The 144,179-nt window shown below is 45.6% G+C and overlaps 3 protein-coding genes and 1 non-coding gene across 4 annotated transcripts; 1 reads left to right on the top strand and 3 right to left on the bottom strand.

The window, feature by feature from the left end:
• Positions 1 to 30,433: 30,433 nt before the first annotated feature.
• Positions 30,434 to 50,363, bottom strand: NOL9 (nucleolar protein 9). The gene is made up of 12 exons (XM_083162964.1): positions 49,984 to 50,363; positions 48,972 to 49,191; positions 47,231 to 47,361; positions 46,682 to 46,817; positions 40,991 to 41,087; positions 39,571 to 39,668; positions 38,095 to 38,256; positions 37,398 to 37,686; positions 37,175 to 37,286; positions 35,454 to 35,631; positions 33,054 to 33,187; positions 30,434 to 30,940 (listed from the first exon to the last, which is right to left on the bottom strand). Exons 1-12 carry the CDS (start codon positions 50,194 to 50,196, stop codon positions 30,833 to 30,835), a joined length of 1,878 nt encoding a protein of 625 aa, XP_083019090.1. The 5' UTR covers positions 50,197 to 50,363; the 3' UTR covers positions 30,434 to 30,832.
• Positions 50,364 to 53,811: 3,448 nt separating this feature from the next.
• TAS1R1 (taste 1 receptor member 1) lies at positions 53,812 to 61,491 on the top strand. Its single transcript, XM_083162963.1, has 5 exons — positions 53,812 to 54,111; positions 55,587 to 56,327; positions 56,920 to 57,129; positions 57,756 to 57,876; positions 59,449 to 61,491. The coding sequence occupies exons 1-5, from the start codon at positions 53,848 to 53,850 to the stop codon at positions 60,381 to 60,383; spliced, it is 2,271 nt and encodes a 756-aa protein (XP_083019089.1). The 5' UTR covers positions 53,812 to 53,847; the 3' UTR covers positions 60,384 to 61,491.
• An 18,201-nt stretch (positions 61,492 to 79,692) lies between these two features.
• Positions 79,693 to 79,785, bottom strand: TRNAI-UAU (transfer RNA isoleucine (anticodon UAU)). The gene is given in 2 exon segments: positions 79,693 to 79,728; positions 79,748 to 79,785. It is a non-coding gene; the product is annotated as a tRNA-Ile (tRNA).
• Positions 79,786 to 90,660: 10,875 nt separating this feature from the next.
• LOC146041597 (uncharacterized) lies at positions 90,661 to 138,634 on the bottom strand. Its single transcript, XM_083161543.1, has 6 exons — positions 138,021 to 138,634; positions 137,624 to 137,798; positions 137,296 to 137,513; positions 112,004 to 112,150; positions 95,464 to 95,644; positions 90,661 to 92,617 (listed from the first exon to the last, which is right to left on the bottom strand). The coding sequence occupies exons 1-6, from the start codon at positions 138,342 to 138,344 to the stop codon at positions 92,391 to 92,393; spliced, it is 1,272 nt and encodes a 423-aa protein (XP_083017669.1). The 5' UTR covers positions 138,345 to 138,634; the 3' UTR covers positions 90,661 to 92,390.
• Between the last annotated feature and the right edge of the window lie 5,545 nt (positions 138,635 to 144,179).

Below are 144,179 nucleotides of genomic sequence, written 5' to 3'. Positions count from 1 at the left end.
TAGGGCCCCCCTCCAACATACTGAATAGAGGGAGAAGTTAGGGCCCCCTTCCAACATACTGAATAGAGGGAGCAGTTAGGGCCCCCTCTCCAACATACTGAATAGAGGGAGCAGTTAGGGGCCCCCTCCAACATACTGAATAGAGAAAGCAGTTAGGGCCCCCCTCCAACATACTGAATAGAGGGAGCAGTTAGGGCCCCCTCCAACGTACTGAAAAGAGGGAGCTGTTAGGGCCCCCCCTCCAACATACTAAAAGAGGGAGCCGTTAGAGCCCCCTCCAACATACTGAATAGAGGGAGCCCTTAGGGCCCCCCTCCAACATACTGAATAGAGGGAGAAGTTAGGGCCCCCTTCCAACATACAGAATAGAGGGAGCAGTTAGGGCCCCCTCTCCAACATACTGAATAGAGGGAGCAGTTACGGCCCCCCTCCAACATACTGAATAGAGGGAGCAGTTAGGGCCCCCTCCAACATACTGAATAGAGGGAGCAGTTAGGGCCCCCCTCCAACATACTGAATAGAGGGAGCAGTTAGGGCCCCCCTCCAACATACTGACTAGAGGGAGCAGTTAGGGCCCCCCTCCAACATACTGAATAGAGGGAGCTGTTAGGGCCCCCCTCCAACATACTGAATAGAGGGAGCAGTTAGGGCCCCCCTCCAACATACTAAATAGAGGGAGCAGTTAGGGCCCCCCTCCAACATACTGAGTAGAGGGAGCAGTTAGGCCCTCTCCAACGTACTGAATAGAGGGAGCAGTTAGGCCCCCTCCAACGTACTGAATAGAGGGAGCAGTTAGGGCCCCCTCCAACATACTGAATAGAGGTAGCAGTTAGGCCCCCTCCAACGTACTGAATAGAGGGAGCAGTTAGGGCCCCCTCCAACATACTGAATAGAGTGAGCTGTTAGGGCCCCCCTCCAACATACTGAATAGAGGGAGCAGTTAGGCCCCCTCCAACATACTGAATAGAGGGAGCTGTTAGGGCCCCCCTCCAACATACTGAATTGAGGGAGCAGTTAGGCCCTCTCCAACGTACTGAATAGAGGGAGCTGGTAGGGCCCCCCTCTAACATACTGACTAGAGGGAGCAGTTAGGCCCCCTCCAACGTACTGAATAGAGGGAGCAGTTAGGGCCCCCTCCAACATACTGAATAGAGGGAGCAGTTAGGCCCCCTCCAACGTACTGAATAGAGGGAGCAGTTAGGGCACCCTCCAACATACTGAATAGAGTGAGCTGTTAGGGCCCCCCTCCAACATACTGAATAGAGGGAGAAGTTAGTGCCTCCTTCCAACATACTGAATAGAGGGAGCTGTTAGGGTCCCCCTCCAACATACTGAATAGAGGGAGCAGTTAGGGCCCCCCCTCCAACATACTGAATAGAGGGAGCAGTTACGGCCCCCCTCCAACATACTGAATAGAGGGAGCAGTTAGGGCCCCCTCCAACATACTGAAAAGAGGGAGCTGTTAGGGCCCCCCCTCCAACATACTAAAAGAGGGAGCCATTAGAGCCCCCTCCAACATACTGAATAGAGGGAGCAGTTACGGCCCCCCTCCAACATACTGAATAGAGGGAGCAGTTAGGGCCCCCTCCAACATACTGAATAGAGGGAGCAGTTAGGGCCCCCCTCCAACATACTGAATAGAGGGAGCAGTTAGGGCCCCCCTCCAACATACTGAATAGAGGGAGCAGTTAGGGCCCCCCTCCAACATACTGAATAGAGGGAGCTGTTAGGGCCCCCCTCCAACATACTGAATAGAGGGAGCAGTTAGGGCCCCCCTCCAACATACTAAATAGAGGGAGCAGTTAGGGCCCCCCTCCAACATACTGAGTAGAGGGAGCAGTTAGGCCCTCTCCAACGTACTGAATAGAGGGAGCAGTTAGGCCCCCTCCAACGTACTGAATAGAGGGAGCAGTTAGGGCCCCCTCCAACATACTGAATAGAGGTAGCAGTTAGGCCCCCTCCAACGTACTGAATAGAGGGAGCAGTTAGGGCCCCCTCCAACATACTGAATAGAGTGAGCTGTTAGGGCCCCCCTCCAACATACTGAATAGAGGGAGCAGTTAGGCCCCCTCCAACATACTGAATAGAGGGAGCTGTTAGGGCCCCCCTCCAACATACTGAATTGAGGGAGCAGTTAGGCCCTCTCCAACGTACTGAATAGAGGGAGCTGTTAGGGCCCCCCTCTAACATACTGACTAGAGGGAGCAGTTAGGCCCCCTCCAACGTACTGAATAGAGGGAGCAGTTAGGGCCCCCTCCAACATACTGAATAGAGGGAGCAGTTAGGCCCCCTCCAACGTACTGAATAGAGGGAGCAGTTAGGGCCCCCTCCAACATACTGAATAGAGTGAGCTGTTAGGGCCCCCCTCCAACATACTGAATAGAGGGAGCTGTTAGGGGCCCCCTCCAGCGTACTGAATAGAGGGAGCAGTTAGGGCCCCCATCGAACATACTGAATAGAGGAAGCAGTTAGGGCCCCCATCGAACATACTGAATAGAGGAAGCAGTTAGGGCCCCCCTCCAACATACTGAATAGAGGGAGCAGTTAGGCCCCCTCCAACGTACTGAATAGAGGGAGCAGTTAGGGCCCCCTCCAACATACTAAATAGAGGGAGCAGTTAAGCCCCCTCCAACGTACTGAATAGAGGGAGCAGTTACGGCCCCCCCTCCAACATACTGAATAGAGGGAGCAGTTAGGGCCCCCTCCAACATACTGAAAAGAGGGAGCTGTTAGGGCCCCCCCTCCAACATACTAAAAGAGGGAGCCATTAGATCCCCCTCCAACATACTGAATAGAGGGAGCAGTTAGGGCCCCCCTCCAACATACTGAATAGAGGGAGCTGTTAGGGCCCCCCTCCAACATACTGAATAGAGGGAGCAGTTAGGCCCTCTCCAACGTACTGAATAGAGGGAGCTGTTAAGGCCACCCTCCAATGTACTGAATAGAGGGAGCAGTTAGGCCCCCTCCAACGTACTGAATAGAGGGAGCCGTTAGGGCCCCCCTCCAACATACTGAATAGAGGGAGAAGTTAGTGCCTCCTTCCAACATACTGAATAGAGGGAGCTGTTAGGGTCCCCCTCCAACATACTGAATAGAGGGAGCAGTTAGGGCCCCCCCTCCAACATACTGAATAGAGGGAGTAGTTACGGCCCCCCTCCAACATACTGAATAGAGGGAGCAGTTAGGGCCCCCTCCAACATACTGAAAAGAGGGAGCTGTTAGGGCCCCCCCTCCAACATACTAAAAGAGGGAGCCATTAGAGCCCCCTCCAACATACTGAATAGAGGGAGCCGTTAGGGTCCCCCTCCAACATACTGAATAGAGGGAGAAGTTAGGGCCCCCTTCCAACATACTGAATAGAGGGAGCAGTTAGGGCCCCCTCTCCAACATACTGAATAGAGGGAGCAGTTAGGGGCCCCCTCCAACATACTGAATAAAGGAAGCAGTTAGGGCCCCCCTCCAACATACTGAATAGAGGGAGCCGCTAGAGCACCCCTCCAACATACTGAATAGAGGGAGCAGTTAGGGGCCCCCTCCAACATACTGAATAGAGGGAGCAGTTAGGGCCCCCTCCAACATACTGAATAGAGGGAGCAGTTAGGGCCCCCCTCCAACATACTGAATAGAGGGAGCAGTTAGGGCCCCCCTCCAACATACTGAATAGAGGGAGTTGTTAGGGTCCCCCTCCAACATACTGAATAGAGGGAGCAGTTAGGGCCCCCCTCCAACATACTGAATAGAGGGAGCAGGGAGGGCACCATCCAATGTCCTGATAGAGGGAGCAGGGATGGTCCCCACCAACATACTGAATAGAGGGAGCCGTTAAGGACCCCTCTAATGTACTGAATACTGAGGGAGCAGTTAGGGCCCCCTCCAACATACTGAATAGAGGGAGCAGTTAGGGCCCCCCTCCAACATACTGAATAGAGGGAGCAGTTAGGGCCCCCCTCCAACATACTGAATAGAGGGAGTTGTTAGGGTCCCCCTCCAACATACTGAATAGAGGGAGCAGTTAGGGCCCCCCTCCAACATACTGAATAGAGGGAGCAGGGAGGGACTCCCACCAATGTCCTGATAAAGGGAGCAGGGATGGACCCCACCAAAGTATGTTGAAGGGTTGGGTATTCCAAATTATAAATTAGACCGCTGCGGAGGAAATTGACAGCTATAGAATCCAATGGGCTTCTCGCCCCGGGGCTGTTTGAGGATGCCCCGCGACTCTGTGCATGCGTAGCGGGACTCCCACATCTCAGCCTCGGAAGTCCAGGGATGGAGCTGCATTGCAAAGGACAGCACTTATCGCAAGAGCTGTCCTTTGCATTACTAATCTCATATGTTTGTGTATATGCAATTAGTATGGATGTGGTAGCTGGAAAATGGTGGCGGAGAGGAGCAGCAGATGTTAGAACATCCCGCCCTCAGTATAGGCTATATGACTTGTACTACTCTATCGAAGGCAAAGAATCATGAATGATCTATGTTAAAAACATTATTTATGATGGTAACTTGGGTGTTTTTCAACAGCTAAGTGGATATTAAGTGGGTAATATTTTATTATTTCAGTCTAGTTAAATATGAGTTGGTTTTCTATGTTTTTCCACGAGGCTGCTTGGAGGGACCATGGAGTTCAGCCTGGCACAGAAAGTCACTTTCCTACTCCGTGATGCCAGCTGGTTCTTTGGATAACCTTGCGTGACAACAATGAATGTTATTGACCAAATTACTGGAGAACACAAACTTCCAGGACTTATTTTTAAGGAATTGGACAGATGACAGAATCTATGTTTTGGCTTCGAGATCAAATGTCTGCTCGCCTCGCTGCTCGGGATGAGTTATTATGCTAAACACAACATTTCCAGCATCATATAACAAAGGATGGAAATTCTGAAGAAAAAACATAAACGTAAAACTTCACTTATTCTTTCCTGGATTGATGTCCTGTATATAACTAATTTATAGGCTTTAAAGGCTGTCATTAAAACAAAATACACCTAAGTGTATAGTGGAATGGAAGTGGGAATAAAGGTAACTTTACTGTTACATTCCCCCTGCCAGGGTCCCAGCATCTGTAAAATACAGTTATTAGGTGCCAGCTAGGGCTGCACCATAAGGCAGGGAGTGGTTTCCTATAGGAATCCAGGTCTTCGCCTATTGCAGCCTGGACTGGCAGCCCTGGAGGGAGGGAAACTTCCCAATGGGACAAGACTGTCAGGTAGGACTTCCAAAAGTAAGTCACTGGCAGTCATAGTGAAGCCACTGGCTGATTTTACCCTGGGCGGGGGGGGGGGGGGGGGGGGGGGTGCTGCAGACCTTACAACCCATAAGTAACAGCCGCCACTTACTGCATCTGCCTCACCTGCAGTGCCCACGATTTGCCCATTAAACAAAAAATGTTCTTTGCGATCAAGCCTGAATGAAGCCAATAGTTATAACATTAGGGAATAAGTTCTCCTGTTTGTCCATACTTATGCTCCTTCTGTGGGCTATTCTTCTTGAATTATGGAATAAGGGGAAGATGTATCACGTAATGTAAAGAGTGGAAAAGTGGATCAGGGTGGAAAAGTTGTCCATAGCAACAAATCGTGGTTCATATTTGAGGCAGTGCGTACTCCTGTTGGCAGTGCCAGATTAAGGCCTAAATGGGCCTGGAGCTGAAAATTATCAAGGGCCTATTATATGCAATAATAGGGGTTGTGGCCAGCACCTTATAATGTGGGGGGGCGTGACTAGTGTTCTGGTTGGGTGGTCTGCTCATGGGTGTGTCTCTATTTGTGTACATACTTTCATTTCTAAATATATATATATATATATATATATATATATATAAATCGAAGGTCAGAAAGAACGTCACTCCCGGCTCTTGTTAGTTGCCAAATAGATTTTATCTGTATGTGCCAACGGCGTTTCGAGCCTGTGGCTCGTCTTCAGGACAATTATTGTCCTGAAGACGAGCCACAGGCTCGAAACGCCGTTGGCACATACAGATAAAATCTATTTGGCAACTAACAAGAGCCGGGAGTGACGTTCTTTCTGACCTTCGATTTGCATGTACCAGAGGGCTCCTCTGGATGAACGGGCACCCGGGCCAAGCCAGATCAGTTTGCCAGAGGAGGCTGACAGTGCCGGACCCTTGCACAGACTATATATATATATATATATATATATGTATATAACAAATTCCGTCACTCACAGGATGCGGGGAGATATATTGCAAGGTGCCCCCCAAAGGTGCACCCGCAGGACACCGATGTCCTAAGATACTTGGGGGGTGAGGTGGCATTCTAGTCGTAAGGAAAATACTGAAAGCCAAAACTTGGTAGACAACATTTCAGCACCTTTTATGTGGTCACCTATGTTTACCACACCATATACCCCTTATACAAATCAGGCAACACAAAAGTAAGCCCCTTTACTGTACTTGCCTCTTACACATTATGCCACATGGAATGAGCCAAAATTCACACTTACTGAGTCAAAATTCAAGTTATGCCACACAGATTATGGCAAAATTCACATTTTGCCACATGGATTGAGCCAAAAAACACACTATACCAAATGGATTGAGCCAAAATTCACAACATGCTTCTCAAATATGGACATTGCACGCCAAAGGCATGCATTAAAAGTTTACACCATAATGCCCATCACATGTCAAGCCATTACGTATTATGCAAAACACCATAATGCCAATTAAAAATGATGGTACATAAGTGCTGCTTACGTACGTACCTCCAACATACTGAATAGAGGGAGCAGTTAGGCCCCCTCCAACGTACTGAATAGAGGGAGCAGTTAGGGCCCCCATCGAACATACTGAATAGAGGGAGCTGGGCTCGTTGAAAAGCCACAGTACTCATCTACAAAATGGGCGTATTTGGAGAGTGGGCCTGGAGCTGTAGCTCCATCAGGCCCATTGTTAATCCGGAAGAAGAAAAAAATCAACCGAAGTTGATTAGGAGCGCTTAACACCAGCTGTTCCCCCAAAATCTAAGCGGCTGCTGAAAAGGGAGTAGTCAGCTCCCTCACAAAAATACACAAGAAAAACAAGAAAGCAGCGCTGTACAATTATACCTGTTAATAACAAGTGGATCCAATTTTGCTAAAAAAATTGTAACAAATTTAATGGCACATAAAGTATAAACAATTAATCCGGATAGAAATAAAAAACAATATAAAATGGGGTAATAAGATCAGAAATGTAGTGGAATATCGACACATAATATGACCTGCACTGGAACGGGCGTGAGTCCTTTAACCCCTTCCCGACATTTGACGTACATTTACGTCATGGCCGGGAGGTACTTCCCGACACATGGCATAAATGTACGTCATGAGTTTAAACTGTCACTGCGTCTCGAGACGCAGTGACAGAGGGACGATGTCTGCTGTCCCTGACAGCAGACATGTCCCTGCATGCCCAGGGGGGGCTGCGATGCCGCCCCCCCGTCGGCGATCGCTGTGATTGGCTGTTCAGTGTGAACAGCCATTCACAGCGTTTTCCTGTGTTACCAGCGAATCGGACGCTCGGTAACACAGGTGTCAATCACCGCCGGGCGTCAGGGGGCATGAGGGGGTCATCGGTGACGATGACACCTCACCCCACCCTCACCCCACCTGCCCCCAAGGCTGTGATTGGTCCGTGGGACCCACGGACCAATCACAGCCAAGGCGCGACATTTAAACTGACGGTGACTGCGCTGCAGACGCCATTCCGGTCTGGAATAGCGTGCAGAACGGTCACCGTGCCTGCCTGCCGTGAATACCGACCTGATCCTTGCTAATACTTACCTGATCCTTGCAAATACCTTACCTGATCACCTTATCACTGCTTGTAGCGTGCTGGACGCTTCCTGGATCTGACTTCCTGAGACTTCCTGCTGCTGCTGCAGTGTGATAGAGAGATAGAGAGATAGAGAGAGAGATAGAGAGAGATAGAGAGAGATAGAGAGATAGTGACAGAGAGAGCTATATTTTGTGTCTGCTACCCCCCCTTTTTGGGGGTGCAGGGGTTTTCTATATATAAATAACTGTCAGTGCTGCTGCTGCAGTGTCATACAGTGATAGATAGTGATAGATAGTGATAGATAGTGAGAGGTAGAGAGATAGAGAGATTTGTGTCTGCTACCCCCCCTTTTTGGGGGTGCAGGGGTTTTATTTTATATATATATAACTGTCAGTGCTGCTGCTGCAGTGTCATAGAGTGATAGATAGTGATAGATAGTGAGAGATAGAGAGATAGAGAGAGATAGTGACAGAGAGTGATAGAGAGTGTATATTTTGTGTCTGCTACCCCCCCTTTTTGGGGGTGCAGTTTTTTTTTATACATATAACTGTCAGTGCTGCTGCTGCAGTGTCCTAGAGTGATAGATAGTGAGAGATAGTGAGAGATAGAGAGATAGAGAGAGATAGTGACAGAGAGTGATAGAGAGTGTATATTTTGTGTCTGCTACCCCCCCTTTTGTGCTGATCAGTATATCTGTGCTGATCAGCAACTTTTTGGGGGCGCAGAGGTTTTTTTTTTATATATATACCTGTCAGTTGCTGCCAGTTGCACTGTCAGTTGCACCAAAGGTTGTGCACCTGCTGTCCCTCACTGGTAATCAGTGTCGCATCACTGATCACCTTTTTTTTTTTTTGTGAGTGCTGTGGGGTCTTTTTTTAATTTTTTTTTTACACACACTGATTTTGTGGGTGTCCTGTGGCCACTGTGCGCCGATCAGTGACGTACATCACTGATCAGCTTTTTCGGCACAGGGTTGATCTATTTTTTTTTTTTTTTTGATCAGATTCCTGTTGCCTTTGAGCGCTGTTCAGTGACAGACGTTACTGACCAACATCTGTGCTCAATTTTTGGCGCAGGACCTTTTTTTTTTTTTTTTAACCCCTTCAATTTTTTATTTTTAACCCCTTCATTTTTTTTTTTTTTTATTGGTAAAAAGGAATTTTTTTATTTTTCTGCACTACATACACACTACATATCCCCCGGGTTGAAATAAAGTTTGTACCCCCCCCTACACTATACACGTGTTGAAACATTTCACTACCAGTAACACAAAAATAAAAATGGCATCCCAAATGTCCTCCCAAATGTCCTCCCAAATGTCCTCCCAGTCATCCAGGAGAATGTATTCAGTGGAGGAGGCATATGCCATGCTTGCCTCTGACTCTGACACAGGCAGTGATGCAAGCGGGGAATTTGAAGGATTCGTCTTAAGCTCCTCTTCCTCCTCTGGTGATGAGGGACCCCCTCAAAGACGCCCCCGTAGATCAGCTGAGATTCCCCCCCCAATAATTGATCTAGTATGGACCCCACCACCAGACAATTTTGAGCCCCAGGTTCCTGAGTTTTTGGCCATGCCAGGAATCCAATTTGATTCCACAGGTCTCAGAGAAATTGACTTTTTCAAATTATTTTTCTCTAATGATTTTATAAATTTAATGGTGGACCAAACTAATTTATATGCCCAGCAGTTTATTGCTCAAAACCCCACGTCATCATTTGCTAGGTGGACCCCTGTAGATGCAGTAGAGATGATGACGTTTTGGGGTCTGGTGTTTCATATGGGCATAGTAAAAAAGCCAGAAATTAGGCAATATTGGAGTACAGATGTTCTGTACAGTACTCCATTTTACCGTATGGCCATGCCCCGGACTCGATTTGAGACAATTCTTAAATTTATACATTACACCGATAATGCACAGTGCCCACCCAGAGATGATCCCACCTTTGACCGGCTATTCAAAGTCAGGCCGGTCATTGATCATTTCAGTGCCAAATTTGAAGAGGTGTACATCCCTGAAAAATTTATTTGTATCGACGAGTCCCTTATACATTTTAAAGGAAGGGTTAAATTCCGCCAGTACCTTCCCAGTAAGAGGGCAAGGTATGGCATAAAAATGTATAAACTGTGTGAAAGCACCTCAGGGTACACCCACAGGTTTAGGGTTTATGAAGGGAAGGATTCAAGAATTCAACCGCCAGAATGCCCCCCCTCCCTCGTAGGTGTTAGTGGGAAAATTGTCTGGGATTTAGTGCACCCCTTCCTGGATAAAGGTTATCACCTCTATGTGGATAACTTTTACACTAGCATCCCCCTGTTTAAGGCCCTTGGTTCAAGAGGTACAGCAGCTTGCGGTACTGTGCGCAAGAACCAAAGAGGCCTCCCAAAAACGCACATTGCCCAAGTAATGAGAAGGGGTGAAAGCAGGGGAATATGCAACGAAAATATGTTGTTGGTCAAATATAAGGACAAGAGGGATGTCCTTATACTGACAACAATTCACGGAGACAGTACCACCTCCGTCCCTGTACGAGGTACCAGTACCCACACCTCAAAACCTAATTGTATCCTGGATTACAATAGGTACATGGGCGGAGTGGATCTTTCAGATCAGGTACTGAAGCCGTACAGTGCCCTGCGGAAAACAAAAATCTGGTACAAGAAGGTGGCCGTGTATATCATCCAGATGGCACTGTATAACGCTTACGTGCTATTCCGTTCTACCGGCCAGAGGGGGACATTTATGCACTTTCAAGAGGAAGTCATAAAGGGCCTAATATTTGGGAACCAGCAGGCAGAGGGCCCCAGTACTTCTAGTACTGGCCCCCGTATTGTACCAGGGCAGCATTTTCCTGATGAAATCCCCTCCACTGGAAAAAAGGGCAGGACACAAAAAAGGTGCAAAGTTTGCTATAAAAAGGGAATAAGAAAGCAAACTATTTTCCAGTGTGACACTTGCCCCGACAAACCCGGCCTATGTATAAAGGAGTGTTTTAAAATATACCACACATCTATGGAATATTAGGTTCATAATTTCACCGTGCTTCGGGGGTCTTGCTAATGCCACATAGCACCCACCATTCATTCCACCAGAATCTGAGCCGCAAAATCCAAAAATCACTCCTTCCCTTCTGAGTCCTGCCATGCACCCAACTGGTATTTTTTGGTCACATGTGAGGCATTGCCGTACTCGGGAGAAATTGGGGCACAGATTTTGGGGTGCTTTGTCTCCTTCATTCCTTGTGAAAATGAAAAATTTTGAGCCAGAACTGCATTTTTGTGTAAAAAAATGTAATTTTTCATGTTCACTGCCCAGTTTTATCAAAATTGGTGAAACCCCTGGGGGTTTGAAATGTACACTATACCCCTAGATGAATTCCCTGAGGGGTGTAGTTTGCAAAATGGGGTCACTTGTGGGAGGGTTCCACTGTATTGGTGCTTTGGGGGTCTTGCTAATGCGACATAGCACCCACCATCATTCCACCAGAATTTGTGCTGCAAAATCCAAATATCACTCCTTCCCTTCTGAGTCCTGCCACTTTTTGGTCACACATGAGGCATTGCCGTACTCGGGAGAAATTGGGGCACAGATTTTGGGGTGCTTTGTCTCCTTCATTCCTTCTGAAAATGAAAAATTTTGAGCCAGAACTGCATTTTTGTGTAAAAAAATGTAATTTTTCATTTTCACTGCCCACTTGTATCAAAATTGGTGAAACCCCTGGGGGTTTGAAATGTACACTATACCCCTAGATGAATTCCCTGAGGGGTGTAGTTTGCAAAATGGGGTGACTTGTGGGGGGGTTCCACTGTATTGGTGCAACATAGCACCCACCATTCATTCCACCAGAATCTGTGCTGCAAAATCCAAAAATCACTCCTTCCCTTCTGAGTCCTGCCATGCACCCAACTGGTATTTTTTGGTCACATGTGAGGCATTGCCGTACTCGGGAGAAATTGGGGCACAGATTTTGGGGTGCTTTTTCTCCTTCATACCTTCTGAAAATGAAAAATTTTGAGCCAGAACTGCATTTTTGTGTAAAAAATTTAATTTTTCATTTTCACTGCCCACTTGTATCAAAATTGGTGAAACCCCTGGGGGTTTTAAATGTACACTATACCCCTAGATGAATTCCCTGAGGGGTGTAGTTTTCAAAATGGGGTGACTTGTGGGGGGGTTCCACTGTATTGGTGCTTGGGGGGTCTTGCTAATGCGACATAGCACCCACCAAAATTCCACCAGAATCTGAGCTGCAAAATCCAAAAATCACTCCTTCCCTTTTGAGTCCTGCCATGCACCCAACTGGTATTTTTTGGTCACATGTGAGGCATTGCCGTACTCGGGAGAAATTGGGGCACAGATTTTGGGGTGCTTTTTCTCCTTCATACCTTCTGAAAATGAAAAATTTTGAGCCAGAACTGCATTTTTGTGTAAAAAATGTAATTTTTCATGTTCACTGCCCACTTGTATCAAAATTGGTGAAACCCCTGGGGGTTTGAAATGTACACTATATACCCCTAGATGAATTCCCTGAGGGGTGTAGTTTGCAAAATGGGGTCACTTGTGGGGGGGTGCCACTGTATTGGTGCTTGGGGGGTCTTGCTAATGCGACATAGCACCCACCAAAATTCCACCAGAATCTGAGCTGCAAAATCCAAAAATCACTCCTTCCCTTCTGAGTCCTGCCATGCACCCAAATGGTATTTTTTGGTCACATGTGAGGCATTGCCGTACTCGGGAGAAATTGGGGCACAGATTTTGGGGTGCTTTGTCTCCTTCATACCTTCTGAAAATGAAAAATTTTGAGCCAGAACTGCATTTTTGTGTAAAAAAATGTAATTTTTCATTTTCACTGCCCACTTGTATCAAAATTGGTGAAACCCCTGGGGGTTTGAAATGTACACTATACCCCTAGATGAATTCCCTGAGGGGTGTACTTTGCAAAATGGGGTGACTTGTGGGGGGGTTCCACTGTATTGGTGCAACATAGCACCCACCATTCATTCCACCAAAATCTGTGCTGCAAAATCCAAAAATCACTCCTTCCGTTCTGAGTCCTGCCATGCACCCAACTGGTATTTTTTGGTCACATGTGAGGCATTTCCGTACTCGGGAGAAATTGGGGCACAGATTTTGGGGTGCTTTTTCTCCTTCATACCTTCTGAAAATGAAAAATTTTGAGCCAGAACTGCATTTTTGTGTAAAAAAATGTAATTTTTCATTTTCACTGCCCACTTGTATCAAAATTGGTGAAACCCCTGGGGGTTTGAAATGTACACTATACCCCTAGATGAATTCCCTGAGGGGTGTAGTTTTCAAAATGGGGTGACTTGTGGGGGGGTTCCACTGTATTGGTGCTTGGGGGGTCTTGCTAATGCGACATAGCACCCACCAAAATTCCACCAGAATCTGAGCTGCAAAATCCAAAAATCACTCCTTCCGTTCTGAGTCCTGCCATGCACCCAACTGGTATTTTTTGGTCACATGTGAGGCATTGCCGTACTCGGGAGAAATTGGGGCACAGATTTTGGGGTGCTTTTTCTCCTTCATACCTTCTGAAAATGAAAAATTTCGAGCCAGAACTGCATTTTTGTGTAAAAAATGTAATTTTTCATTTTCACTGCCCACTTGTATCAAAATTGGTGAAACCCCTGGGGGTTTGAAATGTACACTATACCCCTAGATGAATTCCCTGAGGGGTGTAGTTTTCAAAATGGGGTGACTTGTGGGGGGGTTCCACTGTATTGGTGCTTGGGGGGTCTTGCTAATGCGACATAGCACCCACCAAAATTCCACCAGAATCTGAGCCGCAAAATCCAAAAATCACTCCTTCCGTTCTGAGTCCTGCCATGCACCCAACTGGTATTTTTTGGTCACATGTGAGGCATTTCCGTACTCGGGAGAAATTGGGGCACATATTTTGGGGTGCTTTTTCTCCTTCATACCTTCTGAAAATGAAAAATTTTGAGCCAGAACTGCATTTTTGTGTAAAAAAATGTAATTTTTCATTTTCACTGCCCACTTGTATCAAAATTGGTGAAACCCCTGGGGGTTTGAAATGTACACTATACCCCTAGATGAATTCCCTGAGGGGTGTACTTTGCAAAATGGGGTGACTTGTGGGGGGGTTCCACTGTATTGGTGCAACATAGCACCCACCATTCATTCCACCAGAATCTGTGCTGCAAAATCCAAAAATCACTCCTTCCCTTCTGAGTCCTGCCATGCACCCAACTGGTATTATTTGGTCACATGTGAGGCATTGCCGTACTCGGGAGAAATTGGGGCACAGATTTTGGGGTGCTTTTTCTCCTTCATACCTTCTGAAAATGAAAAATTTTGAGCCAGAACTGCATTTTTGTGTAAAAAAATGTAATTTTTCATTTTCACTGCCCACTTGTATCAAAATTGGTGAAACCCCTGGGGGTTTGAAATGTACACTATACCCCTAGATGAATTCCCTGAGGGGTGTACTTTGCAAAATGGGGTCACTTGTGGGGGGGTTCCACTGTATTGGTGCTTTGGGGGTCTTGCTAATGCGACATAGCACCCACCAAAATTCCACCAGAATCTGAGCTGCAAAATCCAAAAATCACTCCTTCCCTTCTGAGTCCTGCCATGCACCCAACTGGTATTTTTTGGTCACATGTGAGGCATTGCCGTACTCGGGAGAAATTGGGGCACAGATTTTGGGGTGCTTTGTCTCCTTCATACCTTCTGAAAATGACAAATTTGGAGCCAGAACTGTATTTTTGTGTAAAAAAAATAATTTTTCATTTTCACTGCCCAGTTGTACCACAATTGGTGAAACCCCTGGGGGTTTGAAATGTACACTATACCCCTAGATGAATTCCCTGAGGGGTGTAGTTTGCAAAATGGGGTCACTTGTGGGGGGGTTCCTAACTTTTAGCATCTTATGGTGCCTAGAAACCTACATGGTGCCTAAAAAATAATCTCATAAAAAGGAGGCTCCAAAATCAAGTAGGTGCTCCTTCTATTATGAAGCCTGTGGTTTGGTCACCGTGCACACTAGGGCCACATATAGGATATTTATGAAAACAAAAGAATTGGGGGAATCAATTTTCAGTCACATTTCTCTAGTAAAATGTACTGTGTTCCTTAGAAAAATGTATTAAAATTGCAAATCTGCAAAAAAAAAGAAATTTTGAAATTTCACCTACACTTTGTTTTAATTCCTGTGAAACACCTAAAGGGTTAACAAACTTCCAAAATGCTGTTTTGAATACTGTGAGGGGTGCAGTTTTTGAAATGGCATCATTTATGGGTGTGTCTCACATACAAGTCCCTCAAAGTCACATCAGAACTGAACTGGTCCCTAAAAAAATCAGTGTTTGAAATTTTCTTGAAAATTTGAGAATTTGCTATTCATATTGTAAGCCTCCTAGTGTCCCAAAAAATTAAAAGGAAGTTGAAATAATGATGTCAACATAAAGTAGACATATGGTCTATGTTAGTTATTCACTATTTTGAGTGGTAAGATTATTTGTCTCACAAGCAGAAAATTTAACATTTTGCAAATCGCTAAATTTTCCATTTTTTCACGATATTTTGGTATTTTTCACAAAAAAACACAGACTGTATCGACCCAAATTTACCACTAATTTGAAGTACAATGTGTCACGAAAAAACAATCTCAAAATCACTGGGATAAGTAAAAGCAAAAAAAAGTTATCCCCACTTAAGTGAGACATGTCAGATTTGAAAAAAAGGGCTCTGTCAGGAACGCAAAAACTGGCTCTGTCAGGAAGGGGTTAAGGAAAAGGATTGTTAATCCGGCCCTGCCTGTTGGTCCTCCTCCTGTGAGTCATAGTATTAAATAAGGAAGTAAGTGTCCCTGGTTATCCTCCTGTGGATCAAATGTCTTACTGTACATTCAGGAGTAAGTTCTGCTAATTGTGATCCTGACTTCTGATGTGTTCTGATAATACTTTGTACATATATAATTAGTAACTCATTCTAATATGCCAACTAGTGTTTAAGGCTTAATGGCCATTTAAGAGTGCAGCAAGGACATTCTGCAGACACGAAGCCCTGTCTCTTCATGAGAACATAAATTCTTACAAACAGTGGGCATTTTACTTTTCCCGTTATTCAAAGTAAATTGGCAGCGTCCAGTGCGGCGTCTGAATGAGTCTTTTGTCTGCAGCGTCTAGCAGAGTAAACCAGTTGTTGAAGGCATGTTTGGCCTCTTGCGCTAATTGTACCGTACAAAAGAAACCACCATGCAGTCGGTATCCGTGTCTTAACTTATTTATTTCAACTCAGCGGCATAACAAAGAGAGGAAATATTTCTGGTGACATTAAGCCTTCTATACAGTATACTTTTACAGCAATGTATCAACACAAGAGGCAGACACGCTGCCGCCCTCCAGCTGTTGTGGGACTGTAGGTCTCAGCATGCACAGAAACTCATGTATGGGGTGGATTTACGGGCAGTATGGGCGGTGTAATGGCATTACTGCCTCACAGCACTGAGGTCGTGGGCTTGATTCCCACCATGGCCCTAACTGTGCAGAGTTTGTATATTCTCCCCGTACTTGCGAGGGTTTTCTCCGGGTATTCCGGTTTCCTCCCACAATCCAAAAATATACTGGTAGGCTGATTGGCTGCCAATTAATTAACCCTAGAATGTCTGTGTGTACATGTGGTAGGGAATATAGATTGTAAGCTCCACTGGGGCAGGGACTGATGTGATTGTACAAATATTCTCTGTAAAGCGCTGCAGAATATGTGTGCGCTATATAAGAAACTGTTAATAAATAAATGTAATGTCCCCAGGTAACTATTGGTGCCCCAAGTATGATACCTTGTTCTGAGGGAAGAAACATGTTCCTCTCAAAGCTGCCAAAATGTACAAAGCTCTCAGCAGGCTAAGCACCAGATAAGGAAGACGTCACTGGCCTATTACATCTTCCCCAATGAATAACAATGTAACCTAATTATTTGTTATACTGCACACAATCTCCAGCATCTTTGTGCGACGTGCCCATTACTAATAGGGATTTCTGGGCATCAGTGTAGCACGCATGTCATAATCAAGGCTGGCAGCATATTGATGATATTTTTCTTGGACGAGCCAAATAGAAAATTGACCTAATAAATGGAGGTCTGAGTAACATGCTTGGCTGTCAGTTATTCTGGTGTCCAACAAAAGCAAATCAGAGACAGCGCATGTAAAGGAATGTTCCAAATGAATACGATTGAAAATAGAAATTGAAGAACAGAAACATTATTTAGCCCAATCATTAATATTAATGTTCTAAATATATACAAACAGTAACAGAATGGGTTGCCATGGTTATAGCTGGGGATCACTAAATAGATGCTGTGTGAACAGTATCTAATGCCCGGTACATACCAGGGCGACCCGCTCACGATGAACATTCCGGTCCGATCGCGACCCGCACCCTTGTGTATGGTCGTTTTCAGATCCTACCTGCGGCAGGTAGGATCTGAATAACGACCAACCGACCCGCGGGGCCGCACATCGGATCAGGATCAGACCAGAACAGGAAAAAAGGACCCAATCTACATCCAATCGGTCGCGATTGGATCTAGATTGATGGGATTGGGCCCTTGTCGTTCTGGTGTGTACCCTGAATAAAATATCAGGGAGGGGAGCCAGGGGGGCTACTCAGGGACTGCTGGGCACCCCCCCAACCCCAAATGGTGATAACAGTGTGTGTTGCACAAGGCCCCGTCTCTCCACTTTGAAGCCCTCCCACTCCACCTGAAGCCCACATTTCAGGCCCCGCTCTATTACCCACGAAAGGTGGGAGGTTTGACAACACAAAAAACAGATTGGGTATCCCTTATCCGAACATCAAAAAACTGAAACATTCCCAAAAATTTAGGTTTTTAGGAATATCCTTTTTTTAAACACCCCCCCCCCCCCTCTCACACGCCTAGAATTTTAGTTTTTCTTAATTACCTGGTCCCGCGGCATCCATCTTCAGAGCCATCTCCTGTCCCACTGATGCATTGCGCATGTGTGCCGGTAACATCTCCGGTGCACCTGCACATTGTGTCAGTGAGATGTTATTAGTGTGATATGTGGTCAGTGTTAGACTGAGGCATAAAGGGCCCATCAGGGAATGGAGTGATAGCGACCCAAGCCTAATAGGTGTGGCCAGCCACCAGAGGGGTGTGGCCACCTACCACAGAGGGACATGACCAATCACTTAGTAATTAGACCCCTAAGCTTCTGCTGCAACCTATACTTACTAACTTTTTTGTGTCTCCCCTCCAGGAGAATCCCAGAGAGGAGGCGCAGCAGGCCACTCTCTTGGAAGGGAATGGGCTTTTGGGAGTCATGTAGCCCCATCCCCTTCATTTGGCACCACAATTATTTCCATATACTGCCCACTTACTAGGAAGGCAGAGGCGAGAGATCCACGTACTCGGGATGTGGAATAGATTCCAAAAAAATTGGGAGCCTCCGACAACTTCCAGGCTAGTAGGCAAGTATGCTGCATCCTTCAAATAGTCAGGTCATAATCCGTCCTGCCTTGTGACAACAGATCCGCAAAGGGGTGGATATGGGGGAGAAGTGGTATCAGAGCACTTTGTGTGTGGTCAGGCATGGTGATACGATCACATTATCATGGCTCCACCTGCGCTATAAAGCACCAAAAACAACGCATATCGCGTTACCCAGAAGTGGCGGATTCTGTAAATGCTGGTGCAACTGCGAGCATGTCACCCCTTGGCAAAAAACAGGAAACGCCTGGTAATGGGCAGCAGAAACCACATGCTCAGATGTAAATTCCATGAGCTGCAGGCGCCTGTTTCTCCAAACTACCAAAAATTAAAAATGTATATTAAAAAATTTGCTTTAAAAAAAAAAAAAAAACACTTTTAGTAGATATTTTAGATGATTACCATGCAATGATGTGGAAAAATACCGGAAGGTACAACAACAAAAAAAAACTAAAAAACTAAAGCAAGCTTAATCACCGGGTCCTGTCAGAACACAGCATGTAATTTAACTTGTCCAGCATCTGAAAGCACAAAATGTTCAGAGTCCATTTTATACTGAAGGTGCACTCCCTGATGAAACATATAATTCTCAGTACACAAGAGAGTAGGAAGTGTTGTCATGGCAACCATCATCCGGAGGCCCAGGCTTGTCAATGGTCAGCCATGATGATTAGATGCTAACTCTGCCATTAGATTCTCTAAGGTAAAAATGTGGTAAAAACCCTGTTATCAGGGTTTTTATCGCATTTCGGGATGCTCTAAGCATCCCCCGCCATAGAAGCCAATGGGCTTCTAACGTGAACCCACCGCCGCTCTGCATCGCCCCCTCCCCCTTCACCTGTGTCTGGGCAGCACAGAGCTGTGCTGCCCGGACCTGTGACCTCCTCCTCCCTGCACTGATCCTCTTCCGGGTGCAGGGAGGAGGAGAGCCTGGCGCAGCAGCAGCGCCGGGTGTGGGAGGGAGGGGGGAGCCGCCGGGACCTGCTGGGACCCGGCAACTCTCACCGTAAAGGACAGCTCTTAACGCAAGAGCTGTCCTTTGCTATAATTATCGCATATGTTAGAACATATGCGATAATTATGATTGCGATGGGCGGCGCAGGTGGGGGAGAATCTCCCCCACCTGCTGCGCTAAACACTGTCCCATCTTTTCCATGTGCAGCCTGAATGTGTAGGCCTTGTGTTTTACGTTATTATTTTTCTTTCCTGTACCTGTATTACGCAGATGGTCTCCATATTTGCTGCGGCTGCTGTGTGTGGGATTTGATAGGCAGCCAAGACTATTCTCTGTAGGCAGATCCAACCATATGGGTAGAATTAGGCTTCATGCACTAAACATCACTCTGCCCTGGAAACACTTATATCAGGAGATCACAGGTGCTGCTGATTACACACCTGGTCTGGATCCACCACATTACTCTCATGTAGAGATATGCGATCTCTGCCACAGTATGCAGACTCTTCTTTACTTTGAATGTCAACCATATTGTTGTCTTCGATAAATAGCTGCACCGAACACACCCTCAGACCACAAAAAAAAAAAGAATCAAAGCTGATCTTCTTTTGTGCAAATCACAAGTGGGGCAGCCATTTTATGGAAATGCACAGCGTTTTATGAGCATCCCCATGAAAATGCTGGGTATTCCCCTGGGAATGCAGGTGGGCCGTTGCCTGCTAGCGGTGGGCAGCTGACATCACAGAACGTCAGCGCCTGCCCCCTATTCAGCAATCTCTGATGGTAATAAACGTCTGTTAGGACAGGCTTTTATTACCGAAGGGGAGAGAAATGAATCGATGTCCACATGCGAGGGGATGTGTTAGCGGGCAGCGGTTGGTGAGGCGGCACTGACCTGTTTGCTTGGCTGCTAGTATACAGGCCTGAATTAGACCCTATGTTTGATTTCTTTTCATTTTATATATGCTGATTTCCACAACGGTCACATGACCAAAGACATAGAAGAATTCTACGTTTTCATTCAATTATTACATTTTTTTTTTATGATTGATCAAAATAAAGAGGTTATGTTGCCCATAGCAATCAGTGATAAGGGAGGAGAAGTGATAAAGTGCCTGGTACTTTACTTTATCACCGGCCAATCAGCTCCTGACTGTCCCTTTTTAAACCCAGCCTGTAACTTAACAAAGAAAAAACATATAACGCGCTGGAAACAATATATATCTGAATTAAAGCAAATATTTAATAGACTAAAAAAATTATTTAAATACACATATATAGTATATAACACTGGCCAGTGATAAAAAACACAATTTCATAAAAACACAATTAGTTGCAGACAAAATCCAGTGTGGTTAATTCAACACCAATTGGGTATGAATGTTCGGTACTTGTTTCCTAGCACGGCCACAATCGTGGGCATCGTGTGCCTTAACTTTAAGGTACACGATGCCCGCGATTTCCCCATAGGCTTCAATGTTAAAATATTTTAACATTGAAGCCTATGCGCGTCCGACGCGATGCCCCCGATTTCTCCATAGGCTTCAATGTTAAAATATTTTAACATTGAAGCCTATGTGATGGACCCGATTTGTCCATAGGCTTCAATGTTAAAATATTTTAACTTTGAAAATGAGTGCATTTAACATAGGAAAAAATGGGAAATGGCCCAATATGGGCCATTTCTCATTGGGTATGGCCCCGGCATATGTGTGTAAAAAATAATGGCCCCCCATTGTGACCGCCACCCCCACGATTGACGCGAACCCGAAGCGTGGCGAGCGCAGCGAGCCCGCGAGGGGCGGCGGTGCGCGTCCTCCGACCTTTTCATTCCCCCACTGGCGTGGAGTTGAGAATATAAAGTGTGGCGAGCGTAGCGAGCCACCGAGCCCCGCGAGGGGACGCAGATACCTGTCAAGCCCGCGAGGGGCGTCCCGTCCGCTCGCCACGATTCGGGCTCGGTGGCTCGCTACGCTCGCCACACTATATATTCTCAACTCCACGCCGACGTGGATAGTAGGGGAATGAAAAGGTCGGAGGACGCGCACCGCTGCGCTCGCCACGCTTCGGGTTCGCGTCAATCGTGGGGGTGGCGGCCACAATGGGGGGCCGTTATTTTTTACACACATGCCGGGGCCATAGCCAATGAGAAATGGCCCATATTGGGCCATTTACCTTTTTTTTCTATGTTAAATGTACTCAGTTTCAATGTTAAAATAATTTAACATTGAAGCCTATGGAGAAATCGGGTCCATCGCGTCGGCACACCATGGACGCGATGGACCCGATTTCTCCATAGGCTTCAATGTTAAATTATTTTAACTTTGAAGCCTATGGAGAAATCCGGTACATCGCGTCGGTCGCGTTGTGTGCGTTTTGGTATGCACCCGACGCGATTTTTTCAGACACGACCACCACGATAGAAATCGTGGTGGCCGTGCTAGGAAACAAGTACCGGATGTTCTATTTATCCCATATATAGGTGGGGAGGGTTAGTGGCTCCCTTATATATTCGATTTTGCCTGGCCAGACACAATGAAAAATATGAAGAAAAAATATATATAAAAAATAAGTAAAAATATATATTTAGTACCCCTCTCTTAGATTGGAAATGAAGAGAGGGGGAGAGAGAAAAAATAAAATATAAAAGTCCAAAGGGAGAGATCTCCCTGTACCTGCTGTATGTGCACCGGTGCAGTTTATTGGGGCTGTGTTGCAGCAGTCTTTTTAAAGTGGTGTGGTTACCAAACCCAGGAGATTTACTGCAGGTAACAGGGCTCTTGTCTATCTGGCACTCCGGAGATGAGGTTGCTCAGTCAGAATTAGCGGTATGACGCGTTTCCCCGCCTCCTTAGGGGTTTGGCGGCTTCTTCAGATAGTGAGCTATCTATCAGCTCTGGCCCCACCCCAGAAGCACACTGAAAGTCTCCTCTCCGGGCTTCTCCCAAAGAGGAGGAAGAACAGAAAGTCGGCAAGTATGCTATATATTGCACAATTTTTAGAACTCATTGCAAATGAGTTCTAGTTTATATTATCATGTCACCTTTTGCACATGGGGGGGGGGGGGGGGGGGTTAGGCGACACAAGATCAGTTGAGTTCACCTTTGAAAGTCTAAGACATTGTGTGTCATCAGTAGAATCTGTGTGTCAGGATCCTGGAGCGTCTGTGCAAAAACTCTGCAAATTGAGATATATCTTTAAATGTGTTTATACCAGAGGGAACAGACCACCGTAAAGGGGGGGGGGGGGGGGTTGGTTGTATCTGGGAATCTAAATAAAACATTCTAAAACCTGCGAGTAACAAAGTACAAAGGGTTTGAGAATCTGGTGGGTTCTTTAATCGTCTAAGAAGAATATATCAGCATGTGCTACACAATGGGCGGCCTTTCAGCTGTTGTCTGAGCACTAGGTGGAGATATATATATATATATCAACCTCTGCTTGGGAGGATATTGTTAACTATTGGCTTTCAATACCATAGCAGTGCCCGCTAGCTGACAACTGCAACAGCTATTTCAGTTATTTCTAATTGTAGCTATTAATAATGTGGACAGAGGACATAGGGGGGTGATTCAGGATGGTTCACAAAGCCCATTTGGGAGGTCCTTTTGGTTCATTTGCAACAGGGAACGATGGTGAAGGCTTGTTCATGCGCATTTTTGCCTAAGCGCAGGCCATCTGTGCGAACATACGCGGTGACTTGCATAATCGCCAGCCGGTTCGTACGGAGCAGTGTGGGTAGGGGGCATGGGGCACAGGTCGGCGTCCCCATGAAAACGCTGGGTGTTTCCATTGTAAATCGGATGTAATGTGGGTTAGGGGGCGGCCAGCTGACGTCACCAAATGTCAGCTGCTCCTCCTGTTAACACAGCAGGGCACCAGAAAGTGACTTAGATTTGCGAGCGCTTTAGAAATCATTCGATGGTTGGCGACCATCAAATGATTTCGAACCCGCTGGCAAGGCTGTAAATGTATGTTTATGCAAAATGCATGCATGCGGGGACATTCGCTGTGTGAGCGAGGGGGTGGGCGGCGTTTGGTTGGCTCGCAAAGCTGTGAAATTTGCAAGCTTTGGACAAAATCCACGTGCAGTGCAGGTGGGGCAGATGTAACATGTGCAGAGAGAGTTAGATTTGGGAGAGTTATTTTGTTTCTGTGCAGGGTAAATACTGGCTGCTTTATTTTTACACTGCAATATAGATATCAGTTTGAAGTACACACCCCACCCAAATCTAACTCTCTCTGCACAAGTTACATCTGCCCCACCTGCAGTGCAAAGTGTTTTTGCCCAGTAAAGAAAGAGTTTACTTTTGGGAGCCAACCTGAATCTCCCCCATAACATGATAGTTATTAGAATTGTAGTTATTCTATACATTGTCATAATCAGGTGGCAGACATGTTGTCATATACATCACACTTCCTGTAGCTTGCAGTGACACAATATCTATATATATAAAAATCGATGTGTGTATGTTCCCTATGTTCTCTAAAACGGCGTGACCAATTCATATTAGCCCACTGGGTGATCCTGTAAAGTTTGGTAGCGATCAGATCAACAGATTTTTTATTTTTTTTTGCCAATTTTCACCAAAGTTGTGCAATGGAACCAGATTGACCATAAAAAATTGTCACCAAATTTAAATCGAGGCAACAATCATTGGTGGCAAATTCAAAGACGTACTTATTCCACACATACCGATGATTTCCAACGATTTACCATTTGAATTCAGGCGGCTCCAGTTCCCTTTGCTATTACCATCAACAAAGCACAAGGCCAATCGTTGACTATTGCTGGCTTAAATTTGGAAAATTTATGTTTTTCACACAGCCAGTTGTATGTGGCTTGCTCCCCTGTTGGCACACCAAAAAATGTATAAGTTTTTACTCCAAATAAAAAAAACAAAAAACATTGTCTATCCGCTGGCCTTATGATGAATTACTAAAAGAAATATAATTTACCTTAAATACATGTGTTTTTTTTTTTTTGGGCGTAGCAAGGCACTGTACCTATAGATATCTGCTAAAACTTTGTCACATGACTGCCCCCATCCATCCACCAGAAGTCATCTGGCTATAGATAATTAGTGCTTCCCGTGCGAAGCCGGGGCGCGTTGCTAGTTGCATATAAAATATGTTATCACTTGCTGATGAGGCGACAAATGAGTGTCCAAAAATCTGATCTACAGTAAATTATCGGAATATTGGGGGAGATGTATCGAGCGATAAAGAGAGCAAAAGTACCAGCCAATCATATTGCAGACTGGGTTTGATGCTGATTGGTTGGTACCTAGCTCTCTCCAAGGTTTGTTACATCTCTCCCTAAATGAAATATGTGCAAAATTGTGGACAGGTAACTTCCAGTCGCTCTAACAAGCGCGATGTGGTCGGCTAAGCTCTATTTCTACTCACAAGTATTTTTTATAGCCCCATTTTCCATCGCAATGCCAGTAATCTCTTGTTATATATTGCAGGACCCCAGTAAGGATCCTAATGACGTCCTGCGCTCCACCAGGACAAGAGAAACAACATTCAAATTTAACCAGGTGTTTGACCAGGGAGCTACCCAGAAGACCGTGTATATGTCCACAGTGAAGCCCTTATTGGGTGACATCCTGTCCGGGTACAATGCTGCCATATTTGCCTAGGACCCGACAGTCACCGGAAAGACCTTCACCATGATGGGAAAAGTGGTTTTAAATTGGACGATTGGTGGGCAGGCCAATATCACTGGCCAATGATATACCAACAACCTCTTATTATATATTATAATGTAATGATCGCATAGTGAATTTGCACCCTCTCTCTCTCTGTGCTTCACCATGATGGGTAAGGACCGCGACCCTGGAGTAATGTATCGCACCCTGAAGGACCTGTTTAATGCCATTGAGGAGACTGGGAAAATTTTTTTTTATCCGTATCATTATCATACGCCGAGATCTATAATGAAACAGTACGAGACCTATTAAGACCTTCCTCTAGGTCTTTGGTCCTCAGAGAGGATCCCGATGGCAACACCAACATAGAAGGGATTTCTACATTCTCCCTCAGCACTCCTGAGGAAGCCATGGTCCTGTTGAAGAAGGGCAACAAGCAGCGCACTGAAGCTCACACAGCCGCTAATAAGACCTCATCCCGCTCACATGCAGTATTACAGGTCACCATAAAGCAGACAGCCAGTGATGGTGTGAGAACAGGCAAGTTGTACATGGTAGACCTTGCGGGATCAGAACGAGCAGGCCAGACTTAGAACAGCGGCCAGACCATGAAAGAAGGAGGATACATCAACCGATCCCTTCTTGCCCTTAGGATCTGTATCATGGCGCTGCGTGACAGACCAGGCAGCCATATAAACTATCAGGACAGCAAGCTGACCTGGCTGCTAAAGGGAGCACTGAGCGGGAAAAGCCGAATGGTTATGATCACGCACATCAGCCCTACGGATAGTGCTTATGAAGATTCCCGCAGCACAATGACCTACGGGAGCAAGGCCAAGTTTATCAAGACGCGAGTGGAGAGAAACCGTGTCTGTGTCCCTCATAAGACTTCCGAGGGTGTCAGAGGGACCACAGTGCTGCCGGAAGTCCCTCATCCTCCAGAGCCTGGCCGTGGGATCCTGGTGCCCAGGTCTGGGAATATTTATCAGATGAGACCAAGAGCAAGGCCACTGCATGATTTTCCTCCCTGTATCCGGCAAAGAACCCCCAACCGCAATTTGAGACCAATGCCACAGCATCTTACGGTGTACATTCCTATCAAGGTTGGTCACTACACATTGCACACATGAACAGCAATCGGGGGAGCAGTAATGGTGCCCATACACGTTACCATTATTGTATACAATATGGTATTCAATAATGGTAACGTGTATGGACACCTTTACACCTGAAGGAAAACTGGGGAATAGGGCTACTGGCGAAACCCCAACAAAAAAAACGACACTGGGCAGCAACCCCATGGGTGTGTTGGAAGAGCTGTCAATTGTTTATAAATGATAAGTTATATCCAACTCAATAATTTAATAACTTGAAGGCTTAAACCAGGACAATGCAGTGTGTGTCAGTTAGTTATACATAATTTGTGCCGTCAGTGGTTTTATTGTATTCTTGTTATGTAATATTATGCATAGATCTCTTAATAATTATGCTAGGACACTACCAGTAGATGGGTGATGGGGCTTTATAGCACCTTCCTGACATCCTAAATTATTTAATTACATATATTCCCAGTACTTTTCATTGCACTTTACTATAGGGAACAACAGTAATAGAACAAGTAACCAATAAAATTCTATTTCTAATTTATCTAGTTAATTCTAGATAGCTAGTCCAACGAAAGTTTGTATTGCATTGGGTGACTCCTATTTTCCTATGTAGAAGGTTTTATAAATCTCCCTGTCTGCAAAGATGTTGGACGTTCCATTATTGTAGCATTTTCTTTGCTCCTGTCCAGGGCCATCAGCATAAGAACATAATTACAGACATGGGTGGATTTTGAGCTAATCACAGCCCTGGAAATATTTCATGAGATGGCCTCTTGTGGGTGGCACCAAATTAAATGTAGGCGCAACCAACTCCAAAATAGGCGGGATTAGTATATCACTACACTTCTGTGGAAGCCGTTGGTTTCAGTATAATTGGCAGTCTAGTGGCTCAGACATTTAAGCTGCTGTGACAAACCACAAACCTCCACATGTCACATAATGCTCCACCTCCCTCACCGAGTGACCACAGTCCCCAAATCCTCCATCGAGCAGGCAAACCACTCCTTATCATATTCCCCTGAATATCACAACTATGCCCACCCCTCCCCCAGTGGAGCCCAGAAACCCCTCAGAAATGGTCAAACCCTTTGATAGCACACCCCAAGTGTCCCTTAAACAGATGTCACTATGGAAATATGGGTGCATGCCTCAAATGAGTATTAACAGCATAGACAGGAGGGGAACATCTTAAGACAAAAAAAAAAGTCACTGGCTAACAGGTGGCCTTTAAAGTGCGCTTGGCTACCAGGAATCTTCCTTGTAAGGCCAACTGACCCTGGTGATGTCACCCACAGCAGAACCTGGAACGGAGTTGCAGTGGGCTACTTTCACATAGGCAAAGTTCTGTCTAGATGTGTAGATGCAAGCAGAAGGATCACAGATTGCATGCAAGTATAAATGCAGGTTTCCAAGTATAAAATTTAGCAAGGGCATCCTGATAAGTACGAAATCAAGTGCACAGAGATGGTACCGGGCTACCACATTATGCAAACGACTAAACTGCATGCACGTGGATAAACCTGTATCGGCCCTTTAAATAATAGTCAACAGCACTATTAATGGGCTGTTGGAATTCTGAGGTGCCAACAAAGCTCCTGGGAGAACACTCAGACATTGTGCGCACTTTCACATATTGACTGCTCAGTAGACTGCGATGTGATTCATGTACCCTGTAGGCTTTCGTTGGCTAGTTATTACACAGGATACAGACATTTATATATAGTGTCTCCGACAGCACAAAGGAAAGAAATGTATCCAACCGTTAGAGCAAAGGAGGATGAGGAACGTGTGTGAATAGAGTTTAACACAGGCCAGAGATGATACAATATATCAAATGTAGTAGAACATTTCGGCACTCGCAGATAACTTAGGGATACAGTGGAGACCGTTGTGTAATGAAAAGAACATAAATACTTATAAACTTCTGACCTATATCCAGTATAAATCAACCAAAGGGTAGCGTGTGTGTGAAAGTGCACAAAGTTTTTTTTTGGGGGGGGGGGGGGGGGGTTAGTTGTCAAGTAGAAATGTTAAACAAAAAAGGCAAAAAGTAGGTGGGTTTTTAAACATGCACCGATTTTTCTTTTTTAGGCTGTGTTACATAGTAGGTGAGGCTGAATAAAGACTTGCGCCCATCTAGTTCAACCTATGTTTATAGTAGCTTATCCCTTGTTGTATAGTATGTTCTGATATTTTAAAGATTGTTACTTATTTGTACCCATGGATGTTTTTAACCAATAAATGTTTATCAAACCTTATTTTAAACGTATTTATAGTGTCTGCCGACACCACTTCTCCAGGAAGAGAGTTCGTAAGTTTGACTGCTCTGACTGTAAAGAAATGTTTTCTTCTAGATGAACAAAATCTTTTTTTCTTCTAATCTAAACTTGTGCCCTCGCGTCCTACATTCCAGTCTAGCAGAAAAAAGGGTGTTTGACAGGGGATTGTTACGCAGAGGGAGGGTTAACATTACATTAATAAACCTCTTCTGCTTTGACCTTTTGACCATGTTAAACATCTAGCGTTGACCTAGTGACTATCTTTTAATCAATAATTTTGTGGTTCGATGCCCTGGCAAGGATATGAATCCCTCGATCTGCATCATAGGACCACTGCTGAAGAGTGCTTGCTTCAACAAGACCACTCAGGCGTCCGTGCTGAGTTAACACTAACACCACAAGATAGATAGACAAGTCAGCATTCATTACCCTCAATGACAATCTCTTATTATAGAACAACCAGGGTGTTTATTTATGAAGCCCCAGGTTCTAAAACAGCACTTGTGATCTTCACTTATTCCTGAAATTTAAAAAGGAAAAACACCACTGCTATTCAAATTTTGGACATCAACACGATTAGAAGCTTTATTTTAGAACCCGGCACTTCAGAAATAAAATAAAAGACCATCTTCTTAACAGGATCCAAATTCCTTCACACTTAGGACCCCCCCCCAACAAAAAATTCTCGCAAATACAGTTTCAGTGAAAAGATCGCCTGAAAAGTGCCGGCTTTCTAGGCAAATTGAATAGCCCCGGACAGATATGATAACCGCTAGAAAATATTGCCACCCTCTAGGTGATTTCACCAACATAAATAAAGTCTTTGACAGTGTTTTCAACATATTGGAATGGTTTATTTTTAAAATGCTGAACACACACCTAGTATTACAGTACATTGCAGATTGCTGAGAATCAAAAGCAGCAGCGCTGGAGTTACAATGAACAAATTGACCAGTTTACAGTGGAAAAATTACTTTATAATTACAGATTAAAATAAACATTTACACACAATAACATGACACAATAAAAATGTAAAAAGAAAGGTCTCACTCTTGGATCGAATGGGAATCTGTAAGGGCCACTGCCCAATATCAGTCCAATTGGAAAGTGCACTTAACCAATGGCATCTCTGCTAAATGGGAAAGCAAAATCCGAAGGATTATGTGGGGGACAGTTCACCGGTCCTCTCTATTATCACGGTGACTTTTCACTACACGCAGGAAGTGCCCAAATTGGGTATTGTGCCACAAAATCTCCCCCAAAAACCATCAAAGGGACCCCAGAGGGATACAAAACAGACATTTCTCCATTGATTCCTCCAGCGGCATTAACAACTATCCGTGATAATAGAGAGGACCGGTGAACTGTCCCCCACATAATCCTTCGGCTTTTGCTTTCCCATTTAGCAGAGATACCATTGGTTAAGTGCACTTTCCAATTGGACTGATACCGAATTGGGCAGTGGCCCTCACAGATTCCCATTCAATCCAAGAGTGAGACCTTTCTTTTTACATTTTTATTGTGTCATGTTATTGTGTGTAAATGTTTATTTTAATCTGTAATTATAAAGTAATTTTTCCACTTTAAACTGGTCAATTTGTTCATTGTAACTCCAGCGCTGCTTCTTTTGATTCTCTGTTTTGCAAGTTTCTTGTAAAAAACCACAGGGTGTGACTACCCCTGTACCCCAGCAGCCGCTTGGAAGAACACCTCATATAACAGGCGCCCTTTACTGCCCTCTAGTAGAGCAGCCCTTTTTTCTCTTTTTCCATTGCAGATTGCTGTATTAGAAGGCAGACGTACAGTGGACATTTGAAAGAGCATTCGATGGTGACGCAGAAGGTTGATCCAAGCATGTCCTGCGTTCAGCAACATTGCCCTACACTGGTTTTCTAAAGCTCTATGGCTATTCTTAAGACCTGCAGGGAAATGTAATGGCAGAGCTAGACGATCTTAGACGTCCTTAACCATTTACAAGCCAATACTGTATTGCAATTCCGGGGCTAGACTAATTTCAGATTTTAGGAACCTCTGCCTTAGAGTGTCCCACATCACCTTTACGGAGGGGCCGAAACCCTAAATAATGTATACCATTCACTTCTAGAAGAACTTGACGAAACCTCAGACTGAAAATCAATGATAAAACGGCACACCGCTGCATCAAGTTTCTTAAACCTTTATTGTAAAAATGTCTAGCATTTTTAAAAGGACTTCATTCTTGTTGCGTAAAATATTTACATATGATACAATGGAGCATAAAAATGTGCTATATAAATTCAAACGAACACTGCTAAACTAAAAAAAAAAAAAAAAAAAAAAAAAAAATTTAATATACAGCCTTAAAAAAAACACAACAACAACAAACAACACAATTCACAGCTTTCTGTAAAAATGTATAAAAATGTTTTTTAAATTAAAGTTTTTTTTTTTAAGTATTTACATAGCAAGTGTCAGAGCCAATCATCTTCCAGGAGAACGCCAATAACTTAAAAAAAACAAAACAAAAACATTTGAACAGAACACAAAATGTAATTTGATAATCACATAGAAGTGATACAGTTATAGATGTTCCCGTCTCTTTACCGGCTTTTGTTTCATCTTCCCAGACCCGTATATAGATAAATCGTATTCGGAGGTTACGTACGGAATGTCTCCTTTGATGCCAGGCTTGAAATAAGAAAGGAGGGGAAAGAATAAAAACTTTTTTTTTTAAAGTACTGGAATGGAAAACTTGTGCGACTGCAGAATAATATCATGAAAGAACAAGAAGCAAACAATTTATTTACATTTATTTTTAGCACTTCCCTTAAGAAAGGAAGGTGGCACTGTGGAAGAATAGTGCACGTAAAAAAAGAAACCAGGTTTTCCAACATTTGACCGGTTATAATAGACAGCAGATTAAAGTACAATACAAAAGATCAAGCTAAAAATAAGTTCATAATAGCACGGAAGCCGCGGAGTGTTAGAGGCAGAGAAACGCGTAGAGGCCCTGCCCTCCTTTATTGCATTGTGGGGTTTTGTCACATGACTAATTGGGCCAATGACGTGGATTGCAGTTAGTCTCCCTAGGAAGCTGTGAGATTGGTACCTGGTCGATTGGTGGACAGTTAAAAGGTTGACACAAGCAAATGGTTGACGTGACAATGGTTAACACTGACAGATCTCATATGACGAAACACAAAAAAACCTGTTGACAATTTCTACATCAACCAGCCTCATGTCGACCTTACCCCACTTCTACCTCTTTACCGTCGACAGTTTAACCCTGTCTACCTACACACTGTAGATATTCTACACCCCCTCCCCCTTACCAGCTGTGTGGAATATATCAGGGGGGGGGGGGGGGGGTTCAGTTATCCTATGTTTGGTGATCAGAATCAGCAGTGATCACTGCTAGTATTCATTCATAGAAGGTCTAGCATTTGATTTTTTGTGTCTGAATAGTAAATATGGCTGCCACAGCACTCTGGCCTTTGGATCGACTCAAATTAAACAAGTATGTGAAGTCCAAAGCTGTAGAGAGGACAGTTCCGCAACAGAACCTATATACACTATACAAAGCCAGCCGGAACGAAGCAAGGTTGGGCTATTCCTGCCAGACAGAGTACCACACATTTCACCCACTGAACAAATACATTACTGGAAACTGAAGAATTCTAAAGAATTACCAGTCATCTGTTTAATTAAAACTACTGATCTGAACAGTTTTTGACCATTTTCTAAGGGAAAGGAACAGATTGCTTACTGTCATTTGCTACCATACATTACCAAAAATTTTTATTACATACAGCCAACTAGTTGGACGGTTGGAGGAAAGTTGATTAAGGTGTATTGCGGCAATCCATGTGTCAGTATAAAAATCTCGATCCTATAATTCTATTCATATGGTTATAAATAGGTACGAGTGTGGGGTGTGGCCATGGGTAGGGGACATGGCCACAGGTGAAGGGGTGTGTGGTTACCAGGGGTTAAAGTGAGAGGGAACAGGGTCAAACTGAGTTCCACCACCTCTAATGGTAGGGGGAACTGAGTTCCACCTCTACCAAAGCCCTGAACAGTAATTCCAGCAGAAAAGCCTGTCACAGTGCATTCTTCTTCTAGCACAGCGTATGTGATGTCATGCCATCACCACCACTGAAGTGAAGAAGAGCTACTCTGTGCATGCTGAAGACAGGGTGAGAGGGGGCTGAAGGGTCACAGAGGTGGGGAAGCTGCTGAGGGACACAAGCCATGAAGCTGCTGAGGGACATGGAGAGCGAGCTGCAGGAGTGACAGACAGATGTGTATAAGCAGCACAACTGTGGACATTATGTGTATAAGGGGCACTGCTGTGTGATTTAATATGAATCAAGAGCACTACATGCGGTGTAATGTGTATATGATTGTGCTACTTTGTTGTGTAATCAGTTACTATTATGTGATTACACCCCTTCCTTGTGGGACCATTATCCCTTTTCGGGAGGTAGGGCACAAATGACCTGGCAGTGGTCTGGGCTCTGCCTAATGAGGAGGGGGGGGGTTGTCAGTGTTGGGGGAATGGAGTTCCACCACTTACATTTGTAGAACAGCTGTTAAAAAGGAGGGGTAATGAGCACATGAAACCACACACCATGATCATGGAGTGCTACAAGACCATTAAACAGAAAGAAAACCATTAATAAGCACATTATGTTACAGCATGTAAAGGTACGTACAGACTATAATGATACAGACGGTGCTGTATATAGTAGTGTCTATGGGCCATTACTGAGCTGTAAGAACACACGTAATGGGACAATACCTGGTGCTTGAAGATGCTGTGCGGTATAGAGATGTTTCCTATTAGCAAACAGTTCACCTGTGGGAGAGTCTCAGGTGGGACCGGTGTGAGGATGTGGTAAACCTTTCTTGCAATATTAATACCCCGAATGATACCTAGTGAAAAAAAAAAAAAAAAAAGGAACATTAATAAGTATATGCAGCGTTTATTTACTGTCAGCATGGGGCAAGAAACCGTAACATCCTAGGGAGCACGGAACTGTTAAGGTGAGAAGGCAGAAGCTTGTACAGCAGTTATATCTTCGTGCACTGGTTCAGCCTGGAAATATGACAGACTATCTTACATTGCATGCAATACATTGGGACAGGTAGGGGAACAGCAGGGACCTCAAATTCAAGCTAAAATATGAGAGATTAGTTATCCACAACTACAGCACCTAAGCCAAAAAGGATCAATGCCAGCCAGCTGGAAAAGGGATTGGTTCATCTCTCAGGCTAAGTGCATAAAGGACACAACCTCCACTACAGGTTGAGTATGCCTTATCAGAACTTTTGGGGGATTGTGGAATTTTTTTTTCATACTTACCTGGTCCCCTGGTGGTGTCACAATGGTCCCCTGATGTCCCCAGGCGTCCTTCAGGATCCTCTTTGCGCAATGCCCCCCTGGGACTGGAGATGCAGCTGAAGAGGATTCTGAAGGCTGCTGTGGACATCTGGGAACGAAGAAAGTATGAAAAAAAAAAAGGGGGGGGGGGGGGGGTGGTTGGAGAAACTGAAGTTTGGGAATATTCTGTTTTTTTGGGAATACACCTGTAATACAGATAATTGACCCGTAATACAGAGAATTGTCAACTCGTACTGACTCTCTATAACAGGAGCCGGGTTGAAGGAGACCCCATGATAAAGCTGCGGTTAAAAAAAATAAATTATATATATATATATATATATATATATATATATATATATATATATATATATATATATATATATATATATATATATATATATATATATATATAGATAGATATAGATATAGATAGATAGAAATTTATTAAACTGGGGTCCTATTCCATTGTGTGTCTCCCATCCCATAAATTGCCTTGCTCTCACATAGCCAACAGGTGCTCGGCTGGGGACAGAGAGGGGTGTGGGGGAAGGCAGTAGTTCTGCAGAAAGTCCTGCAGGTGGGGTCAGGTGGAAGCTCTGGGGCAATTAGGGAGTTAGAAACAGGCAGTACTGGGCACAGTATTTACCTCCTCCCTCCTGCTGGGAGCCCCCTGGCTGGGTCACCACAAAGGTGGTGGTCTGGGATATCATCGTCTGCCTGTAGGTCTGTCAGCTTGGGAGCATTACAGGGTGGCTAACAGCGAAGGTGCCAAGAAAAACCTGGAGGATTCAAATACTGCACCGGGGGCCACTGCAGGCTGCGACTGGCTCGCATGCTGGAGGACAGAGTCAGATTGCAGCACGTCTTGAAATATCCACATGCACCTGAAAGCTGTCCTCCAAAAAAAATCATCACCTTCTCAATATTCTCTAGAGAGCTAATGAGAGTATGATTGACACTGGCTCTCAGAATGGCAATGAGAAGTGAATATGGATTGTCAACAGTGCAAAGAGGTGCATTCCAAAGCCTCTATCCTCACTAACTCAAGTGTAATGTGACTGTGGTTGCTATTGAGTCCCATAATAATGTGGTAAACTAGAAATTCATTATTAGCAGCATTAAGAAACGAACCAAGAATGAAAAATATGCTCCAACTGCTGATTCTACAGTAGTAGGTCACAGTGATTTCAGCTATATTTAAGAATAGAACATTTTCACAAGATTGTTACTTTATTGGAATTAGATAATGGGATGATACAGTCACTATAATACTAATCCATTACCGTCACTTTACTATGGATTACTAGAATGTAGACTGAGGCTCAATAAATTATTCTATACACTTTGAATTTTACACATCATCTAAAAAAGGAGAGTCCTTGTGGAATTATGTTGTCACTTAATATTGATTACTTAATGCTGTAGTATTACCATAAATACAGTCCTATTGGAGAAAGTGTTCTATATACATAAATTCAGTAAAATAAGTTATTAGCATATTTCTATGGTAATTGGAGAAGATAACTTACATATTTATATGAATCTAGTCATGAGAGAGGGTTAAACTTGCTAAGATGGGATATTGCCCATAGCAACCAATCATTCTATTTATTATCGTCTAGAAAGGGCTAAGTAGAATCTGATGGTTGCTATGGGCAACATCCCCTCTTCAACAGAACTTCCAGACAGCGCTAAACAATGAGACCGTAATTAAAACGCAAATGATGTCATGATTAAGAAAAACACAGGCTTGCATTACAGCATAAAATAATGTATTGTAGTTCAGCGCCTTCAACATGCAGATCAGTAACTCACCGAATCCCAGGCAGTCGCAAATCGGAGTTTGCGTCAGTATGACGGGTCCACTGTCCTGACTACGGATGTCATCCAGAATGTGGCAGAGACCGACCCAGCTGGCATTAGCCGAGTACATGATGTGTGACGGAGCCACGTCTGAATGGATCACACGCAGCGCCACTGCATTAAAGGGCACCTGAAATGATAGCGTATAATATCACCAACAGATTTATGGTTCACACAACACGTCATCTACATCATTAGCTAAACGAGCACTAAGTGAAGAACTGCATGTAAATATTTCCTTTCTACAACTAGGTCAGCCATTCAGCACAGGGATAATACACTCGTGTATAGAGGGACATATACAAGGTGGTAAGTGTCAAAGGCACCATAACCACTTACAACGAACCTTTGCATGTATGATAGCAAGTAACAGATATTCACTTTTCTCTATGTTATATGTAAACATTTATCTGATGAGGTTTGTTTTAGGACAACGTAACACAAAAATGCCAACACACACACACACACACACACTTTCCCATACAATGACAAAAAGACAAAGTGGACAAAGATGGGACTTCTATTGGGAAAAATGGGATGTTGCTATGAGTAACCAGTCTATTTATGATCTTCAAGAAAGCGCTAACTAAAGGCGGCGATTCTGATTGGTTGCTATCGGCAACATCCCATCTTCAATCTTAGTAAGTAAACACCAAAAGGTCAGAAGTTTGACAGTTAAAATGTTTTATATTGCCGAATGCAATTCAGTGTTCTCGGTCATATCCCACAGGGACTGGTTATGTGTCTATCTGCCATGTACCATAATGGAATTAGCTGTTCGGGAAAATATATAAAGTAGCTTGTACATAGACAAGGTTACAGGCCATTTTATCAATCAAATCTCACAAATTGAACGTATACCCCATGGAGCGCGCACACACACCTATGTACAGCAGCATGGTATGTGGGGGAAAGCATATAAATAAAAATAAAAAATGTAGTACAATATAGAACAGCTAATTATCACAACAGTACAGAACACAGTGCAGTATAACCAGGTAAAGGGGAGGACCGGTACAGGTCACTGTAGCCAGTAGGAGCAGGCAGCTGCGAGTTACTAGACCACTTGTAGTAAGAGCAAGCAGTATCAGTCGCTGAAGGGGACAAGGTGCACTGGAGACATGGACAGTGCTATGGGGTAGAGATTCTACCATACAGCTTCCATACTAAGGAGAAGGGCTAGACAGCTGTAAAGCAGACAGGGAAGGAGAATTGAGGAGGGCTGGTTGACTCTAGTAAAAAGGTTCATTTTAAAAAGGTACATAAGCTTTTAGTAAATGTATAGGCTATATATTCACAAATGGTTAATCGTGCAAAATGTCAGCCACCATTTGTGTACTGTGTCTCTATGGCATGCAAATGCGGACAACAGACCTGTAGATCGCATCTCAGCTATGCAAATCCCTAACCCCCCTATTTCCTGCAGTATCCATCTACACTACAGACTTGTCTGCTGGGGGATACAGTCATTGTTCCATCTACGTTAGGGTAGACCAGATATAGGATGAAGGAGTTACATAATTAATCACATGACTAGCCAGAGACAATGACTCTGCTCCCACCCTGCAGGATACCTCTCTGTGACCATGGAGAGAGAGAACATTACAGTCCCAGGTGTCACCGTGCCATGCATGGACTGCACCAAGTCCTACCACTTCCCTCGCGGTACTCACCTCATAGGGTAATAAGCTGTTCAAGGGAACGATCTGCTCTGGGTCAAACTGCTGCAATTTACTAATGTAGCCCAGCATGGCCAAGTCCCGCAGAATCCACTTATGGCACAGCCTTCATAAGAAAAGAAAAAAAAGACACACATTGGTGAAATGCACCATCTTCCACTTAGTAACCTGCTTCCCTTCCACCATACAAATGGGCAGACGCAAAGTGGTTCCTTACATGACTTCTGTATCTCCCGCACGCTTAAAGTCGCTCACGACGGGAATGAGCTGATGTCCTGCTCGGAAACGGAAGCCGTCTATATAGTCTTGATCCTCTTCATCAGAGGTTTCCAGACCTCTGCGCTTGCACCGGGCCTGTGACCATCCTTTAGTCACAAACCCCGCTGTGTTCTTGACAAACTCAGGAGTCAGTGGCTCCATGACGTAGCCGTCCTTTGCGCTGATCTGGACAACGTGACTCGGGGAAAGGAGATGAATTAAGTCAACCAAGAGTAACAATCCAAAGCCTGGGAGAACAGGGAAACGAAATGGGTGTAAACAGAAGCACATCCTTAAATGATATAGCTTAATTTGACCCTTCTGAGCATTATCGCCAATTGCTCCCGTGGGCTGTGGCCACCCATTAGTGTAGCACAGACATAGGGAAAGCACAGTGTGAGCAGGTGGTAGGAGAGGCAGTGTCACCTATTAGTGTAGCCCCAGACATAGGAAGAGCATGGTGTGAGGAAGGAGAGGCACAGTCACCCATTAGCATTGCATTGTGATAGGGAGAGCAAGGTGTGTGTGGGGAAAGAGGCACATTTACCAATTACAACACAGAGATAGGTAGGAATAGATAGGGAGAGCACGTGGGAAAGGAACAGTCACCCAGAACTGTAGCACAGATAGAGATCCAAATACTGAGATTAATCTACCTTTAACCCAACCCATGGTGTTGATAATCAGCGGCTGGTCTCGCTTATAACAAGTGATGACGTATTTCACAGATTCAATAAACCGTTCCATATCCTGCTCACAGGAGGTCTCTCCAAAGTAAACCATTTTGTCTGGGATTCGCTGGTGGGTATATGGAGGACCTAGCATACACATATAAAGATTACACCTAGAACACACTGGCAAAAATGGTTAAACATATTGTTTCTTTTTTTAGTACTTTGGAAGGTCTCCCAAACCTTATTTAGGTTATACGGTCTAGGTTATTTTTGAGGGAAGGTATATGGTACGATGTGACTCACCACCAGAAGTCCCTATGCTGTTGTTCAACCCTTGTTCCTATGCCAGGCAAATACACCCCCCTACACCAATCTCAGTCTGATATGAAGGATCCTTTTACACCTATTTGTTAGGACAGTCACAATGTTCAACAAGGCTCAGAACACAACCTTAAAGTCCTATATACACTAGGTGATTTTCAGCTTGCCTAGTGTGTATGGGCGGGCGATGAGTGATTATGCGCACTTCCGAATCATCGGGGGCAGCCGACGGCTAGCATTACAGGCCGAATGAACCACTTTGCATATTTTCATACTATCGCTCTGTGTGTATGCACTGAGCAATTTAAAATCGGCCAATCATTTTCATAACATTGCTTATTGGCAAAAATGCCCAGTGTGTGCTCTCCTTAAGACTGTGGGGTAGAATTGTATGGCATTACCTGCTTTGCCTCATTAACGAGGCGAAGCAGGAGGGGAGACCGACAAGATGTATGAACATCTTGCCTGCCAAAGCAAGGGAGCGCAAACTGACGCGCTGTCTCTTTCCCCCGGCTGGCTGGGCATGCACTGGATCTTGCTACTCACGTGAGATCTCCAGCTCAGAGCCAGCAGCATGGACAGCTCTGTCCCTGCTGTGGGCATAGGGCATTGCCACCTGCAGCTGTCGTATACGATAGCTGCAGGGGCGGTATGGTCAGCAATGCTGACCGTTTATACATTAGATAGGAGGCAGGCGCCCAATATAATATAACATCGCTGTGCTAAGCCTCCTCCCCCACACCGCCGCCGATATAGTACCCAAATCACAGGTGTCATAGATCAGGGGAAGCGCTATCCCCTGCCATAACGCACGGGGATAGCGCATATTCCCCCGATCGACTGTTCCTATAGCTACCCATGTGTTCTGAGCCTTGTGCACACTATGCTTTATCCTACGATTCCCACTGGGAATTAAACGACTGTATGTGGCTAGTGACACATCAATGAGAAAAGGGAGAGAACAGCAGTTGTGCTGATCCTGTTACTCAGCACACTTTACAGTAATTCAAATTCAATGTCTATGGATACAAATGAGCATCGGATTTCCCCCACACGCACATCGCCAATGTAAAACTTCATAGATTTTGTAACCGTTCCATTTAAAACCATGTAAAATATAAAGAATGAGGCACTTACCCAGAACCGGCTCATCAATGCACAGCAATGAGATACATCCTGGAGGGGTAAATTCTGTTTGCCCCAGGTCACATTCTAAGTAATCAACACACGGGATTCTAATAAAAAAAAAAAAAAGCAGGGATCATATAAGTCAGATAACGGGGAATTACAGGGATATCTGGGAGCACATAACTGCTTTAGGCCCCCATTTGTCATTGATCGCAATTACAATGCGATCTGGGCGGAACATTACCGCCCAGGATCGCATTGTAAAATGCGATCATTTCGCCCCAATGTATCAACTGTTATGGCGCAGGGACAGGGCTCCGAAAGGAGCCCGTTCCTGCGATGCCTGGAGCCGCCAGCGCGGTTATGTGCTGACCCCGCGACCCCGCTGACCGCACTGCCGCTCGGGCATATGCAGTGCGATATGTAGCCATAGGCTACAATGGGCTATCGCCATATCAGAATGGCGATAGCCCAGGGGTGTGATGCTGGGCTGCTCGATGTTGATACATCGGGCAGCTTCGCATCCCCCATAGAAACCTATGGGGGATGCGGCCGGCGGCGCTGCAGGGGGGGATCGCAGCAGGGATCGGAGATTCCTGCTGCGGTCCCCCTTTAATACATTTAGGTGATATTTAATATTTGCGGTTAACCCCCGAATACGGATGTTTTCAGGGATTTAGCCGCAAATATTGCTTGATAAATGGGCCCCTTAGTGCATTAAGTAGCACATAGGCTTACTAGTATATGTAGAATGGACAGCTAAGACAATCAAATCTATGAAAGATGCACAGTATGGCTGCCAGCCACAACACAAGGACTCAGCATGTGATGTCGGAGGGGAGAGAAGGAGGGGGAGGATATCACAGTGTCAGCAGAGCTCAGAGGGGCATTCCAAAGTAACCCTCAAGATTCCCTGTATAGTCTGCCATAGGGATAAAAAGGAATATTTTGCGGCTTTATACTGCAGTGATGACTTTAGGTGGAACTACCCCCTTCGTTACACCTGTTCTGGTCAGTCCTCTTAAACGCTAATACTCAAGTAGGCAGATCTTTAAATCATGTCTCTCCTGTATTAATCTGTTGTCCTGGAGATAATTGTGAAGATCTGATCAGCCAGCAGGGAAACCAATCTGTTATGGTGTGTAAACACGGTGCAATTTACCCTTCCATTTCGACTATATATTCAAAATCAAATCAGGATCACATATACATCATATGGAGATACGCTCACCTGAAATCGAAAAGCTAAATTTCTAAAGCGTGTCCAGTGTTCTTTTTTGGTCAACATATCTTTACTCAAAGTTATATATATTTTTGCTAAGCACCTTAAGTAAAATAGCAAAGGAATCTCACCGTGTGTACACACCATTAGTTATTGTGTGTAATCTAGATCCCGAAATAGTCATATAAAGGAAATGCAACGCTTTACCTGCTTAGTAGTTGGTTGAGGAGATATCTATTAAACGTGGACTTCCCAACATCGTTCGGCCCACAAACAAGAATGACAGGGCAGCCGTTATCTTCCTCTGCATAATGGCAATAGAACAGATTTAAAAAAAAAAAACAAAAAAAAAACACCTTTGTAGGTAAGGAGACACAGTCATTGGTCATCCGTGGGAATGACCATTACAATCAAAAAACAAATTCCACACATAAAAAAATACAGTTGCAAAACGAGAAAATGAGATGGGTTTAAAAAAAAAAAAAAAAAAAAAAAAAAATTTTTTTAATGCCCATTATCCACTGTGTATGTTAAACCCAATAGAGCAGACATGTCCAAACTATGGCACTCCAGCTGTTGTAAAACTACACATCCCAGCATGCCTTGACATAGTTTAGCATCCCCTAATAGCAAAATTGTGTCAAGGCATGCTGGGATGTTCATTTTTACAACAGCTGGAGGGCCATAGTTTGCACATGCCTGCAATAGAGTTTGACATTGCCAAGGACGGACATGCCACCATCATGTATGGTCAATAAATAAGCATCGCGCTCAGTAAGAATGCCATTAGATGTAAATGGCCATACTGTATATATGAACCTATGGTATGCGGTTACAGTGAGGAACCTGCCGAGAAAGGAGATTTTGATCCATATATAACATTAAGGCAGGCAGAGAGGAACAAGAACAGCAAGGATACAGGTGAACTCCATGTAATGATGATCCTTATTTCTGAACTGGAATTATCAACTATGTGCATTGAAATAAACAATTTCATTTGTTCCTTAAAAAAAAAAAAGGAATGCCATTAGATAGTTTCCGCCTTAAAACTCTCCCTTGTATCCTCCCGTCATTACATTTCTACAAATCATATAGGTCTTCCCTATATAACTAACTGGTATGGTCCTACCCTCTGTACTATATTCTGTGGAGCTGTTGCCCAGAGCCAGGCATCACAGAGTAATTGGCTGACCGATTTTATTTCTGGGAGCTGCATCCCAGCTCATCATATAAAGGATATCTTTTTTTTTTTTAATTCAAGATGAACACATTTTATACAGATGGAAGTGAGATTTGTCAAGTCGGTGTGGAAGTGAAGCATTACGTATACCAAAACTGGCGATAATCAACCAGATCCTAGTAATGGGAATAGTCCCAGATAATTGGAAAAGCAGAACTAGGGCTTAACCCCTTGAGTGGTGGGTTTTTCTGGGGCAGGACAAACATACCAGGGCAGGTTTGTCCTGCCCAAGAAAAACCCTCCAGAGAACTTAGTGGCGCCCCCCACCCTCCCTGTCACGCCCAACCCCTTGTTGCTCACCACCAGCCATCCCGACTCCCCACCCCGGATCGCCAGGGTTCCCCTGCCACTGTCCTCACCAGTGACCAAGCAGCAGGCTTGCGGATGTTCAGGGATGCGCCCAAACTCCCGAGCATCCTTGAACTTTGCCAAGCGGGGCCTGCCAGACTGCTCACTGCTACGGCGGCAGCAGCAGGAGAGCCCAGGCGCACGATTGCCAGGTGGGAGAGGAATTCAGCACTGGCCGAAGGTGAGAACCACCACATTCAAGGGTCTAAAGTAGAAAAAAATAATAATGCGGCAATGTAGGGGATGCAAGTCTTTATTTTGCATGCATGCAATGTTAGCTGATTTTGCATGTATCCCACAAATTGCTGGGCAGCTTAATTTTTGCACTGTTATTTAGATTTAAGGAGACGCCGCTCTCACATCTAAATCTCTCTGCATGTTACATCTGCCCCATCTGCAGTGCTACATGTTTGTTAATGTTCAGACTCAGGCCCTTGAACCAGATGAAATCCAGCTAATGGTGCCAGCTACGCTGCAGGACTAGGGTGCAATTGCTGTTTTCCTGGCATGTAGGGAGCTGCAGTGACCTCTTCCCTCTAAGTATACACAACACTGCGGAAGAAGCGATCTCAGAGATAACAGAGCACAGATCAGGAACCGGCGAGTATATTCCTCTGCAGCCACGCAATGGACCAAATGAAGGCCTATGTGGATTAGCAACCATACGGATTGTTCCTTATCCAAACCAATTGCAGGTTGTTGATTGTTACAGCTTTTCAGTAGCAGAATTTTTTCAGTTGTGTACACCAAGGCACTCAGCTAATGTGCACATACACGGAGCTCTGGCACCTTCTGCTAATGGGCACAGTGTAATAATCATCGGTTATACCATCTAATGCAGTCATGGCCAAACTATAGCCCTCCAGCTGTTGTGAAACTACAAGTCCCATTATGCCTTGCCACAGTTTCGCTATTTGGGAATGCTAAAACTATGGCAAGGCATGCTGGCATGTGTAGATTCACAACAGCTGGAGGCCACACCCGATCCAATGGTTTCAATGTGATGGCTAGTAACCATCGCATGCCTTGCTTTAATGCTGGAAGCCCGGAAACCATTGTGCTTCCGATATCAATAACTAACCTTGATTTCCCCAACCTGGAACTCTCCCCTCACCGATTAGTCTGCAAAGTATTACACAAAGTAATACATGTATGGCAAGGTCTCATTAATGTATAAGACCGTATTGGCGGCATTAGAATCAGACTTGCCCAACGAGGCCATGTGAGTAAGTGTGACACTTACCTGTCTGTGACGATCACCTGTCACAGATTTTTAATCACAAACCCACAGGGCTAATTCCTAATTCTACCAACCCCTATATGTAGTTTTTACGAATGCTGGGATGAGTATTACAATCTGGCATGTATCCTCCGATTCGCGGTGGACTGGGTGAATGGCACTGCCATTGTCACCGATGCAGCTTTAAGGCCCCCATACATCGAGGCGATTTGGTCCGATGCGACCAATCGGCCTGTTAAATCGGACCAAATCGCCTCTCCCCGACATGCAGTCAGGTCCGATGCGCAGTCCCTTGCGCATCGGATCCGACTAGGTGGTCGGACTGGCTGGCCGTCTGACCACCCGTTCTGGGGCGGGCGGGAAGCAGGGACGCATGTGATCCATCACAACGGATCGCATGTGTCCCCTCCGCCGGGAAGGTTACGGCGGCTCACACTCTGTCGGGTGTCCGTACACTGCTGCGAGACGTCGCAGGCAGTGTATGGGCACCTAAAGACTCACAGCTATGTGCTCCTTTATCGCTTAGCTTTCTTTTACACACATGCCCATCGCAAATAAAGGCCCCCAATTTGACAATCCCTTACTGTCTTCTACTATATACACCTGAAGACGCGCGAGAAAGTCTTTAGGCCTACAACACTTCTGTTCTCTATCCCTCCCATTGGTTGGCAACATGGAATTCCAGGGGGGTGATGCCAGGTCACCTTTTGTGGCTTGGCGATCCCGAGGAATTTCTTGTTTAAGACACCTACTTAATACCTCAAACATCCTACTCACATTTGAGGAAGCAACACAACGTTTCAACCTCTTGCCCAGTCACGCCTTCCCATATGCTCAGGCTATTCATTATCTCAAATCAGTCCTGGCCAAATTACAACCCCAGGATATCACCAATCCTTTCGATTCGGTAATTCACACACAAACACACTCTGTTTCTACTATATATGGACGTATACGTCCAGAGCTAGACCCTGACAAAAATTTGCCGGCGCTCACTAAATGGGCTTCACAGTCCTCATCCCTTGATTCTGAAACCATATTAGATACTTTTCTAATCAACCTCAAACTTATCCCGGCCAGCTCCTACCATTTTCCACAGAGCTTATATCTCACCCAAACGCTGTTACCTGATGGGCACAGCTGAAAGGTCGGATTGTTTTAAATGTCGCGCGCCGGAGGCCGATATATATCATTGTCTTTGGCAATGCCCACATGTACAGACCTTCTGGCACGTGCTACATAATAATGCTACAACCAAACTTAAATTGTCATTTAGCTGCACTTACGCCTGGGCACTGTTTGGGCATATTGCCGACTAATCTAACATACCTAAAAATTACAAAAAATTGATTGTACTCCTCTCAGCAGTAGGTAAAAAAGCAATTCTAGAGCAGTGGATACAAACTTCGTCCCCCTCATTAGATATGGCGACTTCACGTCTCCATTTTCTATTCACAATGGACTAGTTGGAGACATAAGGAATTCTTGACCCCCAAATTATTTGCCTGCTGGAACAAATTTATTCAATCCCTCCCCTCCCGTACTAAACTGCCCATTCAGGGCTGCTTTCAAAATACGTCTTGGTACTCCCTTCAACTATTGCAGAATACCCCACCCGTTATCTTTAATTAAACTCCCAGATACAGGCTTGTATACACTCCAATTTTTCTCATTTGCTTCTCCACACTTCTTTCTACTCCATGTCTTTGATCTCTCTTCTCCTCATCGCTTGCATGCTGATCGGATCTCTCCATGGATGGGTCGGCGGTCCGGGACGGCTGCTGGGCAGGTACTGTGATTCGACACCTGGTCACCCGCCATGTTAGGGTAGGACCAGGCTGTTAAACTGTTAATTTGCTGCAATTATACTATGTTGATTCAATGATATGGCCAAGGTAATAGAGGGAGAATCTATCCCAGAGCTATTTGACGAGAATTATCGACAGAATTACTCACAGCCATATTTTCCTGAATGTTCTGGGAGACTACTCTCCCCTATACCTATATAGTGAATTGTTGTAGAAAATGTTTGAAAAAGGGGTACTTGTTTCCTAGCACGGCCACAGCGATTTTTTAATTGAATCAAATGTGAATAGGGTCCCTGGGACCCGATTTTACATTGGATTCAATGTAAAATATTCCCTAGACCCCCAAATTTTACAACGTAAACCCCACCCCACGATAGACGCCAACCCGAAACGTGGCGAGCGCAGCGAGCTCGCGAGGGGAGGCGGTGCGCGTCCTCCGACCTTTTCATTCCCCTACTATCCACGTCGGCGTGGAGTCGAGAATATATAGTGTGGCGAGCCACCGAGCCCGAAGCGTGGCGAGCTCCGCGAGGGGATGCGTATAACTTCACAGGTATACGCGTGCGCTCGCCACGCTTCGGGCTCGGAGGCTCGCTGCGCTCGACACGCTTCGGGCTCGCTGCGCTCGCCACACTATATATTCTCAACTCCACGCCGACGTGGATAGTAGGGGAATGAAAAGGTCGGAGGACGCGCACCGCCGCCGCTCTTCGGGTTGGCATCTATCGTGGGGTGACGACGGGGCCATATATAATGTGAAATGGGTCATATTGGCCCATTTCACATTTTTTCCTATGTGAGATGGACTTAATCAAGTCCATCTCATCTTGTGCCATTATAATGGCACAAGACCGACGCGATGCTCCCGATTTCAATGTTAAAAAATATTTTAACATTGAAGCCTATGGCAAAATCGGGGGCATCGCGTCGGGACCAATGTTAATGGTCCCGACCGACGTGAAGCCCCCGATTTTTCCTTTGCCGGCAAAATGGACCTGATTTCAAAGGAAATCGGGTCCATCGCGGGGATCGTGTAACTTAAAGGTACACGATCCCAAAGATTGTGGCCGTGCTAGGAAACAAGTACCGAAAAAGGTTTTGGATCCTCATCGATGCTACCTTAACGTCATCATTCATGATTGAATGTGTTGTATCATATAAAAAAAAAAAAAAAAAAAAAAAGAATACTGGGATGAAGGTGGAATATCCTTCGTTAAAATGTATAGATTTTGAAATAATTTACGTAACCTCTGCGTACATACCAAGACAAGCATGAACCAGTTGCTGCACTGCAGAGACTGCGTCCTGGGACATAGTGATCCCAATCTCAGTGTTGCAGCTCTGAATACCGATAGTGTGTAAGACTGCATCCTCCATTTGCTCGGAATGCTTTTTTTTCTGAGGAAATAAACAGAAGGTTTTACAGTTAGTTATAGCTGTGATACGAGACATCCAATCACAGCAACGTCTCATCGTGTTTGCATAACGTATTGTGATGTATAAGCTCTGCACATGCTTCAGAAACAAGCATACGCAAGTGCGATCAATGCAGACTCATAAGCATTTTAAAAACATCTCTGCTTACAACTAAAAAGGTGTAAATGGGTAGTAATGATCTCACATAGGAATATGTCAGGTGAGTTGGTACACATCTTTTCAGGCTTATCACTGGCACCAAGAATCGGTTGGTGGCAGCAAATCTAGTGCGCAGATCGAGGCAGCTAAAGATGGAAATATTCCATGTGGGCAAACAGGAGCATTTACGGATGATTCACATTCATTCCAGCATCAAAACACAAGACATCGCGTACCGGTCGCGTCCAGAAGATTTTGCCATAATCTGGAAGGCTCAGGATAAAGTTGCTTGTTGTGTCTTCCAGTCGCTCCAGCAACAAGATGGAGGATGACGATTTAAAGATTTTCATTACTGCCCGTCTGCAATCTGAAATGTAAGAGAGATTTGGATAAGGTCAACGCAAATGGACACAAGTTTCGGGTTTGGCCAATAAGAAAAAAAAAAAGTTTTGAAATATGATATTTATTTTGATATTATTAGATCTGCACCATTTTACGTTTCGCCAGCACTTAATTCAATTCCCCCTTTGGCTCTGCCAGGATTCAAATACAGATGAGTTCTCGCATGAACTACCGACTTCTCGCAAGAACTCCTCTGTACTTCCTCTTAATCTGCAGCAGCCGGAGACTGAGTCCCATTCAGCGTCAGCCGCCGGACTGTGGGACTGCTGCTGCAGCGGGAAAATTAGTAAGTTTGGCCCCCAAAGGATTTTTTTAAGCATGCAAACAGCCCTTGTCATAAAAAAAGGTTCCACACCCCTGCTCTAATATGATCCAGCAGCAGTAAACTTATTCCTCCTCTTGGATAATATGATGCTCAGCACAGTGAGCGACACAGAGCAATGGAAATACATAACCGTACTTGATGATATAACTCCATGGCTGGAGAGGATAGACATATTATAAAACAAAAACATACGAACTGTCCCACCATGACTACCAGAACCCACATTCTCACTGATCATGAGTTTAACACACAGATTAGGAGTATGCCAACTTCATACCTTGGGTTAGTATACAATCAGAAAGGCAGGATGTTTTAATAGTGTTCTCCTCGAGGGCTTTTTGATGGGCAATCTGCCTGACACAGGTGACCATGGAGCACGGTGGGCAACAGAAATGTTCACTGCACAAAGCTGCCCCCTCCACCTAGATCCCAACTGAGCCAGCACTAGAGAAAAACATTAGACTCACAGGGGTTTATTTACCAAGATGGGAGTCCTAATGAAGATGAGATGTTCGCCAGAGCAACCAATCAAAAGCTACTTATTTACCACCTTCTAAAAGATAGGATCTAACTGGTTGCCCATAGCAACACCCCATCTTCAATAGAACTCCCATCTTAATAAATAAACTACCAACCAATCTGCTCCTAACTGTTATTTTTCAAACACAGCCTGTAACATGACAGTTTGGTTCACAATGGCTGGTACTTTACCTCCGTTCACTTGATTTCTCGACAAGGATTAATACATAGACACCTAGGAAATTTACTAAGCTAGGAGTTCTATTTCAGAGGAGATGTTGCTATCAGCAACCCATCAGATTCTATCCATTATCTTCTGGCAGGTGCTAAAAAGTAGATTCTGATTGGTTGCCCACAGCAACATCCCATCTGAGAAAGTACTAAGATGGGATCTTAGTAAATTTGCTCCCTAGTGTTCATTCTAGCACCCTGCATCTTCCAAAACCTGTGCAGTCGCTCTCAATGTGATTCTAGCACAATGTGGTCTGTATTCAGAATGGATATGCATACCAGACCTGTGTTATAAGCACCACAGCAGACAGCAACACCCCAGGGAAAAAGAACTACACAGGTTTTGATAGGGCAGGGTGCTAGAATGAGCACTGGACACCTAAACCTAAGTGAGGTGCTGGGGGGGACAGGGTACACAACAGGCTACTGCACACCTCCTGTGATAAGTATGAGAATACAGATAGAGTAAATCATCAATAATCCAGTGATATCTGTATTACCTAAAGAGAGGTATCCACGCAGCAACAACCTGGCCTCCAAGCAGATCTCTTTCCGTGTTTTAGAGGTTTTCTTCTGTTTCAGCCCTACAATAGCCAAAGGTGAATGTGTTTTTGGGGAGTACAACTCATAAGGGCTTTCATTGGAGTTGATGGTTAATCCGAGCACTTCCACGCTGCCGTACAGACACGTCACCACGCATTTCCCTCTGAATGTCAGCTTCTGTATTAAGCAAGCACAGGAGAAAAGTTACCTCTAGTCTGGCAATAAATATACTGTGATCAATATGAGACAGATTCAACTTTTACAGGAGAACTGCTGGAATGGATAACAGGATGCAAAGTGACAAACCGCATGTCTTGCCTGTGGATCCAATCCTCGGCATCAGATCAGATGGCCTGTACTATATAATATCCACAGCCTTAGCTGGGGTCACGTGCGAAATATCATACGGAGAAGGACCACATATATTACATCGCATGTGATCCAGCTGTCAGGGCACTTGCTGTGATGTTGCATGTGATACCACCTTGCACAAGTGTATGGGGGCCTTTAGGCCAGCTACACACCAGAACGACTCCCTTCCAAGACTGTCTGTACGTACACACTACACCAGGGTTCTCAAACTTGGTCCTCAGGATGCCACACAATTCACGTTTTTCAGGTCACCAGCAGGTGCACTCATTACTGACTGACACATTTTAAGAGATCCACAGGTGGAGCTAATTTCACTAGTGATTCTGTAGACCTGCAAAACATGCACTGTGTGGGTTCCAGAGAACCGAGTTTGAGAACATGTGCACTACACCATGTAATGAACAACCTTCCTTACGATAAAGCAGCAGGGCACAATTGCCGAATTGCCAATAGCAACCAGTTTCTATGTATCATTTCACTGACTGTGCTACATAAATGGGAGCTAGCAGCTGATGTGGTTGCTATGGGCAACGTCTCTTCTTTATCACTCTCCAGGGCTTTAAACACCTCCCCGCTATGTATGGTCATCTCACTGACCTGCTCGGGCCCCAGCACCATCACACAGATACCCTCCTCCACCAGCAGCGTGTTGCGGCCCGGGCTCTCCTCGGAGGTACTGGTGCTGGCCTTTGGCAGCTCGGAGGCGGCGAGCTTGCAGCGCTCAGCCAGCAACTGGCGTTTTCGCACATAGCTGCCCTTCCCAGGCCGGACCCTGAAGGAGGGCCCCAGGCGAGCGCTGAGAGGCTTCATTGCAACGTTCCTGGAGAGCGCGAAGTTCTCGGTCACAGGAGGAAATGACAGAAGCACGGCGCCGACTCAAGGGACAACCATCAGCTTTCACATGGGAAGTTGGCCTAGGACGGTACGCAGCGGTCGGGTTACGGGTACAGCGCTCACGTCACGCTGCACCCAGGGCTACTAAATGCTCGGCCTGTCCACGCTAAAGTGCCCCGCCCACAGAGCAGTCGTCATTCAGACCGCCACATCTGTCTTGAGACTGGCAGGGCATGCTGGGAGTTGTAGTTTTTTGTGTCTTAATGAAGCAGGAAAAGCCTAGCATGGGTCTTCAAACTGTGGCCCTCCAGATGTTCTGGAACTACATGTCCCAGCATGCCCTGACAGTTTTGGCATGCTCTTATAGGAAAAAATGTGGCAATGCATGCTGGAACATGTAGTTTCACAACATCTGGAGGGCCACAGTTTAAAGACCCAAACACCTAGTGCCTACCTCCCAACATGACCCCCTCCAGGAGGGACAGAATGCTCCATTTCTGGACTTTCTCTTAATTTATGATTGCCATCACCTGTTTAAACAGGTTAATTGTGAAGAAAGGTGTTTCACCACAGGTGATGGAAATCGTAAATTAAGAGAGAAGTCTAGAAACAGAGCATTGTGTCCCTCCTGGAGAGGGTCATGTTGGGAGGTATGTCTGTAGCCCCTTCAGCTCTGTAAATAATAAAGATTAGTAGCAAGTGAAGATTCTGCTCAGTGTCCGACTCCTCACTGATGGGTAAATTTATTAAGATGGGAGTTCTATTAAAAATGGGTTGTTGCCCATAGCAACCAATCATATTCTATCTATTATCTTCTAGAAGGTGCTAAATAAGTAAGAAGTAGAATCTGATTGGTTGCTATGGGCAACATCCCATCTTCAATAGAAGCATGCAAACTCTACTACGTAAGACTTTTCCAAAAAATGGCCCAACTTTTCAGCGATTCCAGCTGGTTTCCCACAAGTCGCTGCTTTTCGGGGTGGGGGCAGGGCTAAAGATGCAAATCACTTCATTTATCCCAGCCCCCTCCTCGGAGACCCATAAATAGCGGGATTTGCAGTACTGGGTTGGTGGGGCTTGATGACGTCAACATCAGCCCCCCCTCCAAAAAAAAACAATACCCCCCAAGTGCTGCTGACAGTCTCCTGTCCGGGCTTCTCCCGTAGAGGAGACTTTAAAGGTAGGCAACCCTGTGCACCGCTCACAATGCACCCATTATAAACAGGCCCCTGATTCCCCTTTTTCCCCTATACTTTTTATTTTCCCTTTGTATTTGTTTTATGTAAATATATGTGAATAATCACAGTGTTTTGCAAACGCTAAATAGACCGTATTCGTGCCCACAATATTTCCTATTGATGTCAAGTAGTCCTGAAGATAACATGGAAAATGACATGCTAGTCCCCCAAGAATGGAGATTTGAATATATATGTATTTCCTGCTCTCTCACAAGTCTTAAGATTGATCCACGTGGAGCTTAAATGACTATTTTGTCCTCTTGGATTTGCATACTGTCATCTAAACACTTATCATTTCCTCTCCCATAATCCCCCGTTTTCTGCGGCAGGTGGAGGTGTACACATGCACAAATCAGCCATCCCTTCTGTAGCACAAATACTTCTATTAATAGTTAGTCGGCAAGTAACTTACAACAAACACGTTTCCCTGTATTGTCCATCACTGGTGCTATTATCCCGCTGGAACCCTGAGGACATTATGATTATATTTCCAAGCCTGAATTTCTACTTCACATCCATTCTTCATCTCTATCTCGCATTGGGATGTCGAGAAGTCAAGTATGAAACTGAATTTAGCACCGTCGGAGATTACATCATAGGAGGCTTATTCATGTTTCATAAGGCAGATGTGACCGTAGATTCCACGCCACAGGTAGACTACTGTGACCGGTAAGGCTAAACAAATTCCACCAAAGCCTCCAATTAATTTGCAGTGAATTAAAGCTTCGGTGTGATATTTTGAATGGAAAACATATAAATAAAGTCTGCTGGCATTTAATCACATATTCCAAATGTATTGTCATTATTGTGAAGGCTACTTATAAAGAAGCTGTTGGGCTGTGTATACCGTAGTACCCTCCTTACCTCATTTTATATTAGTTACTCTTCCACAAACTTGTCAGAATATCCGAAATGCAATAACTTGCCAGGTGTATGCTGGACTTATGCACATATTTTTAAAAGTGGCAATTATTTACTACAGGTATAAGGAACCTTTGTTGAACTACACATCCCAGCATGCCCTGCAACAGTTTTGCCATGGCCAAACAGCAAAATCGTAGCAGGGAATGTTGGGATGTGTAGTCCAACAACAGCTGGAGGGCCAAAAGGTTCCCCATCTTTGATTTACAAGACAAAAATAGGTCAGTTTTGCCTTGTAAATGATTACAGTTTTAAATAGACAGACAGAGAAAAGAGAGAGAGAGAGAGAGAGGTTTATTTACTAAGATGGGAGTTCTATTATTATGTTATATTATTAAATAGGATGTTGCCGATAGTAACCAATATTTCTTTTGCGCCTTCTAGAAGATAATATATAGCATATGATTGGTTGCCCATAGAAACATCCCATCTTCAACAGAACTCCCCTCTTAGTAAATTTACCGCTGAGAGAGAGAGAGAAAGAGTGCTATGAGTGAGAAGATATCATTTGATATTAAGATAGTATTTGCTGCTGAATAGTCCAGTCCAGTTACGACAACTATAGGGTAAATTTACTAAGATGGGAGTTCTGTTGAAGATGGGATTTGCCATAGCAACCAATCAGATTCCACAGTTTATTTATTTAGCACCCTCTAGAAGATAATAGATAGAATGTCAGTTTCTATGGACAACAATGCATCTTCAATAGATCTCCCATCTTAGAAAATAACCCCCTATGTTATATTTTGAATGCTTGAATGGGGACTAAGTAAAAACCGGACCCGGATAAGACACCGGAACGCCGGACCAGACATCAAACTCTGCATTCCGGAGCTTATAGTGTCTGGTCCGAGGGGTGTCCCATGCGGGGGGTGTCTTGTCCGGGGGGATACCTGTGATTGCTCACACCAGGGACATGGGGAAGGGGAGATTACAGCCTCCCCGTGTGGTCTGGAACGTTCCAGTTTTTATTACACCCCCGGACCATGCGGTGAGGCTGTATTCTCCCCCCTCTCCTCTCCCAGGTGACAGGTGCGAGAGCAGCCCCATCAGATGGAGCACCCCCGGACAGGACACCCCCGGACCGGATACTACAAGCTCCGGAATGCAGAGTTTGATGTCCAGTCCGGCATTCCGGTGTCTTATCCGATTCCGGATTTTACCCATACCCGCTTGAATGCTTGCTCTCAACACTTTGCTAAAGCCTCTGTAGGATAAGGTAGTCGAACTGTGTGTCCCCACTGTTCCCTGACACTGTGGAGGAGGAATCCAATTGCCCTGGGTAAATGACCTTAGGTAATTGTATCCAGGGATGACAGTGGTGACACTGGAGGTCCTTGATTTGGCGTTCTTTATTGAACAGACTTTTGCCAACCTAAATAGTCAACAGAAGTGTAAGTACAATAAGTACTGTCATTGCTCTTACAGAACTTCCTTCAACTCCCATGGCTATCATCTGTTGCAAGCCATGAGATTCGGCATTGAGGAAATCAATAACGCCAGCAATCTGCTTCCCAATGTCACATTGGGCTATGAGCTGTATGACACCTGCTCTGATTCCGCCAATATATATGGGACTCTGAAGATCCTCTCCCAGTGCACCAAACCATATTTAAGGATGCAGAACAACTTTACTGACTATGACATGAAAGCCATCGCTTTAGTCGGCCCGTCCAGCAGCAGTTTTGCCTTCGTTACAGCAAGTATTTTGGGCAAGTTCCTTGTGCCCCAGGTAAGAATCATCTGTGATTGTTATCATTGTTATGGATAGGAAACAGCAAAGGGCCATCTATTAATCACTAGTTAAAAGCCCGTCAATATACTTTCACTTTGAACTGTGACAGTTTTTACTTTCACTTTGAGCTGTGACAGTTTTTAGCCCACAAACTCCCCACCCCCAGTCCTTATCTGATCCTACCTGCAATCTCTGTCTTCACAGCTCCCTCTCGTTCTTAATGATGCCCCCGCCGCCCGGCAAATCCCCTCGGAAGCATGAGTATAGATGTGCAGCTGTCACAGCCATTTCCATGCGAGCGTAATAAGGAAAAATCATTCAAAGCTCGCTGACCATCGAATGATTTTTTCCCCCTTTATTCGCAAATAAAAGTCAGGATAAATGGAAATGCCTGCATTGGCATGGGACACCTAGCATTTTTCTGGGCGCACCCACCGTTTTTGTGAATCCCCATATGCCAGCGCCCTTGGGCCAATCAGAACCTAAGTGCATGGAGGCGGAGCTATGCTCAGTGTCACGCCACCTTGTGGGAAAATAAAAACTATTTGGTTATGCCGTGCCATCGATGGGGAAACCATCGACATGGCAAAAGTATTCTACATCAACCATAAACCATCGATAATTCATTATCGATGGTCGAATATTATCCCTAGTTTACAGCAAAATAAATAGAGAGGTATTCAATCCTGGACAATATTTCCGCTTGCCAACAAGAATAGGTTGAATGTACATTCGACCTATACAATGTCCGTTGCTATCTTCTGACTTTTGGAAACATTCCCATAGTCGGCGAATCCAAATCTTGTTAGTTGGAAACATCCTCTAATTGGATAATTTAACGGCATTTTCCGAAAGGGAAGATCCGATTTTAAAAATAGACAGCGGTGAGTCCAGGCCGAAAATGGCCGGTATATTATAGATATCCCTTCTGCTGTTTGAATGTCTGCCCCAGTATTTAATGGATGTGTACGCTGACACAACTATTCACATTCCACCATATGGGTGAAAATTCATTCGATTGAATCGAATGATTTTCGCCTGCTCGCAGATAAAAGTTAGTCCGACTGACTTTTATCTGCCCCGGACATGGACGAACATGGGGCGGGCGCTAACGTCCTGTAAAGTCATCCGCTTGCCTCATGCAGGCTTTGACACTCCTGCGTTGGCATGGGGACGCCTAGTGTTTTTCTGGGCGCACCCACCATTTTTTTTGTGGGCACGCCCAGGAAACGTTGGGCATCCGCACGTGCCAGCCCCCTGTCTGCCCCGGCCCACCCCCTCTGTACAAATGCCTTGGCGACTGGTGATAGTCACTGAAGGCGTTCATACTGCGGCCCTGCACATGAGTATATTGCCTATATGCACATGCAAAGCTGCACCATCGGTCCCCGGCGCGAATACGCTGGGGACCAAAATAACCTGAATCAGGCACATAGTGCATAATTCACAGAATGTCCCATTTATTTTTGCAGATAAGTTACTCTGCTTCCAATGAGATGCTCAGCCACAAACAGAAGTACCCCTCATTCCTCCGCACTATCCCCAGTGACAAACTACAAGTTGAAGTCATCCTGAACTTGCTGCAGAAGTTCGGCTGGACGTGGATTGCCATTGTCGGCAGTGATGACGCCTACGGGACAAAGGGCTTGCAAGACTTATCCGCCTTGGCGACCAGTAATGACATCTGCGTAGCGTACCAAGGGCTCATTCCGTACAGCATAGACAGAACATACGTTGAGAACATTGTGCAAAACATAGTGATGACCAGGGTCAGGGTGATCGTGGTCTTTGCTGCCTACTTCCATGCCAGGATATTTTTCGAGGAAGTCGATAATGCCAATTTGAAGGATTTTGTCTGGATCGGCAGCGAGAGCTGGTCCGTAGACTCACAGATCGCTGGGATTCCAAATATCAACACAATTGGCTCAATATTGGGCGTGTCAGTGAGTCAGATCTATTTCCAAAAGCTCCTAGATTTTGAGACTGCCTACGTCAGTTCTGTTAAAGCACAATCCATTAATAACTATGGCTGCAATCAGGTGTGCCAGGACTGTCGGTCATTCACCCTACAGAACATGTCCATCCCCAGCCAGTTTGCGATGTCGGCCTCGTTTAATGTGTATTCTGCGGTCTATGCTATAGCTTACAGTTTGCATGAATTATTGGATTGTAAATCAGGAAAATGCAGCAATGACACCTTCTACCCATGGCAGGTAAGTCATCGTACCAGTGATAAACACACAGGGGTCCAGTGTTGGACTGGGTCATGAAGTACCCTCGGGGATTGCAGCGGTTGGGAACCATGTTTAGGAGTGTGACCTATTGAGGTTTGGGGCCTGATTCCGACCTGCTCGCTGGGCTGCGAGTGTTCGGAGACAGGACTGCAGCGTCCACCCCTGAATCAGTACCATATAGTCATCTACATATAGTGCACGAATGAGAACAAACAGACAGACACTGCATGCACTGCTCAGGATGTATCCGACCTCTCAGTACATGCACTGCTCAGGACGTATCCAACCTCTCAGTACATACATTGCTCAGGATGTATCCGACCTCTTAGTATATGCACTGCTCAGGAAGTATCCGACTTCTCAGTATAGGCACTGCTCAGGAAGTATCCAACCTCTCAGTACATGCACTGCTAGGGCAGTATCCGACCTCTCAGTACATGCACTGCTCAGGAAGTATCCGACCTCTCAGTATAGGCAATTCTCAGGAAGTATTCGACCTCTCAGTACATACAAGCTCAGGAAGTATCCGACCTGCACTATATAACGCATCACCCTTCTCATTACTTTCTAGCTCTTGGAACAAGTTAAGAAGGTGAACTTTACTCTCTACAATCGGTCTATTTACTTTGACAGCAATGGAGACCCAGCCACTGGCTATGACATAGTGATGTGGGAGTGGAACGGGAATATCGCATCCTTTAACGTCGTCGGGTCATACAGTAAAACTACAGGGAGTCTGCAGCTGAATGATGGGCTGAAATGGTACACCAAGGATAATGCAGTGAGTGACTCTGTGTATAGCCCATGTGGCCTATAGTAATTATTTCAGTGCATAGCATTTATTGAAGGAGATGTTTGTTTATGGAAGATTGTAGAGACTGAGATAAAGTGGAGAGAGATAAAGTACCAACCAGTCAGCTCATTACTGCCATGTTCCAGGCTGGGTTTGGAAAATGACAGTCTGTAGCTTTTTCGTTGTCAGTTTATCTCCATTCATTTTATCTCTCTCCAAAGCATAATGACAGAAGTTGATTTGTTGCTATGGGCAACTTTTTGCTTTATCTCTCTATAATCAGTGGCATAGCAACAGTCCCCATGGTGTCTTGGGGGCATCAGTGGCTTGGGGGCGCTCGGTGTACCGTGGGGACAACTGTCCCCGGCTGCCATGTAACTGTCAGTTCAGAAAATGGGAGCCACCAGCTTGGAGAGCAGCACTTGGGAGAGGTGTCCCTCCCAAAATGGCCACCGCCTCAAAGGAGACAGTTCTTCAGGATGCTAGAGGAGGCGGGGGCCATTTTGGTAGGGCCATTTTCAATAGTATAATAGTAATAGTAATAGTCTGCAGCTTTTTTGGTAGAATCTGCTATGATGAATCACAGGTGACTGTTGTGTCCTATTGCTATGCAGATTCCTGAATCAATTTGTTCCAAAGAATGTGGAAAGGGAGAGAGACGGGTGCTGACAGGATCCCACTCCTGCTGTTTTGATTGTATAGCTTGCCCAAAAATGAGTTTCCTTAATAGTAGTGGTAAGTTGGCAGTAAGTTTTTTTTTTTAATACATGCAATTACATTTGTTCATGAAAAAAATGACGACTTATTATACATTTATATTTATATACATTTATATTAACTCTTTACCTGAATAGCAACTCCTCCCCTCCGTGCTACCCAATCCTTTCTCTGTATTAAGTTCTGTTGCCCCCTAAACACAGGGTCCAGTGGGTGAGGCTGCCAACCCAAATATCCCAGTGCTATTGGCAATATGACCCGAAACATCAGCAGCTTTAAGGAAAGTTTCAATTATTCCTATAAACAAAGTCATCATTATTCATTAAAGCACAACAAACCCCTATAAAAATACTGGGGTAAATCATAGTTGCCAATGCCTACCCTCCTAGCAGCAATCTCCCTATCTCCCTCATTAGTCTAGGAATCTCCCTCATGTCACCTAGCCCACATTACACTGTTACAGCACATCATAGTTACCTCCCCTCCTGCAGGAGACTCCCCGAAATAGCAGCAATCTCCCTCTCTCCCTCATTAGTCTAGCAATCTCCCTCATTTCACCTAGCCCACATTACACTGTTACATTTTTTGGGAAAAAAGTAATGAGAGACAGATACATTTACATTGAATCATCAGCACCATTTCCCAGCACTTTACCAAGTATAGTAGCTCTTACTAACTGCTTTGGGATCATCATCTACATTTGGATACAAGTAATTTAAAAAGATTCCTCTCAGATGTAGCAGTACACACCCACGCTTCTAGGTGCCACGTTCACAATCTCTCCATATATGGAACTAGACACGCCCTTTGGGTGGAGCATGACACGCCCCCTCAATGGGGCGCTGTGCAAAATTCTATTACCAACTATAATCTCCCTACAAAAGTAGGCAAGTATGGGGTAAATTTACTAAACGGGAGTTCTATTGCAGATGGATGTTGCCCTTAGCAACCAAACAGTTTCAACTACTTATTTATTTTGCACCTTCTAGAACAGAATAGACAGAATCTGTTGGTTGGTATCGGCAACATCCTATCATCAATAGAACTCCCATCTTTAGTAAATTTACCCCACTAAGGGGTCGATTCAGCCCCATTTTCGATGTTTTAGATCTGTGCATGCGTTTTGTCGCCAATACACAAGTGCAGGCCCCGGCTGCGTGCGCCTTCGGCAAAGTTTCTCTTCACCGAGGTGCTCGCAGCCTGAGCAACAGGCAGGGGGTGTTCCCTGGGGTCCGCCCACATTTTCATGGGCATGCCCACAAAAATGGTGGACACGCTCATGGAAACGCTGGGCGGACCCCAGCAAATGCAGGTGTGGCCCGGGCGGATGATGTCACATGACCTCAGCGCCCGTCTGGAATTCATCGGAAAGCGTCCATCTGAAAAGTGATACTTTTCATAATGAACCGAGCAAAAATCATTCGATGGTAAGGCACGATCAAAAAAATTTCCTTCTGTGCGCCCGCATGCAAGTGGATGGGTGCGCTCGGTGGGGGGAGGACGTTTACCTGTTTGCTAGGCAGCGAATATTCACAGCCTAGTGAGCAGGTCTGAATTACCCCCTAAGTTACCTATGTTTGTGTTTTGCAGCACTTTACACCTGCCAGCCATGTGGATCTAATCAGTGGTCACCGGCCCGAAGTGAGATCTGTTACAACAGGACCATAGAATATCTCACGTGGACTGATCCATTGTCACTCATTCTTCTAACTATTGCTACGGTGTTGCTTTTACTGACCGTGGCAATTACCGTTATATTTATCAGACATTTAAATACCCCCGTAGTTAAATCTGCCGGCGGGAAAATGTGTTTGGGGATGTTGTTGTCTTTGGCCTGTTCTTGTTGCACCTTGTATTGTTATTTCGGTATGCCACGGCTTGCCACGTGTATGGTGAGACAGCCCATCTTCGCCGTTAGTTTCACCGTCTGCTTCTCCTGCCTTGTGGTCCATTCATTTCAAATTGTCTGTATCTTCAAGATGGCCACTCACATGCCCAAACTGTACAACATCTGGGTCAAGAAAAACGGCTCCGATCACTTTATCGTGGTCAGTTCCGCCGGTCAGGTCCTGATCTCTGTCATCTGGTTGGTTGTGAAGCCGCCTATGCCTATGGCAGACTACTCTACGTTCTCCGATCAGATCATACTGAAGTGCTCGGAGACGGCCTCGCTGGGGTCCATTGCTGAAATTACGTACATTGGCTTCCTCAGCATGTTGTGCTTTGCCTTCTGCTATATGGGCAAAGATTTGCCCGATAACTACAATGAGGCCAAGTGTATTTCATTCAGTTTCCTGGCATATTTCTTCTCATGGATCGCATTTTTCACCACCTTCATTATCTACCAAGGGAAATACATAGCGGCCGTCAATGTCTGTGCTGTGCTTATCAGTGTTATGGGCATTCTTGTTGGGTATTTTACCCCTAAATGTTACATTATCCTTTTTAGGCCGGAGCTAAACACTACGGAACATTTCCAGATAGCCATTCAGAACTATACCAAAAAGCAGTCGGCTCAGGAGTAGGACACCCATTGTCCGCAGTAGGGATGGGCATCACAAGGTAACCATGGGTGGTTATATAATGTGCATGAGCAGTGGAAGCATGGTAGGACTGAGAGGAAAGTGAGGAGCGGCTTCCCAGCTCTGCTAATCACAGTATGGACTGGCAGTCCCAGGGGGGAGGGTGTGTTTGTTGAAAAATGGAAGCCACTGCTAGGGAAGACTAATTATCTCACTGGGGAGCTGCAGTGCGTTGCTAAAATCTGCCACCCCGCTCACTATCAGTGAGCCCAGACTTGGACTGGCCCATAGGGGAACCCTCTGTTGGGCCCCACTTCCAGTGGGCCCTCCTCCAACAGATCAGGACCCAGAATTATCCTAGTGGACATGAATATATGTATAGATATTTATCAAGGGGCTCAGCCCATGCACTTTCTAGTGGTAAGCCACTCCCCCAAACATGGGCCCCTACCACTGTATTTTTCCCAGGTGGGCTATTCATGCCCCAAACCGACACTGAGTAACCCAGATCCAGTCTGTGGCTTCACTGTGACTGGTAGTGACTTCCTATTGAAAGTCCTACCTGTCAATCACAGACACTACATGTAGCCCCATTGGGAGGTGTTTCCTCTCTCTGGGGCTGCCAGTCCAGGCTGGGATCAGTACAGAGCTGGCTTCCTGTAGTATACCATTCCCCGCCTTATTGTACAGTCCTAACCAGCTTCTATGGGCTGCAGCCGATGCAGTCCATGGAAGCTTCTGTTTTGTGCATGCGCTTGTTATGGCACCTGACAGAACCATCACACAAGTACCATCATCCTGGGCTGGATGTCACCTCTCCAGGCACAGAGGGAGTGACAGTGATTAGTATCAATGTGAAACAATTGTGGCAAATTTGGCTACATCACACCCAATGGGCCTGATTCAGACCTGATCGCTGGTGCGCTGATGTGTATTGTCTGGTATGTGATATTACAGTATGTGCTAGCGCTAACAATCACTACTGTTATACATCTGTACAACTAAGATAATTGGAGTATTGCATTCAATTAAGGTGATTGTTTGTTTTTAACCATATCTGATAAACATCTGTAGCTGTCATATTAGCACGTGCCATGGTATAACAGCTGACCATCACTGTCATTTATAATATCTATTGTATCTGCATCAGAGGCGTAACTATAAATTTTGCTCCCCCCTGCCAAAAAATGTACTGCCCCCCCCCCATGGCATACATATATATATATATATATATATATTCACAATGTATAGATGGAGCACCTCTCAGCCAGTGCTGGGACTCACCAGAACGCCCCTGCTAGCAAGCCGGCACTCCCACATGCACGCGCCTCCCTATTTCCAGGCGGCATGGGACTTGTACCCTGCCCGTCTCTACTTCAGGGAGACGTGCAGGTTTAGGGGGGAGCAGAAAGGAGGGATCAGGCGGCATGGAGCACCGTATTAAGGGAACGCACGCGCATCTTGTGTGCGCACTTTCCCTTCTGGCGGCTGGCAAATCTACCGCCAGCCCCTGCAAGAATGATGGGCACTCCATATGCATATATATACATACAGATGGAGTGCCCATCATTCTTGCAGGGGCTGGCAGTAGATTCGCCAGCCCCCGGAAGATGCGCCTGCGTCCCCTTACTACGGTGCTCCATGCTGCCTGATCCCACCTATACAGTCTGTGTGTGTGTGTGTGTAGGTGTGTGTATATATATCTATATCTATATATAGATATATATACACATATACTTTTTTAAATAGTACTGGTGTATAAAAAACAAACCTCTGTTAACAAGTTTGTCACTGGGTGGGACGACTTTGTCTCTCCTCTTCCCTCACTTTCTCCTGTTCTTCCCTCCTGCTGGCTTCCCTGCTCCTCCAGGCTCCAGCGTGTGACGTGATGATGTACTAGTAGGAGCAGTTGAAGCTGAGGCAGGGACCAGCAGACACTGCTGCTTCCCCTGCCTCAGTCTGACACTACAAGGTCACGCCCCCGGACGCCCACCCCCTACCATTGGATATCTTGCCCGTCCGTCAATTATTATTTTTTTGACAGATCCATCATGGCCGCGCCCGCGCCAACTCAGCGAACGCACGGGCAGCGGCGGGCAGTGGCAGGCGGCGGTGGGCGGGCGGTCCTAGCAGATGGGCACAATAAGCAGCAGCCGCATACTGTGTAGTGTGCGCACACTCACTTGTCCGGCACCCGGCGCCCCCGCTCCCGCTGCCCGCAATAACCATTTTCTCTGCCACAAGTCCAGCACCCAGCGCCCACGCAGCCCCCGCTCCCCAAAGCAGCGGCGGGGGCTGCCTTACGGTATCTCCGCCACTGATCTGCATCCACTCATTATCATCTACTATAATAGGTGCCATTCTTATTGGCGGGTGCTGGATGACTCACCAACAATTGTTTTCTCCAACATCGGAATCCGAACTGTCAGAAGCACGACATTTGGAATCCCAACTTACACGGGCTATTTTCCCTCATGGTGGTCCACAACCCCCATAGAGGGAGAATAGAATCAGTGGCGAGTGCAGCTTGCAGCTTGAATGTGCTCGCCACTTAGGGCCTTATTCTAGTTCACTCTTTCTGACAAAATCCTTCTTAGATGGACAAAACCATGTGCACTGCAGGTGGGGCAGACGTTACTTGTGCACAGAGAATTAGATTTGGGTGGGGTTTAACTTCAAAGTGAGATCTATATTGCAGTGTAAAAATAAAGCAGCCAGTATATACCCTGCACAGAAACAAAATAACTCACCCAAATCTAATTCTCTCTGCACATTTTACATCTGCCCGCCTGCAGTGCACATGGTTTTGTCCATCTAAGAAGGATTTTGTCAGAAAGAGTGAACTAGAATAAGGCCCTTAGTCGGGCTCCTGACTGTCGGAGAAACAACGTTCTGAATCCTGACTGTTGGTAAGTTATGCCATACTCCTTATTGACACGTATACATCCTCTCCATACACTGTGCTGTTCATAGCATCTCCCAAAATCCCCCCTAGAGGGGGAACTGATTAAGCCTCTGAACTGGTGGATATTAAGCAGACAGAACTGGCGGATATTAGTAAGTATGTGTGGTGTGCACAGGTTGGTCTCTTCTACCCGGGAAATACAAACGTAGGCCAACATAAATGTGTCTGTAATTTATCTGTATTTGCTGAATTACTTGTGTGACAGTGAAGTTCTACAGAAAAATGTTATTATGTGGTTAAAATAAATAATAGCTGTGAAGTAGTTTGAAGGTTTTTTTGACACTGGCGGAAAGGCCTGGATAAAACCTTTGGGAGGCTAATGAGTCAGCCGCCATCTTGAGAACAGAGACGCCCGCTGCTTGACTCTTACATCCGCCTTACATCAGGCGCACATTGGTCAGATCGCTGAACCACGCTATGCTAATACAGTGCAGCCCTTCTAAAGACCCATACACGCTACAAATTATATCGCTCATTTTGACCTTTCTCAGTGATATTGTATGTAATAAGGTCCAGTGTGTATTCTCAATATCGTTAATGATGCGCGATGATGTATTTTACAATGTCCTCCATCATCTGTACATGCAGATTATTTTTGACTATATCATCAATGACTCTATGGGCCTTATTCAGATCTGAGCTCAGTACAAATTTGTTTGGAAAATGGGCAAAACCTTGTGCACTGCACGTGGGGCAGATGTAACCTGTGCAGAGAGAGTTACATTTTGATGGGGTGTGCTGAAACTGAAATCTAAATTGCAGTGTAAAAATAATGCAGCCAGTATTTACCTTGCACAGAAACAAAATAACTCACACAAATCTAACGGTTTTGCCCATTTTCCAAACAAATTTGTACTGCGATCAGATTGGAATAAGGCCCTATGTACGGAGCGAGGACAGGATGATGTCAGTGAGTGATGTGTTTTTTTTTTTTTAAACAATTGTTATTAAACAAATATTGACAATAAAGAATGTGTTTGTTTTGCAACAACGGTGTCTTTTTGGTACGTAATTCCTTTTGGAGAGAAGCCTCTAATCAATCCATGTGGAAGATAAAAATAAAAGTTTATTTCAAAATAATTCAAGAGTTGGGGGAGAGTTTTGTATCCATAATTGCAGAATGGATTTATGGGTCACTGAGGAGACAGCCAATTGTAGTTTTCTTACGGCTCCAGGAATTCTGATGTCAGGGGGTAACAGACCAAGGGGGAAATTTACTAAGATGTGTATTCTAGTTCACATGTGATGTTGCTATGAGAAACCAATCAGAATCTACTTCTTATTTATTTAGCCATATAGTAGACAGGAACTGATTGGTTACCCATAGCAACATCGCATGTGAAGTAGAACACACATCTTAGTAAATTCCCACCAAATATTGCCCACTCTGGGGTGAATGGGACATAATTGACGAAATGGTCCATGGTGAATTTCCAAACCTGTCTCCAAAATTATTTGATAGTTGGGCAAGACCAAAAACAATGGAATAAATCTGCCGAGGGCTGATTATATTTAGGGCAATTTGTCTTTTTAAAGATTCCCATTTGAAATCCTCTAAAGGGGGAAATATTGTGATATGCGCAACTGCAAACCAACCTGAATTAGGCCCATCGTACAGAAACGATATCGCTTAGTGTATATGGGGTTTAGGACGCCGGGGCCTCGTCCGCTGCTAAAAAATTCACAGTGACTGACTAGGCACCATCAATAAAATGTATGTGTTTTTCGACCGTCCCCTAACCCCCCAAATGCTGACTACTGTGAAAATAAATCCTCTGGGCATGTGTGATTACTATTCAATTGCTGTGGGTGTGCAGTGCGGCTTTGCAGCAGCTGCAGTGGCAACAAAAAATTCTCTTCACTGCGTGTGGTAACAACATTGCTTGCAGCTCTGAATCAGGCCTGAGTCTCATATGATACAGACTCTCTTTGCTCCTTATAAAACATTAGCACATTTGACAGCATGTATATATGGCATTGGCTAACCTGGTTCCAATCCCACTCCGACCAAAGACAAAGTGGTCAGGAACAGGAGCATCTTAAGCAGAACTTCCGAACTGCAAAAGTGGAGACTCAGGTTTATTTACTAAGATGGGAGTTCTATTGAAAATGGGATGTAACCAATCAGATTCTATTTATTTATTAATTATATTCTAGCTATAAAGTGCTAAATAAATAAGAAGTATATTCTGATTGGTTGCCCATAGCAACATTTCATCTTCAATAGAGCTACACTATGTGTTTTGGGTGGATTGGGCCATGAAATCGGGTAAAATCGGTCCAAATCGCATGTGTATGACATCCCATCCGATGTGCAGTCCCGTGCGCATAGGACTGGTGTCGGGAGTTTCACGTGCAGCCTTCAGCGGCACATTGCGGCACACACCTATCTGCTGAGCAGGGAAAAACCAGATAGGAGAAGTGCTCTACCTGCTCTGTATCCGCGGCAAGCAGTGGGCAGGAGAATTTAAAAAAAAAATGTCTGAGAGGGCCGCCTGTAGCTCCCCGGGAGTAGTATTACAGGCAATAAATTAAAAAATGATTGCATGTAAAAATGGCACATTAAGTTGTAAGTGAGCCCTCCCATGGAGCTGTCAGGGGTTCTCAAGAGAAATTAGGTCCGACTTGTCGGATAAAGGCCCTTATTCTGATCGGTGCAGACTTTTCCGCATTCTTTCGGATGGCGTTTTTTAGCCGTCTGCGCATGCGTGGAGAACGCGACGCGCATGTGCCACGCATGGTCTCCGTACTTGTTCTCACTAATCCCGTACAGAACTGTGCACCGCATACATTCGGCCAATAGGGGTGTGTTATGGGCGTCATGCGGAATGACACAGGGGCGTAGTTTAAAAGTGGGCTAAACTGGGCGGAAACATGGGCGGACACGGGGGAGTACACATATATTGGTAGGCGTGCATTCGGACAGCACGCCGAATGCACGCGAACAAAAAGGGAAGAAATGTGCGGTGTCCAAAAGGTTACTCTTGCTTTGCGGACACCACTCGGTCATGCGCTAGGCAATCGGAACGCCTAATCAGGACGGACGCACCTCAACCAATGTCACCTGAACCCAATACAATCACATACTTTACCCATTACTTGTTAATTACACGCTTCTCACTGCTACAATTGGAAGCATTGCAGCTTAAAGGGAACATTACATGCTGCACTTGTCACACACTTTAACATTGCAAATAATGCACACAACTTAATAATATTAATACTAATACACATGCCACTTCTGCATGTCTAAATTAATACAGACATTTGTGGGGCCAAAATAACATTTATTAAACAAACTTAGGCAAAAAATGAAAATGAAATGAAATGAAAATACATAACAAAACAAATGGTACCATACCAGGACCAAATAAAATAATAAAGAATAAATAGCCACAGCAGAATCATTGGGAACACATCAGGTGGCTTCACAACAAAAGTACAACACAGTAGTCTTGTTGTATGCGGATGTACACCGCATCTGTGCGTAGTGGCCGGTTCGCGTCCGTTCTGACGCGGGAAGGCCGTGCATACGCGGACAGACCGTGTAGAATCTGAGTGTTTCCCCCGCACACGCATGGTTTATATGTCGTCCGTACACACGCCCTGTTCTTACAGAGTGAGTCCGTCCGAATGCGGAGGACACGTGGGCGTTTCTACGGACGATGGCCGCACGCTGCCGCACAGCGATGCGTGCGGCCCGCACCGAAAGAATTCGGGAATATCCGCACCGATCAGAATAAGGCCCAAAGTGTTAAACAACCTATAATAGTCACTAGATGGCGCTATATAACCAACTTTCTATCATATTCTGCGTTCTACTGAAATTCCGGCCTTTGTAAATAATGGAGCAGATGTATTAAGATTAATGCAGATAAATGCAAGGGTGATAAAGAGAGATAAACGTCCAGCCAATACCCTGCTAACTGCCATGTTACAGGCTGTGTTTGAAAAAAGTCAGTAAGGAGCTGTGGGGGGGACACAGTTGGGAGCCCCCCCGGCCTGCCAAGAATAGACGCTGTGCGCATGCGCACAGCGTCTATTCAGCGCCGACGAGCGTTGAAAACGGGGGTGTGGCCGGAGAACGCGTCATCCCGCGAGGCCACACCCCTTTTCTATAGGCCGCGCCCCTTTTCGGGAAAGTCCCGACCTCCCAACTATAGAAGTTGGGAGGTATGCCACTGTAACAAATGAGAGGGAAGCACATTGGTGGCTGCTCCTACCTGAAGTGCTTGGGGGCTGCCTACTGATGCCTTCTTCTGCTCTACCCAGGGCCGGTGCTAGGGTGTCCGGCGCCCTCCTGCAAACCATAAATTTTGCGCCCTTTCACATTACCATTGCAACAAGCTGCAGCCCGATTGTGGGAGCATATGCAACATGCGATTCTATGGAGGATCTCGGGTGCATGTACATGTATGCATACACCATCTCAGTGCTGTGTCCGCAAAATGTTGCAGGCACTAAAGGTGCCCATACACGCTGCGAGAATCGCATACGTTATGGGCTAGATCGCATCGCACGGCATGCATGCAATGTGTGTGCAATGCGATACGAAAGCAGTACAAAAAGTATGTGCAGCACATACTTTTTGTACTGTGCGATGCAATGCCCGCAGGAGTGCACATCGCATCGCACACTGTTATTGCAACGTGTATGGCCACCCCTCTCGTGACTGAGGGGGAAAGAAGGGGAGAGATGGAAGAAGAGGGTAGGAGATAGAGGAGGTGGAGTGTTGAGGACTGGCAGTGGCACTGGCACAGCACACTGAGAAGAGGGAAGGAAGGGGAGGCGGCGCTGCTGCCTGTTCGTCATTTGATTGACAGCAGACAGGCACAGGGAGCAATGGGTAGGGGGCGGATCAGGACATGACATGTCATCCAGGCATTCATAGACAGCGATACATGCCTCAGCGCAAGTGTCCGTGAGGAAGAGGGGGGCAGGTAGCAGGAGGAACACAGTGTGTGCAGTGCAGGGAGCTGCTCAGCCTCTCCAAACTGCCGGCCGCTGTCAGACAGGCACTGCGGGCAGCGTGCAGGTGGCAGTGACAGTGAGGGCTGAGGCAACTTTAGCAGATCAGGGAGGGAGACAGCGCCTTTTCAGCATGGCGCCTCCCTGCTTTGCAGGAGCTGCTGAGTGGGTAGCGCCGGCCCTGGCTCTACCCACCACGCCGCCCAGCCCGTCACACTATGATGAATAGTGCGCATGCACGCAAGCCGCAGTCAGTGTCAAGGAGGACAAACAACCCTGACAGCGGCTGCACACATGTGCACTTACTTCTAAGGGGGGGGGTTGGTTTGCATGCGCACCGGCACCCCCAGTTCTTCTCTGCAGCTTCTATGGACTGCATCGGCTACTGTCCAAAAAGCACAACAGCGCTGGCCGAAAGGCTTCCCAATGGAAGCCGTATCTGCTAATCACAGTGTAGCAGGTGATTAGCAGTTACCAGGGACGTGCGGTGAGGTTGGTGGTTGGTGAGGCACTGCCATGGTGGAGCCAGTGCCAACGGGCTCTGTGGGGAGCGCTGGGTCTGGGTTGCTTCTGCACTGACAGGCAGGTGTGGGAGCTGCCGCCTGCATAAGCAGCAGAGACCGGCAGAGCAGCTCCTGCCTGTCAGTGCAGAAGCAACCTGGACCTGATGCTCCCCACAAAGCACGTTGGCGCTGGCTACACTGAGCTGCAACCAGATTGCACTTAATATGTGATCTATCATAATTAGGCCCCATAGTGTCACAGATATGCTATAGGGTCTCCCAGCACATACCCTGAGCCAGCCCCGCCTAGTCTACTGCAGCCCACAGGTGGCACATGAGTGATGCCGGGGCACAGAGCGCCTGCTACAAGTGTGAATTACTAAATAGCAGAGCCTGGGGGCCACTATGACAGGTATCAAGGAGGCAGCATGGATGGATGGGATCCTGGCAGGGTGACAGGGGTGACTATCAGCAGGGCTTCACGTTAGCAAGCTGGGTGCAAGCTGAGCATGCTAGCTAGTGACAATGTGGAAAATACTGTCACTGTCCGCTTTGAAGGGGTACATTGATGCAGTCTGCTGTCCCTGCTGTGCTATAGCCTAATGGCTGGGGACAGAGTAGAACAGGGTACCTGTCTTAAGTTTCCAGCTCCAGCTGGTAGCGTCTCTCATGGTGGCTCCTGTTCACACTGCCTGTCCCCTCACTTACAGCTGTGCAGCTCCACCAACTCCATGGTGTGTTGGTCGCTGCACCCGCAATGGCGCTGGACTCAGGGCCATCTTAACAGCAGTATGGGCCCCCGGGCAAAGCAGTGCAGTGGGGCCACTGAGTGACAGCAGTATGCCACATACTGTAATGCATATTAATCAATATACCCCACACCTTCATGGCCATTACACATACCACACACCTTAATGCCCATGGCATATTATTCCACATAAGTGGCTCTTTCCTACATGCTCATTGCCAGGAGTTAAATGCTCATTGCCAGGGGTTTCTTACTCTATGCCAGGACTTTCTTGCTTGATGCCCAGGGGTTACCTGCTCGTTGCCGAGGGAGATTACATGCTCATTGCCTTGGGGGTTACATGCTCATTGTTTAGGAGGGCTACATGCTCATTGCCAGGGGCCTTACATGCTCTTTGTCAGGGGGGCAGTGCACCAGCGCTCCCATAATCTGCATATCCAGGTAGCTGTTGGCATCATGACAGATGCTACAGGTGCAGAAGGGGTGCAGCATCACACCTCAAATCCACATTAGCCCCCCCCCCCCCCACACTGCCAGCATTTCATCTTCCCCATTTGGGCAGATGTGACACTGAGTGGAGCTCCCTGTGCTCAGCCTCTGTGATAGTGCAGGTGCTGCTCAGGAGCGCAGAGGAGAGAGCACTGGCTGCACTCTCAGCGCTCGGCTTCCCGCAGCCACGTATTGCCTGTTTTCAAGATCACAGGCATGTAAGGGGGAGTGCCAGGCATACTTGCATGGGGCATAGCAGGTAACGTCGGGCATATATGTATTAATGACAGTGGGGGATAACCAGCGGAGGGGAGCACCTATCGGGATTGTGGCTTCTCAACTGTCAGCTGCTCTCTGAACTTGGTGGCCGTGGAGCTGGAGATTTTGTCGGTGGGCGGCGGCATCTAGTGGGTCCTTACACTGTTATGCCACCAACATAATTACAGACCCTGTACAAAATCAGGCCAAGTGGGAGTTCGCAGCTGGCAGCATAACAGTGTCAGAATTACTCACTAGAAGCAGCTGGTTGCGGGCTCCTGCTCGGCCTCATTCTGTACAGGGTCTATAATTACGCTGGCAGCCGTGCAGTTTTAGAATCTTACTGGCACAGGGGCACATGCCCGGGCCAAAACTATGATTTCAGGCACCCGGGTCAAGGTAGTAGTCTGGTGCCCCCCCCCCCCCCTCCCCCCCTCCAAAAAAAAATAAAAAACACCACAACTATAGACTTTGCCCTAAGTGGCACTGACCTTTTGCCCTGTGTGGGCTTTGTGGCATCTCTCACTGTGCTGCTGACTGTGGCGCTGGGACGATGCGCCGGTATCTTCAATGTGTGCTGGTGACTAGCACGGCGCCGTGGCCTCTCGTCTGCGCCGTCTTACAGTTGCTCCCACGCTGGGGACATGAGTGACTCTCCCCGTCCCAGCTGCTCCCCTCGGATCCTTCTGGCTCTCTGCCCGCTGGTTTGCTGCGGGTCTGCAGCGCAGCAGCGCTCCTCTCGTCCACACCTGCTGTCTCCGGCTCTGTCCCCTCCTCTGGAGCTGAGCGGGGAGCAGGGCGACGGCAGCGACATGACAAGGACTTCAATGGGCAATTGCATGCCGCAGGCACCTCTACAGGTGCCGCAGGAAGAAAGCAGGCAGTGAGGAGCCTGGCCCGTGCGTGCGGTGACATAAGCAATTAGCGGACCTCTGCCTATAGAAACGGCACCTGTAGAGGTGCCTCAGTTACAGCCAGGGACGTGCTTTCTGCCTATATGAAGCACGCCCCTGTCACTGAGGCAGATATGATTGTCCAATCACATCTGCCTCAGTGACAGGGGCGTACTTTCTTATAGGCAGAAAGCACGTCCCTGTCACTGAGGCACCTCAACAGGTGCCGTTTCTACAGCTTTTTTGACCGGGCTTTTACAGCACGATGCTCGGTCCCGCCCGCTGCCCACCCCCTGTTTTGGACCCTTAACATTGACAGCGGGAGGCACCGCTCTTGGTGCCTCCTAAGCCAGTAAAAAAAAAAAAAAAAATGGGAGATAAAAATAATAATAATAAAAAGCATACATTTATGACACATAATATGTGTCATATGTATTTGTTTTCTATTATTTTATTATTTTTCTCATTAATGACAGGGGAGGCTCTGCCTCCCCTGCCTCCCCTGACTGCACGTCCCTGGCAGTTACTGCTTCCAATAGGAAGCCACTGCAATCACTAAGCTTACTGGTAATTTTTACTGGGGAGGCTGCAGCCCTGCAGCCCCTAGGTAAAACCGCCACTGACTGTACTGTAAAGTGCAGCATTAAAGAAGACATCTAATTGTTATCTACATTTCTTTCTATCTAACTTTCACTTTATATTAAGCTGGCTATACCGTTATCCAATAAATCGCATTCAGCCTTGCAAAAAATAGAAATGCTCTATGTATTTCTGCCAGTAGATGGTGCTGTTCTATAACCCTGTTTAACTTGTCAACTTGGTAGATACAGTATCGTTCAGTGTTACATTACATGGGGTGATTGCTGTGCAGAATAGGGTCCCAATAAGAGAGGTCCATGAATTTTTCATTCCATCCACAAGTGTAAAGATGAGGCAGCCATGTTGGGCCTACTACAAAGTTTACACTGTGGGAGGTGAGCCATATAAGGACCCAATGCAGATATGGGAGAGAGGATGCTTGTGTAGAAGTATGATATACAGTGTATGGAAACATCCACATGAAGCACACCATGCCTGCAGAGGAACCATCGGAGGCAACCAGCTGGGGGGCACTGCGTAGGTCACTGCTGGCACGGTGTGCAACTGCAATCTGTGGAGGTACACATTAACAGTTTCTAATATAGTGCAGCAAGTTCAAATGGGCTTTACAATAGGAATCAACGATAAAACAAAGTGGTTAGATGCAGTCAGTGAAAACAGTAGGAGTGATTTATACACCGAGAGATCCCAACAGGACTTAAATACAACGTCCCAGTCTTCATCATCAAGGGTTCTGTTCGGATCTCTTTCCCACAGTATTTGGGAGGTCACTTTATGCTTTCTGGTGGCAGGGAGTAGTTGAGAACACCACCATGATATGCCTGGTGGCAGGGAGTAGTTGAGAACACCACCATGATATGCCTCCTTTATGAGAGGGAGTGCTCGCTTTAGTTTTAAGGAAGGCCGGGAAAGTTGGTATTTTGGTGGGTGAAGGAAGGTAGACTTGTAGCCAACTTCTTAACTGAATATAAATTTTAAAAAGTACTGTTTTGGTATATTAAACTTGTTTTGTATACAAGTATGTATGAGTCTCTTCTTGAAATCAATGCATAAAAACTGTGGGTACTCTGTGTATTACCCTGGCAGATTGCCATATTAGCATATGACAGCAAGTACAACGCACATATGGCCTCATGTGTATCACTGTACCAGCAACCCTGAGCAAGCTCTGTATCTGGAAACACTGGATAAACCCGTTATGTGTATTCCCCAGGACTGTTGCTAAAGGCGAGCGTTCACTGATCTGTTTACAAATGGCCTGGAGATCATTTCTCTGTTTCACCTGAATTTATTACATTGTTCTTGGGAAAACTTCTCTCTTATTTCATCACATCATTCTGCATACTGGTTATCGTATATTTTTAATATAATCATTGGACAGATTTCTCTATGGCTTGAGAGAGATAAAGTGGGCAGAGATAAAGTACCAACAATCAGCCTCTAATTGTCATTTTTACAATCACAGCCTGTAACGTGAAAGATAGGACCTGATTGACTTGTATTTTATACCAGACACATTATCATCTATATCATACTGGCCGACTTTTTTTTCCTCCTCTCTGGGAGAAGCCCGGAGAGGAGACCCAACAGCAGCATTTCAGGGGGGCAGGGCAGGCAGACGTCATCAAGCCCCGCCCCCATGATAGTCAAACAACGCAATTCGCCGGTCCGTGAATTGGGGGAGGGGCTAAAATTACACAAATGACACGATTTGCGTCATTTTAGCCTCGTCCCTCGCCGCGGATCTGCATAAATTGGTAATTTTGTGCTGCAGGGAAGAGGGGTGCGGGGGCTGCCTGGCCAATGCGGGAGAATTGCCCACCTTCCCGATTTTTGGGAGCCTCCCGGCAATTCCGGGAAGGTAGGCAAACCTGATCTATATAATATATATTGTATGTCTAGTGGCCGTGAGTCTCCAAAACTCCATCTGCTGACAGAGAGTAAAACTACATCACTTTCTCACACATGCACAAACACAGAAGGTAGTAGACTAGCTTTCGAAGCTTTTGCTTACATTATAATGTATAACCAGACACATTATACACATGCAGGATAAATACAAGGAAGTAACCCATACAAATATATATATATATATATCATTATTATTTTTGTATTATTTTAATTTTTTTGCATGGGTTATGCTGGGTACACACCAGGACGACAGGGGTCCGATCCCATCAATCTAGATCCAATTCCGACCAATTGGATGCAGATTGTGTGGTGATTGGGCCCTTTTCTGTCCTGGTGTGGACCGATACTGATCCAATGCGCGGTCCCGCGGGTCGGTCCTTATTCAGATCCTACCTGCAGCAGGTAGGATCTGAAGAACGACCATACAGCCGGGTGTTGCTCGCCATCGGATCGGACCCTCTCACGGTGCACATCGTGAGCGGGTCGTGCCCCCCCCCCCCCCCGCATCATCGTAAACGGGTCTGAAGAAACACTGACAATGTGCATCGTGAGCGGGTCGTCGTGGTGTGTACCCCGCATTACTTCTTGTAATTATCCTGCATGTGTATATTACATATGTGTCTAGTTATAAATGTCTGACCTGTCCAGCGACCCTGTGTTCTTGCTTTGCAGATAACATATCTCAGACAGATTGTGACACTGTGGCGACAATCATACCTGTCCTGCACAGTTCCCACAGTCTACACAAGGTTGAAGGACAACAAGGGACATGTTCATTATGACCTGGTAAATGGAGTGTGACTTGCCCTGGATTATTAGGCCTCAAGCAGATAAGAGGTTTCTGAGAAGGCCTCAAGCAGATAAGAGGTTTCCCGCTTTTAGCAAGAACATCCCATTTTTCTGGGATGTACCCATGTCCCGCCTGGGACAGTTGGGAGTCCCCCCTGTCACCCGCGAATAGACGCTGTGCGCATGTACACAGCGTCTATTCCTGTAGCCAGAGGGGCTGGGGGCATAGCCAGCAGCTCACGGAGCAGTTGGGCATGCCCCCACAGCTGCTAAAATGAGGATGTGGTCTCACAGTAGCATCGCGAGTACAAGGCACGCCCCCTTCCCACTATGCTACGCCTCCACGGCGCGCGCACTGTCCCTACTTGCAGGCATCACATGTTGGGAGGCATGGCAATATGCCATACACATACCTCCCAACTGTCCCGATTACAGCAGGACAGTCCTTCTTACATTGTTACATAGTTACATAGTAGGTAAGGCTGAAAAAAGACATGCGTCCATCTAGTTCAACCTGGTATAGATATCCATTGCTGATTTGGTAGGTTCTGGTATTTTACAGACAAATTATATTTCTTATTTGTACCATGGATGTTTTTCTCCAGTAAATGTTTGTCCAACTTTGCCTTGAACGCATTTAATGAGCCAGCCGTTACCACCTCTCTGGGAAGAGAGTTCCAGAGTTTGACTGTTCTGACCGTAAAGAAATTCTTTCTACTAGCTGTAAGAAAGTCTTTCTATTTGGAGACTGTCGCACTGTTGTCCCGCGGGTGGGGTGGCAGATGGGGGGAGCCAGCAATGTAGAGTAGCCGTCATCGCTGAAGAGATGCCGTTCTTCTCATAAAAGCGCCTGGCAATGAGCATGCAACCCCTTGGAAACAAGCATGTAACCCCTTGGCAATGGGCATGCAGCTCCCTGGCAATGAGCATGTAATCCCTTGGTAAAAAGCAAAAAAAAAAATCAACGCATAAGAAACCCCTGGCAACAAGCATGTTACCTCTAGCAACAAGCATGTAATTCCTGTCAATAAACCTGAAACCCCTGGCAACGAACATTTAGGTAAAAAAAATGTATGGGGGGGTTGCATAATATTTTTGGGGGGCAGGGTAGTGTAAATTTCTAGTCTTTCCCTTGGGGGGAAAATTACTAAAATGGGAGTTCTATTTCACATGGGATGTTGCGATGGGCAACCAATCAGAATCTACTACTTATTTATTTAGCACCTTAACATGGTTACGCATGTCCAAACTATGGCCCTCCAGCTGTTGTGAAACTACAAGTCCCATCATGCCTTGCCACAGTTTTGCTATTAGGGTAAAACTATATTCTAGTGTTAAACTGGGCGCTAATATAACATATAAAAATAAAATTTATATAAATATAATAATATATAGATTTAACTACAACAATGTAATGTATTTTAGCTGCAGTCCTCTAAGTGTAGCAGTCTATGGGCGGTATTCAATGAGAATACCTGCGAGGTGCAGCGAATCCTTTTTAGGATTCGCTGCACATTCGCCACTTTCCGGAGCCAGCGGGCTCCGGTATTCAACGTGTCAGGGGCTCGCTGCCCCTGACAGGCGAATATGAGCTCCTGCGGCGATTGCCGCAGGGAGCCTGAGGAGGGTGCCAGGCAGAGAGATGGAAGTCTCTCTGCCTGCCCCTGAACGTTTGTGGGGGGCAGGTGGGCTCCCCGGGTGCCAGGCAGCACAGCCTGCCCCCCGGGGGTGCCAGCAGGGGAGTGTATATTCACTATACCCGATGGTAACATCGGGTGCAGTGAATATATGAATATGTAATGAGCGGCTCGGCTCCGGCGCCCCCTGTTGGCTGCTGTGTAAAAAAAAAAAAATATATATTTTTTTTAAAATTAAATATATATTCATGTGCTTACGGCACATGAATAAAAGTAGCATGCCCCTCCTCAGAATAAAATTCCTGATTTTTAGACACCAAATGTAAAAAACAAAACACTTTATTTTAGAAGTTCACATTCCACTTCACCATAAAAAGATAGCGATTGCTACTCGGTGAATCATGGCGAAAAAAACCTTGAAATGTATTCGCCATGTGGTCATTGAATAGGGTGATTCACCGTTTTTGTCAAAAATTCGCCAAACAGCACAAATTCGCCATAAAAACATGGCGAATCAGGCTCATTGAATACCGCCCTATGTACACAAAAACTGCCTACCTCCTGAACCAATATTGCACGGGCACAGGGTATAGACAGAAAAAGCTAAATATCGGAAACAACTGAGGGGTAGATTTATTAAGCTCAGTGAAGTGAAAATCTGTCTGGTTTTTATCACCGGCCAATCAGCTCTTACCTGTAATTTTTCAAACCAAGCCTGTAACTTCACAGGTAGGAGCTGATTGGCCAGTGATAAAAATCAGACAGTTTATCACTTCACCAAGCCTAATAAATTCCCCCCCCCAGTTTCTGCGCTATTTGTATTTTATTTGTTAATTGGCACCACGGATGAAGACACTTCACATACACAGTCACAGTTTTAATTAATATGCTTTATATAATTTTATTATAAAAAAAATAAAAAAACAATACACATAATATAGGCAGCCACCTACAAATTAATAATAAAAATACATTATGCGCATTCACTGACGATAGTCACATGCGCAGGCAGCAGCCACTCCCTGAGTTAAACCAACTCAAGTACTTTATCTTACAATTTCCCTTTTAGCTGCTACTACATTTTTTACACAGATCCAAGCTAGTAGTTCAGCGACCACTCTACCTTATCACAGTTCCCTCAGCACTCCATATTTACCCACATATCATACCATCAGCCAGCACTTGCAGAGTGAGAGATACTGAGTTGTGGCAACCAGGAGTGACTGGATAATACAATATTTTGTAATTTGTTACATTATCATCTCAAGTATTATTTTGTGGCTATTTGAGGCAGCTTTTGGTGCATTATTTGACATAGAGACCGTCTATTGACCGTTTGGAAGTTATACACTTTTGTAATTACCTCTCTATTGATTAGCAGACATACAGGAAAGCTTATATTTCACTGCTTTCGCCAATTCATTTATGTATATTTGTGGTTTGTCTCTGTCTGGTGTCATTTTAAATCAATAAAGTTTAATTTTAACAGAAATATTTTTGTTATTAGAAGACTGTGCCCCACCCGGGAGATTGCTTAATATCCCTCTTTGGATATTCTTTTTTGCAAAGTGAAGTTTCACAACAGCTGGAGGGCCACAGTTTGTACATGCCTGTTCTAGAAGATAATAGATAGTATCTTATTGGTTGCCCGTAGCAACATACCATCTGAAATAGTACTCCCAATAGAACATTACTACATCTCACCCACCCCCTTGGTATCTGAATATAGGGTGGGGGGTAGTTATATTCTACGGTTATTTTAAACTAAGTCAGGTTGTTCCTGCAAATTTCCATCGGATTTGCATTGAGTAAACGTCTGATTTGCAAATATGACAGAAAATCACAGCAAAACACGAGTCGGCGCTTGGTGAACGTATTTATGTTTTACAACCAGTGCTGGGGAAGGATCCAGGTTATCGGAGGGCAGAGTCTGGCTGATTATATTAAATTGTCAGGAAAATATTGTCAGCAAGCAAGACTAGAACTCACAGCCTCAGCACAGCTCTGCAGTCACTAACCACCTGCACCACTGTACTTGTAGATGTGACAGTGCTGTGATGTAACCAGAGACGAGCCCGTCTCTACAGATATACAGTACAGTATGTTCTTTGTTTGCCCATTGGCTAGCAGACTTATACTCCTAATTAAGTGGCTGTCAGATTTGCTGTTGATTCAGCTAAAGCAGTGGCTCTCAAACTTGGTCCTCAGCACAGTCCATGTTTTTCAGGTCACCTGGCAGGAACGCTCTGTATCACCAACTGCCACATTTTAAAAAGCCTCAGGTGACCTGGAAAACATGAACCAGGTTTAACCTACGACCTTCCTCCAAAAACGACATTTTAGATTAAATTGTCTCAAATGTGTGGCCCCGTTAGTGCATGCTTGCCGGGTCGTTTGGAATGTCTGGATATTCAGGCATAGTAAACAACCCTCCAACACTACATCTGCATACCTCCCAACACCACAAAGAGCAGATGTGGAACCTGGCGCAATAGAGGCATTTCTAAAAAGAAGGTGGAGTCTGTTATGTGGTAGGCATGGCCTTAGATGACAGACGCGGCGGGCGGCGAAAAGAAGCCCATAGGCTTCTATAGGGTATCGCCACCCAAAAGGTGGCGATACCCTGCCCTGCGATAACGGTGCGGCCGGGTAATAGTACATAGGAAAATGCGGTAAAACGGGGGTTTTACCGCATTTTCCCTTTAGTACATCCCGCCCAGAGGCAGCTGCAATGGCAGCCTGCCATCTCTCTCTCCCTGAGTGTGGGTGTGCAATCATGCCCACAACTGGCACAAACAAAGATTTTTTTTTCTTCACAGGGATGGCCCTAATTGATTGCTATGGGTGACATCCCATCTTCAATAGAACTCCCATCTTAGTGAATGTATCTGTTTATTGCATCATCTGAGCTGATATTTCTTTCTGTTCGTGAACTTTGGTACAACTGATACCACTTTCACATCGCCGACACGTTTTAAAAACCGGTATTTAAAACGGTAATTAAAACGGGTCAGAGCCTTAACATTGCCGCAGATTACCGTTTTAAATACCGGTTTATACCCCTTTCACATCGCACTTTTAAAACGGTAAATTGCCGTTTTTTTTTTCCCTTTTTAAAACGTTTAAGCCTGCACTGTGAATGTATAGCATTGTACACATTCACATTGCACAAAAAACGGCAAGGAACCGTGTAGGACTCTGCTTTTTACACGGTTCGAAATGCCAGTTAACTTTAAACGGTAAATCGGCTGTGGTGCATTCACAGTGCAGGCTTAAACGTTTTAAAAAGGAAAAAAAACGGCAATTTACCGTTTTAAAAGTGCGATGTGAAAGGGGTATAAAGCACATCAGTTGTGGTTTATGGCCATCCCCTTATTTATTTATTTATTTACAGTTTCTTATATAGCGCAGCAGATTCCGTTGCGCTTTACAATAGACCTTGCTGTGTTCCTGAGATTTTGGGGTGAACATTCCATTGGCAAAAATGTATTAGATGATTTTTTGTATCAGAGATGAGGAACTATATTATAAAAAAAAAAAAAAAAAAACACTGCTCCAGGTGAGGCTCGAACTCACAACCTCGGCATTGCTCACCAGTAACTGTCTTATAAGTACCGCGCGCTAACCGATTGCGCCACTGGAGCTGCTGTTCTGCTGAATTTTTAGGCAAATAATGTAACGAGATCATGATATGCCTGAACTTGTGTAAATGCTGCATTTAGTATTTAGTATTTCTTTTATTCTGCAGATTAGTAATTACGAACTTATGTTTGGAAACCATACAGTTGTCGCTATGGTGACTGACAGACATGTATAACTGTATAAACGGGATACTTTTATCCCTCTATCTACTTTACCCATACTACTCTACTCCACTGCACCCTCCTCCGGGAGGATGGGGTGGGGGAATGGTGGTAGGGAGTTTATGGGCAAGATGAAGCGGGAAAATTAATTAGCCAGGGGTGCGGCTACACAATCGCATCATTATGGCTCCACCCCCTTCTATACACAACAGCTGTATCTTTGTTTACGGACTCGGCACACATAAAACGCCTATAGCAGGCATGGCCAACAATGGAACTACAGCTGCTGTGAAACTACAAGTCCCATCATGCCTTACCATTCTATTAGGGAATGCTAAAACTATGGCAAGGCATGCTGATATGTGTAGTTTCACAACAGCTGGAGAGCCACAGTTTGGACATGCCTGGCCTATAGCCTAATCTCACTGATTCAGCTCCTTAACTAGTATGGTGAGTGCTTAGCATTCAGGTACATGCATAAAGCATAGGCCCCCTATGTGTGATGAGAAATGGGGTATGGAACACATACTTGCCTACCCTCCCAGAAAGTTTTACAAAAATCGGATCCCGCATTGTCGCCCATCACCCCCAAACCCTCCTCGGCAGGCGGTCCGTGGGACCAAATGGCGCAAATCGTGTAATCGTAGCCCCACCCCCAATAGAGCGTCTCATCCTTAAGCTCCGCCCCCACCCTGCCCCTTTTGCATTATGCTGGTGGACCCGTCCTTCCCCCGCCGCCGGCATAATTAAATCAAAAATGAAACTCCACAACATCCATATTGTGACATAGTTTTCAAAAGTTTAAAGTGAACATCACAAATACATAGGGGTAGATGTATCACACTGTGGAAAGTGGGGAGAGAGATAACGTACCAGCCAATCAGCTTATAACTGTCATGTTATTATAGGCTGTGTTTGTATGTGGACAGGATGAAATCACAAATACTTAGGGGGAGATGTATCAAAACTTGGAAAGAGATAAAGTGGAGAGATGTACCAGCCAATCATCTCCTAATGGCCATGTTACAAGCGGTGTGTGCAAAATACCAGTTAGGAGCTGGTTGGTTGATACTTTACCCCTCTCCACTTTATCGCTATCCAACCTTTGATACATCACCTCCATAAAAACATACACAAAATGATGTGATAAAAAATGCAAGCAAACAACCATCGAAATGATCATTTGAATGAATCTCCTAGAGCAGTGGTTCTCAACTTTGGTCCTCAAGGACCCGCCAACAGTGCATGTTTTCCAGCCAGGTCACCCGGCAGGTGAACAGGTGTATTCATTAGTCACTGACACATTTTAAAAGATCACAGGTGGAGCTAATTATTTCACCTTTGATTGTGTGTGGAGACCTGGAAAATGTGCACTGTTGGGGGTCCTTGAGAACTGAGGTTGAGAACCACTGTCCTAGAGCACAGGTTCTCAAAGTCGGTCCTCAGGACCCCACGCAGTGTGAATATTTTAAACCATGTCAGTCAGTAATGAGTGCACCTGTCAGGTGACCTTGAAAACATGAACTGAGAACTGAGTTTGGGAACCACTGTCCTATAGTTATGAGCTAATCAGGGCAACAGATGTTAGCCTTACTGTTTGATCATTAATATGCCTGCAAAATGCTGTTCCCACCATTGCTTAAAGAGTAGCTATGTCCCCAACCATTATCACCCAAGTGTGTCATTGTGTTCCCTTGTGTATCCCTGCAAACACCGATTAACACACATTCCAGGCTCCTGTCGCCAGAGCTTGTGCACTGAGGAATTCCGCTGGCAGATCATTAGAACAAGGATCTGTAACAATTTCTGAATGGGACCAAGTTCAATGCCTCCTGTGACACAGTTTGCGCGGGATTAGGGTCTATAATCCACTCCATCATCACCCTGTATCTGAGCCTCTCGCTCGCTGCCCATTCCCACACTCCGCCACCAATTGTTAACTTGTGCCCACAATACAGGCTTCAATTACGGCTGGGTAAATTGACTGTGAATGACCTTGGGATAATGACTGATGCTGGTGAATAGGGAGGGAGGGGGTGTTAATGCTGCTGAAGAGAAAACCACACAGCTTCATGTTTGGAATCAGAGACATTCCACAGACGGGGATAAAAGGAGACACACTTCTAGGCGGGAAACAGGATCAAAAGACAGGAAGCCGGCACCCATTCTCCAGCAGCTGCTGCCTGGCGTCTTTTCTAACTTCCTAGAAAAATGCAGCAGGCCTCACAGGATTCAAGCAGATTATTTATTTGTCGATGAGATCATGGCAGTCTGGGGAATAATAGGGCTTTTCTTTACATGGAAATAAGGACAGAATTTGCCCCGAAAAGCTGCGTACAAAGGACTTACTTTCGGGAAATGTCCGGCGTAATGTTCTGCGGCAGACCTAGAATAAGTCATTCCCTTTATACTCGCAGAAGAAAGGGATGGGTGGCGTTACGCACATGTGTCCATCGTGTTCTGGGGATCGGAGTTTTATTGTTCATAAATTGAGTAAAGTAATGAGATTTTTCCTAAATAGGAAATGACGCTTTCTCATTATAAAAAAATAAATAGATCCAAATTTGATCTTAAGGGGGAGATTAAAAAAAAACTTAGAGAGAAATAAAGTGGAGAGCGATAAGGTACCAACCAATTATCTCCCGTTATTTTACCAACGCAGTACCATAACTTATTGAACCATTGCATTATTATTCTGGAGATATTATCGGGATGTTCTAACATCCGCAGCGCAGTTCCACCGCCCTTCGCCGTCCATTGCCTACATAATTATCGCATATGCTCTAACATATGTGATAATTATGGCAAAGGACAGCTCTTGCATTAAGTCAGTGGGACCCGGCGGCTCCCCCCTTACCCGGCGCCAGGCTTGCCTACCCTCCCGCATTCAGCGGGAGGCTCCCGGTTTTTACAGGAGCCTCCCGCTGCCCCGCACACCCCCCCTTTCCTCCCAGTTTTTGGGACCTCTCCACAGAATTCCAGAGTGCGCATATGCGCATCTGGAAATGGTGGGGTCGGGGTTCTCAGCCGGCCACTGCAGGGTAGCGGTGGCCGAGCTGTTGTAACCTGTAACACTACCGCAGCGCTGACAGGAAGAAGTCATTGTGCAAGGCAAAGAAGGAGCAGAGAGCTGACAGCCAGAGATCTGCTGCTTCCCGGAGGCTGGCCCCGCCCACCACACTGACTGAGCTCCGTGAGGCCAGCCCTCTCCCTGCTCTTCCTGCTTCTGACTCTGAAGCCTGCGGTGAGCTGCCTCCAAAACATAAAAAAAGCATAGATTTTGCCTAAAACATGGTCCGACCACGCCCCCTTATTTATTAAGTGGGAAGAAAACAGTCCCTGCTTAATACCTAGATTATGGAGATGTCCGAACTATATTTTTACTTCCCCAGATACAAGGAATTCAATAAAAGAGGCAATTGAAGAATATCTACTTTTTAATGATCCCCAACAGACCAATGCAATAAATTTCTGGTGCGCCCTGAAAGCAGTTTTGAGGGGCAAGATAATCCAAAGGGTAGCAATATTAAAAAAACAAGAGCAGAAGGGAATAGAAGACCTAGAAGTTAAGATAAGGAAACTTGAGCAAGAACATAAGATGCATCCCTCTAATGAACAAGTTCTAAAAGAACTTAATAAACTAAGAGGAGAGCTAGAAACAATAATCATCACACGAATTAATAGAGAGACAGATAGTTTTAAGCAAAGATACTATATTTACAGGGAAACAAGGCATCGCGCCTATTGGTAAAAAGGATTAAGGGCGTAAGATACAGAAATGCGGTTAAAAGTTTATATAATGAAAAAGGGATAAAAATAATAAATCCAGCAGAGATCCCAAATATCTTTGCAAACTATCTGGAAAAACTCTATAATTTGAAGGAAGATAGAAATCTGGTCCAACCTTCTATGGAGGACATAGACCTCTTCCTAAGTAAAATAAACCTACCTAAAATTAGTCAAAGTAGAGCAGATAGCCTAAATGAGCCTTGGGCTTTACAAGAAGTAACAGAGGCAATCAAAACTTTAAAAATAAACAAAGCTCCAGGCCCAGACGGCTATATAAATAACTTTTATATTTCATATCAAAAAGAGATTGCACCAATATTGCTTCAAGTATTCCAAGAGGGGTCCCATAAAGGAACATTTCCAGAAGAAATGTTGGAGGCACGAATAGTCCAGATAGGAAAAGAAGGCAAAGATCTAACTTCCCCTCAAAATTACCGGCCCTTCGCCCTTTTGAACAGCGATATTAAAATATATGCTAAAATGATAGTAAATAGATTGTCCCCAATCCTAACGGAATTAATTAAAACTGACCAGACAGAATTTATCCCAAACAGACAAGGCCCGGATAATATCCGTAGAGCAATGGATATCATGAGGAACGCCACAGTAAATGGAACCCTGCTAGTGGCCCTCTCGCTAGACGGGGAGAAAGCTTTTGACCGACTGAATTGGTCCTATATGGAAAAAGTACTAGAAGGGTGTGAACTGGGGGACAATCTCTTGAGATCTATTATGGCACTCTATAATGGACCATCGGCGCATGTTTTGTGTAATGGATTCATTTTAGATAAATTCAGTATCTCAAATGGAACGAAGCAAGGATGTCCCTTGTCCCCATTAATGTATGCGCTAGCGATAGAGCCATTGGCGGAATATATAAGACAAAACATCAGAGTAAAGGGCCCAATAATCAATGAAACTCAAAATAAAATCCTGCTATACGCAGATGATGTCCTACTCCTCTTAACAGAACCAAAAGAATCCATAGTAGAGGTACTAAAAATTTTGTATGTCTTCTCAAAAGTTTCTTATTATAAGTTAAACAAAAGCAAAACAAGGCGATAACAATAAATCTTAATAGCTCTGAGCAGACGGCACTAAAGGCAGAGTTTAAATTTAACTGGAAAGTGCAATCTCTTAAGTACTTGGGGATCCAATTAGTGGCAAATGAAAATAACTTAATAGACTGTAACTATGGCCCCTTATTACATCATATAAACCAAAAGATAAATGAATGGATGAGGACAGAACTATCCTTGCTAGGTAGAATAGCAGTAGCTAAAATGTTTTTATTACCTAAGATTCTGTACCTCTTTAGAGCCATCCCAAGATGGCTCTCTAAGTACTGGCTTTATAGATTTGATGCCTTATTAAATAAATTCATATGGAATAATAAAAAAAAACAGAATTGCCAAAAAGTATCTGACTCTCCCAAAAAACAGAGGAGGCCTCGCCTTCCCTAATTTAGAAAGTTATCAATTAGCGGCTTTGTTAGATCAGATAACCCAGTGGAATGGAAGTATAAGTGGAGTAATGGAGGTAGAAAGACATCAAGGTGACATAGGAAACATCCCCTTGAAAGACCTAATTTGGTTCCCCCCTAAGTTTTTGGGCCAATGCAAATATGCACTAAGATCAGTTGAGGTGGGGCTGAAAGCATGGCACAAATACTTGGATCAAATTGGTAAGCTTGGAGCTTTGATAGGACATCTCCCTATTAACTCCATGGCTAAAGCCATACCGAATTTAAATTTGAACACCTGGAAGAATAAAGGGGTTATCACAGTCTCGGACCTGTTCAGTAATAAACAACTAATGACTTTTTCGCAAATTAAAGGAATGTATGGTATTTCTAACCTTGAATTCCATAAATATTTGCAAATAAGACATTGGTTGCAATCCAACATATTTCAGAGTAAAGAGAAAGAGGCACTACCAAGGGAGATGGTGGCCCAAATAACTGGAGCACGAAAGAAAGCGGGAATCTCCTTTTGGTATAAGGCCCTAACTCAAGGAAAAGAGGAAATGAAAACTAGCTGACAAATTAGGTTGGAACAAGACCTAAACTTTTCCCTTGAACTGAAGCAGTGGGATCAACTATTCGGAATGATACACCGAATGTCCAAAACTTCTATCCACACGGAAAGGTATCTTAAGATATTTTATCACGAATATTACACACCAGTTAAGATACATAGAATCTTTAGGGAGCAAACGGATGTGTGTTGGAGATGCTCTATGGAATGCGGAGATCTCATACATATCTTTTGGTCCTGCAAGAAATTAGAGGGATTTTGGACAGATATGGAAAATTTCTTATTTGAGATTATGGGAACGAGACTGTGCCTAACTGCCCCAATGGTTCTCTTACACATCGGGGTATCTAGTTTTGCACAGGCAAAGAAGTACCTGTTGAATCAAATCCTCAGTGCCATCATAACAACAGCTCAGCTATGGAAACAAGATCAGCCCCCTTTCCTACAGATGGTAATAAACAAAATAAAGTTTAACTTTAAGATGGAAACGTTGAACAGTCCAGGAAACTCTAAAATACTTAAACTATGGAGAGAGTGGGAGAAGTTCCAGATACTAGTATAATCACTGGGGAAAAATATAGATAGACATCAAGAGAAACCTAGAGAGGAGTCAAGATATAAGGGCCCTAATCATCCTATCGCTATCCCTCCCGCTGTATTATAGATTGAAGATGCTATTAACCCAGAAAAACTTGACTCTCGAGAATTGTAAGTCGCCTTGATATGTATGTAAGTAAGTTATGTATTGTATTTGTATGTGTATTGTCTAAAAATGTTAACAGGCAAACGTGTAACCCTATCGTCTGTATTAATGTTTTTTTTTAAAACTGAAAAAAAAAACTTAGAGAGAAATAAAGTGGAGAGCGATAAGGTACCAACCAATTAGCTCCCGTTATTTTACCAACGCAGTACCATAACTTATTGAACCATTGCATTATTATTCTGGAGATATTATCGGGATGTTCTAACATCCGCAGCGCAGTTCCGCCGGCCTTCGCCGTCCATTGCCTACATAATTATCATATATGCTCTAACATATGTGATAATTATGGCAAAGGACAGCTCTTGCATTAAGTCAGTGGGTCCCGGCGGCTCCCCCCTCCCTCCCTTACCCGGCGCCAGGCTTGCCTACCCTCCCTGCTGTAATATATATTATATGAATAATTAATTATATTATATATAGTCCACTGGTGCTGCCTGCACTGAATCTGCCAGTATTATTTAGTTACTCAGTCCACTGTTGCCACTGGCAGTGCTACTGCCTACCTAGTGTACCTACCTAGTACATACTAGGCTGCTATATCTAATTTAATAAAAAAATAATACTTGTGCTGTGTGGGACTGTAAAAAATAATTCCATGTTGCTGGTGCACTGATGTGTGCCACTGAGTGCCACTGCCAAGCAGTACCTAATAATACAATTAATTATTATAAATTCTGCTGGTGCACTGCATAAAGCTACTGGTGGTGTGTAATATAATAACTACCTTTTGTGGTGACCAGCAGTGCTACTGCCTGCCTACCTACCTAGTAGTTTATTTTCTCTACCTACTAGGCTGCTATATTATTACTTAATGAATTTAATTATATATAGTCCACTGGTGCTGCCTGCCTGCACTGAATACTGTGAATAGAGGTTGCCAGTATTATTTACTCAGTCCACTGTTGCCACTGGCAGTGTTACTGCCTAAGTGTACCTACCTAGTAGTACAACTACATACTAGGCTGCTATATCTAATTTAATTTAAAAATAATACTTGTGCTGCGTGGGACTGTAAAAAATAATTCCATGCTGCTGGTGCACTGACGTGTGCCACTGAGTGCCACTGCCAAGCAGTACCTAATAATAAAATTAATTGTTATAAATTCTGCTGGTGCACATACTAGTATTGCTGACGTATCTACCTGTCTTGTGCCTAGTACTGTCTTATCTACCTGTCTGGTGCCTAGTACTGCCGTATCTACCTCTGCAGTGTCACTCTTACATGAGCCATGTGTTTGTGCCGCACACTTGTGTCACTTGTGTGGCTTAGCATAGTTATCCAGCTACCTCGGTGCAACCTTTTGCCCTAAAAACAATATTGTGAGGTGTGAGGTGTTCAGAATAGACTGGAAATGAGTGGAATTTAATATTATTGAGGTAAATATAGCGTAGGAACAAACCCCCCCCCCCCCCCCCCCAAATTCTGTGATTTTAGCTGTTTTTTTATGCTTTTTTAACAATCAGAACCTAAAACCCAAAAAATCAGAACCTAAAACCCCAAAAATCCAAACACAAAACACTTAGGAGGTGTTTTGCCAAAACCCATTAGAACCCAAAACCTCAAGGTAATCAGAACCCAAAACCCGAAAAGTGGCCGGTGCACATCCCTAGTGTGTACACAGCTTTAGGTGATGTTTCTGTGTTTAAGGAAGGAATAAGACTCCATATCAGTACACTGGTTTACTACCTTTATTTTACTGGTATAGGAGAGCAAAGTAGTTTAAAATATAGTTCTCCTCTTCCCCAAAAATGCCAGACGACAAGTGAATTTTGAGGAAAGCTCCTGGTAGAGTGGGCACCTGCCACTTCTCCGGGGAAGTGGGTGTGTGGCATAAAATATCCACAAGGGTGGGGCAACGATGACATTCAACAGTGGAATGCCGTTGCCCCTCCTCCTGGATGGGAGGGGCCATTAGATTGACAGTGTCTAGGTTGACAGTGAAAAGGTTGAACACTATTGGTCGACAGGCAGAAGGTTGACACAAGCAACAGGTCGACATGAAAAAGGTCGACATGGATTTTTCAAAAAATTTTATTTTTATCCAACTTTGCCATCCAAATGGTCATAGAGGGAGAATATATTAGTGTGCCTGAAGCATGGGGGACGCGGCACTCTAATACATAAAAACATTGGCACAAACAAATATGAAAAGACATTTTGCTTATGTGGACCTTCTGTCTGTTGACCTATAGTAGTTAACCTGTTGACTATCGACCTAGGCGCTATCGTCCAAATTATCCACAACCTAACTGGTCCTCCACCACCTTTCAGACCAGGGAAGTATCCAAGTTTGGTGTAAGGTCTTTAAGCTCCAACATTTCTGGTCAGCCGGAGTATGTGTAATATAATACATAGGATAGAACGTCACTATGGGCCTTATTTTGGTTCATTCTTTCTGACAAAATCCTTCTTAGATGGACAAAACCATGTGCACTGCAGGGGGGGGGGCAGATGTAACATGTGCAGAGAGAATTAGATTTGGGCAGGGACGTGCAGTCAGGGGAGGCAGGGGAGGCAGAGCCTCCCCTGTCATTAATGAGAAAAATAATAAAATAATAGAAAACAAATACATATGACACATATTATGTGTCATAAATGTATGCTTTTTATTATTATTATTTTTATCTCCCATTTTTTTTTTTTTTTTTTACTGGCTTAGGAGGCACCAAGAGCGGTGCCTCCCGCTGTCAATGTTAAGGGTCCAAAACAGGGGGTGGGCAGCGGGCGGGACCGAGCATCGTGCTGTAAAAGCCCGGTCAAAAAAGCTGTAGAAACGGCACCTGTTGAGGTGCCTCAGTGACAGGGACGTGCTTTCTGCCTATAAGAAAGTACGCCCCTGTCACTGAGGCAGATGTGATTGGACAATCATATCTGCCTCAGTGACAGGGGCGTGCTTCATATAGGCAGAAAGCACGTCCCTGGCTGTAACTGAGGCACCTCTACAGGTGCCGTTTCTATAGGCAGAGGTCCGCTAATTGCTTATGTCACCGCACGCACGGGCCAGGCTCCTCACTGCCTGCTTTCTTCCTGCGGCACCTGTAGAGGTGCCTGCGGCATGCAATTGCCCATTGAAGTCCTTGTCATGTCGCTGCCGTCGCCCTGCTCCCCGCTCAGCTCCAGAGGAGGGGACAGAGCCGGAGACAGCAGGTGTGGACGAGAGGAGCGCTGCTGCGCTGCAGACCCGCAGCAAACCAGCGGGCAGAGAGCCAGAAGGATCCGAGGGGAGCAGCTGGGACGGGGAGAGTCACTCATGTCCCCAGCGTGGGAGCAACTGTAAGACGGCGCAGACGAGAGGCCACGGCGCCGTGCTAGTCACCAGCACACATTGAAGATACCGGCGCATCGTCCCAGCGCCACAGTCAGCAGCACAGTGAGAGATGCCACAAAGCCCACACAGGGCAAAAGGTCAGTGCCACTTAGGGCAAAGTCTATAGTTGTGGTGTTTTTTATTTTTTTTTGGAGGGGGGGAGGGGGGGGGGGGGGGCACCAGACTACTACCTTGACCCGGGTGCCTGAAATCATAGTTTTGGCCCGGGCATGTGCCCCTGTGCCAGTAAGATTCTAAAACTGCACGGCTGCCAGCGTAATTATAGACCCTGTACAGAATGAGGCCGAGCAGGAGCCCGCAACCAGCTGCTTCTAGTGAGTAATTCTGACACTGTTATGCTGCCAGCTGCGAACTCCCACTTGGCCTGATTTTGTACAGGGTCTGTAATTATGTTGGTGGCATAACAGTGTAAGGACCCACTAGATGCCGCCGCCCACCGACAAAATCTCCAGCTCCACGGCCACCAAGTTCAGAGAGCAGCTGACAGTTGAGAAGCCACAATCCCGATAGGTGCTCCCCTCCGCTGGTTATCCCCCACTGTCATTAATACATATATGCCCGACGTTACCTGCTATGCCCCATGCAAGTATGCCTGGCACTCCCCCTTACATGCCTGTGATCTTGAAAACAGGCAATACGTGGCTGCGGGAAGCCGAGCGCTGAGAGTGCAGCCAGTGCTCTCTCCTCTGCGCTCCTGAGCAGCACCTGCACTATCACAGAGGCTGAGCACAGGGAGCTCCACTCAGTGTCACATCTGCCCAAATGGGGAAGATGAAATGCTGGCAGTGTGGGGGGGGGGGGGGGGGGGCTAATGTGGATTTGAGGTGTGATGCTGCACCCCTTCTGCACCTGTAGCATCTGTCATGATGCCAACAGCTACCTGGATATGCAGATTATGGGAGCGCTGGTGCACTGCCCCCCTGACAAAGAGCATGTAAGGCCCCTGGCAATGAGCATGTAGCCCTCCTAAACAATGAGCATGTAACCCCCAAGGCAATGAGCATGTAATCTCCCTCGGCAACGAGCAGGTAACCCCTGGGCATCAAGCAAGAAAGTCCTGGCATAGAGTAAGAAACCCCTGGCAATGAGCATTTAACTCCTGGCAATGAGCATGTAGGAAAGAGCCACTTATGTGGAATAATATGCCATGGGCATTAAGGTGTGTGGTATGTGTAATGGCCATGAAGGTGTGGGGTATATTGATTAATATGCATTACAGTATGTGGCATACTGCTGTCACTCAGTGGCCCCACTGCACTGCTTTGCCCGGGGGCCCATACTGCTGTTAAGATGGCCCTGAGTCCAGCGCCATTGCGGGTGCAGCGACCAACACACCATGGAGTTGGTGGAGCTGCACAGCTGTAAGTGAGGGGACAGGCAGTGTGAACAGGAGCCACCATGAGAGACGCTACCAGCTGGAGCTGGAAACTTAAGACAGGTACCCTGTTCTACTCTGTCCCCAGCCATTAGGCTATAGCACAGCAGGGACAGCAGACTGCATCAATGTACCCCTTCAAAGCGGACAGTGACAGTATTTTCCACATTGTCACTAGCTAGCATGCTCAGCTTGCACCCAGCTTGCTAACGTGAAGCCCTGCTGATAGTCACCCCTGTCACCCTGCCAGGATCCCATCCATCCATGCTGCCTCCTTGATACCTGTCATAGTGGCCCCCAGGCTCTGCTATTTAGTAATTCACACTTGTAGCAGGCGCTCTGTGCCCCGGCATCACTCATGTGCCACCTGTGGGCTGCAGTAGACTAGGCGGGGCTGGCTCAGGGTATGTGCTGGGAGACCCTATAGCATATCTGTGACACTATGGGGCCTAATTATGATAGATCACATATTAAGTGCAATCTGGTTGCAGCTCAGTGTAGCCAGCGCCAACGTGCTTTGTGGGGAGCATCAGGTCCAGGTTGCTTCTGCACTGACAGGCAGGAGCTGCTCTGCCGGTCTCTGCTGCTTATGCAGGCGGCAGCTCCCACACCTGCCTGTCAGTGCAGAAGCAACCCAGACCCAGCGCTCCCCACAGAGCCCGTTGGCACTGGCTCCACCATGGCAGTGCCTCACCAACCACCAACCTCACCGCACGTCCCTGGATTTGGGTGAGTAATTTTGTTTCTGTGCAGGGTAAATACTGACTGCTTTATTTTTACACTGCAATATAGATCTCACTTTGAAGTAAAACCCCACCCAAATCTAATTCTCTCTGCACAAGTAACACCTGCCCCACCTGCAGTGCACATGGTTTTGCCCATCTAAGAAGGATTTTGTCAGAAAGAATGAACCAAAATAAGGCCCTATATGTCACTCATATGTACAAAATCAAGTGCTTTAGAGATTTCTTTGAAATCCTTCACAGGGACACTTCAACATGAAGTAACAATTCATTAACTAGGGGACAAAAAAAGAAATGTTCTACTATCGGTCACATGACCTGGAATCTTCCTTGGTTTGCACAAAGTTTTGTCCTGTCCGTGAGTGTTAGGAACTGCAATACATAGTCCCTCTGGCTCTGAAGACCTGAGAATTACCAAGGTCTCCAGATGGCGGCTGCGGATTGTTGTTTGGCGCCTGGAGTTGTCAGTTGCACCTTGCGGTCCGCTGGCTGGGCTCTGTGGAAATACTGTAATACTTTTTGTTGTGTGGGGCTCATTCTGCCAGCATACGACAGGAATTGTAACGTCTCCTCCAGACACCGGCTGTAGCCTTGATTGTAGTCTTGGAACGGACATTTTCGCGTTGCTGATTCCACTGCTAGACATCAAATTTATATTATTTAAAATCCTTTTCGATATATCAATATATATATATATATATTTAATTTTCATAACACGGTGCAAATATATAACAATTTATTCATGTCACTCTGCATATAATCTGCTGCTAATTTACCCTATTATATATAACACCAAAGCTGCTGTCGATAACTTGCTATCAGCTGCTTAGCCAAATAATGGCATAGGCTTCAAGCACTGCGGCAATGGTCGGACTGGGAGGTTGCGTCTAATATATATATATATATATATATATATATATATATATATATAGTGTAGATGGCAAAGAGGCGTCACTCGTAGACTGGATACCAATTCAAATCTTTATTGTGTTGTCACCACACAATAAAGATTTGAATTGGTATCCAGTCTCCGAGTGACGCCTCTTTGCCATCTACACTACAATTGGTCTTTGACCTGGGAAGGCACCGGAGCAAGTATCGTGTATATACATTTGTGGAGTGCCGGATTTCTTCGTTGGCTATATATATATATATATATATATATAGTACACCAGGCGGCACTTGGGCGGCATCTCGTCATCAGATTAAATCTCGAAAGATCTTGAAGAACCTGTGTGTGGTCTCCATTTCTTCTAAGTCGCCCAAGTGCCACCTGGTGTACTCTACACATGTGCCAGCCTGGTTAACAGTCTGCAGCAGAGGAAGGCACGGGGTGCAAATATTTGTTACAAGCAGGAGAGTGCCGGCTTTTTTCCTTTATATATATATATATATATATATATATATATATATATATATATATATATCTATGTACTTTGAATGAGTGGTGCCACTTGTGCTATTGTGAGATTTGGGTGGCCACTGCAATCTTCCATTATTATGTAGAGGGTGTTAGCCAGTTCTTTAAAGATGAGTGACAGTATATCACTTAAAAATGTGGGTAGATGGATAAAGATGTCGGCGACTAATTACTGGGCTGGTATAGTTGATTAATAAATAAAAATATATTTATTTAGATGACAAAAAGTATATATAAAAATGGACAATATTATATATATTTGAAAATACAAGGATAAAAAATTGGTAGTGAATACAAAGGGATATACACAAAAAAGGGGGATATAAGAATATACAATTGTAGAAATCTTCCTAAAATCAATAAATAAACATATAAATATAAAGGAGATTTGCTTAACTTAGGATGGATGGAGATAAGGGTTTTCCAACGCGTTTCGTCGATGTGACTTCATTCATATATATATATATATATATATATATATATATATATATATATAACTACTCCTCACCTCTATGAGGCAAAGTATCACCAGTGACCACTAGAGGCCACCAGATTACTCCTTTATGTGCTAAAAAAGGGGTGGCCAAACCTGTCCTCAAGATCTACCAACGGTGCATGTTTTCCAGGCAACCTGTGGATCTATAGTAGGAATGAATGCAGCATGTTTTAAAATGTGACAGTTAGTAATGACTACAGCTGTGCACCAGCTAGGTGTTCTGAGAAATGTGACAGTTAGTAATGACTACAGCTGTGCACCAGCTAGGTGTTCTGAGAAATGTGACAGTTAGTAATGACTACAGCTGTGCACCTGCTAGGTAACCTGGAAAACGTGGACCGTTGGTAGATCTCGAGGACCGGTTTGGCCAGCGGCGTAGCTTCGTTTGGGGCGCCCCCGCTGTTAATGGGGGGCGCCCCCCCCCTCCCGTCCGTCCAGCCCCCCGTGCCCCCTCCCCCCATTGCTGCATGCTTACCTGTCCGCGCGTCCCGGCTCCCCTCCTGGCTTCAATAAATTTTATGCAGACGGACCACGATAAAATGTCCGCCCCCATACCGCAGACAGTTTCAGAGAACAGTCTGCTTTATGGGGCGGCCATTTTATCCTGGTCCGTCTCCATAGCATTGATTGAAGCCAGGAGGGGAGCAGGGACGCGCGGACAGGTAAGCATGCGGGGGATGGGGGGCGGGGGGATTACTATAGCACTGCAGCCCCCCCGGCGCCCCCATATGCACAGCGCCCCCCCCCCCCGCGACCGCGGGGGCTGCAGTGCTATAGTTACGCCACTGGGGTTTGGCCACCCCTGTGCTAAAAGATGTCATAAGAGAATGTGAAAGCAAGTTTTGCAAGGACACTGGTCTCATTACTTGCTGACACATTTCTCAGGTCACCCGGCAGGTGCACTCATTACTCACTGACACATTTCCCAGGTAACCCGTTTCCCATGTGCACTCATTACTCGCTGGCACATTTCCCAGGTCACCCGGCAGGTGCATAGGTGCACTCAGTACTCACTGACACCTTTCCCAGGTCACCCAACAGGTGCATAGGTGCACTCAGTACTCACTGACACATCCTATGGGTCACCCAGCAGGTGCATAGGTGCACTCAGTACTCACTGACACATCCTATGGGTCACCCAGCAGGTGCATAGGTGCACTCAGTACTCACTGACACATCCTATGGGTCACCCAGCAGGTGCATAGGTGCGCTCATTACTCGCTGGCACATCCCTTGGGTCACTCAGCATGTGCATAGGTGCACTCAGTACTCACTGACACATCCTATGGGTCACTCAGCATGTGCATAGGTGCACTCATTACTCACTGACACATTTCCCAGGTCACCAGGCAGGTGTAAATTTTGACCTATTGACTGGTCGTACCTGTTGATCTAAGCACTGCTGACCTTTTGTACCTATTGACATATACATTGTCAACCTATCACTCAGATACCAAACTGACCGTACTAAGCACAACAGTATATTATCTAAGGAAGATAGGTATTTATTATAAATAATTAGTAACATGACCGGAGACCCAGTGCGGGGCTCGGCAGTCTGCACCCACCCTTGATTTGCAGGTACTGCTGTTTCAGATAGTTGACTGTCATCTCCAGTATATCGGCTTTCTCCAGTTTGGAGTTTTGCTGATGTATCCGAAACTCTGTCTCCAGCAGGAGCCGGAGCTGTTTAATAGAAGTGTTTATCCTGTCTCGCCTCCGCTTTTCCACTGCTGGTTTCCTTAACTGCTAAAAATAAATAACAGCTGGTTAAAATGGATTCCATTGTGAAAGCGATTAAACAGCAGTAGCGATTGTCAGCTCCTATGACCAGTTTCCTCTATGTACAGCACACAAGTCTGCAGTAACTGTAGATAATGATGCCCCTAATTATTTTACATTACACACAGAATCGGGAGCACAGTATATATATATATATATATATATATATCTGTGCTCCGGTACATACCCTGACAGAAGGCTTGGGTCGTTGTCCATGGGGGCTGGAATCCATGGTGGTGGTGGTGGTGGTGGTTGCAGCCATGTTTATTGCGCACACAGATATAAATATAATATATCCCTGCTGATTGGATTTCTGCATGTGGCAGATGTGCGGCTGACCACTATTTATATGTCCATATCAGCAGCTGAATCTGTGAGTCCTCTGCTCTCTGAAGTTTCCCACAGTCGGCAGCCAATGGCAGGGCCCACCCACACAATGCAGAGGGCTTCAATTACTAGATGGTAAATTAACTGTGGAACTGCTTTAGGATAACAACCCTCTGTTCAGGAGCAGGTGGAGTGTGGAATAACAATGGGGTAGAAGCCGGTAATAATACACTGGCTTCTGGGAAAGTCTTGTGCGGTCAGGAGGCACGTGCTGAATGTGCCTGATGGGACGGCAGTGGCAAACGCAGGATTTCTAGAAGAGGGTTTCCAGATGCAGTACACAGATTTTCCACTGGAACATTGGAGCAAGAGCGGGAGTCTGAGGAAGTGCTAGAAGAACCTAATAAGGGCCCTGGATATTAATGTACACATTGGTCCTTTTTATACACTGAATACTGTATGGAATACATTATTAATATTATTTAACACTAATATATATATCAAACTTTAAAACAATATAAATTAGTTGCCATTTATAAGGTTAAATATAGCATAACAAATAAATACACAAACATAATTGAACCAGTACTGCACTTTCAAAGCGCACATTCTCCCACCTCATGGTAAGGCTCCTGTCTCCTCTTCCTGGCTGCTGCTCTGTGGACAAGTGCACTGATTGTGGACTCAAATCTGTCCCTTACACTGCATGATGTGGTGGCAGCTCTAGTAATCATATTATATTCCATTTCTATTGTCATAATTTGAACCACTTGCCAAGAGGTTTCTGGGCAACCAGAACCCCCGCCCCTGCATTTGCCTATGGATGGAGCATTTAGCATCTCTATCAAACGTGAACTGTGAGATTGGGCAGCGTCTGAGCTCCTGCTCCGACGTTGGCCGACTGTTCCTGACCCCGGCGTGCAGCTCTGTTCAGCATGGCAGTCAGTGGTCACTCTGCGCAGGTCACCACACTGCTGCCCATCCACTTCCAGCATCACCTCTGTATCTGCCCCCCCCCTGCCTCCCATCCTGCTCCTGGCTGCACTGTCCCGGTGACCGCGCTGCACAATTACTTACATGTGCAGCAACATGCAGCATTTTTTTTATTAATTAGGGAAGCCAAACCTGGAAATTCTGGAATTGAGCATTTTTCAATCTTGAATCCTGGTATTACAAAAATTCCCTGAGATTGGCATCCCTAGTGCCAGCCAATGAGCTCTTGTCATTTTTCAAGCACAGCCTGTAAGTTAGAAGCTGATTGTCTGGAGAAATGTATTCCTGTGCTGTTTTATTTGTATAATAAAAAACATTGAAAGTCTACAAATACTTTTACTGAGTAGTACAAATCCAGATGATAGACCATAGTGATGCATACGGTATATCCATCCTACCGGTCTTTAACCCACATGTGGAGAGGGGTTGGGATCGTATGGTCTACAGTATGTTAGTCGACAAGCATTAGGTCAACACGTTAAGTCGACATGGGGAAAGGTCAACACAAACTTTAGGTCGACAGTCACAAGGTCGACGTGGTGTTTATCAGTTTTTTGACCCAAATGTCGACAGAGTCGACATGGACACAGTTTCCAGTGCACCGCATCACTCGCTTCACTCGCAATGCTTCGGGCACGGTGCCTCCCTGTGCTCGGCACACTATTTTATTCTCTCACCACGTCCTAGCGAATGGTATGGCATGAAATACCGCCTGTCGGCACATGTCGGTTTAAAAACAATGAAAAACCCCATGTTGACCTTTTGACTGTTGACCTAGACACTGTCGACCTAATGCTTGTGTCGACCTAATGACCTGTCTACCTAAACCCATGTCGACCTAGACCCATGTCAAACTTGACCCATGTGGACCTAGAACCATGTCGACCTAGAACCATGTCGACCAACATGCTGTAGACCAAATGACCGTATCCCGTGGAGAGTGCAGCGTCTGTTCTTCTTGTCTATTTCCGTATCCTTGATGTTCTATTCATTCAGTTACATTCTCAGGGAGTGAGATCATCAGAAGCTGGCATAGAGGCCGGCGGCCTTCACATGGTCTCCAGAGTAGAGTTCCAGCTTTGTACAGAGTCAGGTCAGACCCCTCTGCTAATGAGGCATATCTAGTGTGGCACACTTCTATTGTCCCCAGACTCAAAGCCCACAATAGGGAAACTGTGGGAAAACTTAGAACTCTCACACTGCAACCAAAACGTGTCTCCGAGCAGCTTCTGTCCCTGTGGGCCCACACCGTACATCCTCAAGTGCATTCTGTTGAGGCCACTAAATGGGTGCAAGATGTCACTGAATGTCAGATGGTGATTTTATTAAATTACACCCAGAAATAAAGGATGTGAAGTGCCCAGGACAGATGTTCTAAGGAGTTATCTTCTCCACAGAGAAAGTACAAAAGGAACAATGAAAACTATTTTCTTCTGCCTTCAAATGTTGCACTTCACCTTTAACCCTTTACCGAACAGTTTTAAACAGGGTCACTTTTGCAAGTACCGTAAAAAAAAAACAAAAAAAAAAAACAGGTAGCTGCTTATTAAATGGTTCTGTATAATGCAAGTGTGGGCAATAAGCAGCCCTCCAGCTTTTGATGAACTACACATCCCAGCATGCCTTGCATAAGTTTCAGCATGTCCAAATAGCAAAACTAAGGCAAGGCAAGCTGGGATGTGTAGTTTATCAACAGCTGGAGGGCCGCTTATTGCCCACTCCTGGTATAATGGTTATTACAAGATCGTAATGATAAATAAATGCCTGAGAAGTATATTGTGATTTGATATGTGCCATTCTCAGGAAAGTCTAGGGGCAGAATTATTGTGGGTGTAGGGGGTGCGTGGGCTACATAAGGGAGACCATTCACCTTACAGATGCCCCATCTTGCCCTAAGGCCACATGTAAAGGACCCCATACACTATGCGATTTGGGTCCAATTTCACCCGATTCCAGTGGATCAGAGGCTGGACGTAAGATAAGTCCCTTTTTAGTACCCATGATGTATCGCATCTGATACTAGGTTTGTGCCAGAGATTATTATTATTATCCTTTATTTATGGTGTCACAAGGGATCCACAGCGCCCAATTACAGAGTACAGTGAAGTTCCACGTAGGGTCATCGATGGTTAACAACCAATATTAGATTATTTTGCCACTGATGCCTTGGTGCCAGGACAGGACCCTAGCTCTGCCCCGCTTTTGTCAATGAAGCCCCACCTCTGATTGGTCCGCAGGCCAGCTAGGGGTAAAATCATTGCTGGTCCACCATTGCTGCATGGATGGCCATGCTTAATTCTCATTGGAGGGAAGGGGGTTGGCTGGGGCTGGCTGGCCGGCCAGCTAAACCCAATCTGTAAAGATAAAAGAAAAAAAAATTATAGTGAAAAAAATATAAAAAAATCACTATTAGAGAAATCGCCTATCGGAATGAAGATATCTATAGATTGTATATTTCTGCAATCAGTTTGAGTATTGAGAGTATTGACGCTGAACTTTTGTAGTTCTGGAATTGGCAGTTCGGGAATTTTATAACAAGAATGTATTTTATAAGAGGCACCTTTTGCTGCGACCACTGGCATGTCCGCTAAATAAGATTTCCTGCCTACATGTGGTCCAATATTGTCGCCAGAAGGAACAATGGTGCTTTTCATTCAATTAACTCCTCTCCGAGTCCTCTATATAATAAAGGGCTTTTGAAATGAACTCCCTCCGTAACTGCCTGTAAATTAATTAAACTGCATCATGAATTCCAATCTCCTGAGAATTCTATGTCAGACCACCCACTCCAAGCAGAAACTCCCGTTTATGGGAATCTAACGAGGCCATCCGAGAAATGGGGCTAATTACACTGAATGAAAACACGCGGCAATCTCATGAACTAATAGGCCAGAAAATATACAGTATGCAATGGTAAACAACTATAAAGTTCCCATTAGAATTTCATTGTCATTTTCTTATATCCATCAGGCTATTCTGTGCTTATAAATAAACTAATATCAAACTGTATATGAACATTTTAACGAAAACACCCTCAAAGTTTGACCAGCCAATGAGCTGTCTGCATATCATTAGCCTGAGCACAACCCTATTCACCAAAGATGTCAAATTCAAAATGTCATTTTAATTATGGTTCACTGTCAAACCACAACTAGCCATCAATAAACTGACCATTGTCTTTTCCCCAGAGTCCGATTGTGGAATATAAAGTGATGATGTAATAGGTCCTGCTTTGTCCGCATGAAAAGAAACCAAAATCCGTTCCCATAAATGGAATGTGTCACGTACTATTAAACTGTTCTTAGTTCACAAGTCGGGTTACATGTACTGTGGATCTGCAACAGTCTTTTCCCACATTCTCTCCTTCCCTTTCATGAGTTGTGTGGCCTGTCTCCAGCTGTTGCTTTGTCCTGATGCATAGTTTCATCAGACACACTTCTATTGTTCAATGAATCCCCCGATGGTGGGAAATTTCAACAGATTCACTGACTTTACGTTTACATTGTGATGACGGAAATAGTCTCTCGCACTCTCTCTCACTCTCAGCAGACAGTATTGATTGGGGATGATGGTTGTGGTTTACTCCTCCAGGGCCAGATGTACGAAGCCTTAAAAAGTTATAGGGCCAGATGTATCAAGCTTCAGATAGCGATAAAATAGAAAGTGCAAAACAGCCAGCCAATCAGCCCCTGTCACATTAGTCTGGGTTTGAAAAATGACAGGTAGGAGCTGATTGGCAGGTTGTTGATCACCTTATGCTTTTTCAAAGCTTGGTACATCTGGCCCATAAAGTGGAGAGAGAGATAAAGTATTGGTCAATCCATTCCGTTCTCCGGCATATGAATTGATGTTCACAAAAAAAATCTGTTCGCATGCGAGTGGGCGGCGCCGGTAATCCATTCGCTAGGCAGGGTTTGAAAAATTTGCTTTGGCCCATGCATGGGTCCGAGCGAACCAATCAGAATAAGGGTCTTAGTATAAGGAGGGTAGAGTTTCCCAAACTCAACCATTACAGTCCAGGTTTTAAGGATATACTGTATATACTTGAGCACAGGTGACTTAATGAGTACCTCAGTCAATATGACTGAACCTTCTGTACTCAAGCAAGTATATCCATAAAACCTGGACTGTAAAGGTGGAGTTTGGGAAACTGTGATACAGAGGGACTAAGCACTGCTGGGGCCAGTGGAACTGTGCACAATGCTGGGGCCAGTGGAACTGTGCACAATGCTGGGGCCAGTGGAACTGTGCACACAATGCTGGGGCAAGTGGAACTGTGCACAATGCTGGGGCCAGTGGAACTGTGCACAAGGACATTAGCACCAGGGGCAGATTGGCAACGCAATCCGGCCCGGGAACATTCGTTAAGCGGTCGGGGGGGGGGGGGGGGGTTTAATACGGTGTCGGCGGGGGGGTTGGATGTTGCCGCTACTGCTGGGGGGGGGGGGGTTGTGGTAGCCCGCTGCCGCTGCTGCCCGGGGGGTTACTGATCTGGTACCACGCTGCAGCCACTTACATCCCTCGCACCGCTGCACTGAAGTCCCCTCGCGGTTGACGTCATCAGCAGCAGCCTGCTCACATAGAAGGGCACCATAGCCCAAAATAAATATGTCCGCCGCATATGGATTGACGCCAGTGCACTGATAGGACCGTCCCTTGCAGCAAGATCGGTGGCCCAGCCAAGTGAAAATCTGGACCAGCCCACCGGGAAATGGCCCGGGTTCCCGGCGGGCCAAGCCGCCCCTGATAGTCACTCACTGGGACAAGTTGTGACACCTGTTACTGCAAATGCTCCTAACTGTCACTCTGCCACCAAATCATCTCTGTAAGTGATGTCGGTAATAAATGGTGCCACATGTGCTACGCAGTACAACAAACATTGGGGGATCATTTAGAGCTGATTAATGTTGTGCGAATTTGTACAGCAATTGATTATCGAAAGTGTGTGCATGTGTATGGATTATACGCGCGTGCACAAACAGTGATAACATTCAGCGATGAAACTATTCACAAGCCATTGCAAGTTGATTGACACTGATAGGCCGCCGCCATTTGTAGGTGTCACCCGTCCGATTTACGGGAGTGTCAGAATAACCGCAGGCATGCCCAAGCATTTCCAAGGATGGTCAGTGCCGGCCCCGATCATCCCGTTTCTGTCGCACACCTGTGGAAGGGTCAGGGTTACAATCAGACTGCACACACTGGAAACATCCTTCATGGTGAGTGAGTTGTCATTGGCAGACTTGCACAGAGCGGGTTTTCACTCTGTCCGGGCAGAGGCTATCTGGGCTTAACCCCCCATTGCCATTCGCGTGATGCCATCTCTGAAACATGCCCACTGAACAATGCATGGGCACAATGTGCAGTCCATTGCATGGAATTGAAAGAACAACGGTCGGTCAAACATCTGATAATCAAATCAAACTATGCCGACTGTTTTTTGAATGTTTTCAAACACTGAACGGATTTTCTTTGAGCGACCTAAGCGATAATCGTTCATTGTGTGGCGATCTAATGATGTGGTGAAAGCTATGAATCTCTATACTTCTCTGAGCTTCTCAGAGCTGAATGCAATGTCCATGTTTTTGCAGACGGCCGAACCACCCAGGTACCACCATGTAGTTGAGGTGGCAGTCGTAGGGAGGATTTTTGGATGCAGAGTAATTGGCAGGTAGCGCTTGAGGGTAATGCAGGAGTGTATCAACATTTCAGGGGCATGTCAGAGCCAGCGGCTGCATCCTTGTATGAAGTGGTACCAGCCCAGCGGCCTCTTACTCCAATGGACAATCTGAGCATCTATAGGGTTGATCTGAACTTCGCTGAAGCGTACCGATGTGCATCTGATGTTGCAGATGCTCTGTACTTAAGACAACAGGCAGTGGTATTTACATATATATTCTCTATTCTGCTGCTTAGAAAGATGCAGCAGTCACAGGATTTGCCCTCACCTCTGAATTAGGCCCTTGTTTAAAAACCACCAACCAACTGCCGGACAATTGACTGAAACTCCAACAACTCTTGTTTCCATATCAAGAGCTGAACCTGTCCTACCCAAAGTGTTCGATCTAATTTAAGTTCTAATGATGCTTAATTTAGGATATTATATAAATGAGTCTTAGCTTTGGCAATACACCCGGGTGATAGAAGTTTGTTTTTATTTGTGAATTAACACAACGGAAAATTCAGTGCATTACAGAACATGCTTCCTTGTGGTTGCTGACTATACAAATGGAAGTCTTTGTAGTAACTTTGATTTGTGGGGCTCATTCATATGTAAAGTAAATTTTTACAGCTCTGAATGACAGATATGCGCCGGGAGGCTCATTAATGTGCAGATACATGTCAGGGGCGCTGCCTGTGGAGGCACTAAATATGTTATCACACAATGCAGTACTATAAGGACACCAGTAAATTATCATTACATCTGCTACCGCACACTTTATGGTCTGTATACACAGTATGGTGTCCAAGGTTGGAAGCGGCACGTTAATTCCTAAAATATGTATTATGGGGGCCTTCAATAATAATTTGAAAGCAAACCTGTCTCCTAGAGGAACACATGATTTTTTAATATACTTGTGCATATGACCGATTAAGGTCTAAATGGGCCTGGAGCTGAAAATGATCAAGGGCCTATTATGCGCAATAATAGGGGTTGTGGCCAGCACCTAATAATGTGGGGGCGTGAACATTGTTCTGTTTGGGTGGTCTGCTCATGGGTGTGTCTGTATTTGTGTAAATACTTTCAACTAATTACATATGCCTGGAAAAGGCAGGGGGCTGGCATAGGAATAATGCAGGGAGGTGCACCCGCAGGATGCCAAAGGTGCACCCGCAGGATGCCGATGTCCTAAGATACCTACGGGGTGAGGCGGCATTCCAGTCATAAAAAAATTACTGAAAGCCAAAACTTGGTAGACAACGTTTCAGCACCTTTTATGTGGTCACGACACCATATAACCCTTATACAAATTATGCAAAACAATAGTAACCCCCTTATGCTGTACTTGCCTCTTACACACTATGCCACATGAATTGAGCTAAAATACACACTATACCAAACAGATTGAGCAATAATGCACAATATGCTTCATAAACAGGGGCATTGCATGCCAAAGGCGCGCATTAAAAATTTACACCATAATGCCCCTTACATGTTAAGCCACACATCATAATGTCCATTACGCATTATGCCAAACACCATAATGCCTATTAAAAATGATGCTACATAAGTGCTGCTTACCTACATGCTCATTGCCAGGGGTTCCATGCTCATTGCCATGTGGGATTACATGCTCATTGCCAAGGGGGAATACATGCTCGCGGTAACTGGGGGACAGCCACCGCTGGGTAGAAATTACAGCAAGTGACAGCCGTGCAGAGAGCAGGGGGCTGCCCGGCTGTATTCAGAGCACTGCAGGTCCCGGCTATTTGAAATACCATATTTGCCGGCGTATAAGACAACTTTTTTCCCCTGGAAAAACATGCCTCCAAGTGGGAGGGTCGTCTTATATGCCGGGTACACTGGGATCAGGCCAGGATGCACAGGGTTAATAGAGGGGAGCCGGGCATGGGGATCAGCTGTATGATCCCCGCACCCACAGTACAGGTGCAGCGGGGATGGAAGCGGCGGCGAACGGAGTGGTGCTTTGAATCTGGCGCCGCAACGACCACCAATCCAAAGCGTCGCTCACGGCGGTTTGAATCTAACTCCATTCAGGAGCCAATCAGGGCTCCCGAGTCGGGAGCCAATGGCAGATGGCTGCGGCGAGCCAATCAGCGCTCTCGCCGCGCCGTTCTCGGCCCTGCCCCCGGCTTCTGACATCAGACAACGCAGGGAGGGCGAGGAAGGAGGTACCCCAGCTGAGGAGCAAGAGGACGCCGGAAGCCGCCGGAGGACGACCCAGAAGACTGTGGCGGGGAGAAGAACTCCTGCGGCCGCTGAAGAGGCCAGAAGACGCCGGGATCAAGAAAGAATATCTCCAGCGCCATCTGCAGGAAGAGCAGAAGCGGCGCCGCCGCTGGCCAGGACAGGTCAGCGGCAGAAGAAAGATGGCGGCTGGATCCGGAGAGGCCAGCAGGGGTGGAAAGCAGAAGAGCTGACGAAGCTCCCCCCTGCTGCCTCTCCCAACATCAGGTAGGCGGCCCCAGGCCACCTACCCCTCCCTAGAACACCGGGTGATCGGGCACTAGGCCCGTCGGGAACAGATCAGGCCCTCCGTCCTGTGGGCATGATAGTCCGTGGGCATTTAATTGTTAGGCCCTCCTGGCCTTTTTGTATTTAGCTCCTGGGGCCCTCCTATTGTTGGGGGGTCGTCTTATACGCCCGGTCATCTTATACACCGGCAAATACGGTAATACCCCTTCCACACCATAATATGCAGGGACTTATCCGGGAATATGGTCCCAGGATCATACAGGGACATTCCCGGGCTGGCCCCTTTTACACCAGCCTAGTCCCTGCATTTTCTGGTGTGAGGGGGAGAGAACCCCCCCCCCCCCCTCCCTTTTAAACAACCAGCTATAACTTCAGAACCAACTGACCCATTTACATGTGGGCTTCGAATGATTTTGGTCCCATGAAACTGGGCCGTTGTCGTTCCAGAGAAATCTGTCCTCAAACAACATGAACAGCCATGAAATTAGATTTCAGAAAGGAAAAATCGGTTTACCCACAATATCTCTAGAACCAATGAACCCATATGGACCAGCCTGGTATCAGATTGAAGGCTCAGCGACCTTGATCTTCTGTGATGCCGGAGGGGGAACTGGCAGCCGCTGGACCCGGGTGGGGGTCAGAATTGACTGTAGCTCCATCAGGCCCATTGTTAATCCGGCCCTGTACTTGTGCACACCTCCCAACATGACCCTCTCCAGGAGGGACTCAATTCTCTGCTCCTGGACTTCCCGCTTAATGTATGATTGCCATGTTGAACAGGTTAATTGATAAGGAAGGCGTTTCACCACAGGTGATGGCAATCATAAACTAAGTGGGAAGTCCAGGAGCAGAGCATTGTGTCCCTCCTGGAGAGGGTCATGTTGTGAGGTATGCTTGTTGCTTGTATTATTCAAATTAAAAGTTGCATATAAGGCAGACTTATACTGCTTTCACATTGCAGAAATGGGTAATGACACGGTATTCTTAAATGGGACTTTAAAACGGGTCTGAGCCTTGAGACCTTTCACATTGCAGGTGAAAACCCTTTTAAAAATCATTTAATACCATTCAAAATTCAACCCGTTTAACCCCCAAGGGACATGTTTCAATCCATTGAAATAGAGCCATTCACACTGCCTAAAAAACGGCTTTAAAACGTGTAGGACTCTGCTTTTTAACCGTGTTGAAATACCGGTTATCTTTAACCAGTAAATCAACTTTGGCACTTTCACATTGCAGCCTTAAACGTTTTAAAATGGGAAAAAAAACGGCAATATACCGGTTTAAAAGTGCAATGTGAAAGGGGTATAAAAGGTGCCCATACACGTTACAATTATTGTATACAATATCGCAACTCGTTTTTGCGATGAGATGAGATCTAGTACAAAAAGTGTGCAGCAAATACTTTTTGTACTAGATCTTATCTCATCTCATCGCAAAACCAAGATGCGATTAGATGCGATATTGTATACAATAATTGTAACGTGTATGGGCACCTTAAGGTGGTTATTCAGTCCTGAATACTGCTGTGGTATGTCGTACACCGACGTACACAAAGCCACTCAGCTCCTAACTGTCACATTAGACCGATTGCTCACATTAAACATCCAGATCTGTCTGTGTGTGGCGCTAGACATAACTTTACCATTTAACTCCGCCCCCTCTTCACATTTGTGGTGTGGCCTAGTGAATGACATCCCAGCCCCACCATGAGTGACAATGCAAACAATTTCTGGGTTTCTCCTAGGCAGCTACGCTCATGAATGTATGACAGAGGAACCGCAGCAGGTATCAGGGACAGTTATGGTATAAAACATCTACAGTGTCTACAATCATATGGTTGACCACTAATGGTCGACGGTCACAACGTCAACAGGGTTAAATGGTCGATAGGGTCTAAAGGTCGACTTTGAAAAGGTCGACAGCTAAAAGGTCGACAGGGTTCAATGGTCGACATGGTCAAAATGTAAAAATTAGAAAGGTCGACATGGCAAAGGGTTGACGTGTGTTTTTAATGTTTTTAGGGTGTCTATGTCGACATGGACACTGTCTAAATGTACCGCTGCGCTCGCCATGCTTTGGGCTCGGTGCCTCACTGCGCTCGGCACACTATTTCATTCTCCCTCCATGCCCTAGTGGGTGGTAGGGCATGAAATACCACCTGCCGGCACATGTCGGCTCAAAATTTAGTAAAAAAAAAGGTGACCTTTTCCATGTGGATCTTTTGACCATGTCGACAATTTGACCATGTCAACCTTTTGGCTGTTGACCTTTAAACCCTGTCGACCTTTGGACCATGTCAACCAATAGTGGTTGACATTATGACTGTCACCCTAGAGTCATTCTATGATCAGTCCGGATACCTCCAGCAGCCACATCCTCCATAGGTTTCTATTACCCATTTCACACCAGCAGGGTTGCTCCCGCGACCAGCCCGGGATACAGGCTGGTGTGAAAGGTACTTACCCGGCTTTCCTGTCCTGGAAGTGAACCTGCTGCTGCTACTGTGCCGCTGCCCGGGGGGACCTGGGGACACGCAGCTGCCGGGTGCCGACCTGGCCCACCGCTCTGGGGACACGGAGCTGCCGTTTGTCTCCCCCCCCCCACGCTGCCCGGCGCTCTGGTGACACGGAGCTGCTGGGTACCGCAGCCCCCTGCCCTCCACTGCCCATCGCTCTGGGGACACGGACCTACCAGGTGCCCCCACCCAGCCACCGCTGCCCGTCATTCTGGGGACACAGGGCTGCCGGGTGTACCCTGCACTATCTCACACCATAAAATGCAGGGTCTAGGCTGGTGTTAAAGGGGCCAACTCGGGAATTTCCCTGCATGATCTGGGGACCATATTCTCAGGTAAGTCCCAGCATTTTCTGGTGTGAAAGGGGTATTTGAGGGATGGGATGATGCCAGATTTACCAATACCCAGAGTTATTGGTTGCTATGGGCAACATCCCATCTTTAGTAGAACTCCCATCTTAGTAAATTTAACCCAAACTGTCTGGGAAACACTAATTATATAATTAATCTAGAGTATTGTGTTCAATTCTGGAGGCCATATCTCCAGAAGGATATAAATACATTAGAGACTGTACAAAGAAGGGCAACTAAAATGGTGCATGGCCTACATCACAAAACGTACCAGGAAAGACTAAGGGCGAGATGTACTAAAGGGAAAATGCGGTAAAACCCCTGTTTTACCGCATTTTCATATGTACTATTACCCGGCCGCACCGTTATCGCAGGGCAGGGTATCGCCACCTATGGGCTTCTTTTCACCGTGTCGCCGCAACCCCGCTGCCTCGCCGACGCCCCCTTTCCCCCCTCCCTTGGGCTTACCTTCTTGCAGGTCCTCCTGGACCCCGGAAGATAAGCCCTTCCTCTCCCTATCAACGCAGCCGGACATCCTTCTGGCTGCAGGGGGGAGGAGGAGGCGCCGGGGACAGCCTGCTTAGTTGTCCCCGGCGTGTAGGCAGCAGAAGCCGGCTGGGAGGTGACGGAGACCCCCCGCAGACCAGAGTACAGGTATCGCGGGGGGGCTCCGTTACCGCACCGCGATGTCAGCTGCATATGTTAGTACATATGCGCTGGCATCGCGGCGCGAAGGGCGGCGATGTATTTTAATACATCTCGCCCTAAAAATGATCTTAATATGTATAGTTTACAGCAGAGAAGGTTAAGGGGGGGACATGATAGAAACTTTCAAATTTATCAAGGGCTTTAACAAGGTACATTCTTCACAGGAAGAGGAGCAACAGAACACGAGGACATGCACTGACACTAGAGGGAGGAAGATTCAGGAGAAATTTGAGGAAGAATTACTTCACAGAAAGAGTAGTAGATAAGTGGAATAGCCTCCCATCAGAGGTGGTAGAGGCAAATACAGTAGTACAATTTAAACATGCTTGGGATAGGCATATTGATATCCTTACAAAAAAAATAAGGATCAAATATGGTTTGAGGCAACATGTTTAAAAAGGGGGCAGACTAGATGGGCCAAGTGGTTCTTAGTTGCCATCAAATTCTATGTTTCTATGAACAAACCCTACAGAATGGATGTAGTCAGGGGTCCCATGGAATGTAGTGCATTACCAGTAACATCTGCTACATCCCCCGTATCTACACCCTGGTACCACAGAGCTGACATTGTTATACTTCACACATTGTAGCTTATGGATACAGTGTCAAGAGCAGTAACACAGTGCCGTAAGGAGGCTGGTATTTTACATGTGGACATGTTCTGCAGATTAATGCTATATAATACCAGGCTAATGTGGCTCCTCATACAAAAGAAGAATAACAGGTAACACGTGGCGCAATGCTGCCTTCAATCACAATCCCTGAAGATACACCTTTACTTCAAAGCACAGAATTGGAAAAAAAGTTGGAATATAGAATGAATGGCACAATACAATACTTGAAGATTTTATGTTCGGACACCACCTTTTATGGGATGAGTTGTTCTTAGGCGAATATTGGTTACCAGGCCGTAATAGAGAAATAAAAAATAAAAATAAACAGTGATTAGAATTCGGTGTGTGTGTGCGTCTCTTAATATAATTACTCTAATGAGTGATATTTCAGGTGTGAAAAATAAACTTGGTCCCATAAAGCGTACCGAAACTCACGTTGTTTTCGGATAATATCCCTCTTTTAAAGGTTTCTTTATCACGGTCTCAGGAAACTTGACAGATGGACGTTCTTTTTTGTTCATATGGTGACCAAGTGTTTTCACGTGTGCTCAAAGAAAGAAGATAAATTGTGTCTCAAACTACAATGTGACCGTGTATTTTTTTTTTTTTTAGCAAGTGGGGAGCTGTACAAAAATAATGAGTCTTGACAGCGTACCTCACTTACATTTATATCTGAGTAAAAAAACACATATAAAGGTTTCTTTGTTTCAAAAAGAAGGCGTACCCCTACTCACGATGTTAACTGGGGTTTTCAAACCTATAAAGGTTTCTTTTGTATGTGTTTTCCACTGGTGCAACAGACTGAGTGATTCTGAAAATCAAATGTGTGTCTCCTGGCCTGATATCTCCAGTATTCCGAAGTACAGAGAACATAAACAGAATGCCCAATGGTTAAATATAACAAACATTTTTTGGGTTCCACAGAAGGTTCATCCACCATATAAAATGGTGTACCTTACTCACCCCATTAAGTAGGGGACAAATGCCCGTAATGGTTTCTTTTCCAATATGTCATTTGCTGATGATAGATATTCCCAGATAAAACCAGAGAACCAATTTGATAAAAAGGGGTTCCAGAAGGTTTAATCCATAAAAAATTCTTTACATGTATCCCATGAACAAATCATGTGGGCAAGTACCAAAACAAAGTCCAAAAAACCATCCAAAAATTCCCAAAATGTTGCCTTCTTTTTGAAACAAAGAAACCTTTATATGTGTTTTTTACTCAGATATAAATGTAAGTGAGGTACGCTGTCAAGACTCATTATTTTTGTACAGCTCCCCACTCAAAAAAAAGAAATACACGGTCACATTGTAGTTTGAGACACAATTTATCTTCTTTCTTTGAGCACAAGTGAAAACACTTGGTCACCATATGAACAAAAAAGAACGTCCATCTGTCAAGTTTCCTGAGACCGTGATAAAGAAACCTTTATAAGAGGGATATTATCCGAAAACAACGTGAGTTTCGGTACGCTTTATGGGACCAAGTTTATTTTTCACACCTGAAATATCACTCATTAGAGTATTTGGTACTTATGTATTAACTGGGCTCCCATGTTAAATGCACCCCATTTTTTCATACCGCTACTATCCAACTACGCATGGAGTTGATTTTATATAGTGTGGCGAGCGCAGCGAACCACTGTGCCCGAAGAGTGGCGAGCGCAGCGTGCCCCGCGAGGGGACGCAGTCTTATAAGAAAAACGGGAGCCCAGATATTACATAAGTACCGAGTATTTATATTAAGAGACACACACACACCGAATTCTAATCACTGTTTATTTTTATTTTTTATTTCTCACGATCTATTACGGCCTGGTAACCAATATTCGCCTAAGAACAACTCATCCCATAAAAGGTGGTGTCCAAACATAAAATCTTCAAGTATTGTATTGCGCCATTCATTCTATAATGTGGCTCCTCACCTCTATGAGGGGATTAAAGTAATGTGTACACAGGCAGACACTAGATGGTGCCCGGTTGAGCAATTCAAGTGATGCTCTGTTCAGGCGCCCCCAGCTACTGGCACTGACAGTTCCGTCATTTTGACAGGCTGGGAACTAGAGTTATGGTAGATGATAGACAATGTCTAGGTCGACAGTCACTAGGTTGACAACTAATGGTCGACACTGACTAGGTCGAATGGTTGACATACCCTTGGTCGACATTGACAGAAGGTCAACACAAGCTTTAGGTGGACACGAATAAGGTCGACGTGAGGTTTTCTCTTTGTTGTGTCTATGTCGACATATGTATAAGTGTACCATGTCCTCTCACATGGCTTGCTGCGCTCGGTACACTATTATGATCTTACTCTATGTCCACTTGGATAGTAACGTAGGAAATAAAACATGAACATCTCACATCGACCTTATTCATGTTGAACATGCCGACCTTAGACTTATATCAACATTCTTTCAATGCCGACATAGTATCTATCTATCTATCTATCTATCTATATGAATATCGCTGGATAAATATACAACGTCCCGGTGCCTTCTGTGATAGCGCTCACTCTAAAGTTGCGTATCCCATGTAGCCTTGCAGATCGGCGGTACTCGGTAATGAAAACTCACAAGCAGACGCTGATAGACTCCAACGTTTCAATGATTTATTTCATTTTCGTCAGGGCAGCAATACAATGTAAAAACTCACCATTCTTGTAGTGCTCCCCTTCACCAAACTTCCTCCCAGCGCCGGAAGCAGACCACTGCCGCACTTGCGCCCGGAAGCTGTCACTCCCGTGCAAACCTTCACCACCATCTTGTTTAAGGGAAGAACAGGCAACAATAAACATAGAAGTATTGGCATAAATCACACAACATCATAAGAAACATTGTAATCCCATAGTCTCATTTAATCCCAAAGGATTTAGGGAATTTAGCAGAAAAATCCATTTTGTCTGTTTTTGCAACAAGAGTTTGGATCTACTACCTCCATATGTTTAATCGCTGCGGGGGACTGGCCTACTTCTGCATAATGCCTGGCCACAGGCTGGTTGCTAGTACCATCCAGGACAGCTGCACGTATCACCATCCTATGCTGTGCCATCCTGACCTTGAACTGACAGTCAGTTTTCCCCACATATAACTTGCCACACGGGCAAGATGAGAACATACACTACATAAGATGAAGTGCAACCCAAACGATGTTGTATTTTAAAAGACTTGGGCTCTGTGGGATGTTTAATACAGCTACCTGTTAGCATGTACACGCAGGTCACACGGAATAAATACGAAATCCCGGTGTCCAAAATCCTGACGCCGGAATCCCGACCACCGAAATCCCGACAAGGGGGGGGGAGTGGATCACCGCCCCACAGCGGGCCCGGTGCCTCGCTACGCTCGGCACACTAATTTATTCTCCCTCTATGGGTGTCGTGGACATCCACGGAGGAAGAAAGTGTCGGGATTCCGGCGATCAGGATTCCGGCGGCCGGGATTCCGGCGGTCGGGATGTCAACTGCATCCCGGTCACACACCCCATACATTTGTAACATCCTAGTTTGGGAGTTCCCCAAAACATTGTGGTATGACTTTTACCCAAATTGGTCACATCTGAGTGCACCACAAAATCTCTTATATTTTTCCCATTGGAGTAGCTGGTCATGATTTTTTTTATTTTTGAGTGATGTTAGAGAAGTATCCGAGGAGACAATTGGCCAGTGTTTTTTAATGGCTGTTTTGGCTAGATGGCTGGAAGTATTAAACCTTTTTTTAGTTTTTTTACTTAAAGTGTTGTCCCTCGTCCTCTGCATCACTTTCTGTTTGATTTTTTGAAGCTCAGCTCGATCATAACTTTTTGGTCATCAGATCCAACTGATAATCCGCATCCTCATCTATATTGCATATTCTCCTAACCCTGGGGAATTGGGATAGGGGTAACCCCTTCTGTACTGGCAATGGATGGAAAATAGAGGGGGACAAAAGCACATTCCTGTCTGTAGATTTAACAAACAATGAAGTATTTAGTGTAGACTCCCGCAAATCTATCCTAACATATCGATAGTAGTGTCCGATACATTGCTGGTAAGTTTGACAGGACTGTTGTTCCTATTCTGTTTCAAGATAATTTCATCCAGGGACTCTGTCTGTCTATCTATCTATCTATCTATCTATCTATCTATCTATCTATCTATCTATCTACCTAAAGCTGTGTACACACGGGGGCAGGGCTATTTTTCAGTAGGCTCCAGCAGGAACTGAGGCCCTTATTCTAGTTCACTCTTTCTGACAAAATATTTCTTAGACGGACAGAACCATGTGCACTGCAGGTGAGGCAGGTGTAAAACCCCACCCAAATCTAATTATCTCTGCACAAGTAACACTTGCCTCATCTGCAGTGCACATGGTTTTGTCCATCTAAGAAATATTTTGTCAGAAAGAGTGAACTAAAATAAGGGCCTCAGTTCCTGCTGGAGCCTGCTGAAAAATAGCCTTGCACGGGGGCGATATATTGCTCAGTGTCTCCTTTTCATCAGCGACCAGAGATGGAGGGAACCTCTGCTGGGGGAGCCACAGAGGGAATCAGCTGGTCGCAGGAGCGCGCTCTTGCGACCAGCGATCATAAGGGGGCTAAAAACGGGAGCGCACACCCGGCGATTTATCGCCGGTGCACACTCCAATCGCTGGCAATATGGTCGCTCAGCGACCATATTGCCAGCGATTATAGCTGTGTGTACACACCATAACTCCTCCTCACCTCTATGAGGTGAACTGCGGCCACTGTACCTTCCCGTGTCGGCCTTGGAATGGTCCCATTAGGGTCAGGAACAAGCGATTGGGGGTACACACTGTACGATGTGAATGCTATATCATTCTGATCCACATCAGAACAATATATTGGACTATAGATCGTATACAGTGTACCCAGACTGAGTATAATAAGCCCATTAATCACTTCCTCCTCTAGACCTCACATCCTCCACCCAGTGCCTCTGATGTCCCCCGAGGTCTCACTGACATATCAGACATCTCTTATCACAGTACAGCAGCATCTGTCTCTTGGGACCACAGTGAGGACTTTCATTATATAACATAGGGAAATCAGCAGGAACATCAATCTATATAATATATGCATCATAAGGGAATACTAGTATGTGACACATCTAACTGCAACAGTCGTAGTATTACTATGCTGGACTCAGTAAAGGGGATAAATAATACCCCACCATATACCCCCCCGACCCAAACCCATGGTCATACCTCCCAACATGACCCTCTCCAGGAGGGACACATTGCTCTTAATTTATAATTGCCATCACCTGTGTTGAAGCCCCTTTCTTAGCAATGTACCTGTTCAACACAGATGAGGGTAATCATACAGTAAGAGGGAAGTCCAGGAGCAGAGCAATGTGTCCCTCCTGGAGAGGGTCCTGTTGGGATACCCCCAGTCCTCCTGTCTCCGTGGGTATAGATTATTAGGTCAACAGTTAGTAGGCTGACCACTATTGGCCGACACATAAGCAAAATGTTGACATGTCAAGGGGTTTTTTTTGGGGGGGGGGGGGGGGGGGTTGCATGATGTTTTGGGAGCGAAGGTATTTCACACTCGCCAGACCGTTTGCTCCAGAGGGGACGGATAGGGGGGCGGCAGAAGGGGAACGACCATTATTTTATGGTTGTCCCCTGGGAACACAGGTGTCAAGCGTGGCATGACATCACATGACATCAACTCCTGCCCCGTTTTTGACGATCAGTGGTGGAAACAAAAGTCAGCGACCATGGAATGATTTCTCTCCACTTTGGGCAGCATGCGAGGGGATGTGCTGGTGTACAAATCCCCTCCCATGCTGGTGAGAGGATTCAGCGAGTATATGCAGCCTAACGAACAGGTCTGAATCAGGCTCTTATATAGGATGGACAGTGGGATTTCCGTGACCAGCATAGAACAACCTGACATATCATGTCCCGTAGACATTAATAGTAGATAGTTATGTATGTATGTATGTATGTATGTATGTATGTATGTTGTATGTATGTATGTATGTATGTATGCATTTACTGTATTATTGAACGCCACTGTCCGGGATAATAATATTATTACCATTTGCTAAATGATTATTTAAATCTCTGTTTTTTAGATGCTACAACCTGTGCAATATATGCTTATAGCCGGTGACATCTTGTAACAGGTCCCCCTCCCCAGCTGGTCCCCATGCCTCCAGATGTCACTATCACAGGGACGCATGTCCCATTGTCTCCGCTGCTCTGGGATTGGCTGCTGAGTGTGGGAACCTCTGTCTTGGCTGATCCTCACACATCATTATGCAGAGAGAGCTGTATATAGAGGGCACTGGGCACAGCAGCCTCTCACTCACTGATGATGGAGGAGAGAACGAGACAGTCTATGACAGCAGCACTGACAGGGAGAAATGGTCAGAGAGAGAGCTGAGATCTCGGAGGTGACAGTGACCGTCCTACTACAGCAGCCCTGGCTGGGAGAAGTAAGTGTGTGGTTCTAGCACTGCCCATGTTCCCCATGTGTCCTGTTGGGAGAAGAGAGGAGGATGTAGGAGGTGAAGGACAATGTCATTTATATCTATTTTTGTCTTGTTCTAGGTATGACAGCTGCCAGCCAGGCCCATGGAGAAGGCTTCAGATGTGTCCAGGACGCTGTTCGCTCCAGCAGAGCAACGCTACCAGCTGCTGCAGAACCTCCCAGGGCCAAGAGCTGTTTCACCCCTTCCCAGACCCTGGTGCACACAGGAGGACAGTCTTTTGGAGATCCTGGTGATAACTGTCCAGACTGGCTGTACACCCGCTATACCTGACTGTGCCCCTCCCCCCGCCTGAGTGACCTATGGTCAGTGTGCTATCAGTAAACCTGTAAGGTGTACACTAATGTGCTATCCTGAGGTGGGGGTAAGGTCACCTGTACACACCTGCCACTAATGTGCTATCCTGAGGTGGGGGTAAGGTCACCTGTACCCACCTGCCCCTAACGTGCTATCCTGAGGTGGGGGTAAGGTCACCTGTACCCACCTGCCACTAATGTGCTATCCTGAGGTGGGGGTAAGGCCACCTGTACCCACCTGCCGCTAATGTGCTATCCTGAGGTGGGGGTAAGGTCACCTGTACACACCTGCCGCTAATGTGCTATCCTGAGGTGGGGGTAAGGTCACCTGTACCCACCTGCCACTAATGTGCTATCCTGAGGTGGGGGTAACGTCACCTGTACCCACCTGCCCCTAATGTGCTATCCTGAGGTGGGGGTAAGGTCACCTGTACCCGCCTGCCGCTAATGTGCTATCCTGAGGTGGGGGTAAGGTCACCTGTACCCACCTGCCCCTAACGTGCTATCCTGAGGTGGGGGTAAGGTCACCTGTACCCACCTGCCCCTAACGTGCTATCCTGAGGTGGGGGTAAGGTCACCTGTACCCACCTGCCCCTAATGTGCTATCCTGAGGTGGGGGTAAGGCCACCTGTACCCACCTGCCACTAATGGTGTAAGGTTACCCCACTGTGACTTAATATCAGCAGTCCTGGGTGAGCTACTGTATATATAATATGCGAGAGTGATGTTATCACCGTCATAATGTAATCACTATGTGATGTATGAATGTATTATGTCTGTGCTGTACGCAGCAGCTCTCCTATATGGAGGTGGTAATGTATTATGTCTGTGCTGTACGCAGCAGCTCTCCTATATGGAGGTGGTAATGTATTACTATACAGTATAACAGTAGTTGTCTTCTATGAAGAACACGTTCTATGCTTTTTAGTGACGCATTCTATGGATGTTATCAGTGATACAGTGTATCATATGGGAGCTCAGTCCTCGCTTTGTAATATACCCGTGAGATGTAATATTGACACCATGTGACCGGGGGTATACAGAGTATTATCGTGTAATCTGTACTAACAGAATGACAGATATTATTGCCTATGCTTTTGGTTATTGATCATTCTATATCAATAAATATAGGCCTTGTTTGTATATTACAGTAAATGTATTCTCCTGGAGAATGAAGCTTATTGCCAGTTCAATATTTGGATGTATATAGTACAGTACATTAGTACTGATTTATTCGGATATTAAAGTTTGTGTTTCATGTGTATTTGCTGTGTTTTCAGTATCTGCGAACACATCGGACAGGAATCCTACAAGGTTCAGGTACTATAAGATGACATTTGCCGCAAGTGTCAAACATGCTAAGTAAAACATGTAACATGTATGATGGTATGCAATATTTGCAGGGATTATCACATGTATAATGTACCTATGTTAGTATGCAATACTTGCAGAAGACTGTAGATGCTGAATAATTCGTTCCCGTGATGAGAGTGATTGCAGTTGTCAACAATAAAATGAAATAAATATAAATTCTGTGACTTTTGTTTATTCTTTTTTAATAAGTGTTTTGATGCCTCACAATCTTCATTACACTGATTATTAGACTGATTAATACACTAATGTATAGAAGTACAGAAATATCTGGGGCTTACTATATATATATATATATATATATATATATATATATATATATATATATATATATAAAAAATAAAAACCTCTAATGGGTTAAAGGGCCTAAACATGGGGAGGTAATAACAGGCTAACAGTGCTCCACACCTATAAGGGGGGAATTCAAGTTTTATGTGGGCCGGCGACCACTAGATGGTGCCCAATGGGGCATTTCAAGTGTTGCGCCGATCGGGCTCGCACAGCCACCATTACTGTATGTTGTTTCATCAGTTAACCAGCTGGTAACTAGTTAATTACAATTAATAAATAAAAACCAGTGGACCATTTTATCCTAAAGCAAACACATATTGGGCCTGATTCAGGAACAGATATTGTAACTATGATCAGTCCCAGGCATGTCCAAACTATGGCCCTACAGCTGTTGTGATACTACAAGTCCCATGATGCCTTGCCACAGTTTTGCTATTAAAGAATGCTAAAACGATGGCAAGGCATGCTGGAATGTGCAGTTTCACAACAGCTGGAGGGCCACAGTTTGGACATGCATGGTCTAAACTCACTTAAGGTGCATACACACTGAGGGATTTTAGCCCATCTAAGCAATTTTACTGGGGGTGTACGGCTTTCCATAGCAGGAAGCTATGGAAAGCCATCCACCCCGACCGCCGGGCAGTGATGCGAGAGCGTGCAGCAGTGCTCACCGCCAAGCTGTACACACTGGGCGGCTATTGAGCTAAAAGCAGCACAAACGACAAAACTGTGCTGCCTCAGGTCAAAATCACCCAGTTCGTATGGGCCTTTAAGTACTTTACCATACAACATGGTAAATTGCCCCATACATTAGGCCGACTTGCCCGAACTTTGTGCCAAGTTGTGCATGTGATAAATTGCATGCGAGTTATCACATGTAGCTGCAGGTGGCGGACGTCGGCGAGGGGATCAGGGACCGGTGAGCAGCGGGGGGGGAAGGGGCGGCGCAGGGAGGCGGGCAGGGGAGGAAGCCGCTAATAATGATATGCCATTGGACTGATTGTTCTCTGTAATGTGCTGTGTAATACTCTATGGACCTTATTCAGGTCCAAATCCTTGCATGCAAATTCGCAAGCGAGCGTGATGTTTTTTAAATGTGCATTTCTGCGCATGTGCATGCACTGCAAACAGATTGTTCGCCAGATGCACATACCCAACATTGCGGCTGCTGGGGCGGCGGGCCGGGGGACTCGGGGCGTTCCCATAGAAATCACCCGGTGACATGGGTTCCAGGGGTGGTTAGCTGACATCACCGGATGTCAGCTGCCCGCCCCCTTCCCTCAGAGTGCACACGCACATCTAAGGTTGCTCTTAGCAACCTTAGATGTGCTTGTGCCTTCCACATCACCATTGCGTGATGTGGGTGTTCCCCCTGCAGGCTGCGAATGGATGTTTGTGTCAAACATCCATCCACAGCCAGGGTGTGCGAACACACGCTTTGGGAGGTGGGGTTTGGTGGACTCTCAATGCTGTGAATTTGCAGCCTTGCGAATCAACCCCTATGTGTATATACTCCTATAGATTGTAAGCTTGCAGCAGGGCCCTCCTACCTCCAAGTCTCTCTGTTGTTACCCAGTTTGTTTTATCACTGTCTACTATTGTAAAGCGCAACGGAATCTGCTGCGCTATATAAATAAATAAATACTCCGCGCAGTGGCTTGCCCCTGATGTTCCGGGTAATGAGGTCTCACTGATATATCAGACATCTCTTATCACACTACAGCAGCGACTGTCTCTGGAGACTGCAGCGAGGACTCTCATTACTAACCCTGGGAAACCAGCAGTAACATCAATCTATATATGGATTGTAATTGATACTTGTGTCCTGTACAGATCACACATCTACATTGTATTACATTCATAGCTGGACTCAGAAGATAAACAGGACAAGCCACAAATGGGTAGCTGCAGCCTCCCCCCATGGGACAGAGAGACAGATGCAGAAAAACCCAAAGCGGTCAGTTAGTATGTATGTTATGTCGACTTTTGACTGTCAATCCTTTCCCATTGTCGACTTACTGCTTGTGTTGACCTAATGAACCCTGTCGACCTAACCCATTTCGACCTTCAGTCATGTAGACCTGCGGTCATGTCAACCTTCATGCATGTCGTCCGAGTAGTGTCAACCTAAAGCTTGTCGACCTAGTTGGTGTCTATCCAGTGATCCATACCCGGCAGAGTATGTTACAATAATGCTGTTATATAAGTCACAGAAATTGGAAGTGATTTCTATGGGTACATTTACTACAGCTTCTAAATATGAAGAGATGAAGTTGCTCATAGCAACCATTCCGATTCTGTCTAACATTTTAGACAGAGAAATGATAGAGAAATGATAGACAGCATGTGATTGGTTGCTATGGGCAACATCACCTCTTCATTTGTTTAAGCTTTAGTAAATGTGCCCCTTATATCTGTGCTGTGTGACACTGTGACAGGCGGTGTATGGGAAAACACGCTTTACTAAAGGACATTAAAATGATGACATCAGAACTCCCCCGTTATAAGTGATGACATCACAACGCACTGTTTATACACAGTATACATATTTATTATTTGCAGTACTTTATACGTATAGGGGGTTATTCTGGTTGATTCGCTCGGATGCAAATTTGCATCGATGCGAGTGAAACAGATCCCGCCTTGCGAATGGTGCTACGCCGGCCAACCATTCGCAAGGCGCGTGTGTTCGCACTGGCTTCGAATGGATGTTTTACATAAACATCCATTCGCAGCCTACGAGGTAACACCTACATGATTCGATGGTCGCCAACCTTCAAATGATGTGGAACGTGTACGCTCAGAGCAACCTTACATATGCGTGCACATTTGGAGGGAAGTGGGCGGGTTGCTGACATCCGGTGACGTACCCGCGTCATCGGCCATTTGCATGAGAACACTAAGCATTCCCATGGGAACGCCCATGAAACGCGGGGCGTTCCCATATGCTAATGGTCCGCCCCGCCACCCTCCGTCCACAAGGATCGTTCACAGTTCGTTCGCAGTGACTGCATGCACCCAGCGCATGCGCAGAAATGCGAATGCACACGGCCGTGCGAACAGACCAGAATAAGGTCCATAGTTACATCATTTGTGTGTTACCATGGAAATATAGACATCCTGGTATATATTCTAAGGTTTCAAAGGTAACCATAGTCACCAATGATAGTATTATAACGTGAAATACAATTTGTGTAATGAGTCTCAAGTGTCTGTTTTATATATATACATATATATATATATATATATATATATACTTCACTTATATTTGGAGAGTAGTGATGTCATTCATAATACATATATTTGTAGTGATGTCATTTAACAAATGATGTAACACTATAAAAGAAGTGTGCTCCCAATACAAAGCACTTGTTACGTGTGACTGTGCAGCATGTGACCATCTCACCGCAGTGGGCTCATTATGTATTGCTAATATATGTGTGAGGATCAGGCAGTGAACAAGTTCCCACACTCAGCAGCCAATCACAGGCAGGATGAGCGTGTGTCCCAGTAATTGTGGCATCTGCAGGCTGGAATACAGAATGCTGGGGGCTAGGAGGGGGTTGGGAGTGTGGGAAAGACCTGTTACAAGATGGTATCTTCAATAAAGACATATGGTAGCACCACTCATACTTTGGGGAAAATTTACTAAGATGGCAGTTCTATTTCACATGGATGTTGCTGTAGGCAACCAATCAGATTGTGTCTATTTTCTTATAGAGGGTGCTAAATAAATAAGGAGTAGATTCTGATTGGTTGCCCATAGCAACATCCCATGTGTTAAAAAGAAACAATAAAAACAATACAATGTAATAAAAAAAAAATATTTTTGAGGACATTGTTTTCCAAGACAATATACATTAGGCAAAGGTTTGTGTTATGAATTGGTCACAGGACTGCATTGCATTGTGTGCCCCGATCCATCGTTCATTTCTTCACCCCATTGGGTATGCTGCTCGTCCAATGGGGAAATTCAATGTCTGATGCAGTGTATATTGCATGCAGCATGTAGTGATGTATTGTGTCGGATTGTATTGTGTGTAAGGCGGTGATCAATTGGTGCGTACACACTGGTCAATATATCAGCTGTTTGATTGTCTGGTTGATATATAGCAATGGAACATCGGCCAGTGTGTACCAGCAATAAATATATATATGTGAACAGTGTTATATATGGAGCGTTTCCTGGGCATACCCATGAAAACGCTAGGTGCACCCAGGAAAAATGCTGGGTGTCCCCATGCCAAATCAGGTGGGCAGCTGCCTGCCAGGGTCGGGCGACTGACGTCAGCCACCAGCCCAGTTCTCGGAGTGGACGGCGCAAATATAGGTCAGTCAAGACCATTGAATGATTTCACCTCCGTGCACTAACCTGGCGAATGGATGTTTATGCAAAAAATCCATTTGCAAAGCGGCAGTGATGTGTGTACCGCGATGGGGGAGGGGCATTCGTTTGTCCGGTGGGCGGCGTTACATGGCTTGATAAGCATCGATTTTTCACTGTTTAGTGAGTGAACCAGAATCTCCCCCTATATGTATGGTATACTGGGGTGATGTCACTATTCAACAAAATATATAATTACTAGGTGATTCATCGCGCCCTACGGGCGCTCTTCACACCGTCGTAAGGGGCTGCGCCCCCTTAATTTGTGAACGTTTGTATATGAGAAATATGGTTAGAATTGTATGAAAGATGCCCTGTATTGCAACTTAGGTGTCCGCGAATCGCGGGAGGGGGGGTCGCGGAGGGTGCCGTGAATTGCAGGAGGGGGGGTCGCGGGGGGTGCCGCGAATTGCAGGAGGGGGGGTTGTGGGGGGGTGGATGCTGCGAATCGCGGGAGGGATTGCAGAGAATCGCGGGAGGGGGGTCGCGGGGTGGGTTGCCGCAAATCGCGGGAGGGGGGTTACGGGGGCGGGGGTTGCGGCGAATCATGGTAGGGGGGGTCGCGGGGGGTGTGCCGTGAATCACGGGAGGGGGGGTCACGGGGTGGGGTGCCGAGAATCGCGGGGGGGTGTGTGTGTGCCGTGAATCGCGGGAGTGGGGGGGGGTGGGATGCGAATCGCCACAAGAAAAAATCAACACAGAAAGGTTAACACATGTAAATGTTGACATAAGTGTGGCACTTCATTGGTGTCCATGTCGACACATGAGAATGAATATGAAAATATTCAAAAAATGAAAGAAAAAAAAAAAACTCATGTCAACCTTTTTCATTGTCGACCATAGCCATGTCAGTGTTTTCCATGTGCAATTTAATTCTGGAGCTGCCGCGAATCACGGGGGGTGCCGCAAATTGCGGGAGGGGGGGGTCGCGGGGTTGGGTGCCGCGAATCGCGGGAGGGCGGGGTTCACAGGGGTTCCGGTGGGGGGTTGCTGCGAATTGCGGGAGGTGGGGGGTGCCGCGAATCGCGGGAGGGGGGGTTGCGGGGGGTGTGACGCGAATCGCCACAAGTAAAAATCAACACAGAAAGGTCAACACATGTAAATGTTGACATAAGTGTGCCACTTCATTGGTGTCCATGTTGACACATGAGAATGAATATGAAAACATTCAAAAAATGAAATAAATCTTCAAAAACTCATGTCAACCTTTTTCATTGTCGACCATAGCCGTGCCAGTGTTTTGCATGTGCCATTTAATCCTGGGGCTGCCGCGAATTGCGGGGGGTGCCGCGATTTGCGGGAGGGGGGGATTGCGGGGGGTGGGTGCCGCGAATCGCGGGAGAGCGGGGTTCATGGGGGTTCCGGTGGGGGGTTGCCGCGAATTGCGGGAGGGGGGGGTCGCGGGGGGGTGCCGGGGTGGCGCGAATCGCCGGAGGGGGGTTGCGGGGGGTGTGACGCGAATCGCCACAAGAAAAAAATCAACACAGAAAGGTCAACACATGTAAATGTTGACATAAGTGTGGCACTTCATTGGTGTCCATGTCGACACATGAGAATGAATATGAAAATATTCAAAAAATGACAAAAAAACTTCAAAAACTCATGTCAACCTTTTTCATTGTCGACCATAGCCATGTCAGTGTTTTCCATGTGCAATTTAATTCTGGAGCTGCCGCGAATCACGGGGGGGTGCCACGAATTGCGGGAGGGGGGGGTCGCGGGGGTGGGTGCCGCGAATCGCGGGAGGGCGGGGTTCACAGGGGTTCCGGTGGGGGGGTTGCCGCGAATTGCGGGAGGTGGGGGGTCACGGGGGGTGCCGCGAATCGCGGGAGGGGGGGTTGCGGGGGGGTGTGACGCGAATCGCCACAAGAAAAAATCAACACAGAAAGGTCAACACATGTAAATGTTGACATAAGTGTGCCACTTCATTGGTGTCCATGTCGACACATGACAATGAATATGAAAAAATTAAAAAAATTAAAAATAAATCTTCAAAAACTCATGTCAACCTTTTTCATTGTCGACCATAGCCATGTCAGTGTTTTGCATGTGCCATTTAATCCTGGGGCTGCTGCGAATTGCGGGGGGGGAGGGGGTGCCGCGAATCGCGGGAGGGGGGTCGCAGGGGGGGTGCCGCCAATCGTGCAAGGGGGGGTCGCGGGGGGGTTCTTTTTGCCGCGAATCGGGGGGGGGGTGTCGCGGGGGGGGGGGTGTTTTTTCCGCGAATCGGGGGGGGGGGGTCACGGGGGAGGGTTTGCCGCGATTCGCGGGAGGGGGGGGTCGCGGGGTGGTGGTTATGCCGCGAATTGCGGGCGGGGTCGTGGGGGGTTCTTTTTGCAGCGAATCGCGGGAGGGGGGGTCGCGGGGGTGTTTTTGCTGCGAATCGCGGTAGGGGGGGTCGCGGGGGAGCGGGTGTTTTTGCCGCGAATCGCGGGAGGGGGCACGGGGGGGGAGGTTTTGCCGCAAATCGCGGGAGGGGGCGCTCACCTGGTGGCTGTGGAGTAGCAGTGCTGGGCAACATGGGAAGGCAGTGGGTGTCTGCCACTGTCTGTGGGCTCACTGGGCTGGTTCTCTGTCACATATCTCCCAACATGACCCTCTCCAGGAGGGACACAATGCTCTGTTTCTAGCCTTCCCCTTAATGTATGATTGCCATCACCTGTTTTAAACAGGTTAATTTCTCAGAAAGGTGTTCAGCACAGATGAAGGCAATCACACATTAAGAGGAAAGTCCAGGAACAGAGCGTTATAGACACAGACACCCACTTTGAGTGACAGATGTAGCCAAATATATAGGAGATTTATATTAAGGCATTTTTTCATAGAGGAAGAATATAATAGTGTGCCAAGTGCAGTGAGGCGCCACGCCGAAGCATGGCGAGGGGATGCTGTACACTTATACAGTGTCATTCGATGATCGATTGGACTGCGAATTTGCAGCCCAGCAATTGGGACTGAATCAGGCCCATAGTCAGAGTCTACGGGAGAATCTGCAGCAACTGGCACTACAGGCAATGTGTGTGTGTGCCAGACTAGGAAGAGCGCAGACTGAGTCCCTTCTCCATGGTCCTGGCTGGACACTGTCACACCTACAGTAGGGGGTCTGTCACCTCCCGCAGCCTCGTCTCCCCTCCCAGCAAGAGACCCAGGAGGAGAAGAAAGATCAGGGATAGGATAGGAGGGAACCTCTCCCAGCTATGTATTGCTGCAGTGAGGGTGACCCGCTAGGACCCAGGCTGTCTCTGACCCTCTCTTCCTCTCAGTACTGCTGTTACCCCAGAACAGTGGTCACCATGGACCTGTCTCCTGGCAGCATCTAGAGGTCGGATCCATTATACGGGCAAATCTGAATGGTATATGGCCACTAGGTCAACAAGGGGAAGGTCGACATGCATTGGGTTGACCACTGAAGTTCGACACACATCAATGTCGACACATTTGAAGGTCAACATGGGCTTAGATCGAGAGGTCATTAGGTTGACATGGGCTAAGTCAGCAGTTAAAAGGTTGACTTTATTTTTTTCGTGTTTTTTTCAGCCGACATGTGCCGACAGGCGTATTTCATGCCCTACCATCCACTAGGGTGCAGTGGGAGAATAAAATAGTGTGCCGAGCGCAGCGAGGCACCGTGCCCGAAGCATGGCGAGCGCACACGGTGCACTTTTTTTAGTGTCCATGTCGACTGTGTCAGCATTAGGGGGGAAAATGTGAAAACCCCCATGTCGACCTAATACACGTGCCGACCTAAGCCCATGTCGACCTTCAGGTGTGTCGACCTTGGTGCATGTCAACCTTCAGTGGTCGACCCAATACATGTCGACCTTAGTTCTGTGGAACCTATTTGAATTGTCCGGTTGCTTCTACCATCAAGTCAGGTACATACCTGCAGATCCAATATATGCCAAACTGAGAGAGCATTTACCGGATAGGTGTGTTATACACGCGCTGGTGCCCCCAGGTAATGTGGTGGTATTGTTACGCCACTGGTGACAATGGGGGTTATTCAGACCTGATCGATGCTGTGCCAAAATGCAGCGTATTGCGTTAAGATAGTAAGTGAAAACTCGCCCTGTGCAAGGCTGCAAATCACAGCGCTGCTAATTATGTTTCCATTGTGCGTAACCTACTCGGGCAGTGCAATAGAATCAGAATGATCGAGGCCGAAGCTGACGTCACACACCTTCCCTCAAAACGCCTGGGTACACCTGCGGATTCCATGACACTCCTACAAAACGTCCGGTTATGACTTTCTGTCAATCAAAACGTGTCGCTGGCTGGCATCGCGCACGCGCATTGTTGCCCATATGCATGCACAGTCCTTCAATAACCATCCACCTTGAGTAATCGCTGGGCTGCAACCAGGTCTGAATAACCCTCAGTGTGTAATATCTGCAGTGGGATAAACGGGTGAGGAAGCAGGGAGCGCATGCAGTCTATCCGAGCTCGTCCTCCTGATCTGACCACCGCAGGAGAGTTGGAAGCCATTTATCATCCCCTGATACCACACTATACAATCATCGTGCTGATCGTACAATTACATAACTCCCAACTATCCCGCTTTTCGGGAGAACATCCTGGCTTTTTGGGTTGTTCCCATGTGTCCCGCGGTGGGGGGGGGGGGGGGTGGAGTTGGGGATCCCCCCTGTCACCCTTGAATAGACGTCTATTCCTGCAGCTTGGGAAGTTGGGGACAGAGCCACTTGCTATACCCGCACAACGGCAAAAACCGGGGCTTGGCCAATGTTGGGAGGTATGCAATTGCTGGCTGGCCCGATAATTGTATATCATGTACACGGCCTTAGATCACATATTGGCAGTTCTTGTTACATTTGGGGACCTTAAATTAATAAACAGATTAATACTATGGAAGAAAAGAAACCAAAATACATGTATCTGTGTCAGGGAAGTGCGGGTGATACTTTATTTAGCAAATGTAAAACGTAAAACCATAGCGGAGAACAGGTAAACGCTGCCCGGCCGAACGCCCGCCCCCCACCACGCAAATCCCCCCAATAGCATGCGAGAGAATGTGTACGGTAACACATCTCCTCGCATGCGGCCGCACGACTGAAAAATCATTTGTTGGTCACTCACCAGCAAATGATTATTCTGCAATTCATAATGAAAAGTCAGCCTGGACGATGATCTCCGAATGTAGAGCGGGCGCTGACGCCATGCCTGTATCTGCAGGGGAAGGCCCAGCCTGTTTATGGGGATACACATGAACCGCTGGCCGTTCCCCTACTATCGCCCCCTGCCCACCCCCATTCCTCCTCTCCTGGAACGAACAGATCCACAAGTGGAACTCGATGCACCGATTCGCTCCCCAGGGTTTAGGCATGCGCATATACGCACATGCACATGCGCAATCCTCAAACATTGGGGACGGGGCCAAATTCAGACCCTAAGGAATGAGTCTGAATCGGCCGCAAATCTCTAGCTTCTCATCCGGTACGCCATGAGCAGTGCTGTTATATGGCCGGGTTACAGCAGGATGTCAGCGGTGGGAACGGAATAGGTGTCAGCATCACAGTGACATGTCACAGCCCACACACATCAAAGGGGAACAGTGTCACAGTGTGACCAGCTCACAGCTTTACCCCCGCCCAGGTCTGAATGACCTAATACTGGGTACAGCACAGCAATCTGTGTTCTAGGCTCTGTGGTCCAGTACCGGGTCACAGGCGACATTTATATGGGTATGGGTCATTGGCTCGACATGGCTTAGGTCGACACATGAAATAGGTCGACATGGTTGGAAGGTCAACACAAGCTTTAAGTTGACAGTCAAAAGGTCAATGTGGGTCTTTCACTTTTTTGACCCGAATGTCGACATAGTCGACATGGACACCGTCAAAGTGTACCGCGTCCCACCACATGGCTCGCCACTCTCGGCACACTATTCTATTCTCCCTCCACGCCCTAGTGGATGGTAGGGCATAAAATACCACCTGTGGGCACAAAAATAAAAGTGAAAAACTCATGTCGACCTTTTTGACTGTCGACCTAAAGCTTACGTCGACCATAGGCATGTCGACCTATTTCATTTGTTGACCTACGCCATGTTAACCTTTAGTGGTTGACTCAGTGCATGTCGACCTTATATGTGTCGTCCTAAGGACTGTCAGCCCGCTGCAGCATTAGTAATTATTACATACTCTCTGCAAGGATAGTTTCAGTGAGTTACTGACATTCGGAAATTCCACATGCATCCAATACGCTAGTGATACAATATTCTGTGGGCTTTCCTACTTAATGCACAATTTCCAGGACCTTTATTAATAACACTTTGGCCCTTATTCTGATCGGTGCGGCCGGATCCGAATATGCGGCCAGCACCGTGCATCCTAAACCCCGCCTTCCATACGGATCGCCAACTCCGTCCGTACGCGGTAAGAAGCTGTCCGAACGGACCACACGTGTATTTCTCATGAATACACCTCCTCCATCTCAGGGAACCTCACCCATCATTCGATGGTCGCAGACCATCGAATGCAGGACCGAGTGGCCAGGCAGCTCCCGCAACCTCAGACCACACGGGCATTTCTCCGTGCAAAAGCAGGGATCTGGGCGGGCAGCTGACATCCGGCAATGTCATATGTCCGCCCCCCACACGTGCGTCACGACTGCATTACCATACGTACGCCCAGCGTTTGCATGGGAACGCCCATGAAACGCGGGGCGTATGCATATGGCAATGAGCCCAAACAGCCCTTCACACCCCTCTCCACCCCCTGTTCGTAGTGTACACATATCATGCGGGATTTGGCCGAACGCCCCGCTCGCACATGCGCAGAGACGCCTCTGCACATGCGCAGACACAAAACATCGGCGGCACGAACGCACGCGGATATTACCGCACGAACCAGAATACAGGCCTCAGTCTCAATTGTGGTTCGGGGTGTGGCCTACTATAGCGGCAGTATCTGCGAGGTCACACCCCAGTTTTCGCCGCTGTGGGGGCGTGGCCAGCGCTCTCTATGCGGCACGGCGTTAACACAGGGTTGCCGACCCTCCCGGAATTTGCGGGAGTCTCCCGAAAATCGGGTCCTTCCTCCCGGCCCCCGGAAGGGTGGGCAACCCTCCCGGAATCTGGGGGACCCCCACTGAGCCCCCGATCGCGGCATTTATATGCCGCAATCCGCGGGTCTCAGGGGAGGGGGCGGAGCTAAAACGGCACAATCGTGTCATTTTAGCCCCGCCCCCTCCATGGATATCAGTTATTTCTGCTATTTGATGTAATGGGGGCGGGGCTTAATGACGTCACAGTTAAGCCCCGCCCCAAAACCTCGTAATGCAAGATTCCTCTCCGGGCTTCTCCCGGAGAGGATTTTTTTAAAGTCGGCAACCCTGCGTTAACATGCTCGCTAGGCTGCGGATATTTGGAGCATAGTGAGCAGGTTACCATCGCCCGCCGATTGCACGTCCTCCCCCGCTGGCCGGATCCCCTCACTATGCTGCGAGCGGATGTGTACACTTATACAGTCACTCGCAGGGGCCCCCATAGAGGAAGAATCATCCGATGGTTGCTCACCACTGACTGGCCTCTTCTCTGTTAGCAGAAAGGAAGCCCAGGACGTAGATAGATAGATAGATAGATAGATAGATAGACCGATGATACATTTACAAAGCAGATATTACCTCCCATCATCCCTTGTGCACATGACAGGTAAGGGACACAGGGGATGTATCTGAGGCAGCATCTTATATACTTACCCCTCCTCCTGTGTAATGATGTGTGGGGCTCTGTCCTGCCAGGAGTTCCCACACTCCTCATCCAATGGCACTCACTGCAGGGGACAACCTGCCATTATCCCATCATTACACTGTGACAGGGAAACATCTGGGCCGCTATTGACTGAGAGACAGACAATGGCAACCGAGGATCACTGCTCTTGTTAACTAGAATCTATTCTATTTAGAAAAAAGGGGGGAAAACATATCTGGAGGAAGGATATATATATATATATAGATATATATAGATATATATAGATATATATATATAGATATATATATATAGATAGTCCGCTGGAACCGGCACTCCCTGCTGCTGTGCGTCAGAAATTGTGCCCTGGTGCCTTCCTCACCACATCAAAGTGAGTGCAAACAACAAGTCAGAAATAGTTTAGGAACCACTGGGGTAAGTGATCGATCATCCGATATTTTAAAGATGTCAATGGATGAGGGTGATTACAAAAATGTTGTGCGACCGGTTGGTCGCTATAGCCCTTTGAAATAGCATTTCTAATGGCTGACCTGTGGGCTGTCATACGCTCCTTGAATTGGCATTCAGTTTTGCCAATGTATGACAGCCCACAGGTGCATATGATCTGATATACTACATATCTGGAAGAACAATTGAGGCGATGCCTAATATGCATAATTTTACTAGAGAGGGGGTGGGGGAAGGTGTCACCTGCGTATATATATATATATATATATATATATATATATATCTGTCATTTTTCAAACCAAGCCTGTAACTTCACAGTTAGGAGCTGATTGGCCGATGATAAAAAAAAACAGACACTTTGGGGCAGATTTATTAATCTTGGAGAAGAGATAAAGTGGAGAAAAGGTAAAAGGAGATAAATTACCAGCCAATCAGCTGTGTTTGAAAAAGACAATTGGGAGTTGATTGGCTGGTGCTTTATCTCCTTTTACCTTTTCTCCGCTTTATCTCCAGTTTATCTCTTCTCCAAGCTTAATAAATCTGCCCCTTTATCACTTCTCCGAGCTTAATAAATCTGCCCCATAGTACCATACGTACCAGACGTCTTTGTAAGTGTATCTTTATACCCCACAAAGATGTAGCAGAGATGGAGCAACCCGTAATGCTAAGGTTGCTTTTCTACATTATCACACACTAAGATACTAGTTACCAACCGGTCAAAGTAAAAGAACAACTCCATCGAATACTATCTAGTGGTTGCTGGCACACAACTTAAATCCCAACTTAAATCCCCCCCATAATGATGAGGAGCAGCATTAGCATGGCGATAATGCACATTATTTCTATGGCTAATATGAAATCAGCAAATCAGACGCAGCTGATGCTGTTACCGATAGCTTTCACGAATTATGCGTATTGTTGCACTGGCTCCCGAGATGTGTCCAATCGGCTTGCAGTTACAAACACACCCCCTTATTATACTTATAGTATATAATAATTAAAAATCTCTCCAGTAGGACTTGGATTAAAGCGTCAGTTTTTAAATAGTTTTAGATGGTACGTTGATCTTGTGGTTTTATATTATACACAGATAGTATAGTATAAATACCTATGGCATGCAGGTTCATTTCATTCATCATCATATATTACAGTGACATCTCTCATTTAATACAAAATCAACCGGCAAGTGAAACGATCACTAGGTCTACAAGCATTATGTCGACAAGCATTAGGTCGACACCACTAGGTCGACATGCATGAAGATCGACATGACTGAAGGTCAACCTAATAATTGTGTCAACCTAATGACTCTGTCGACCTAACCCATGTCGACCTTCAGTCAAGTTGACCTTCCTGCATGTGGACCTTCAGTCATGTTGACATTCATGCATGTCGACCTAGTGGTGTTGACCTAATGCTTGTCGACCTAGTTGCTGTCTATCCAATGATCCATACCCACAGGCAATAACGCAATGGAGGAGATGTATCAAGTCTTGGAGATAAAGTGGAGAATCTGCTTAAAGCAACTGCTCTGTGGCTGTCATTTATCTAGCACAGTGTGTGAATTGACAGTTAGGAGCTGATTGGTTTCTTTAGGCAGATCTCTCTGCTAGACTTCATACAATGCACCCATAGGTCCGGTACAGATCTAAAGGCATGCTGGTTCATGCAGTGCATCCTGATCAGACCAAATATCGCAGCTGTGGGCAGGTTCACTTTATTACTATAGCGTTTTTCTTTGACAGGACTCAAAGACGTGATACCAGAACCCCCACCGGCCGGATCGGAACTCCCACCCCCCCTGAACCCACCATTTTTGTGGGCACACCCATGAAACCCTGGGTGGGCCTGTGGGTATGCCCCCTGCCTGTCATTAAAGCAGGGACCCTGGGGAGCCAATTCGGACCACAGCATGCAGGTCTGAATCACCCACTTTATCTCTTTCTACTTTATCTTTCTCCAAGCTTTGATAAATATTCCCCTTGTCATGCATAAACGCCGACACACTCACTATCCAGATCCTGACTGTGGGACCTGCGCCCCCTCCTCTGTAGTAACTGATACTGTCCTCAGAGCAGTGACAATAAGGTGCCAAGTGACGCCTGCCTGTGAAAGTGTGTGTTTATTATCTGGGGAAGACAATGTGACAAGTTCTACCTCTATATCAAAGGAAGGAGACAAAGTCATTAGCTCCCAACTTTCTCACTATACTATAGATAAAGGTTCTCAGCCGCTGGTAGGTTGGGGGGGGGGCAGACCAGCCAGAGTAAAGACACACATACTGTACACTTGGTGAGCATTTACCCAGACATAAAGGAAAATCACAGACAGACATTGTCACCCAGTGTCAGTAACAAGGAATAAGTGCAGAGAACCTGAACTGGATAATCAATCACAGAGCTGTTGATAGGATGCCAATAATTATGGGGTACCAGCATTTCATCTGCGCATTGAGGGGCAGTTTTATTAACCCAGTTGAAGTGCTAAAGTTGAAGGTGATAACACACCACCCAATCAGCTACTAACTGTCAAGTTACAGGAAGGATTTGAAAAATGACAGTTAAGCCCCAGCCGATATGGTGCATGTGCACTGGATGATATCAGCTGCCGATATCATTCAGCAACGACACCGGGACATGCACGTCATTCGGCTATATTGCCAAATTGACTTGCATGTTCTGTAACCATCAGTCATCGTTAACTGATAGTTAATATTATTATTTAATAGTGGGATGAACAAAGCTCTGATCTGGGTCATGGTATAGTGTGAATGGGAAAACCTGCTCAAGCAACCCTGGCCTTTAGAGAAGGCAACTCTTGAAGGCATAGTCAACTCAAAGCGCTGCCTCCGCCCCCAATGATGTGCCGCTGTTCCGCCCCCTTTGTGATGTCAGGGACTCTGCAATAAGCCGGGTCACTGCGGGAGCTTTCAGAACGTAAATGCGTGGTCGCTCCTGCGATGATCCCGTGTCCCAATCCGGTATTTGCGGCCCGAAGGGGGTATTAATTTCCCTCTTTGAATCAAGAACCTTTATACATATATTACAATGTTACAGATAAAGTAACATTATTTGTCCTATTTATATATTATTTTATTTATTACCAGTTATTTATATAGCGCACACATATTCCGCAGCGCTGTACAGTGAATATTTGAACAATCACATCAGTCCCTGCTCCTGTGCAGGGCCGGCGCCACTGGAGGGCGGCAGTTCGCCCCTCGCCCCCCGAATGGAGGTGAGCGGAGGTGCTGGCAGGAGCGGGCAGGGGTGTCTGTGCTGCGGGGGTACCACTATCTGCGGCGCTGTGTCCGTGCCGCCATCTGGCAGGAGCGGGCAGGGGTGTCCGTGCCGTGGGGGTACCTGCGGCGCTTTGTATTAAGCTGGCGGCGGGATCCCTGCAGTGATTAGCAAATAACTAGTGCTATCCGGTGGCCGGGAGGTGGCGCGGGAAACGCTGCTGGGTTTGAAAACACTTGACGCACGCTGATTGGCTGAGATTCAGCCAATCAGCAGGTACCCCTCAGCCCTCCCCCACCCCCACCTCACCTGGGGTGCTCCGGTGCCTTGCATCGGCCCTGCTCCTGTGGAGCTAACAATCTATATTCATTACCACATATACATGCACACACAGGCATTCTGGGGTTAATTTGTTGGGAGCCAATTAACCTACCAGAATATTTCTGGATTGTGGGAGGAAACCGAAATACCCGGAGGAAACCCACACAAGCACAGGGAGAATATACAAACTCCACACAGTTGAGGCCATGGTGGGAATCGAACCCATGACCTATGTGTTACTCTATCAATCGCTGCAGAGTTTCACCAGAAGATGCACTTGGCCATATGGCCTACACCAGTGATTCCCAAATTGTGTGCTGTGGCACCCTGGGGTGCCTCAGGACACTTGCAGGGGTACCCAGGACCAGTTCAAATTATTTTTGATCAATGTAATAGGCAAAACCAGTGCTGGTAGTTGGACAAACAGCGAATATTGTCCCTCACCACATAACTGACCCTTAAGTTGACATATAAACACAATTTCCGTAATGTAATATTATTTTTCGGAGTTTCTCAATAATAAACATTCGGCCTAGAGCTACCGTGAAACATTTTTGATGCTCTAGGATGCCGTGAACCTAAAAGTTTGGGAACCACTGGCCTACACTGTATAATTAATGACCAATCCCAAAAGCTCCATAATCCTTATCCCCAGGCAGACACAAGCCAGCCCTCCCCTCTATGCTCCCAGGCAATCCCACACTCAGCAGGCAATAGATAGCTGACAGACAATAGACATGTGTCACATTAGGGAGGAGGCTGCCGCACTAACATCTGGGGGGAGGGGGGGGGGGGGGGATATAATAGACGGTTTCACAGGCCAACAGGAAGATGAGTGTGGGAACAAGACTGGCTTAGAAGAGGACCTGTCACTCTATGATCTGGTCCGCCTTATCTCTCCCAACATCTGCCGCATATAGAAGTTACTTCTATAAGCTAGACACGCAGGTCTACAGGAATGAAACCTCGTATGTGTCCCTCCAGGAATACAGGGGACAATGAAACTGAAACATTTCATCTTACTGTATTTTTCCTCTATTTGTCTTTCTTTTATAGATTATTGTCACTACAATAATGCAGCATAATCACATACTGTAAGGATAAAACATATTAGAACTCCCCCCCTCCCCAGATCATTACATTTTATATAGTCTTGGCTTGATTCCTGCCCTGTATACATAGGGGGGAGGGGGATAAAATAGAGAGTGATACCAACCAATCAGCTCAAACCTGTCATCTTTTAAGCACAGCCTGTGACATGACAGGTAGGAGCTGATTGGCTGGCACTCTCCATTTTATCACTTTTCAAGCTAAGTACATCTGCCCCTTGGTTTGGGAGCACATTGAAGTACTATAGTATGGGCATACTGTACTTGCCACATGCTGAGCCCTATGGCACTGCCCAACTCTATGTAGGGGGCAGGATTGATTCATAAAAGATTGTTCAAAGAAAATGATGGAAACATCTGGGTATAGTGCACCAGAGTATGTATAAAATAAAATGCCTGCACAAAACGTATTATACTATGGACAGTCATTCATGGTGCAGAAACATCAGTGAGCTTACCAGCTCAGTAGGGACCAATGATACAACTTTGTGACAGTTAAGGGCTGAGTTAACAGTACTTTGTATACCATGCAGGACATACTTGACACATAGCCACTTAATGGAGCAAATGGTGGTGTTGCCCACACCAACCCATGAGATGCTAGCTATCATTTATCTAATACATTCCATAAAATAAAATAAAGCTATACTGGTTGGTTGCTAGGGGCAACACTTGATAACTCTCCCTGTGGGCCAGATGTAATAAGCTTAAGAAGTGATAAAATGTAGAGTGATAAACCACCAGCCAATCAGCTCCTTACTTCCATGTCACAGGCAGTGTTTAAAAAAGACAGGTAGGAGCTAATTGGTTGGTGGTTTATCACTCTTCATTTTATCACTTTTCAAGGCTTAGTGCATCTAGTCCTCTGTGAGGTGATTGGTTCCTGCTGTATCCTGATATTTTTACAAAGTTTCTGAAACTTTATCGATAATGCACCAACCTTATTATGACAGTAAATGACTACTTAAGTAACCCCTATTGTACACCAGTGTATTTCACGTATACACAAACTGTTTACATTTATTCCTAGAATAACCGCTGAATGTATACAAATTATATTTACCAAGTTATATTTGATGTTTTTAAGTGATATATATATATATATATATATATATATATATATATATATATATATATATGCTATCATAATTATAGCTGGTAGCAGCTCCACAATGTAGCCATGAGATTTAAACACCCGTAGTGCACAGACATCCCATTATACAAGTAAAGATATAATGTATGCATATATTTATTTATTTATCTATCATATCCTTATAGTACTGGAACTTATTTCAATGAGAATTACGGATGACAGAAACTCTTTTTTTCTTAATAGTTATAATTTATTTGTTTGTGTGATGCACACAAGATATAACATGTCCGATAATCAGGTTATATTACACAGCAATATAATATTACTAGTATGAAACAAAGACTGTTCCACAAACTGGTCAGCGCCACAGACATTACAAACATTTTTTTTTTCACAGAAGAAAATTAAAACATCTTATTAATACAAATCTTTCCAAATAGAAAAGGCTTTCCATTTCCCAATGAAATGATACTGATCATTATGACTTACAAGAAAAAAGTCAACTCAGAATATACACTATATAAATGTTACCACTGCCACAGCATTTATAATGCTGGAACAGATCCATCTTCACGGAAGACAATGTAATTTCTATTCGGAACCACAGCAGATTACTGTACCATCTGATAACAGATGTATACACGTGTCCTATAGAACTATTGAAGGGAGGATTGAATCCTCACTCTATTAATGCATTCAGCCTGTGCTGCACTTAATATATTACAAATATTGCATAATATTCTTAATATATAACATCTTCAAGGCACTGCGCTGTGCTCTATAAACCTATACACTTACATATACACCATGCAAGTGATATAAGCATTTATAATTACATATACGCTATGTAAGGCATACACATATATACCTACATATACTCTAAGCAAGTTTTTGAAACCTACAGATACACTATCCAACCTTAAATCAGTTAACGTTTCACTCCTATAGTAGAAGTGTTGACATAATTTCCTATGATAAGAAAAAACAATACTTTCTATGAGAAAGGTGGCATACAACGATCACGGATAGGCTACCTAACTGGTAGCACATGTGATTGACGTGACATTGAAATGAATAAGTCCAATTGCAAAAGTATCTGTGAGTTCTAGCCACAGAAAAAAAGTACAGAGTGTCCCATTATCCCAGATGTACATCAGGGAGTTATTCTTCACCAAGGTCTCCATACGGACTTGCTTTTGCTCTCGTTGGCCTGGCCGGGCACAGGTAGAGTAGTGGTCAGTGCTGTGGACAGCTTGTAAGCTGCAGCTGGTCCACTGAGATGTCTCATCAGCTTGCCCTGGTGTTGGTTTTGGGCTGATAAGAAGTCCACGGAGTCTTGGACACATCTGGAGTAGCCTTCTCCATGGGCCTGGCTGGAGGTGGTCATAACTGGAAGAGGAAAGGCATAGCTGTCAGTGACACTGTCCATCAGCATTTGCAAGCTCATTTCGTAGCAGGAAACACAGGGCAAGTGGGAAGAGCTGGAGCAAGATACTTACTTCTACCAGCCATTTGCTGCTGTAGGAAGGTCACTGTCATCTCCAGGATGTCGGCCTTCTCGGGTTTAGAGGGGAGCTGATGTTTCTGACACTCTTTCTCCAGTAACTGACGGAGCTGCTCAATGCTGCTGTTAATGCGATCTCGCCTCATTTTCTCAATGACGGGCTTTCTCAGCTGTAAACAACAAGACAAGGCTTTGGTTAATACATATCATTATAACATGCTGCAGATCATGACTATATAACCATAACATCTCTACAAATTTGAAGAATAAAAAAGAATATATATATATATATATATATATATGTATATATAAAATTTAATTTTTTTATATTTTTTTTTAAATATATATAGCTAAAGATATGAAGTTGATGTGGTCACTGGGGGAGATCTTACCTTTCTAAGCCCAGTAGTAGCCTGCTGATCCATTGTCTTTGAGTTGCAAGGAGCCATGTTGCACTTGTAGAGTGAATTGTAGAGTTCTGGTGCCTGAGCCAGTTGCTTTCTGAATGCCAGTGAGCAGCCAGCCCCTTTATATACCCCTCTCCCGCATAACGATGTGTGGAGAGCTGACTTACAAGAGGTTCCCACACTCAGCAGCCAATGGCAGAGCAGCGGGGACAATGGACGTGTGTCACAATAAACGGTGACAGAGAAAGATAGCATCTGGGGCTGGTATTGTGTTGACAGACATGAAAGTGTGGGAAAGATACACAACATAAAAGCTCCTGGTGCATCTGCTGCTGTGCAGGCTGGCTCTCAGAGTGACACTGATATCATAAACACTGCTTACAAAATTCTCCCATTCATGAACATGTGCCTGGAGAAGGATGTGATCATGCAAAATGTTTCTGATAAAAATAAGCAAATAAAATGTCTGACAGGAGTTTAGCAACAGAACAAAATATGAAGTGACACAAAATAAAATAAACAATATAAATAAATATACACAGATGTTGTGTATCTGTAGTGATATATGATATTTACAAAGTATTTGCTCACAAAATTCTGTTTGTTGTTGTGAGGGCTAAGTTTAAACGATTAAACAAATAAAATCACTACTGAATAAAGATGCAAAATATATATATATAAAAAACACTAATGGATAAAGATTCAAAATATTTATAAAATAAATAAATAAAAACACTACTGGATGAAAATGCAAAATATGTATTAAATAAATAAATAAAAACACTACTGGATAAAAATGCAAAATATTTAAAACATAAAAAAAACACTACTGGATAAAAATGCAAAATATTTAAAACATAAAAAAAACACTACTGGATAAAAAAATTGTAAAATATGTAAAAACAAATAAAAACACTACTGGATAAAGATACAAAAAATTTAAAAAAAACAAAACAAAAAACGCTACTGGATAAAAAAAAATGCTAAATATTTAAAAATAAATAACACTACTAGATAAAGATACAAATTAATTAAAAATAAATAAATCAAACACTACTGGATAACAATGCTAAATATTTTACAATAAAGAAAAACACTACTGGATAATGCAACATATTTTAAAATAAATAAATTAAAAACAACACTGGATAAAGATGCTAAATATCATAATTTATAGCAATCTATGATATTGAATTATTATTTCAATTAATTTCAGATCAGTAATAAAAAAAAAAAACACAACACAACAGCACTCCAAACATTGGTTGCACAATTGGGGACAGAGAGTGGTGGTAAATGGCATACATTGCAGCTGGGGTAAGGTCCAAAGTGGAGTCTTACAAGGTTCAATATTGGAACCTACCTTGTTTAATATATTCATTAATGGTAATGACATACTGAGTAAGACTGCAATATGTGTGGATGACAAGAAATTGAGTAAGGAAATTAACTCAGGAGAGGATGTGGATGCACTACAAAGCGACTTAATTAAACTGGAAAGGTGGATGGAAAGGTGGAAAATGCAGTTTAACGTTGAAAAAAAGTTATTCATTACGGAAACAAAAATGAACAAGCTACTTATAGGCTAAATGGAGTTATTATAGGGAATTCTGCAGTCGAGAAGGACTTGGGGGTCATCATAGATGAAAATTGGGTAATAGTGCACACTGCTCAAGTGCAGCAGCAAAAGCAAACCGGACACTGCCATACATTAATAGGGCATGGATTCAACGGATGCCAATGTGATAGTGCCTCTTTACAAGGCAATGGTGAGACCACACTTGGAATACTGTGTTCAATTCTGGGCACCACACCTTAGAAAGGACCGTACTGAATTAAGAAGAGGTTTCTTCACCATTACAGCAGTAAACTGGATACATTTTTGGCCACTATGGGAATCCTATAGCTATGACTTACTCAAGTCAGTAGTTACCAGTTAGATAGGTTGAACTTGATGGACTAATGTATTTTTTCAGCCTTAATTACTACGTTACATAATGAAGAGATGCATATGGTTTATTAAACTGTTTGGAAGCCTGCATTTCACCTGGTGTAAATCATAGGTGACCTGAACTAAAGGGATAATACAGAAAGCCTATGTCTGTAGGGTAACTGATCAGTTTAATCAATCCCTTATTTTGTTATTCTTGACACTTATCGGTCTTCACTCACTTGTTCCTGCAGCCCCGATTGCTCATATGACTAGGCGGTCTGAGGCTGAGAAGAGGGATCTGTGCAGATCCCTCTGCCATCCCTGCACTGTGACACCTGCCACCATACACATGTGTGCATTCTAGTCACGCTAGTTTTGTAGGCCGCTAACAATTCATCTTTTTGCCAACGACGTTAGGAGACCAGTGAATTAGGTTATTCTCCTTGCCTACTTGATTGCAGATGAAGAACCCTGCCAGGTAGCTCATAATGCATTCCTGCGATATGCATGATACATAATGATAGTCACTGCTGGCTACCAATCAATAATAATAAGTGGACCCCAGGAAAAAAAAAATATTTTATATTACTTCTGTATTACTTATTGCAGCAAAAATACACAACAGAGAATATAATGAATCCCAGATTGTTTGATGTCACTTATCTGAGATGACGAGCGGGAATAAAATACCGTTACAGCGATATATCACAGCTGCTTAATCATCTGCAGGTCATTGTGCGTATGTCACAGTGGGCCAGATGTACTAAGCTTCAAAAAGTGATAAACATCCCCTAACTGTCATTTTCAACCGCAGCCTGTAACATGACAGATAGAAACTGATTGGCTGGTACTGTATCACTCTCCACTTTGTCAATTTTTAAAGCTTTATATCTGGTCCAGAGAAACAACTGACCCAGCTATAGGGGCACAAACAGGATTTTATTAGAGCGCAAAAGGGGGTCATTTGGGATTCTTTGGCCAAACAGAGACATGTGGAGTTAGATTTTGAACTTGCCAGTTCCTTGTTACTGTTCCTTGTCCCTTGTTTCTTCCCCCAACTCCCTGTCCTTTGAAGAGGGGACTGTGTGAACGCTCCTGTCCGGGCAGCACACTTTCACACCTTGTGCCCTTTTGATCAGAGCCAGACAACAGAGAGCATTAGGCCTAATGGCAGAGCAGGCACTTGTGTGCATGAGGCTGGAAGTGTGCCCCACACACAGCTGTGACTTGTCACACATGCCTGGGAGGAGAGGAAGTCTAGTGCTCACATCTTACCTCTTATTACAGAGTATGAGGAACCGCAGCACGCGTATAGTGCAGGAGGCAGGAGGGGGCATTGTTCTGCCGGAGGGGAGAATACAGCCGCCTGTTAGGGTAATGTCTATGGGACCAGGGCTGCAGAGCACACTTCCTAATAGTATACATATGGGATTTGTCACACACTTATGTCCGGCACACTTTTCCACTCAGCCCTATAATGATAGCATTTATATAACATGCCTCCTGGTACACTGGGTTTCGGTACTCTACATAAATCCCTAAAATCTTGTAGAGCGCCTGTGTTACACTACACATACACAAAGGTGCGGCTGCAATTGAGACGCACAAGATCAGAAATGTTTGGAACAGTGCTGGCTTGTTATGGGCATAGTATTGAAGTGTGTGCATACAAGACAATGCAGTATTCATATGGGAAATCTGCACCTGCCATAGCAATAGGGCAAGTTTTGATCGTGCGACCAATGATGGCAACTAAACACAAACCAATCAGGGCCATCGTAACATATAGGCACACTAGGCAGCTGGCCAGGGCTACACCATTCTAGGGGCCTCCGAGCAGGGATGGATGGTGGACAGAGCGGCCAATCAACATTCTCTGATACCCCTTTCACAACAGAAAATGCAGGGACTTACCCGGGAATACAGTTCAGGAATCAAGCAGAACATTCCCGGGTTGGCCCCTTTCACACCAACCTAGTCCCTACATTTTCTGGTGTGAGGGGGGAGAGAGAGCTGCAGGAGGCGGGTTGAGTGTGATGATGCTGGCAGAGCCAGCTTTGGATTGGCCAACAGAGACTGCAGTGACAGCAGGATCCTCCACTGACGGAACACAGGAGGTGCTGGATGTGACAGGACGCGGGCTCTGGCAGAGACTGACAGTGATATCCTCTGCTGATGCGGATGCTTCAACAGCAAGCTGGGAAGCCGGGTAAGTTCCTTTGATACCAGCCAGTAACCTGGGCTGGTCGCGGGAGCAACCCTGCTAGCTAGCAGGGTTGAAATCCCGGCAAATTTACCGGGTAATGGCTGTCAGAATGCTGATTGGAGGATGGCTGAAGCTATCCACCAATCAGCGTGCTGACAGACACTATAAAAGCATGGGTAAAAAACAGCACAAGACCATAGTAGGGGCCTCTTGGGAGTGCATTGCTTTGCCCAGGGCTTACAATGCTGGTAAGAAGGTCCTGGCGCCAAGTGGTATTACAGCAGCTATAGACAGTGATGGTACAGATCTCAGTCCTTGTACATTCATAAACAGGGGTGTACGCCAGGGAGGGGCTTTGTAGTGACTTTGCAGCTGCAGCATTGATCACAGAATAAGGCTCATAATATGCTGATCAATAGCTGGTGCCAAATACACAAACCTCTGGCACATCTGTGCCCAAGTGCAATGCCTGGTGCCAAGCATAGAATCTGAAGGCAAGCTTAATATGCCGGCCTGTATTTCATTCCCAGTCTAGTATGCAGACAGCTATTTCATGCCAGGGCCAATGTCCATATCTGGTGCCAAGCTGAATATGCAGACCCATTACTGGTAAGGCAGACCCTGCCAGTGGTATGCCAATCCAAATATGGAGCCATGACTAATTTTCATAGCCAAGGGTGCTGCTGCAGAGCCAGCATGGCAGCATTATGCATACCTCCCAACATTGAGTAGGTACTAGGAGGGACGCTGCCGCACAGCTGAAAGTTTTAGGGCTGTGGCCTAGCAGGAAGGGGGCGTGGCCTGTACTCCTGATGCTCCCACAAGGCCATTCCCCATTTTCACTGCTGTGGGGCCATGAATAGATTCTGTAGGCATGCGCACAGGGTCTATTCACGGGCGACAGGGGGCATTCCCAACTGCCTCCCCCCTGCCACGGGACACTGCCGACCCCGAGCGGGACATGGGAACGTCCCCTCCCATGCACCCGCGAAAATCGGAAATTCGATGCAGCGGGTGAGGAGGGTGCTAGGGCTGCGGGGCAATACAGGAGACTTGCCCACCTTCCCGGGGGCCCGGGAGGGGGACCCGATTTGCGGGAGCCTCCCGGCCATTCCGGGAAGGTAAGCAAGTATGGGTATGCATTATGTCACATGTTCAGTGCCGGCACAGGGTGGATTACTGTCCTGCTCTGGCGCTGGTAGCCTGGTGTTCCTACACTTTCTTCTTTTATGTGTTTTAGGAATCCGTCCTTTCCGGTCCCTAGACCCCAGTGCCCTTGTACTATTGTCCTGTCTGCCTGTATTAGGTCCCAGGCTCTTGGACTATACTGTCCTTTGATGAGGGGACTGTGTGAACGCTCCTGTCCGGGCAGCACACTTTCACACCTTGTGCCCTTTTGATCAGAGCCAGACAACAGAGAGCATTAGGCCTAATGGCAGAGCAGGCACTTGTGCATGAGGCTGGAAGTGTGCCCCACACACAGCTGTGACTTGTCACACATGCCTGGGAGGAGAGGAAGTCTAGTGCTCACATCTTACCTCTTATTACAGAGTATGAGGAACCGCAGCACGCGTATAGTGCAGGAGGCAGGAGGGGGCATTGTTCTTCCGGAGGGGAGAATACAGCCGCCTGTTAGGGTTAGGTCTATGGGACCAGGGCTGCAGAGCACACTTCCTTATAGTATACATATGGGATTTGTCACACACTTGTGTCCGGCACACTTTTACACTCAGACCCATCATGGCCTCCTGAGCTGCACCTAGAAATCTGTCAGGCAGCTGGGTTACCGTTTGCTCTGGATTGGAAAATGGTTTCATTTTCAGTAATGTCAGTTGGGGGCCTTTTATTATTGGTTCGCATATGCAATGTGATCTGAGCACGTTTACCACCCAGGGTCACATTGCAATATGCGATTCTTCAGGATGAATGTATCATCCTGCCGACACAGGGACAGGGTCTCCGAAATGGTCTGTGCATGTGCGGTTAGAACTGACCCCCGGCCAAT

The sequence above is a fragment of the Crinia signifera genome, chromosome 19 (assembly GCF_055691185.1).
Source record: "Crinia signifera chromosome 19, ASM5569118v1, whole genome shotgun sequence".
NCBI lineage: Eukaryota > Metazoa > Chordata > Amphibia > Anura > Myobatrachidae > Crinia > Crinia signifera.
The sequence above is the reverse complement of the archived record's forward strand: the minus strand, read 5'-3'. Positions and strand labels throughout refer to the sequence as shown.

Bases quoted from the DNA above. Each gene is read 5' to 3' on its own strand.
- NOL9 (XM_083162964.1), bottom strand. From the start codon at position 50,196: ATGAAGCCTCTCAGCGCTCGCCTGGGGCCCTCCTTCAGGGTCCGGCCT. The intron at 41,088-46,681 runs GTATGTACGCAG...GCCATTATGCAG, and splicing joins ACTGGTTCATGCTTGTCTTG to AGGAAGATAACGGCTGCCCT. The intron at 35,632-37,174 runs GTGAGTACCGCG...CTATCATTTCAG, and splicing joins ACAGCTTATTACCCTATGAG to GTGCCCTTTAATGCAGTGGC.
- TAS1R1 (XM_083162963.1), top strand. From the start codon at position 53,848: ATGAGATTCGGCATTGAGGAAATCAATAACGCCAGCAATCTGCTTCCC. The intron at 54,112-55,586 runs GTAAGAATCATC...TTATTTTTGCAG, and splicing joins GCAAGTTCCTTGTGCCCCAG to ATAAGTTACTCTGCTTCCAA. The intron at 56,328-56,919 runs GTAAGTCATCGT...ATTACTTTCTAG, and splicing joins ACACCTTCTACCCATGGCAG to CTCTTGGAACAAGTTAAGAA.
- LOC146041597 (XM_083161543.1), bottom strand. From the start codon at position 138,344: ATGTTGTGTATCTTTCCCACACTTTCATGTCTGTCAACACAATACCAG. The intron at 137,799-138,020 runs GTAAGATCTCCC...TGTTGTTTACAG, and splicing joins CTACTACTGGGCTTAGAAAG to CTGAGAAAGCCCGTCATTGA. The intron at 112,151-137,295 runs TGAAGAATAACT...TTTATGCCAATA, and splicing joins AGTCCGTATGGAGACCTTGG to CTTCTATGTTTATTGTTGCC.